We start from the raw sequence: 144,179 nt of genomic DNA on the forward strand, positions 1-144,179 counted from the left end.
AAAAGGTTGCTCTGGCCGATGTCATAGAAGTTGTTGCCTATGTTCTCCTCTAGAATTTTGATGGATTCCTGTCTCACATTGAGGTCTTTCATCCATTTGGAGTTTATTTTTGTGTATGGTGTGAGAGAGTGGTCAAGTTTCATTCTTTTGCATGTAGCTGTCCAATTTTCCCAGCACCATTTATTGAAGAGACTGTCTTTTTTCCACCGGATGTTTTTTCCTGCTTTATCAAAGATTAGTTGCCCAAAGAGCCGAGGGTCCATTTCTGGGTTCTCTATTCTGTTCCATTGGTCCATGTGTCTGTTTTTGTGCCAGTACCATGCTGTCTTTGTGATCACAGCTTTGTAGTACAGCTCGAAATCCGGCATTGTGATGCCCCCAGCTTTGTTTTTCCTTTTCAACAGTTCCTTGGAGATTCGGGGCCTTTTCTGGTTCCATACAAATTTAAGGACTATTTGTTCCAGTTCTTTGAAAAATGTCCTCGGTATTTTGATCGGGATAGCATTGAAAGTGTAGATTGCTCTGGGTAGCATGGACATTTTAACTAACAGCAGCCATTCTTGATAAAAACCCTCAACAAAGTAGGGATAGAGGGAACATACCTCAACATCCTAAAGGCCATACATGAAAGACCCACAGCTAATATCATCCTCAATGGGGAAAAACTGAGAGCCGTTCCCCCAGGGTCAGGAATAAGATAAGGATGTCCACTCTCACCATTACTATTTAACATAGTACTGGAAGTCTTAGCATCAGCAATCAGACAACAAAAAGAAATAAAAGGCATCCAGATTGGCAAGGAAGAAGTCAGACTTTCACTATTTGCAGATGACATGATACTCTGTGTAGAAAACCCAAAAGACTGCACCAAAAAATTATTGGAACTAATACATGATTTCAGCAAAGTTGCAAGATACAAAATCAATGTACAGAAATCTGTTGCATTTCTATATACCAATAATGAAACAGCAGAAAAATAAAGAGTCAATCCCATTTGCAATTGTGCCAGAAACAATATGATACCTAGGAATAAACCTAGCTTGGAAGGTAAAAGATCTGTAATCTAAAAAGTATAGAAACATATGAAAGAAATTGAGGAAGACATAAAGAAATGGAAAAGCATTCCATGCTCATGGATCGGAAGAACAAACATTGTTAAAATGTCTGTATTACCCAAAGCAATCTACACATTTCATACAATGCCTTTCAAAATACCACCAGCATTTTTCACAGAACTAGAAAAAATAATCTTAAAATTTGTATGGAACCACAAAAGACCCCAAATAGCTAAAGCAGCCTTGAAAAAGAAAAACAAAACCAGAGGCATCACAATTCTGGATTTCAAGCTATATTACAAAGCTGTAACCATCAAGACAGTTAGGTAATGGCACAAAAGCAGACACATAGATCAATGGAACAGAATAGAGAACTCAGAAATGGACCCTCAACTCTATGGTCAACTGATCTGCAGCAAAGCAGGAAAGAATATCCAATGGAAAAAAGACAGCCTCTTCAACAAATGGTGTTGGGAAAACTGGACCACTTTCTTACACCATACATAAAAATAAATTCAAAATGAATGAAAAACCTAAATGTGAGACAGGAATCCATCAAAATCTTAAAGGAGAACTCAGGCAGAAACCTCTTTGACCTTGGCTGTAGCAACCTGTAGCAACCTCTTGTTAGACATGTCTTCAGAGGCAAGGGAAACAAAAGCAAAAGTGAACTCTTGGGACTTGATCAAGATAAAAAATCTTATGCACACTGAGGGAAACAATCAACAAAACTAAAAGGCAGCCTATGGAATGGGAGGAGATATTTGCAAATGACATGTCTAATAAAGAGTTAGTATTCAAAGTCTATAAAGAACTTAGCAAACTCAACACCCGAAAAACAAATAATACAGTTATGAAATGGGCAGAAGACAGGAGTAGACACTTTCCAAAGAAGACATGCAGATGGCTAATAGACATATGAAAAGATGTTCAGTGTCAGTCATCATCAGGGAAATGCAAATCAAAACCATGATGAGATACCACCATACACCTGTCAGAATGGCTAAAATTAACAAGACAAGAAACAACAGGTGTTGGTGAAGATGTGGAGAAAGGGGAACCCTCTTGCACTGTTGGTGGGAATGGAAACTGGTGGAGCCACTCTGGAGAACAGTATGGAAGTTCCTCAGAAAGTTAAAAATAGAACTATCAGGGTGCCTGGATGGCTCAGTTGGTTGAGCATCAGGCTCTTGGTTTTGACCCAGGTCATGATCTCAGGGTCATGGGATCAAACCCTGAGGTGGGCTCCATGCTTAGCACAGAGTCTGCTTGGGGTTCTCTCTCTCTCCCTCTCCCTTCCCCCCACTCCCCTCTCACAAACACTCACTCTTTCTCTAAAATAAGTACATAAATAAAATCTTAAAAAAATAAAATAAAAATGGAACTACCCTATGATCCAGCAATTGCACTACTAAGTATTTACCCAAAGGATACAAGAATATAGATTCAAAGGGGTACATGCACCCTTATGTTTATAGCAGCATTATCAACAATAGCCAAACTATGGAGAGAGCCAAAATGTCCCTTGACTGATGAATGGGTAAAGAAGATGTGGGGTACACACACACACACACAGTGGAATATTACTCAGCCATCAAAAAGAATGAAATCTTGCCACTTGCAATGACATGGATAGAGCTAGAGTGTATTATGCTAGGGGAAATAAGGCAAGAAAGACAAATACTATATGATCTCACTCATATGTAGAATTTAACAAAGAAAACAGATGGACGTATGAGGAAGGGGGAAATAAAGGAGAGAGGAAAATAATAAGAGACTTTTAACTATAGAGAACGAACTAAAGGTTGATGGAGGGAGGTGGTGAGGGATGGGCTAGATGAGGGATGGGTATTAAGGAGGGCACTTGTGATGAGCACTGGCTGTTGTATGTAAGTGATGAATCACTGAATTCTACTCCTGAAACCAATATTGCACTGTATGTTGACAAAAATTTAAATAAATAAAAAAATACATAAAAGCAGTTTTAGGCTTACAGCAAAATTGACGAAAAAGTATAGAGATTTCCCGTGTGACACTGTCCCCAATCATGTACTGTATTCCGCATGATCAACATTGCCCAGAGTGGTACCTTTTTAAATCAATGTACCTACACAGACACACCATAATCACCCAAAGTCCATAGTTTTCATTAGGGTTCACTCATGGCTTTACACATTTTGTGAGCTTTGACAAGTGTATAATGACATGCATCTACAATGTTAATATCATCCAGAGTACTTTCACTGCCCTAAAAATCCTCTTTGCTTCATCTGTTCATGCCCTTTCCCCCACAACCCCCGGTAACCACTGATCTTTTTTCTGTCTCCATAGTTATACCTTTTCCAGAACGTATTATACTTAGAATCACACAGTATGTAGCCTTTCAGGTTGGCTGCTTTCACTTAGCGATATGCATTTAAGGTTCTTTCATGTCTTTTCATGGCTTGATAGCCATTCTTTTTAGCACTGAATAATACTCCATTGTCTGGATTGACCATGGTTTATTTATCCATTCAGCTACTGAAGGACCTTGTGGTTGCTTCCGAGTTTTGTCAATTATGACTACAACTCCTCTAAACATCCAGATTTTTGTATGGGCATGAGTTTTCAACTCCTTTGGGTAATTATCAAGGAGTATGATTACTAGATGGTATGGTAAAAATACGTTTAGTTTTGTAAGATTTTTTTTTTTTTTTTTTTTTTTTTTTTGGTGTAAGTATGTCCCCAATATTACAGAGCAAGTCTACCTGCTAAAGATGGAGGGCTTCCTGCAGGGCAATGGACATAGAGGTCACAACCTTTCCAATTGTGGTTATGAAAAATAGGGCCAACTTGACATCTCTCTCTGCCCTTCCAGTTGGTAACCCATCCTAACTCCTGCTGGTCCCCACGGCAGCCACTGGTACCAGAAGGAGTCTGAGATTCCCCCAATCAAGGAGGGCAGGGTTATGAGGTTGTGCCTGCCCCCCACAGAGCCCCTTACTGGATGTGGAACTGTGGACTATAGGTGCCCCAAGTGCCAAAATGGCCTTTATGGCTCCCTATGAAATGCTTCTCACAGCTTTCAGCTTTCTCGTTGTTGAGGCTTTGTCTCTGTTGCCCCTAACTGATCTTATTGCCCTGGGTCCCTGCTGCCTCCGATCTCCCCAGAGATTTCTCAGGGTGGGTGGCAGGCTTTTGTAATGAGATCTGAGGCCTGGAAGGCATCAGCCCTTTTCCTACAGAGCTGTTTTAGATTTAAAAGGAACAGCAGCTGGCCGAGTGTGAGGACTATCTGTAAACGGCCTTTGGTGTTGCAAAGATTTGGGCTCAAGGGAGCCAGGTAAGCTTTACTGCCTGAGACGATGTGTGGGCCAGTTTATGCCAGGTGATGAGCAAAGGTCTAGAGCCATGGTTGCCAGCTCTGGCCGTGCAGTAGTCACCTGGGGAGCTTGGCCAGGCCTCACTCCAGATCTATGGAACTGGGTGGGCAGGAGTGGATGTGGCAAAGTGTTCGGTGCAGCCACTTCCCGGCTGGGAGGGAGTCATGGGGGAGGTTCTGTACGGCGGAGGGTTTTCTTGTTCTGGAATTCGTCAGGGCCCACAAGGTGCCAGCAGCAGCAGAGAGGACAGGGCTGCAGTGGTGAGGGTGAGCCAGGGCACAGAGCATGTCCCTCTAGAGGGCACCTCGCCTGCAGGCCACCCCAGTAGCTGCATGCTTTCTTCTCTTGGGTGTCCAAGACTCCATCCTGACCTTCTGTTCCACATGACCTACCCTAGCAACATTCCTGGCCACCCAGGGACCTCAGACACCTAAGGGGAGCTGGCCTGCTTGCACAGTCTGCAGCTGATGGGCAGCAAGCCTTCAGGGCCAGGCTCTGGTTTCCGTGGCCTGAGGCCCAGCAGAGTGGACCTCATTGGCAAGCTGAAAGGTGGCTTGGGGGACTCAGTGGGACTTCTACAAAATGGAGAAATGTGTTAGCATAGATGCTGATGATTAAACACCCGAGGATCTCATAAAATCAATGAAATTTTACTCATTGCATCTGTCCACGCTGCTGTAACAAAAATGTAGATGGGGTGGCTTAACCAATAAGCATTTATTTCTGTACATATGTTCAGTTTCGGAGTCTGGAGGTGCAAGATCAGGGTCCTGGCCGATTCAGTGTCGGGTGAGGTTCCTCTTACTGGTTCCTGGTGGATGGCCATCTTCTCCGTGTGTCCTCACGTGGCGGCAGGGGCAAGAGAGAGCTCTCTGGGGGGGGGGTGTCTCTTTGTTAAGGGCACATATCCCGTTTATGGGAGCTTCATCCTTATGACCTAATCATCTCCCAAAGACCCCATCTCTGAATACTGTCACGGTGGGAATTAGATTCTAACATATGATTTTTGGGGAATGCATATATTTAGTCCACAGCAACACATAGATACATTCTAGAAAAACTAAGAACATAGTTTTCATGGGTCTGTGTTCGGTTTGGTACAGCGGCCAGTCTGTTGGGCACAGGGACTTCTTGGATTGACTTGAGGGAATACAATGTCCTTATCAGTAGGGCAGTTAGAGGGAAAATGAGCAAATTACAGATAATTAAGTGATCAAAGGCAACTTGAGGTTTTATATAATGTTTGCCTATAATTTTAAAAATAAAATATTCATTTCTATTTTAAGGCTTTTTAAATGGTAATAGACATGAATGTTGGATTGACATTTCAATACCAAGAATGACCACAAGAATAGCCTTTGCATTAAGACCAGGAATCTTGTAATATGTCTAACCCTAAGCATATGTTAGACTGCTTATTAGTGTTTAATGATTTTATTTCATTTATCATAAAAAAGTACATTGTATAGTGACTTGCACTTCTATGCATACACATATATTTTAATTACTGTATTGTATTCCTTCATGTCCTAAGAAGGGAGTGATCCAAAAAAGTCATTTAATATGCCGGGGGCTGGCATTGAAGATTTAAGGTGGATTTACTCTAATTTGCTTTAATAAATGTTGTATTATTTTTATTTTTTAAAAAAATGCCCCGAACTTTCTGCTCTTCCAAAAGAAGAGAGAATTTTTTTTTTTGAAGAAGCTAGGGAAATATTTATACTTGCATTCACCTTTGTGATGGAATTTTAACCATATGACACTGTTGCAAATAAATCTTCTAAAAAGAGAACAGCTAGAAAAAATTGCAACTGGATGTGCACCTAATGTTTCTCTAACAGGCCGTTAAACTGGATTCTATAAATCAACTATAATGATGGTTTTTAAATCTCCATCTTCTCTGGGTCCATTTCTTTTTATGATTCTACCGTCGGCTTCTTTGGTGGCTCCCGGACTCCGTCTGTTTTCCACATTCTTTTCGTTTTGTATCTGCTTTATTCTGTAATTTGAACTTGAATCGCAGTAAGTCACGCTCCTCATCTGTTCTCTGCTCTTTCTCCTTTTGGGTTTGCGTTCGTTCTTTCACTGCTGCGTCTTCGGTTTCCTTCCTAAAATATTTTATACACACAAAACTTTTATCTCAAGTACTGAGAACTTCTCTGATTTGAAGGCTTTCTTGATTTTAGAGTAGGATCCAAAAAGGGTTGAGTTGGATGGAATCTCTGGAGTAAAAAGTCTGTGATTACATATGTTATGTTAAACTTTGATTTGTGAAAATCAAAGATGATTAGCAGTACAGGGAAGAGATTTGAAAAATAATTTGGGCTCTTTTGCCAGAGCTAGAGTAATATCTGTGAGGAAGGAGTTTCATCTGCTTTGGTTAATTAACACTTTTCTTGCTGGCTCATTTTGCATGGTCACGGAATTTAGTAGCATCAGAGACATAAATATTGTTATGTTGGAGGGAGGTTGTGGGAATGCTTCAGTTGCTGTGTATATGCTTATTTAGGATTTTAATTCAGCTTTTGGTATGTTTCTTATATCTGTACATATGTTCAATGCTGCCTCAGTTTTTGGACTTAGTGGTGTCTAGAGAGTGTGTCTATCTAAAATTTTGCCTCTATTTTTCTGGGAAAGTAAGCATAGTTTAATGAGGTTTTTTTTTTTTTTTTTTTTTTTTTTTTTTTTTTTTTTTTTTTTTTTACATATAAAGGTTTATTTATTTACGAGACAGAGCAGGGGGAGGGGCAGAGGGAGAGAATCCCCAAGCGGACTCCTCACTGAGCGCGGAGCCTGCCGTGGGGCTCAGTCTCATGACCCTGAGATCACGACCTGAGTGGAAGCCAGGAGCCAGTTGCTTAACTGACTGAGCCACACAGGTGCCCCAGTTTAATGAGTATTTTGAAGATTCTGGAAAATTTCCATCTTTTCCTATTTGATCACTCGCACATTATACTACATACATACATTTACCACTATTTCAACTGTATTTCTATGAAAGTAACACTTGCCAGTGAAAAACCAAGAATATAGAAGTCCTTTCCAAAGCTTTAGTTATTGATGACTGGGTGCCTGTTCTTCCCAACTTTTTTCTTTGTCCCTAACATGTTTCTTAAACTTTTGTAGGCATCAGCATCTATTGGAGGGATTCTTGTTAAAACAGACTGCTGGAGCCCACCCCCATCCTGATTCAGTATGTCTTGGGTGGGGACTGCTTGATTTTAACCACCTGCATATGGTACTTTGATCGAGTTTCTCAAAAGTTTCCAGGTGTTGCTGATGCTACTGGCCTGGGAATCAGACTTTGAGGGCACTGGTCTATAAAATGTTACATATTAAGTTTTTTCCTAATTTTCTCTCACCAAATGTATCCTAGTGGAGGCATCTAATTAATTTTATAGTTAAGAATGTAGCTTCCAAAGTCAAATTGCCTACCTTGATATCCTGGCTTTGTCAACAATAAAAAACTATTACTACTGTTATAATTCTAGAGTGACGTACAAATATGATCTATGAATTACATGCATGTAGTTAAAAAATCATATGGTACACAGGCACTTATAATGAAAAGCAACATCCTCCCCTTCTCTAATTCCCGTTCTTAGAGGGAACAATCTTTAACCTTATTAACCTGTTCTCTGGTATCTACCTCTACATTGCTGAATAATATGCTTTAATTATTATTTCTTGATTCATTAAATTTAGGCATGTTTTGTGAGGAGTCCTTGAATCACGATACCAAACATCTCTACCTCTATCATACAGTAATCGCATTACTGTATTTAGTTTTTTGATTGTTTTTAGACTCTAAGTAATATTTTACTTTTTTATTTCTTGCTTCATTGGTTATACACAGTATCTTACTTGCTTTCAACTTTTGTTTTCCATAATTTTATGTTCACATAACCTTTCATTTTATTTTGTCATGATAATTGTCTTCTTTTCTTTGCTATTTTTTTTAAAAATGATTTATTTATTTGAGAGAGAGAGTGTGCATGTGGGTGAGCGGGGGAGGGGCAAAGGGGCAGGTGATGAAGGAGAGAAGAAGACTCCCTGCTGAGCATGCCCCCCCCCCGCCACATGGGGCTCAGTCTCATGGCCCTGAGATCATGACCTGAACTGAAATGGAGAATCAGATGCTCAACCGACTGAGCCCTTCAGGCACCCCCTCTTTGTCAAGATTTTGATAAGAGCTTGAAAATAAAAGAGCTGACTTAGTCTATGTATTTGTTACTCATAAGAGGGCCATGTACAATGATTATGTACAATGATGATGTTTTCTTTATTTTTGAACTTTGTTTTACATGGAATTCTACTGCCTTTTTTTTTACTTGCCTATTTGCCTTTATTATAGTCTCATTGTCAAATAGATCAGTATAATATGCTTTATTTTCTTGATTTCTCCTTTGTCCGAAGACCTCTGTGAGTCCTTTATCATTTTTGCTCTGAGTATAGGTGACTGCTCTGTGGGACTGCTCCCCTTCGATGGGTCTCCTCTGCTGGATCGACTCTTTCCTGCATCCCTGATTTTCTCTTTCTCAGCTCAGTCCGTCCTTTTGCTGAATTACATCTTTAATTCACTTTCTAAGAAGGAAACTAATACTCTGAGTCCTGGCATGTTTGAAAATGCCTTCCTTTGGCATTTAGGATCAACCAAGTGGTTGACGTGTATAGATATTTCTGTTGAGAATGATTTTCCCATCAGAAATGTGAAGATGTCGCTATATTATCTACCATCCAGTGTTAGTGATGAGAAATTTGATTCTCTTTCCTTTCTATAGGAGTTTTCCTTTATTTTCTGTGGAAGCCCTTACTATCTCCTCTACATTCACACATTCTCTGTTATCTCTGGAATCTGTTAGTTCGATGAAAAACAAACTGAATTTCTTCTCTAATTTTATTTAATAACTTTCATTTCTTCTTCCTTTCAGTTTTCCTATGAGCTGTCCTTTATCTTCTTCCTACCTTCCTATTGAGGTTGTTGGCAATAATTTAATATTAATAATTATTAATAATATATTTAATTTCTGAGTGTTTTTTGATTCTCTGATTTTCCCTTGTTCATAGAAAAGTATTATTTGTGGATGGGATATCTCCTTAGAGGTCTTTGAATTAGACTTTTAAAAATTCTCTTTCCTGCATTATCTTTTTTTTTGTTTTTGTTGTTGTATTTTTTTAATTATTATTTTTTTAATTATTTTTTTATTATATTATGTTAGTCACCATACAGTACATCCCCAGATTCCGATGCAAAGTTCGATGCTTCATTAGTTGCATATAACACCCAGTGCACCATGCAACACGTGCCCTCCTTACTACCCATCACCGGTCTATCCCAATCCCCCACCCCCCTCCCCTCTGAAGCCCTCAGTTTGTTTCTCAGAGTTGTTGTTTTAATCCTGGGGTCTTTTCATTTTGTTTTTTTAAATCTTGGTTCTTATGTTACAGGATTTCCTCGAATGTCTGGTGATGCTTGGTTGCCTACTTGTGTTTAAAAATGAGACACTAACAAACTGCCCCAGGCTACATGGATTTGTTTCTGATCCATTCTAAAATGCTAAGAAACAGATAGCTCCCTTAGTGCTGTGCCCACTGTAATGGGTGTCCTGGTTCTTCCCAACATTGTGCCCAACTGGGGGAGGAGGCTGGGAAGAGCATCTTTTTCTGTGGCTTGTCTTATAAAAATAGGCTGCCACGTGTTTTCCACACAGGAGCTGGGGGTGGGATGAGGACCAATCTTTACAGGCTATGTTTATTTCCATGTCTCCTGCCCCTACTTTCCTGGCACTTTTGAGTCTTGAATTTCCCCAGATTGACAACTTCCAGACGGTACATCTTCTAGGTTGTAGTTTTCCTGCTGGGTCTCATCACTCACATCCCCTGCATCTGGACAGTCTTGTAATCCTGCGCAAAATATCTCTCATTAAAGAAAAATAAATTGTTATGGCTCTTTCTTATTCATCATCCTATGATATCTCAGGAATAGAGGCAAAAAGCATATTTTCAACCTTGTGTCCAAAATATAAAATATCACATATGAAAGTTTATATCCAAGGTATGTCATATCTTATTTTAGTGAAATTTCATGATTTAGAAAGAATTGTGTTTGGGCCAAATTTTAAAGGTAACGGGAAACTTTTGTTTGTGAATTACTGTACAGAATGAGCTTTCTGTCTGTAGCTCTCTGACAAAATCCTTCTTTCATTCCTGTCAGTGGGAGGAGGATGGGAGGTGTTTTTACGTGGAGGTGTGCTAGATTAATGCTGTCTGATAGAACCTTCCATAATGAGAGGTGTTCCGTATCCGTGCTGTGGTCCACTATGATCTCCACCAGCCCCAGGGGGCATGGAGCACTTGAAATGTGGTTAATGCTGCTGAGTAACTACATTTTAAATTTTATTTCATTTCAGTGAATTTAAATTTAAATAGCCACATGTGCCTGGTGGATACCAGGTTGGACAGGCCATTCCAGATCATTGGGTTATCATTTGTCATGAGGATCTCCTTAAGAAGATTCTTTTTTTTATAACATGAGAAGTTTTCATTTCCTTAAGATACTTACATGTGTTTATTTTGAGCCCATCAGAGTATTAGTTCCCTAAAGGCAGGGACATGGTCTGTATCGGTCCTTCTTGTATCTTCTGTGCTCATCATGGAACCTGGCACACAGGACGTGCTCAGAAATACTTGTTGCCTGACTGAACAGAGAATGGGGAAAGGTAAAATGTTTAGTGGGCATGTAGATGTGAGCTGTATCAGGCCGGATCGAGGTGGAGACTTAAGACTAGGATTGAGTCGTAAAGTTCCATCTCTTTCCACTCCAAAATGTCATTTAACGTGAGTCTTTATGCTGCTCATAGAAACATTTCATGTGCAGCTTTTCTTCTACCTGGATGGCACATTTGCCCTTTTCTTTGTCCTCCTTGTTACTGAGCTAAATCTCTACGTTCTTGCAGATTACGCCCAGGTGTCACTGAACTCCTCAAAGTATTCTTGACTGTTCTCGCCCACTTCTCCCCGCCACAGCCTCCTCTCCCTGGGGCTGGGGTCTGCGCTGCTGCTGTCTGTGGTGCTGTTAGCACATGGCTCAGCACGCCCCTCACCCTGCTGCAAGCCGTGGGAAGGCAACACCGAATCCTATTCTGCTCTGGTTCCTGGCATCATACCTGAGAAGTGTGGGCATTCGACCAACTACCTTGTTCATATTAATTGCTGAACTGTACTGTTGCATATCATACTAATGGCCCAAAAAGTAAATATTTAATATATCAGTGTGTTTGTGGCTGTTATGATTCACTTAATTTCAAATGTTGTTATCAGAGGTTGAGGAAAAGGGCCTTTCTTGTTGTTTTTATTTTAACATATATTTGGTGCAGTTAAAAAATGTGGATAAATGCAAAGGATTCATAACTAATAAATTGCATTAGTCCTCATCCATGTAGTTAAGCAAAAAGGATTGAGCTTTTATCGAGACAGCATTACTTTGTCTAGGCGTTTTTTCTTTCTTTTTTTTTTTTTTGGAGGCAAGAGTAGAATGCTAAATGCATGTGCTTTTTGGGTAATTGTGCGGCTGACATAAAAGGCTGCTGCAGGTCTGAGGGGCTGCTGTGTTTCAGAGCACTAGGACAGATACCATCTCCTTCCATGGTGTTAGCATGTCTGTGAAGCACATCTCAGCGAAGCAAGAGAATGCGGATAAACCGTCCCTTAGTAAGATCAGGAAAGAGGCAAATAACCGAGTGTTTTCTTTAACATGAGACATGCAGAGAGACATGGTCCCGATAACAAAACAGCTAGGATGTTTTACACCCTTCTAGGAGAGAGGGAAGAAAGACACAGAAACTAGTGATTGTCATAAGAAATGCTGTAAGGAGATTAAATATCAGGGCCCAGAGAAGTGCTTCTAACCATGATGTCCTGGAGCCACCAAAGCAATGTGAGGGGAAACAGCCTGGGGACGGTAGGCAGAGTTTTCAGGGCAGGTGCATGCCTGATGCAGGGACAGGTGTGCAGACCTGAGTGTCTCTACCTCTGCCCAGGAATCTGCATGTGTCATCCTTTTTTTTTTTTTTTTTTTTTGGCCTCCTGGTTGAGCTGATGCCCACCTTCGGTGACCATGTACCCTGATCCTCTGCAAAAGGCAACCACATGCATGCCTCTTCCCCCCTGGTCTTAGAAGAAGATGGAGTGGCTCAGGTCTGTCCTCTCTGGGGACCTTGACTACATACCGAACTATATAGCTGAATACACAGGTGAATTTGTGAAGGATATCATGGTTTAGACAGGGGTCAGCATACTCTTTCTGTAAAGGGGTATGTATGAGTTTGCTAGGGCTGCAAACGTACCACAGACTGGGTGACTTGTACAACAGGTGCACTTTCTCATGGTTCTAGAGGCTGACAGTTCAAGGTCAAAGTGCTAGCCAATTCAGTTACCAGTAAGACTTCTCTCCTTGGCTTATAGATGGCCACCTTCCTGCTGTGCCCTCACATGGGGTTTTCCGCTGCATATCACCTGAGTCTTTATGAATAGGACACCAGTTTACCCAAATCTCTACTTATGAGATCCAGTGAGACTGGTGCCCACCCAACAGCCTCATTTAACTTAATCACCTCTTTCAAGGTCCTGTCCCCAGTGCAGTGACATTCTGAGGTATGGGGGATTAGGACGTAAACATACGAATTTTGGGGGATACTGTTCAGCCAGTAACAGGATAGATGATAAATATTCCAAGCTTTTGCAGCTACTCATCTCTGTCATGGTAGTGTGAAAGCTGCCTCGGGCAGTATGAAAATGAATGAATGTGGCTGTGTTCCAATAAAACTTTATTTATGGACACTGAAATTTGAATTTCGTACAGTTTTCACACATCACAAAATCTCCGTTTCATTTTTTTCAACCATTTAAAAATTTAAAAACCTTTCTTGGCCCATAGGCTGCCTACAAATCGGCAGCAGGCCTGATGTGACTCGTGGGTTGTAGTTTGCTGACCCCTGAAATGGGAGAGATGTTTCCGTCACTCTGTCAAATGAAATGCTCTCTGTCTCTTGAGCTGAGTGGATTTATGTGGGAAACTTATATCCTGACAGGTATTTTCATAGAGGATTCAGCCTGCTGTGGGCACGTTTTGCTCTTGGCTGGGATACCCTTGGACACGGCGAATAGAGCCATCTGTCACCGCGAACGTGTTGACAAAGCCCTCCCTGCCAGTGCCAAGGACAGGAAATACGCACACACTCCAGCAAGTGCAGGGGTGAATGGTCCCTGGTCAGTTCCCACAGCTTTTGCATCTAACATCCTCTGTCACTTGGGGCTTGAATTAATTCCAATAACATGGGGCAGTGCCCGAGGGAAGAAATCGATAGTTTCTGTACCCCTTTGGCAGGACGGCCTTGCAGTAACCGGCACCGGCGAGGCTGGGGTGGGAGCAAGGAGTCCAGGCCTGGGACTGAAGCCCGATGCCTGCCAAGGGCCGGGTCTCTGAGAAGAGACGGGGGCACCGGCATCGGCGGGTCGTGTAGGGTGCTCCATTTCGGTCTAACGCCGCTTCCGTCAGTCTCCTCCTGTGAGGGCCCCTCCTCCAGAACCTCATAGAGCAGCGTTCTTATCAGCCTGGAAATGGCCTCTGCTAAAGGTTTTCGTCGGGTTCCCGTCCCCCTTCATTTCCAGTACAAGCCCCCGCCCTCAGAGCAGACGTGTTAACGGAGAAGTACCTGGTGAAGGTGAGCGAAGGCCAGGATGAGACGCCCACGGCAGCCTTTCAGCCGCGCCCACGGCGCCGGTCCCGCGCTGCGGGGAAGCCGCGGCTCCTTCGTTCCTGTGCCGGCCGCCTCCGGGGCGGGTCTGGTCGCTTCGGGTCAGAATCTTGAGCAGAGTTCGGCAGCTTGCGATCACTTTTGATTACCTCCTCGAACACCGAGTGAAACTGCAAAATATATTTAGCTCTCTGAGGCTGGTAGAAAGAGTCAGAGATCTTTTTGGAGCCATTTCCCCTTGCGGGGGCCCTCAAAGCCCTGGTCGGGAGGGAACACCCGCAACCGTGGGCTTAGGGCAAGGCACTGCTGGTTGTACCCATGCACCGCTGGCTGCATGGAACAGGGTCTGCAACTGAAGCTGGAGCAGGAGGCAGGCCGAGAGGACTCGCCATGGTGTCTGAGGGGCGTCGCAACACAGTCCCTGTGCTCCACGGAAATCCACTCGTCTGAGCGTCACACAGTTCCCTGCACAGTGGTGGCCAGCTTTAGTCTCCAGAATGACTCAGGACAACTGGGTCAGTAGTAGGAGACACGAGAGAACCCACTGTCACGGCTGCTGTTGGGTCCGAGAGCACCAGCTTCCTCTCTGTGCCCATTCTCATTTCCTCCATCATCAGCCTACATTTTGGCTGCTCTGCCCTAAACAGGTCAGGTGATCCAGGGTTTATCCCTGGGCGCGGGGACAGGGGAGCTGTGTTCTTCCTCTTACCAGGATTGGCTGCAGCAAGCGACACTTCACTGGGTTAAGAGCACAGAGGGCAGCCGAGGGGCCTTTTTGTCCTGACCCCCAGCATGAGGAGATAACATAGTTAGGTGGGAGTTGTAGCTTTCGATATGGTAGAGCTTCCCTGTGTCCTCTAGTGGAATGACCATCATGCTGGGAAACAAGACCTCTAGTCAGGTTATTATAGAAGGTTATTATAGGGCTGGAAAGCACAAATCCCCCAAGTGGGTCTTGAGGTAGGTCATTCTGGCTTCACCACCTGGCTCTCAGGTGTGTTTCGGCCATGGAGGGCACAGCAGTAAACACTTAATCTTTGGTTTAATGCCTATGCTACACCCTGGAGGATGAAGCCAGTGTGGGAAGCCCCATTGGCTTGCTGGATCAGGAAATCCCGAGAGGACTGCTCTACCGACCCCCAAGTTATTCTGGGAATTCCATATCCCTCCAAGAAGCCATGAGCTCAATGCATTCAACCCACCTAACCCAACTCTCTCTGTGTCGATGGTCACAAGCACAATGCTGTTCATAGGAAGGTGGTAGCTACTTCCATCTCATCCAGAATGGCACAGCTTTGCAAAACACACACAACCATGGAATTCTGGAATTAAGGAGGCAGCTAGAGCTGAGGAGAAATCCCCACCCCTGCCAGCCTGAATGATTCCACTGTGGAAAAAAAAAAGGTAATAGCATCATTTCCTGGTCAGGTATTCTTAATGAATGTTAAATAAGTTCTGTGACTTTGGTTGTCAGAGTAACAGAGCGTCTGTTAAGTTCTTATATTTAACACATTTACAAAGTGCTTACTAGACACCAGGTACTCTACCTGCCTGATTTTCTCAAGAAAGAACTAAATATCTAGACTTGGGTACCAAGAAAATCTAAAATACATCTACAGAATAGTGTGACTTTCATTTCTTGAGAACACATTCAAAGAAAGTACAACTACGGATTTCCCAGAACACAACTGTGTGAATAGTCATGGGACAGCTAGAAATGATTTATCAACAAGTAAGCTGAGGAATCAAGAGCCACTCAGAGCTATTTATGTATTCTTTAATGTTCAGTGACATAGGAAATATCCACACTTAGGGTACATTTTCCATTAACTTGCTTTTTTGTATTGTTAAGTCGTTCTTGTTTGTTTTCTGTCTTTTTATAAACTTTCCTCTATTTTTTGGTCATTTTTACCAGATGATTTAAAAAACATGCTTTTTTTTTTTTCAGTTGGCTCTGGTTAATTGCTTAATGGAATTGAAAATTTCATATCAAAAGGAAGTATTTTTCCCTCTTATCCTGCTTGTGATCTAATATCTATGTCAGCATTTCTGTGTAAGAAAAATAGGCACTGTACAGATGAATAGGTAACAAATTGGCTCATTATGTGAGGATAAAACTTAAAAAGAAAGGATTGAGTTGCATTAATTAAATATGAATCATTGCTATGAAAACGAATTCAAGGGAAGCCATTGTTAGAAATCTCCTGGGAACCTGCTCTTCAGAAAATATGTGTGAGAAGAGTGAGAATCCAGTGTGGAGGAAAGTGTCTCTTTATGGAGTCTATTTGTATGGATATTTTGAAAAGCTAAATTAACTTGTTATACAGTTATCATTTAAATCTGTAAATCTAAACTCAGTCTCAATTCTCTAAAAATATCACGGATGCATGAAACTACCAAACGGGTGTGCCGTAGCGTGGTGGGCTAAAAATTTTGAAACGCCTCAGGACTATAAATACTCCTACTGTTTTTGAATGGTTGAAATAGCTTCTGGTATTGTAGTTATGGTGTGCGAGGCTCATTCAAATATAAAGAGTATGAGGATTCGGAAGGTGTTAGGATTGCTGAGATGCATGCGTGTATGGGCACTTACTTGAATGGCAGTACAATATGCTGGCCAACTGTAATTGTTTTGACTTTGGCAGCATTTTACTGTAAAAAGTGGTCAAATGAATCACTGCTTACAGTTTTCATTGACTCTTTGGGGGAAAAAGACAAGTCTCTTTATTGCTATTGATATTTTACTTCTTCGGATGAAATATTTCCTACACTATCAAGTACTTTCAGATATAAATTCGGAGAAAACCTTGTTAGCTCATTTAAGGATCAATCCATTTTTCAAATTTATAGAGTATCCATACATTTGGTGATAGATTTAGGACAAAATAAATGAAGCTAAACAACCAAACAAATCTTCATGTGTTTTTTAGTTAAAATCCGAGAGAGCGCTGTTTTTCTTACTGCCTCTCATGGTCTGCCCACCTGCGACGTTCAGATTTAACTCTAATCCGAGAGAGCGCTGTTTTTCTTACTGCCCTCATGGTCTGCCCACCTGCGACGTTCAGATTTAACTGTACTTCTTGAGCTGAGGTTTTCTGTTGCTTCCTAAATGACCACCAGTCCAGCAGCTTCAAGCAGCGCCCATTTGTGATCTTGGTTCTGAAGGGCAACCATGCTGGGGGCCTGTCTGCTTTCTCCACTGCCGGTCTCACAGAGCTGGAAGCAAAGTACTGGCCAGAGGAAAGCCCGGGCACTCTTCCAACCTCAGAGGTTCTTGGCAGAATTAACTTCCTTCTCGGGCTTTTCTTGCGGCCCCCTCCATCTTGGAGCCAGCGAGGTTCCCATCTTCCTTGTGCTCTGGCTGTCGGCTGCCTCCTTCTGACTTCTACCTCCTCAACAGGGACAAAGCTCTGCTTTCAAGGACCCCGTGATTACGTTGGGCCCACTCAGATATTCCAAGGTGATCTTCCTACTTTAAGGTCAGTTGATTAACACTCTAAATGACATCTTTGACCATGTAACTCATGGACAGGACACCAGGGGACGAGGGTGAGGGTCGCTGGGGCCCCAAATCTGCCTACCAGACTAGGTTTGTCAGTTTGGTGCTTTCTGAATGAATGTCTTTGGGTTTAAATATGTAGCTAACTTTTACGAATTGCCCCTAAATATCTCACTAGAAGGTGTTTTCACTGTTTTCTATATAAGTTGGATATAACTTATTAATTCTGTTATTTAAATACTGGCTTGTTTTTATCTACTCATGTTAGGCTTAAGACTTGGTTTAGGATCTTCTAACACTAGCTTATTTCTCCTTGTATCTCCTATATTTTTTGTTGTATAGATATTGGAACCATGCTATTTGGAGCATAGATATTCCTAAACTGTCCTCATGCTGAATTGTACTTTTTGGAATTTGTAGTAGTTGTCTTTGCTTTACTATTCTTCTGTTGGTTTGTTTGATCTTGTTATGTTTCTGGCTCTGTATTTCATGGGCTCTCTTAATAGGGTCATGCTTTCTCTCTCATTTTCTTTCTCTTTCTTTGACTTTGTCTCATTTTTATTTTTATTTTTTTAGGCTCAATCTTTTCAGTTCCATTTAGATTTTTCTTTCATATGCAGTTGTTTATGTTTTGTTTTGGAACAAAAAACATTCTTTTTTAAGTTGCTGGGTTTGGCTCATTTACATTTATTGGTATGACAGAATTTTGGCCTTAGTTTTTTAATATATGTATTTTCTGGCTTTATAGATAATAAAAAGTATATCTGTGCTTCGTTGTGTTTTTGTTGTGTGTGTGCATGCGTGTGTGTGTGTGTGTTGTATAGTATTTCTGATAATATAGGTTTGTATATCTGTGGTTTCATTTCAGGGGTTATATTTTAAATTCATCATACAATGTTTGGTGCAGATTTTTCTGTTCTTTGGAAACATTTTTTTTTCTTCTGGTGAATGTTATTCATCTGTTAATAATGGATTTAAACATATCTTCTATTTTCTTTTCTGTTATTGCATCTTTGCATTGATACCCTGCCAGTTCCCTGCATTTTATGTACCTTTGAGTGAATAGGGCTTTCTGGACCACCTACTTGCAAGTTTCCTGTAGGATATTAGATAAACCAGAGCAGAATTCCATTCTAGTTGCTTTTCTTTCCCTCTGCTTTGGAAAACGTGACTTCTCTGTAGCTATATCTCATCTGGTTTTGAAACAAAACTGCATCCAATGTTTTTTTTTGTTGTTGTTGTTGTTGTTTTTTGGTTTTTTTTGGGTTTTTTTTTGCCACTCAATCTACATCTCACAGCCATGGTGGCAAAAATGGGGTCTAACCTTTGCCATGAGCCTGTGTTTGTGCTTTTGGAAGCATAATGCCTGTGCTACCTGAGCTATGTTGCCTTCTGCTTTGCTCCCATCCTATCTCAGGATTTCTTTCCAGTGCTTATCTCTCATCTAGGGTCTACAGTTTATGTGAGTCTGCTTGTATCCCTGAAAATGGATGTCTAGGAGGAAAAGGAAAGATCCTTTCTGATTTATGAGCTGTGTTCATACTGGTATGATGGTAGGGGGATGTGAAGGTCTCTGGAGTTTTAAAATTTGGGGTATAGTTCTTTGTGTGTGTTGTATTTTGCAAATATTTTCCCCCCGACTGGGCTTGTCTTTTGCAGTGGAGATTACTGTTTTTATATAGTTAGATTTATCCTTTTTCCCCTTATTGCTTGTCTGCTTTGTATCTGTGTAAGGTAGGTTCCTGGTTTTCCCTGAGGTTATGAGCAATACACCTGTTTTCTCCTCTGCTGCCAGAGTTTTGTTTTTCACATTTAGCCCTTTAATATGATGAGAATTGAAATGTGACTTAATGTGATGCAGGGATCTAAATATAGTTTTTTTTTTAAATTTATATCCTATTGTTCCAACACTGCATGGGCCAATTGAATAGTACATCCTTTCCCACTACTTTGAAATGCCACCTTTTAATATTTTCAGCCCTAAATAACTGGGATTGCTTATGAATATTTTCTTTGGTTCTATTGATCTATCTATCATTTGTGGCACCTTTACTCCTGCTGTTTAATTTCCTATAGATTTATTTTTATCAAGAAAGTATCCCCTCCATTGTCAAAATTCTTTGCCATTCAAGTTGTATTTTTCTTTTATATGTCTTTTTGCATCAGCTTGTCAAGTTTTGAAGAGTGCTGGAAGCATTAGGATAATTTACTGAATTTGCATTGAATATATAAATTAAGAGAAACGATCAGCAATATTGGTATTGAGCCACTTCATAGAGGAATGGCTTTCTTGCTTTACTTATTCAGCTGGTCCTACAGAAACATTTCAGAATGTTACCCTCTAGATCTTGTACATTTCTTGAAAAATTTATTCATAAGTGTTTTGTAATTTTAAACAATTTTATGGCTCCTGTGAACAGAATTTTTCATTGTTTTGTTCATGTGGCTGTTGCAAGTATAAAGGAATGGTATCGATTTTCCTTTTGTTAAGATTGTATGCAGCCATTTTTATGGTTTCAGTGTTATGTGATTCTTCAGAGCTGGAGTGTTTCTGTGCCACTTCTCTATATCTTACCATTTAAGAGTTAGCTGAATTCTAGCCTCCTTCACAAATGTCTTGACTGAAAACTGTTTTCTTTATTTTTTAAACACATTTTTTTTAAAGATTTTTATTTATTTATTTGACAGAGAGAGAGACAGCCAGCGAGAGAGGGAACACAAGCAGGGGGAGTGGGAGAGGAAGAAGCAGGCTCCAGCGGAGCAGGGAGCCTGATGTGGGGCTTGATCCCAGAATGCCGGGATCACGCCCTGAGCCGAAGGCAGATGCTTAATGACTGAGCCACCCAGGTGCCCCTGAAAACTGTTTTCTTTAACAATTTCCCTTTTCTCTGGAAAGACCCAGTCTCTTGACACGATTAAGGTATTCGTGCTATCTTTATTGTTTCTTAAATGTTTTGTTTTCTTTCTGGATGATAAACTGCATGAGGATGACCACATTTCAAAATTATTCGCTTTACACACGTGATGTAGTGATGAGATGGTGATTATCAGTAAATACTTGATCTACTAACAATTCTTCTACCCATATAACTGCTATTATTTTAGCATGTTAGTCATCATTTTAGTTGGTTCTTAAGATTTTAAAAAGATTGACAAAGAACACATGCTTTTTAAAAGAATTTACTTTTTCCAGCTTTTGAGGAGTCATTCAATGATAATAACCCAAGACAACCATTTCCCAGCTTCACAGTGGCTTTTATGGGAAGAATTTTGGTATGAGCAAAATTTTCAGAAGTCCGTCTCTTTAACCACACATTCTCATCCAAAAAAAGTGAACAAGAGTCATGGGTTGGGGGGCGCCTGGGTGGCGTAGTCGTTAAGCGTCTGCCTTCGGCTCAGGGTGTGATCCTGGCGTTCTGGGATTNATCCAAAAAAAGTGAACAAGAGTCATGGGTTGGGGGGCGCCTGGGTGGCGTAGTCGTTAAGCGTCTGCCTTCAGCTCAGGGTGTGATCCTGGCGTTCTGGGATTGAGCCCCCCCATCAGGCTCCTCCACTAGGAGCCTGCTTCTTCCTCTCCCACTCCCCCTGCTTGTGTTCCCTCTCTCACTGCCTGTCTCTCTCTGTCAAATTAATAAATAAAATCTTTAAAAAAAAAAAGAGTCATGGGTTGGAAGCTGTTCAATTGCTTGTGCAGTGTCATTGGTCCTGGATGTCATCCAGCCTGGAGCATTTGTCCTTATAAGAAGAGGAGGTTTATGAGTCTGAGACTAGGGGGTCAGATATTGCCCATCCCCATTATTTACATTCACACTGGAACTGAATTGGTTTGCTGTTTCTTTTCATTTAATACTGTTTGCATTGTGGAAATAAACTGGCAATAAACTTTCTTGACTATTTTTAATCTATCCAGTGAATTCTGCTTTCTCTGGAAAGAGAATGGCTGTGTGGTTGATTTTGTAACCTCTGGTCCCATTCCTCCTCCCACCCCTGCTCCATGCTCCCATTTCCCAGTCCCTGTTCTCCGTGCTAATCTGTTTGCCTGTAGCACTTGCTCAGCTGACAGCTTCTAGGAGACTGGATATTTGTATGAGCCTACCTTTATATTACACGTGGGGGATTAATTACCAAGTACAAGCCTATAAAGAATCTGGAAGAATATAAAGTGCTTTGGTGCAAGCTTAGCAGAAGGGAAGTTTGAATCAACTTCTCGTCATTAAACAATGGGGTTAGAAATCACACTTTACATGAGATTGGAAATGACTTTAAGATGAGTTTCTTTATTTTCTTCTGGAGGGATCATGAATATCTCATTCTGGTTCACTTTATGGGCATAAGGAATGTGAAATTAAATCCTTCAAATTACAATTCATATGTACGTGTGAATGTATCATCTTAAACAAGGTCCATGCCCTGATTTTTATATCTCAGAAGCTTTTTTTCTTACTGTAAGCATAAATTAATAGCAAGGTCACAGGGAGGTGGGTTACATTAAAGGTTGGGGGAAGAGTCCCAGAGGGAACCTGTTGCATTCTTCCCAGGAGCCTTGCAAAATAGGAGAGACTTTCATTCATCTAGAAAGAGAAAAAAGAAATAAAAATCTCCTGGATATATCTTCCAACCCTGTGTTAATGACTAGGAAACCCATCACTTAGGTATTCTCCGTAGATATAGCCCCAATGGAGTTGTATGAGTTTGTGGGTAATCGAAATATTTTGTATAATATTTTCATTTTAGAATCAGAGTCTGGTGTGAATTTTATGCCCTTGCTTGACAAGCACACAAGGAGCTTGGGCCTGAAATTTGCATATTCTTGAATGCTCATGCTGGGCCTTGTAACTGAGATTTACAAATATTCCTTTTCAGCTAGGCAGCCAGAAGTAGGAGCTCCTGGAAGTATAGCTTTGGGAAAAAAGAAAAAAAACATCCTACGTGACACACGATGAGAAGAACTAAGAGTTTTCTTCGCAGCCACACCACACAGGGATTTTGCATTCCTGTCGGGTTAAAGAGAGACCAAAACAAATGAGTGAGCCGAGCACATGGGGTGATTAGTAATTCTCTTCCATTGGAGCTCCTGTGCCTGGCAGAGCCCCACTATTGAGCTGCATGCTACTTGCGGTATAACTCTTCCTCTTAATTGTCATGTTTANTGATTAGTAATTCTCTTCCATTGGAGCTCCTGTGCCTGGCAGAGCCCCACTATTGAGCTGCATGCTACTTGCTGTATAACTCTTCCTCTTAATTGTCATGTTTATTTTTTTTCAAGACTGGTTCAACCTCATTGTTATGCGGCTTGTTCTTTGATCCTTCTGCTGGAAGGCTGCTCTAGCATACTCCTCAGCTATGTGTATCCGTGGATGGAGAAGTAGTCCTTTCTCACAAATGGTGGAATAACTAAGCTGGGGTATGGAGGAAGAGGTCTTTCCGGTTCTATATTGGAAACCGTCGATCTGCATGTGTTCAGGCAGGAGTGAAAACAGCATGGTTAATTCTTGGGACAGTCATACTCCCCGCAGAGGTTTCCATTGACTTCTGAGTGACCAGAGGAAAGTCTGCCGAGCCACCAAAGGGAACGGGGTCCACTCTGGAACAGCCAACATTGTGCGGAAGTTAGAGGGGAAAAGTTACAGGTACAAAAGGGCTTTCCTCTTGTTCTTTTAAGCCAGTTCTGAGCTTTGATATAGGCTTTGCTGTCGGAGATTTTGTTAGTAGTCCAAAGGACAGTCCTATATTTGCCTAGGATAAAAATGAAGCTTCCTGTTAAGGACACAGCGTTCTGTGTTTTCATCAAGCACCTGGTGATCTGATTCTTTTCAACTTCGCTCTCTAGACTACTATTTCTGGAAACCAGAACCATCTCAATAGGGTCCTAAGGTGTCAATCCTAACTCAGTGTGGAGGGCTACACTATTTTGATTTTCATCAACCACTTTTCCAGGTGGGAGCTGGTGGGAACCCGAGGAGAAGTACTCAGTTGGACATGAAGTGGTAGGGTGATAGTCACTGAAATAGTCGACGGCATTGGACTGTGAGCATCTGTGTTAAAATCACATCTTGTTTATCTGTGTTTCCCCTGGTGTCTCACACAGAGCAAAGACCCAATAAGGATTAGTTTATAAATATATAAGTCCTCAGATAAAAAGGCAATAATGATTTTGTGTCGAGTACAAAGCCACTGTGATAAGTGTGACTTTAATGGAAAATACGTAGCAAAATTTAGAAGCTTGAGCCTTATGCATCTATGAATAGTAAAACAGTAAATAAAGTGGGCATGTTAGCCTCCACATTGTATCTAAATGGTAAGCTCTCCCAGGGTTTCTGAAGGCCAAGGTTGGATATACATGAAGACCACCTCAATGACAATAAGCAAAGGTTGTGTATTCAGAGCTTGCTTTAGTGCTAGCAGGGGGATCAGCTGCCCTCACCTGGGTTTAGCAGGGACTCAGAGGCAAGCAGGGGCGTGCAAATGCTCTATAGGGAAAAAGGGAAGGCTCCTGGTGTGCCCTGTGTGGAGGGTGTCCTCCCTGGGGAAGCTACACGTGGGCTAGCTGGATGCAAGGCATCCCATGTCATTGGTTCCAGGTACATATTTGGCTTTCTCTGAGTGGTCGTGAGGTGGATGTGGTCAACAGTTGGCAAAGCTGTCAGTCCTGAGCCAAGTCCTGGCTGGTTCGGGTGGATTACTGCAAGAGTTATTGTTTGGCTTCTTGGATTGTGGCTCAAGATAATGGTCTGACTTCCTACAAGTCTGTTGTGCAGATAGTAGGCTAGCTTTCAAGATTGGTTACTGCAGAGAGTGGGTTGGTTTCTTGGGCTAAACTGCTGTAGGCTGGAGGCTAGAGTTCAATTTTTATGTATGGTCTGACCATCGTCCGCTTCTGTATTCAGTCTCTCATAGTTTTGAGATGAGACATTCGTGCTGAGAGTCCAAATATTTGAATCATATAGAAAATCCTTTACATTAAAGGAGTAGAATTAGCCAGTTGTTGGTTTTTACAGACATACTTCATTTTATTTCACATCAGTTTAGTGCACGTGGCAGGTACAGGTGGTTTGTGGCAGCTTTGCATGGAGGGAGTCTGTCGATACCATGTTTCCAACAGCATTTGCTTACTTGAGTCTCTGTGTCATATTTTGTTAATTCTCACAATATTTCAAACTTTTTCATTATTATTATTTTGTTATGGTGACCTGCAATCAGTGACTATGATTTACTGAAAGCTTAGATGATACTTACCATTTTTTAGCAACAAAATATTTTTAAATTAAGATATGTACAGTTTTAGACAAATGCTGTTGCATACTTACTAGACTATAGCAAACTTTTATATGCACTGGGAGACCAAAAAATTCATTGGACTTGCTTTATCATGACAGGCATTTTACTGCAATCATGTGGAATTGAACCTGCAGTGTGTCCAAGGTTTGCCTGAAAGAAAAGAAGAGATCTTTGTGCTCACACAGCTTTGTAACACTCTTGAAATGCAGTGATTCTGACCTTAATTTTTAGGAGCTCTCTAGGCCATAATTAGAAATGTTCAACTGAAAGAGAATTCTCCAAAGTGACGGTGAAGGAGTGCAATTTATTTAGCTTTGCAATTAGAACAAAAGTGATTCCTAAGAACAACAAGGATGATAAATCATTCCAGAGTACCATGTAGAGATGCAAAAAGCGAGAATAAAAAACATCCTGGAAGAGAAAGTCAGGAGAAGTGCAGGTGCCCAGGTGTTACTGCAAAATGAATGAGTGCCTGGCAGGTCAGGTGTGCGATCAGACCCCACACCAACTGGAATTTATAAAGACCAGCGGAAAATTACAACAGCATAAGAAATAATTACAAGGGGAAGCCTTGATCAGATTAAAAAGGGTGTAACAAGAAAATAGCTTGAAGTCTGAGGCATATCATAAAGCAGATCCTTTATCAAGGAAAATGCTAAAATGGTAGTATGCTTTGTAGAAAATACAGGTTTTGAATATGGTCATTTGACTAACGATTGAACGCTTCTCATTATGAAATAGATGAGAATCTTTTTTTTTTTTTCTTTCTAGTGAGAGCTTTGAAGGAGCAAAGCAACTCCCAGTTCAGTGATGATCAAAATGACACCAATATAATAGAAGAGGGACACAGAAAATAAACCTCCCCAGGCTTACGGAGCTTTTAATTTCCATCCAGAAAATTGAGCTTTATCAGTGGATGCCATTGTCATTATAAGGCTGTTAGTTGCATTTGTGAAATTTCTGGATTAAGAAAATCGGGCCGGTGATTCTACATTTTTGTATCCACTTTATTTCATTTCAATACTGAATTACCTGCAAAGAGGATACTTTTTCTTTGGTAAGGTGTATGAATAAATAAATAACAAAATCAGTCTCATTTTTACTATAAAATCTTTTCTTTTAGTCTGTTCTGGAAGCAATCACAAAGATACCATAGAGGGGGTAGCTTTTGAAAAATGGAATTTTGGGGCACCTGCATGGCTCAGTTGGCTAAGCATCTGCCTTTGGCTCAGGTCATGATCCCAGGGTCCTGGGATTGAGCCCCAGGTCAGGCTCTCTGCTCCCTTGCCCTGTTGGTGTTTTCTCACTCATTCTGTCTTTCTCTCTCTCAAATAAATAAAATTTTAAAAAATTAAAAATATTCTTAAATAATGGAATTTTTGTTTTCAGTTTTGAAGGTTAGAAGCCCAGGACTGGGGGGGCCTGTGTGGCATAGTCGTTAAGTGTCTGCCTTCGGCTCAGGGCGTGATTCCAGTGTTCTGGGATCGAGCCCCACATCAGGCTCCTCCACTGGGAGCCTGTTACTTCCCCTCCCACTCCCCCTGCTTGTGTTCCCTCTCTGGCTGGCTGTCTCTCTCTGTCAGATAAATAAATAAAATCTTAAAAAAAAAAAAAAGTCGTCCAGGATTGGGTGCCTGCAGATTTTGAGTCTGGACATGTCTCTCTTCCTGGTTCATAGACAACCATCTCACATTGTCCTCATAATGTGAGTCAGAAAGGACAAGGGAGCTCTCTGGGGTCTCTTTTGTAAGGGCACTAATGCCATTCATGAGGGCTCCACCCTCATGACCTCATCACTTCTTAAAGGTCCCATTTCTAAATACCATCACATTGGGGGTGACCAACACATAGGGATTGAAGGGGGACACAGACATTCAGGCCATGGCACTCTCCAAATATCTTCAAGACCTAGGCAAGAGAAAAGCCCCAGATATTAAAATATTATACATTGTTACCACTATAAATGTTACTATATGTATTAAAGGAGATTTGGAAATCTCATTAAAAGTGTTACTATGTGTATTTTTTTGAGCTTTTGTATTTGAGTTTATTCTTCATTTAACTTTTAATATGCTGCTATAGTTGGGTATTAAAACAAAAACAATAGCAAATAGTGAGCTATGATTATAGTCCTTCATTCACCCCCTACGGCATATAAAATGCCAGCAGTGTTATTCACTGGCCCCGTTAAGAAGTCTGACACCGAACACCACCCCTGGGATGAGATTCATCATCCTCATACGCTTCCCCGTTGCACAGGTGCCGACTTTCCTGATTTGGATCAAAGCCCAAGTTCTACCTGGTCCATTTCATCGGTATCATCTACTTCCTCTGTCTCAGGTAGGAGTTTTTCTGGCAGAGACAGCTTATCAGGAGCGAGGAAGCCATTCTCAGGAAAGTTTACCTTCAATTCAACGATTAGGCAACCCTTCTCTTATGGTCTACGGTCACCTAGCATGCCTTCATTTAGCACACGCTTGGTATCTCCGTGCTTGACAATCTGAGCTGGATGAGAGGTGATGACGATGGTTTGGTTGTCAAGAGAAGATGTTGGCTTTTGAAAGCTGCACAGTGGTTCAACCAGCTGTATGTCCATACGCATGAAAAGGTCTCCTTGCTGAATAAAAGCATCATGGTCCTTCTGATCTAAAACAGTGATAATATTTCCTGGTTCCAGTCCTGGTTCTCGGTCTCTTTCACCATAGAATGTTATCTTTTGGCCATCTTTCACGCCTTTGTGAATATGAATGTCTAGAATCTTCTCTCAAATGATCTATCCATTGCAGCTTTTACATATATCTTTGGGATTGATCTGTTACCCGTGGCCCTGGTGCTCCATGCACACAGACTGAATTTGCTGAACCATTCCAGGTCCTATTTGATGAATTCTTATTTGCATTCCAGTACCTTGGCAATTGGGACAAATTCTACCGCTCCTTTCTTACCACCTTGGCCTTCACATTTGTCACAAATTACATTCTTTTGCAGAGCGAGATTTCTTGTTGCACTTTTAGATAAATCTTCTGAGGTTACTGAGAGCTGATGCACCACATTTTTACCTCTCCTTTCTCTCTGCATCCTTCCTCCTCCTCCAGAGAACATATCAACGATGTCCATGGGCGAGCCAAAAACACCACCAGTTCCACCTTCTTTAATTGCCTGTTCTCCTTTATCATATAATTCCCTTTTCTTTATACCAGAGTACTTCATAAGCTTGAGAAATCTGTTTAAACTTCTCTCCTTCATGTGGTTTTTATCAGGATGGTACTGCAAGGCCAGTTTCCTGTAAGCCTTTTCAGTTCTCCCTGGGTGGCCTTGGGTTTGACCCCACAGCATCATAGTAGGAGGTTTCTTTCACCATTTCCTACAGCCACTGAGTGGGCTGAGGCTGGTGTGGGGGAGCAGAAGGAACGCCCTGCTGGGCACAGCCCTGGCAGGTGCCACTCCTCCACTTCTCATGAAGCATTCTGGAAAGTTCCTGTTACCATGTGTATTAAGGGAGATTTGGAAAATACACATAGACAGAAGAAAAATACTAATGAATAATTTTATCATTCAAATAAAATCTTATTTAAAAAGTTTTGTTTTAAATTTCTTTCCAATGTTTTTTTCTCGAGTATTATTTTTTAACATGTTTTAGAATCAGTTTTTTTTTTTAAAGATTTTATTTATTTGAGAGGAGAGAGAGAGAGCAGGAGTGGGGGAAAAGGGCAGAGGGAGACCGAGAAGCAGATTTCCCACTGAGCAGGTAGCCACACCTTGCTCAATCCCAGGATCCCAGGATCATGACCTGAGCTGAAGGCAGACACTTAACTGCTTGAGCCACCCAGGTGCCCCTAAAATCAGTTTTTGTATTTTATTTTCTTCACCAGATAATCCTAACATGTGCAAGTTAGGAAAAAATAACATATTCACCTTCTGTGTTCCCTACCTGGAAGGGTAAATTGCTGAGTAGTTGCTGTTCTTGTTGTTTTGAAAAGAGTCCTTTTGAGTCCAACCTGCTTTAGTTTGTAAGCTAACTTGGAATTTTAGATCGCTTACCTTGAGCTTTCACTTTTCTTAATTTTGGGAAGGTAGCTGGTTTAAAGTTATACATAAAGGTTTGGTTTTTGTTTTTAACTTCTAGAATTTCCCCCCTTCTTACACCTGCCTTTTTCCTATTTTTAAAACTATTTAATATGTCACATTGCAAGCACCCATAAGAATGGGCAGAATAATCCAGCGAACCCCTGTGTTTGATCACCACCTTGAACCATCAGATTTTCATATTTGAGTTTGAAGCCTGTGGTAAACCTCTGTGTGGAATAAGCGAGAAATCCTGGAGGAGTGTTTTACATTCAGTAACAGGATTATTCCCCCAGTGAGAAACAGCAATCATAATGAAGTATTTTACTTTAAATCTTGATTAAGGCTTGTCTGTAGTTTTTGGTTCCTCGGTGTGGGTAATTGAGTCAGCTTTGGTGATGTTAGGTGGTGACCCTCAACAGGGTTTTTGTGGTTGGGTGTTTTATCAGAAACCCCTACCGCCTAAAATCCTCTTTTTTAACTTTGATTTTCCTATTCTTTGGTCTTTAGTTTTGGTTCATTTCTCGATTGGCTAGAGGCAGTTTTCAGTTTTTTTTTTTTTTTTTGATCTATAGATCATAACCTTGAAAACTTCTTAAATATAATACATGTTGCTCTATTTTTTTTTTTTTGGTGGCATTTAGTGTAGAAGAAAAAATATGTAAAGAGAAAACTTGTTTTTTTTCCTCTCTAGGTATCCTTTTTTAGTTAGTTTGTTTTTCCTGTGCTGTGGATTTAAAAAAAAAAATCCTTGCCATTAAAATCACTGTGGTCCATCTATTTTGTTTGTGTTGCCTTTGCCTGGAGTGGGTGACCCTTTATAAATAGTTTTTGGGAAGCCTCTGGGATATGTGTCCTTCACATCTTCCCACTGCCTATTTATTTATTATTTTCTCTGTGTCATAAAGATCTTTTCACACCTCCCTCCCCCAAGTATAATCATGGCTGCCTTTTCTAGAGTACTTGCTGTGTGCCGGGGACAATGTTCTCTATATATTATGGGCCTATTTTATGTCTGTCATTCATATTTCAGATTCAATTTTCTATAGCAGCAGTTTAGCTGTATACTGTCTTCAGTGTCAATTTTAATGTTCTTTTTCCATTTTGAAATTTATCTGTAATTCTCCCTCATTCTAGTCATCTTCCGTCCTGTTGGCTTTTTTCAATAAAGCCTCTTGTTTATTTTCCCCTTATGACTTTCTACTCCTATTTCATAAAGAAAGTGATTCCTTGAGTCTTTTCTTCTCTCTTTTTTTTTCTTGTGGTGAAATATCCGTAGCACAACCATTCTATTTATTTGTTTTTAATTTTAATTTTAACTAAAAATTCAAGTACAGTTAACATGCAGTTTTATATTAGTTTCAGGTGTACAATAGTGATTCAACAATTCTATACATTACTCAGTGCTGATCATGATAAATGTGCTCTTAATCCCCTTTATCTGTTTTACCCACCCTCCAGCCTCTCCTCTGGCAACCCCCAGTTTGTTCTCTGTATTTAATAATCCATGTTTTTGTTTGTCACTTTTTTCTTTGTTCACTTGTTTTACATAGAATAACGATTTTAAACTGTTAAAGTAAGCCAGTCACCAAAGGACCATATTGTAGGATTCTACTTACATGCGGTTCCCAGAGTAGTTGAATTCATAAAGACAGAAGAGAGAGGGAGGGGCAGTGGGAGGAGAGAACGAGGAGTTACTTTTTATGGTTGCAGAGTTTCAGTTGGGGAAGATGAAAAAGTTCTAGAGATGGATGGTGGTGATGGTTGCACAATACTGTGCATATACTTAATCTTGAGGGTTTTGTTTTTTTTTTCAAATGCTAACAATTTAAAGACATTTTTTCCTCTTTTTGCTCTAAGTTATTTTTAAGGCTGCATCAGAATCTTTGGGATAATATTCTCTCTCCACATTTCTGCAATTGTGTGTGTGTGTGTGTGTGTGTATGAGCCCTGCTAATGCACACCCACCCCACTGCCTTTCCATGAATCATTCTCATCTTAAGAGAGAGCTGCGATCTATGCAGATTTGCCATTCGGGGGTCCGGCATCACTCAGTATCACCACTGAATCCCCTTCTCAAATCTAGAACTGCGTGGCAGTTGAATGTGTATTTCCTACCCCAAACCTCAGATCTACTCTGTTTTTATCTAGTATAGTTTTGATAAGTAAGGCAGTATGCTCTTCAACCCCCATCTCTGTTCTCTGGTGTAACCACATATACTGAGTACATATAAGACATACTAAGTATATAAAACTCTAACATGCACACATTGCTGCACGTCTTTCTGTCTTTTCCTCTTATACTTCAGTCTGCTTTTACGGATGGTGCTTTCCAGGACTGGATTTAGGACTGGCAGTCCTTCTTTCTCCCTACTCCAGTTATCATCCAGACATTGCAATCTCCAGTTAGATTAGTTTAGAGAAAGGGAAATATTTATAGAGAGGGAAGACCAATATATTGGCTTTCTTAAAAAAAAAATCCGAATATTAAAGCTGTGGTAATACACAGAATGTCTGAAGGAACCAGGAAGGTAAGAAAATGAACAAGGTAGTCTTTTTTTTTTTTTTTTTAAGATTTTGTATTTATTTATTTGACAGAGAGAGAGACAGCCAGCGAGAGAGGGAACACAAGCAGGGGGAGTGGGAGAGGAAGAAGCAGGCTCCCAGTGGAAGAGCCTGATGTGGGGCTCGATCCCAGGACTCCAGGATCATGCCCTGAGCCGAAGGGAGACGCTTAACGACTGAGCTACCCAGGCACCCCTTAACGAGGTAGTCTTGATTGGGTCTGGGGAGTTGGGGAATCCTACACAGGCAGAGGGGTACTCGGTCCTAGACTCCAGTAATAGTTGCCAGATCTTCTGATTTTTCATCAAAAGAAATCTCGATTTTGAGAAATCACCAAATTGTTTACACACTATATAGGACTACAACAAAGCTCTAAACAAAAAATGCCCCATGTACCCAGTAGAACCTGATGTCTAGGTAAAAGGACAGATGCCAAGTGTGGGGTTTATACTCATAGCATGTCCCAACCAGGGGAATTCCTTAGGGAAAGAAATATTATCACTTACCTTGAGTTGAGTTTTTCTTAGCATCAGTCTATCAATGCCTTAATCAGTGATGTAGTGCTGAATTTGGTTCCCCATTATTTCCTGTACTTTTGATAGTAAAAACAACAGAAATGTCAAATATTTCTTCTTAAACCTGCAAACAATTTTTTCATTTATTTTAGAGGAAGTAGATAATATAAAGTAATTAATTGGAGAAACTTTAGATTTAGTTTAAAGGAGACCTTCTGAATTCTTTCAGTATTCTTGTCTCTTCCAATAATGGGTTTCATGTCATAATGTCTCATATTCTGGCCCTGGTTTTGCACACCTGTGAATTTTCATCTTGTGTGATTTTCTGCTTTATCAACAAAAATTGAAGTCAAAGCAATCCAAAAAACTTGGCCCACTTAAATAAACACAATAGCCAAGTACAGAGTATGAGGCTGTGTCTTGCTCCTGTGTTCTTTCTTTTTTTTTTTTTTTTAAAGATTTTATTTATTTATTCAACAGAGATAGAGACAGCCAGCAAGAGAGGGAACACAAGCAGGGTAGTGGGAGAGGAAGAAGCAGGCTCATAACAGAGGAGCCTGATGTGGGGCTCGATCCCATAACCCCGGGATCACGCCCTGAGCCGAAGGTAGACGCTTAACCGCTGTGCCACCCAGGCGCCTTGCCTGTGTTATTTCTAACGGGTTCTGCTGTAGATGGAAGCAGTGCCCCGAGGATCTCACTCCTTGTGCCGTATGGAGCACCATGGTTCTTGGTACAGGAATGTGCAACAAGACAGTTTCGTTCTTTCCCAGCTCCAGGGTGTGCATACTGCATTCTTCTGCTCAGGCTGCCATTACTAAACACCAAAGGCTGGGGGGCTGAACAACAGACATTTGTTTTCTCACAGCTCTGGTGGCTGGAAGTTTTAAGATCAAGGTCTGGCAGGGCTGGTTTCTGGCGAGAGCTCTCATCTTGGTTTGCATATGGCTGCTTTCTCACCGTGTCCTCACGTGGCCTTTCCCCTTTGTGTGCACACTGAGAAAGGTGTCTCTTGTGTCTCTTCCTCTTCTGCTAAGGACCGGTCATATCAGATCAGGGACTCACCCTGATGACTTCATTTAACCTTAATTACCTCCTTAAAGGCCCTCTCTCCAAAGACAGTCACATTGGGGGTTAGCACTTCAACATATGAATTTTAGTCTATAACACCTACCTGATAAATGGTTCTTCTTCAGGGAAACTTATTCTTTTCTGCGTGCAGCATGGAGTAGAAGGACCCAAATAATCTAATAGTATAAGTTGTAGGTTGGGATTATAGAAGTGACCTCATAAATAGCGGAGGTAATGAAATGGAGTATTCTTATGTTTCCTTCTTTTCATTTAATATGAAATAGAACATTTTAAATGGCTAAAAGTTTATAAAAATTATGTGTTAAATATACATTTTTATGTATTATATTACATGTGATAGTGTATATTATAGATATATAACTACATGTGTATATAAATATGTAAAATGAGATAACATGTTTCAGCTGCCTAATTCATGTTCTAAAATTTAATTTTGCAGATTGCTTAGCCCAAGAGGTAGTATGGTATATTTGCTTTTGAAGTAATTACAATATAGAGAATGGCTTTTTAATTGGGAAAGAAAAGCCTGCAGAATAAAGAAAATAAATTAGTAAAATAACTGACTGTGTTTATTTTCTTTATCTAAATGGAAGAATTCCCTTTACCAGGCATACCAGAGTCTCTGTCACAAAGCCCCAGTGCATAGTCTCTGGTAACCATAGTCCTGACTATACTCGGCCACAACCAAGGCTTCCTGAACAGCAGGCTTTGCTGAGGTGGAAGCTTTTCTCTAGGAGACTGGTTACACAGCTGGCTTCTGCATGTTCGTTTGTGAAACTTCATCATTTAGCCTTTCTGTGTGTAGGGTTTGGGGCTACACGTTGAGTTCTCAGATGTGTGATCTCCACCAATTATAAGGAAAAAGGTATTTGATTTTATTCTCTTGGTACAGTAATTTATCTTTTGATATTTTTGTTTTGTTTTGTTTTTTTGAGAGACAGAGTGTGAGTGTGTGGGGGGAGGGGCAGAGAGAGAGAAAGAATTTTAAGCAGGCTCCATGCTCAGCGCAGAGCCCCACACAGAGATCATGACCTGAGCTGAAATCAAGAGTTGGACACTTAACTGACTGAGTCATCCAAGTGCCCTTACCTGGAATTTTTAGTTAGAGCAGGAGACAACTATAAACACTGGGGGCTTGTTAGCCTTTGCTCGTCGAGATTCTTCCTCACTGCCCTCTGCTAGCTCAAGCACTGGATCAGGAAGTCCCACTTAACCATGCAGACCATCTGTGAATCCCAGAGCTGCCATCAAATAGGGCCAGACTTCTGCAAGGACAGGGAGGCAGGGCCAGGACATGGTGTGGGGGGGACTGTCACCCTGTCAGTCAGAACCCTTTCTCCACACTGCCCCTGGGTCAGAGGCTTATCAGTGTGTCAGCCTTCTCATCTCAGAAAACAAGAATTATGACTCAATAATCTATGTTAAAATTCAGCTCTATGGTGATGATTTACTAGTGATCTTCCCTTACAAGTATATGGTAGGATCATAAGAAAATTCCATGATGTCAGAAAAGCCAGGCATCTCATCAACAGTGTCATCTAGATTTTAGTGCACATGTGAAAGAGGTCTGTGTAACTTTGTACAAAATGCATTTATTCTCCTTGCCATAATCACCTCAGTGGATGTTACCCTTAATTTCTTCATAAAGGACTCCCTTGTTAGACTTAATTTGGTAAAACTGTTTATTCAAGTAAAACTTTTTCTCAGCTCAGGGATTGATGGACAAAGAATTTCAACTTGGTGGAGGTAAAATAACAGAGAGCCGAGGGGGGGTCAGGGTGAAGGCTCGGTGAGGAGGCGCTGCAAGATGGCCCCGGGGTCATCCCGTAGGAACTCAGCCGTCAAGCCATGTGCAGCGTAGGATTCTGGCGGAGCGGGTTTCCTCACAGACCCTGCCTCTGCTTTTTCATTATGACTCATTTTCTCAACAAGAGGGGATTTTCTTCAAGAAGTTCCGCTGACAAAGCTGTCATCATTTTCCAGTGGGGCTGGCTGTTTATTTTTGTGACTGCTATAAAAGCTGCCACAGGGTGATCTGAAACAGACACACAGCTCCCCGAGGAAAGAGAAGAGCCCCAAAGTTGCCTGTGTTCGTGTCAAATAGGACCCTTCTGAGGGGAACCGTGTTCGGTGCGTGATAACCGGAGGACTCTTTCATGCCGCGGTCTAAGGTAGCAGCGGACGCATGTGTATGAGTGAGTGAGTGGGTTTGCATATCTTCTAAAAAAGTAGAAAGTGGACTGTTATCGACTCTCTCCCCTTTTCAGAGACCATTTGATATAATACTTAAAATGTAAAAATTGCACTCACATTACTGAAATTGCGACATAAATGCAGATTCTACCGATTCGTTTCTCAGCTTGTGCCAGAATAACCGGAGGCAAAACCTTTAGAGAAATGTGGGCCGAGAGAGGAGGGCTTGAGCAGTAACGGAGCGGAGACCTGTGTTCCTACCGGGTGACTCGTGCCTGTGAGACGAACGCTATGGAAATACTAAGAGGTCCAAACAATATTTTCCTCCAAGGCTGTAGGGGCTGGCAGCTATTTTGTCCATTGTTTTTCTCTTCCCTGTATGTGCTCTGTCCGGACCTTCCCTTTTTTCCCCCCACAAAAGGTATGTTTGTGGCTAAATGGCGTTATGCATAATGGAGGTCAGAAGGTGGCTGCAGCAAGCTATTTCTTCTCCGCTGATCTGTCCCTGATCTACACAGTGGCTGGTAATAGGAATCTGGGGAGTACACGTATACTGGTGCTTATTATGCAGAAAGTGAGGTGAAACAGTGCTGCTAACTGGTGACCATGCGAACAGTACACGGTTTCTTTAAACAACCTGTCCTCTTCCGGGAACTACAGGCTTCAAGTGTCTTTGTCTTGTGACCTTGAGAGGGCCACCTGTCTTGCATTATTCCTTTAGGGTGTCACCTCAAGCTTTTGTGCACATCCACCAAGAAACGGTGCTTCAGAGCCTTGCTGAACTGGTTCTCCTTTGGCTTAGCTCTAACCCTGGCGACACTGCATTACCACAGCAAGTAAATATTTAGTGTGGTGCTTGTCCCGAAAACGCTAAATCCCTGTACTTGGAAAAGTAATTCCTAGAAAAATGGTTTGCTCATGGTCATGGCTTATGTGCTTGCCCGGATGATAGTACCACGCATTTGGGTCCTCGTGAGGAAGAAGAAGGAGGAGCTCAGTGCCTGTGTATATGTTGCGACTTCTCAACTAAAAATCACAAGCAGCTATGGCGGAACAAAACAGACAGCCTTGTGGGGCTCCAGGGTGTGAGGCTAGAAATCACTTTAGAAATAGAGGGTTTCCAGATAGCCAAATAAATGAAATCAGAGTTGTTAGCTACTCAGTTGGCCTAAGTTTTTATTCTCCCTGGGAAAGTTTATGAGTGGCTATTTACATGACTGTACATATGCATATAGTAGGCTCATTTATCTTTTCCACAGAGTTTTTTCTTAACTTTGTAACATGTCCAAACTCTTACCTTCTTCACTCCTTGATTATGTAGTTGGAAAAAAATATTTTATATTTGGAAGTATTCTTAGGTATTTCTCTAGGTGATGCAAAAGTTGGCAGTTAGCAGCTATTTTTTTCTGGGATTTGGTAAAACCAACATTTCTTGTGATTTTGTTGGGCTGCCATTTGTTTAGTCCTCTAATATGCGAAGCTGATCACTGGCATGAAATGAGTCTATTTACATCAGGAACCCACCATCCTGTGAGAGTTAAGGTACCCAAATTCTCCTCAGGTCAACTTAGAGAGCTACCTGTGTGGGTTATGATAGCACTGGCTGAGGTCTTGTGGAGGGGAAGGGGATGGAATCTCTTGAAATAGAGCTTCTTTGAGAAAAGTGTGAGTCTAGGCTGGTGACCCAAACTCAAGGCCTGGACTCCTGGAGTTCACGGAGTGAAATGGTGCCCACATAGCCAACCCTGGGAAGTTTTCTTGATTCAGTCACCTTGGCATAATGGTTGTGCCATGAGGAATGCTGGCTGAGCATGAGAGGAACCCTGACCTTGCAATCCACTGCAGCTTGTCTCAGGACCTGGACCAGTGAGGGCATCTGGCATCAGTAGAAAAGCATTATCTGTTGGGTAGTGCAGGATCGCTGAGGGCAGCCCCGCTGGATGGCCGAGAGAAGCCGCAGTAGCATCCCGCTCATTACGTACCAGGCTTCTCTTCGGTGGTTGGACGCAAGACTGAGATCCCATCAGACTGGATCTCAGTGTGTGTGTGTGCGCGGCGTGCACGGGAACTCAGGAGGATGAGGGCTCTCCCTGTGAGGTGGTGGAGGTCAAGTGACTTATCTGGGAAAAAAAAGAGAGAGAACCACATGTGTTAATCTTCCTTAGTGCAATATGACCTCGTAGTCTCATAGGCTGCGATTGTTTAACAGAGTGTTTTAAGTCAGGATATGTGATGATGTGAAGGCAAAATATGACCAACTCTTAATCAATTTTAAAAAATCAGTATTTCCTGCCGCTCTTTCTTCTCCTCCATTTAGGCAGCCGTGAATTCATTCTCTATGTATTTACTGCCTGTTGGTGCCACAGAAATGTGAAGGGAAAGAAATTCTCAGCTTTGGGAGTTTCAAAATATACTTTTGTAGTCTGTAGCAGAAGCGATAACCTTGAGAGAAAATACTTTTTGAGACCCAAGAGGGATGGAGATTTTAGAGAATTAAATATAGTTGCAGTCTACTCAGTGTTACACATTAAGAGAAAAATCAGGTATAATAAAGATTGTACTTAAAAAATTTTTAATTCTGGGGGCACCTGGGTGGCTCAGTTGGTTGGGCGTCTGACTCTTGGTTTTGGCTCAGGTCATGATCTTATGTGTCATGGGATTGAGCCTCACATGGGGTTCTGTGCTCAGCAGGGAGTCAGCTCGAAGATTCTCTCCCTCTGTCCCCCCCACTCATGCATGCACACTCTCTCTCTTTTTCTCTCTCAAATAAATGAAATAAATATTAAATTTTTTTTAATTGTGGGGAGTATCAGGAAGCTCAAAATTCAAAAAAGCATGTGGTCTTTTCTCTCTGCATTTTTTGCTGTGATAGCCATCTCACCAGCATAGTGGATATTAAGATTTAGTTTGAAAGGAGGGAGATGGTAAAAGGCATTACAAGGCATTACCAAAGACAGAATTTTCAGAGCCCCTCCTTATTTAGGTTGAGAAAGTGTACTTCTCATGGATACAGAGAACAGATTGGTGGTTGCCAGAGCTGGATGGGGGTGGAGTAGGGGGGAGTGAAATGGGGAAGAGAGTTAAAAAGTACAGACTTGTAACTAGAAAATAAATAGGTCCTGGGGACCTGGTGTACAGCATGGCAACTGCACTGTGTATTTGAAAGTTGCTAGGCTTAAAATTTTCATCACAAGAAGAATTTTATGACTGTGTATGGCAATGGATGTTAACTAGACTTATCATGGTAATCCTTTTGCATTTTGCAATATATGAAAATATTGAATCATTATGTTGTGTACCTGAAACTGATGTAATGTATATGTCCATTACATCTAAATTAAAAAAAAAAGTAGACTTGAATTTGCATGTGTGACAAGCAATACTGTGTGCCTCACACTTCTGGACAAGAGGGGTTTAACATCTCTCTGATCCAAGAGAGGGAGAAAGAAAGTTGCACTTCAGTTCAGATGGTCAGACACCTTTAAATGGGCTGGACCTCCAATGATCTAACAACCTGTTGGTAGAATTTCTGGCTCCACCTTAAAATTATGTTAGATATTGCCAGAAATGTAAGTATGGCTCAGGAATTTTTTTCCTGTGTCATTTCAGCATTGTGCTTTAGCAGAAGGATAGAAATTGAGGCATTTTTAGGTTTAGATAAAGAGGGATGCATAAAAATTCCTGACTCTCCCACGGACAGATGCAAGAGGGTAAAAATGGCTGACACAGACATTGAGGCGGTTGTCATTTCTACTCAGAGATATGTGGAGTGCTGAGACAGAGTAAAGGAGATGACAAAATGTGGATATAAGCAGTGAGATGACATGGGATAAAATGGTGCCTATCAGAAGGGTGGGGGATCAAATATCTGAGGATTCTCTCTGATGATGTCATCCTAGCTAATCCTCTTAAGTCAATTCATTACCACGAGGATTCAAGGGAGCACCCAAGTTCAATGGTGAAGTAAGTGAAATGCTCAGATCCTACTGTATAGCCTGACAGTATGATGCTTGTTACGGTAGTTTTGAATTTATGGACGCTTTATAACCTTATATATTTGAATCAGCAAATTCTAATGTGAAGACATGCATGTCTGTGGAGTGAAGAAGTCAAATTCAGGGGGATGTCCATGGAACAGTGAGGAAGGAAGAAGGTATCTGACGAGGAAGAGGAACAGAACTAGCCTAGATCATCAGATTCCACAGCCAGATGAATTTTGTTTTAGTGAGTTGGCTTATAAACTTTGATGACTTTCGTGTCCAGCATGAGACTTGGTAGCAATTATTCTCACAGTCAAGGATGTCATGAAACTGCTGTTCTGTGCTCTTGGTGAAGATTTGCTGTTGTGCTTTCATACTCCGATGCGTTGTAAATGAATCGTTTCTTTGACATCGCATCCCTTAGACGTTGGGTTTGGTATTTATTTGAAGGACATACCATTTCATTTAAGGTCACAAAAATGTAAGACCGAAGAACAAAGACAACTCTTTAAAAGATTCACTTGTTATCAAGTTAAGAGCTGTCTTTGTTTTTAGATGATGCTGGCAATTTGTAGGTGGGGCCACAACCAGTTTTGATGTTACAGTCATATTTCTGTTGTTGACATTCACAGAATAACAATAACACTGTCAAAAGAACAATGCATAGGGAAGCTTTGAGGTGTTAGCTGAGGCACTGTCCACAAGCTATTTATGAAAGCAAAAATACAAGTGTAGGAGAGAGAAGAAATCCGTCTCCTTCATTGCACAATGGGAGTCTCTCTCTCACGCATGATTTCTTCTTGGCTATTTCATCATATCTGTGAAAACCTTAAAATTGAGGGCTAAATAAAAGCTTATTTGTTTTGGTCCCCCATTGCAAATCTATCTTATGCTTGAGAATTATTATTTCCTAAATTAGGCTTCTGAATGTTAATATATTGCAGAATTTAAACAACCACATTAGACACTTCCATTTAAAACAGAGCTTTTAGTGTGATTCACGATGGATAGTTTACATTTCCCTCTTTATAAAGATCCAGGGAATTGTTATATAAGTTGTAAGTAATGCTTTTGCAAGAACAAAGCAGTATGGTTTAAACAGCTCAAAATCATCCTATGGAAAGCTCCATTCTGTCTAATTCATACATACCTTAGCATATCTCTCTGCTTTCCTCTGAGAAAATGTGAAAAATGATGCCCTATAGGTAATCTCAATGTTTGTTGTTCCCAAAATCCATTTGCAAGAAGCTAAAAGAAAGTGCATTCATCTGTGGGTTAGAAGAGCAGACTTCTGGGCCCAGTTCCTCTGCTTTTTAGTTGTGTGACCTGAGATAAGCCACGTAACTTCTCTGAATCCACATTTCCTCCTCTTCGAAATGGGCAAGCTAACATTAACTCAACATTTTCCTGAGTTGCAAAAGTCAAACATGATATTCGATGAGACCATGTTTGAAAACAGCTGTCTACAAACCTAACGAAAAATTGAGGTGAAAATCTAGAAATTTGTGTGAATTGATATATTTAATGAGCTGAATATGTTGTGTGGTTACCTGTAGGGGACTGTCACCCTCCTCTGCAGACTGATGCCCAAATGATCCCACCTGCTGACTTCCAGACGTTGGTGATCTGGTGTTATTAGGAGTTCGGTCGTAGTTCACAAGATACATGAGATGGAGTAGAAGTGTCCAAGTAACCCAAGAAAGCCTCAGTAGTTATAACAATGGGAGGTCCGTGGTTTTTACAATTGTATCATTTCCTTCTTATAGTGAATGTTTTGTTACAACCAAGGTCTAATGGGGCTTGAAGGTGAGCCTGATGAATATGTAGGTCTCCCCATCTACCTTGTCAGGATGATTCTCTCAGATCTGTACATTGAAGAACAACATCGTCTTCAATGTGAATATTAAATCTTGTAGCTTTCTGTTTAATTGAATGTGGGTTTTGTTTTGTTTTGCCTGCTTCTCTCAACAAAACCTTTCAGGTTTTTTCTTTCTCTCTTCCTCTCTTTTTCTCCCCCCAGTAAACAAGTCCTTACTTGACAAAAGGAAATAGCTGGAGATATACCTTCACAAAACCCCCGATGATGTTCCCCTGACGTGTGCTGTCCCAGTTTTATAAATTAGAAATCTGGTCATCTCAGCGTAGTCTCTGAGCAGTGCCAGCTTCTTCCCTTTCTAGCACTGCAAAGATGCTTTGAAGCTGCCTCTGTATTGTGCCGGCAACATTAGCACAGAAAGATTTGAAGACTATAATAGCTGGGAAAGGTTACACAGCCTCACATAATTGACTATGGCAATATAAAATATGGCCTGCTCTGTTTTGTAACAAAGTAGATATTGCTTTCTTTCAGATTTGAAGGCAAACAAAATAAGCAGAATTGCCTTTGCTATTAAGTTTCCAGGTTAAAAGCTGCAAATCTGTGTTGTACAGTGTGTCTTTCCTGGCTGTGTGTAGTAAATTACCACCCCATCCTGCTGTAGGGACAATATGTTTCCAGCTTAATGAATCAGGTGTTTTTATTTTCTCCAGCTATTTAGTGCAGGGCAAATGTGCCCATAAGAAGAGGAACAGCCCTGGAGGACATCAGTCATTTAAGTTTTTGACCTTCAAATAATTATCAGGTAAAAAATAATTAAGTGGAATTTTTAAAAAAATCATGAAATAAAGCCCGAATATTTTGGATCTTTTTCTGGTTATAAATCAACATTGAAAGTGAATCATAAATAGGTAGAGGTTGCTTTGCACTGTAGCAATGATTGTTACCCACATGGTGGACCCACTCAGAGAGTTCTGGCTGAGGAAGTAGATTTTTTTTCTAGTGAAAAAAAATTCCTTGTTTCTATTACTATTGCATTATTTAAATCGAAGGGCAAGTTAGACTTAATCTTACTTTTACTTTGTGTGGTTTCGGGGTTATTTATTTGAGTCTGATTGGCATTTAGGAAAACATCTGTGAAAGGACCAGATTCGCCCTTTCCATATTCGTTACTACACCTTTAAAAATGAATGTGACAAGACACTCTTAAACAACAATGCTATTATGGGAACTCCTCTGAGGAGCTCTTAAGAATGCAAACAGTATTCAAGCAATTTTCCCAGGACAAATCCACTGTGGAGCACTTTGGAAACAGGTACCAGGGCAAAATAAAAACTTCCCTATATTTATATGTTAAACTAAGAATCACAAAATCAAATTCATTCTGAGGAAGGAGATAAATGTCATCCTAATGGCTACTGCCAGAGTTTACAAAAGGGAAGAACAATAAAGAGGCTACTTCCCTGGTATTTTAGAGGTAATAGAAATAAACCTTTAAAGAGAAGCATAAAATATTTATTGAGGAGTACACAGTACACTCTAGAATCACACAGGATGGCTGGCAGTGATTAAATGTTCTGTGGCTGCATAGAGAGATGCTGAGCTTTAAGGTACAAGATATTGATTACATGATGAATCCCAGCAGTTTGTTTCTGGCAGTTGCCTGCAACACGGGGAGAGATGAAAATAACACATACATGTCTGTAGGCTACATTGTACACAAAACGGAGCAGGTGATGAGCTAAATGAATGATGTTTCCCTCTCCCATTCATAAATGTGAGAGTGCATAATGAATTAATCTGTTTGAAACCTGGAAGTATCACTTTGGTGTACGATTATTAAAATTGCCAGTGGAATACTTGGATTTTCAGTTCCACTGTAAGGCTGGCCCCTCACTTGGTTTTCATTTAAAATCTCCACATGCCATGGTGCTCAAAGGATTTTTTTTTTTCTCTAATGGCAGCATTCACATGTGGAAAATAGAGGACCCTTAAGTAAATCAGGCGAAAATAGCGAAAAATTGCACATTTTGAAATGACTTGATGGTATTTATGATTTTGAAGTTCCAATGTAAATTAGGGCTATACAGATTATATTAAATTTTAGTTACTCCTCTGAGTGTTATTAAAACCTTTTATTTAGTATTTTTTTATTGCTTAACATCAAGCTTTAATTTGGAGCATAGTTACCCTTGAATAAGGAACAAATGGTTAAGAAGGAAAACAGAAACACAGAATCAGCAGCAGGATGACTGGATTAAGAAGAGAATTTGAGAAAGAGGAAGGGAGCGATGACAGCCTAAAAGTGATGGAAACTGCTTTTCTACCCACGTTCTTCCAGCCTGCTGGGTCCTGAATGCTTGGGTTTCCATAAAATCCCCCACTCACCAAGCCCTGTCTTGACATTTTCACATCCTCACAAGAGAATCCAAAGAAAGGAACAGCCACTCCAGTCCTATTTCTGTGATTTCTCTCCCGTGTTCATGGAAAAAATAAGTGGAGTCAAGTGCCAAAGGGAGTATTAAACTTGAATCATAAAATAAAATATGTCCCAAGCAGGAAGTTCTTCATAAGACCGTTGTCCCTTTGAAAAGCTTTACCCTAATGGATGATGAAATGGAAAGGTGAAGTGGGGCTCGGGAGAAGGAGAGTTTATGGTTAGTGGGCTTTGGGTGGAATTATATCGAAGGGCATTTGTCTCCTTGCATTTCTTTAGATGAGAATATCTCTATATATCTTTGCAGATTATAGGATCTATATTTATATATAAATATGTTTTAGCCAAATCGTTTGTGAATTATAATCTATGAAGCCCTTGCAGTATACGATATACTTGCAAATATATCATACAGTAGATGATGGGAAGATATGTTAATTTTTAATTTTACATTTCAATGTGAATGTATTTTTGTGGTTTACCTGCTAGGAATGGTGTAGGCTGTCATATGAAGGATGACTTATTTAATAAAATGCCAGTCTAAAATTAAAGGGATTGGAGTCATCAAATTTATTTAAGTTGTTTCAAATCGAAATGTAATATTTATCCCAGGGAAAAATGTTGAGAAGGGATAATACTTATTAAAAAAATATTAATAAAATTTGCAAACATCTATAAAATTTGAGATATTGTAATGCACACCTGAGTGCCATCATTCATCTTCAGTGATTATCAACATATGGCCAAGCTTGTTTCATCCAAATCCCCAAACACTTTCCTCCATCAAGGGATTATTTCAAGGCAACTCGTAGACATCGTAGCATTTCATAAATACTTCAGTACATATCTCTAAGGAAGGCTCTTCTTTTAAGAAATGAAACTACTGTACTATTATTATACTTAAAAAATAGCAATTATTCCTTAATGTCATGAAATGGTTTGTCAGTGTTTGGATTTTTCCCGGTTGCTCTATACTTTTCTTTCTTTCTTTTTTTTTCTTTTCTTTTTTTTTTTTTTAGATTTTGTTTGTTTGTTTGAATTAGGACCAAACAAATTCACACATAGGAGTGCCCCCCTTTTTTTTAATAACAATAACTCTTCAAAAAGAATATGCCTTTTAGAGCCTTGAAATCCATTTCTGCAGGTACATCTGATGGTTCTGCCTTATCTCTATAGATTTGGTTGTCTTTCTTGAGAATGTAATCCTCCTCTTAGGTGTTTTCTTCTGAAGAATCATTCAGACCAAGGAACCTTTTGAGGCATTGGCTTTCTTTTATGAATCTTACAAAAGAAATGAAACTCTCTAAAGTAAACGGTGACCCAAGAGTCCGATGACATTTAATTTGGGCACTTAACGTTTATATAGTGGCCCAACTACCATGAATCTAAAGTGTGTTCTTTCATCTGTTTTATCTTGTCAAAAATTTCGTGACTTTGACCTTTTCTTTTCCCACAATCTATACATATATAGTAGAATTTTAAAAGTATTTTTGGCAATCAAGATTTTCTTCTGATCCTTGTGTGAAAAAAGAAACATTTATGATCTTGAAAAAAGCATATGTTAACTTCCTTTGAATTCTTTAGATCAGCTAAAAGATGAATTTTGCCATTTTAAGAATATAATATTGAAAAGATCTGTCTTCAAAGTGAACCCATGCAGGAGTACTTTTTTATCTTAGGGAATTTATATTTTTTAAAGGAAACAGCAACCAAACTCGAAAACCAGTATGTACCCAATGGATCAGACTTTTCAAAGAACCATGTCTCAAAAAATAGAGCTTTTGATTTCTTAAAATGATCTCTGAAGTCCCGTCTTGAAATACATAAATCAACAAATTGAATTTTAATGGAAAATCAAGGGTGTTTTTCGAAAGGCCCTTGAATGAAGCTTTGAAAAATATGAAGACAGAGAATGATCAGCTTGTTAGAAAGGCATTGACTTGACCCCAGCATTTCATTTTTAAGTAAGAAAGAATATAGCATCAAGGACAAATGAAGAAAGCAGCTTATTTACAAACAGAACTGGCACATCCCACCTTTCCCCCCGTTGTGAGCTTTCCTATAAGTTGGCTGAACCCCCTGGCTGAGCACGGAGCCCCTGAAATCATAAGGACATGTTGTGTGTCCACTTGAGGGGAGTTGTAGTTGCCTCTTTTTAATTGTCATTATATGTTTATCTTTCGACTATAAAACAATAAAATAGAAGATAAGGCCACCATGTTGTATAGCGCATTCAATACAGTGTTGCTATGGATTTCCTCCCACCCACTTAATAACATTAAAAAGAGAAAAACAATCGGATATCATGCACACTAAATCTTTGCAGAGCGATTTTGTGAGACTTACTATGTTATTCTTCCCACGTACTAGTGGGGGACCTGAAGCTGGGGGGCTGGGTGGGCAGCTGCTGTTGCAGTCAATGGCAGGGGTCTTCCTCAGGTTTGGGTATTAGCTACAAATCCCATATACATTTTACCTCATTGCGCTGCTTCTCGTGCTAATCCATAGACGAAAAAGGATAAATGCAAAATGAAAATTGTATAATTTCAGACTAAGAAGAGCTTTCCTTTGAGTAGGAAAAATTGAAGAAATTAGTCAATAAGCAGGAGAAAATTGATAGTAACTGGTAAAATGCCAGAAAATTAAAATGGCAAATCTATTTAGAGTGTGATAGGACCTTGCATTTATGATTGTTCCTCTACGTTTTGCTCTTCTGTGCGTTCTCTCAATGTGGAAAAAAGGTAATCACTGTAGCTGTTTGCTCAGTTTCCTACATTGGGTAATTACAAAGAATATATAGTTAATGAGAAAGAAAGTTATTTTTCAGCAAAGGCTATGCCAATGTGTTATAATGAATACAAGTCTTTGTTAAATCTTAAATTTAAATAGATAATTGAGTAATATGTAGTATTCCTTAATTTTGAGTGTGTGTGTATTTCATTCATGACTCTGGGAATATTTCAATCCTCTGTGTAAGGAGAGGATGAAAAAGAGAAACTTTCCCTGTCTTGTTATACCCACAGTCTGCTCCTTGAGTCTGACTTGGTTTCATCCACATCATGGCCTGGAATCTTTACTTTTTGGTTCCCAGGATAGTTCAGCATAAGGTGTGCGTGTGTGTTTGTGTGTTCACATACAGACTTCAAAATTTCCCTGAATCTGGGGTTTTATACAGTAGTGATTTCGTTTTATATTATTGAAATTGGTCCCCTCTGGGATTCTCCTGATAATTGTTACTGAAACAATTTATATTCTTGTTTTAGTAACATGATGTTGCTTGATAAAAACTAAAAAAAACCCATTAAGGTTGTGTGTGCGTGCAGACTTTTCAGTTGGAATAATTAGCCTGGAAGTGTCAACCCCTCAGTAGAGTTTTACGTGAATATCTCACTGTGCTTGTTTTCTAGCACTTAGTTTCCATGGATTATTCTGTTGGGACCCCTCTGTCCTGTGTAGGGCCAACTTGTGTGTTTGCCTTTCCTGCTTGGCCTGGGGTTTTCCTGTGGGTCATGTGCATCTCATCCATACAGGTGTTCCAGAAGAGCCTCCAAAGCTGTGCTGCCCCAGCGTGTACTCGGAGAGGGAGGGAAGATCAAGACTTTGCATTGCGCTCTGCACGTGGACCACCGCTGCAAGGATTTCATGCTGAAGACAGAGGTGGCACCCGGTGAATCCTGGGATGCACATTTAATTGACACATTTTCGAAGGGTCTCCTCCTTCAGTTCTTTAGCTGTAATCTATTTCATTCCATTAAATAGTTACTTCAGTCAGGCTGCAATGTCAACTCTTGAAACGTGCTTTTTCATTGATATTGCTGCATATTCACTTCTTTGGGGTGTATTTATCTTTTTATTTCTTCTATAACTTATTCCTTTTTTAAAATAATAATCATCCGCTTGTTTTATGTGGCCCTTTAATATTTCTCACTTCTTATTTTTAATTTATTCTATGAATGTTTAGTTATTTTTTATTTCAGAACTTTTCTGTTTCTTTCTTTAAACGTATTTGACTTTTCATATTCTTAATTTCTTCCTTTACATTTTATGAGATTTTTATCTTTCTTATTTTAAAGGAATCTTCCGTATTACTTTGATTTTCTTCCTATTTTATACTCAGCTTTTAGAATTTTTCATTCATGTTCTTAACTTTGTAGGTTATTTTTCAATACTTTTGTTTCAAGTATTATACTTATTTGAAACAATTCTATTTCTTTTCCTTTTCTTAAATAAAAATTGTATTTTTTAGGTAATGGCAGTAAGGAAGTGCGACTGCAGAGAAACTAGCACTTGGGAGGGTTCACATTTTAAAGGGAGGTGGCTGGGACTTTTCCTTTCTTTATTTGTCCCCAAAGCCATTCCTCCTAGTTGCATAGATCTTCTCTCTTTTCTTTCTTTCTTTCTTTCTTTTTAAGATTTTATTTATTTATTTGACAGAGATAGGGACAGCCAGCGAGAGAGGGAACACAAGCAGGGGGAGTGGGAGAGGAAGAAGCAGGCTCCCGTCAGAGGAGCCTGATGTGGGGCTCGATCCCAGAACTCCAGGATCACGCCCTGAGCTGAAGGCAGATGCTTAACGACTGAGCCACCCAGGTGCCCCGATCTTCTCTCTTTTCTAATATCAATGAGCCTAGGCTCATCATTCTGTTTAGGATGTTTGTGATATTTACAAACAGTATGCACATGTGAACTTTCAGTGTAGCGTTCTTCTTTGAACTTGAGCGTGATTCCATTTGTGGGACAAAAATGGTCTGAAAAATGTGTTTTATGACAAAAATAAACATTAGATTTGGGGCAAACCCTGTTGACAGTATCTGCAATGGCACAAAGTAAAAATAAGCAAGATATAAACTTGACAAGAGGCTAAATCCTTCCTGCAAGGACCAAACTGAATTTGGAAAACTACCAGGAGGCACTAGGTTTCCTGATAAATATACCTGAGACTCAAGGGATGTACCCTGTCTTTCCCTTAGGAGTAATAACAGTTCAGTATTCACTTATTCAGTGTTTGTGGTAACTTTATAGAACATCATTAGTGTGAATAACAAGAATGTATATTTAGAAGACACATGGGGTGCCTGGGTGGCTTTATCAGTTAGGTTGCCTTCAGCTCAGGTCATGATGTCTGGGTCCTGGGATCCAGCCCTGTGTAGGGTTCTCTGCTGAGCGGGGCGTCTGCTTCTTCCTCTCCTGTGCACACTCTCTCTCAAATGAATGAATGAATGAATGAATGAATGAATAAATAAAATCTCTAAAAGAAAAAGACATGTGGCACAGAAGGTTATGTGCGAGGCTTCTAGCAGTATTTCTACAGTGAGTGGTCTCTTATATGCTTGCCTTGGTTTTATCCACATTCATTTTTAAATCATCTTAAAAGTTATCCTGCATTAGCTTCCCTCAGCTACCTCCTGGAGTTCTATAGGGCCAACATCCTGGCCAGGACTGCAGTGATTCCTGATAGAGATTTTTAGCCATGTTTCTATTGGCTGGGTCCCTCTATAATGCAATCCAGGACTATCACATTGATTATTAAAAATTTTTTTTCAAAAAAACTAAGAAAAAATATTCCTTTCATGAATTGATTTCTGGCATTGGACTTTCTGAGAAATCTGAGAGGTGACAAAGACTTTTTGTGTTCCACTGGCCTCTCTAGAATAAACACAGAAAGCCATTTTGTAAAGTTGAAAAGTCCCCAGGCAATCCAGACCACAAGGAACTTAAGGCATAGAGATTTTTTTTTTTTTTAAAGATTTTATTTATTTATTCCACAGAGATAGAGACAGCCAGCGAGAGAGGGAACACAAGCAGGGGGAGTGGGAGAGGAAGAAGCAGGCTCATAGCAGAGGAGCCTGATGTGGGGCTCGATCCCATAACACCGGGATCACGCCCTGAGCCGAAGGCAGACGCTTCAACCGCTGTGCCACCCAGGCGCCCCTAGAGATTTTTTTTTTTTTAACTTGACAGTTCCTTTGAGTTTTCCTCTTAAGTTTTCTTGACTTTGAGGACTCAGTGAAGGAGAATCAGAAACCTTGGTTAAGCTCCTTTGCTAATCTTCACCCTTACTGTTTGGAGTTCCCATAAAAACAGGAACATTTCCCCTGCCTTTCTGGGCCCTGCATCTTCAGAGTGTCCTCAACAATTTCCTCATTGCACCTGCCCCATGGCAGACCATGAGACTTCTCACCTGCATGAATTGCCCTTGATTTCTGCTCTAAGACTTTTATTTGGTTTAGGAATTATCTAGACTCTCCTACTTTACTCTGTCTGATAGGTGATCTCTTATTTTATAGTGAGTGAACTTGGCCCATCATATATAATGATGACAAATGACAGATGACAAAATGCTGAGTGGCAAGACCAGCCATGATGGTTTTTTATATTTGATAGATTTTCCAGATTCAGTCTTTCAGGGATTAATACTCTTTCCTAGTTCTTGTCCCCAAATGGAAACGCAGAGAATGGAATGGAACAAAACCAAAAATTTATTTAGCATATTTAAGGTTTTAGATTGATGTCCTTCTACCTCCCACCCTGTGCAGTGATTAGGGAATTAGCAGGAGAAAAGTTGTTGGTTATTTTACTCTGTCAAATACCCAGATCCCTGGCTCTTTTGAAAAATATCTGCTTCTTGTAGTCTTGATTTCCCTGAAAGCTGATCATAATCTGTTTCAATATTTCAATTATTCCTAACTCCTTGGATAGCTGGACATATTTGGATAATCTTTTAAACACCACTTACTCATTATATAACAGTTTAGTAAGATATCATAGTGCTTGAATTGGCAGGGGGATTGACAATGTGTCACTTTCCCGCTTTGAGCAAAAGAACATTACTTCCCCAAGGGCAACTCCAGGATGTAAATACCAGCTGTAAATTTCTTTTCTTGGGGGAAGACTTCTTATTTTGCTTATTTCTTGGCTGTCATATAGATCCAGGGGGAAGAAAAGCATTTCATTGGTGATCAGGTACTTTCTGCTGTTACAGGGTTAAACCGTACAAATAAATCAGGATCTTTCATATGTAAAGAAGACTTCTACAGAAGGAAGCACTGGAAATCCATATTGATTTGTTTGTCCTCTGGAATCCTATTGATTATAAACTTAATGAAAACCTTGACAATGATCCGTTCTCTAAGAGACCAATTATGGGAAATATATATTTATACTAGATGAATAAAACAAATGATACAATTATTATTTTTTAAAAAATGTTTTACTGATTTGACTTTTCAATTTAATTTTAAGGATGTCATTGAAGAAATGTGAAGTGTAGGGCGCCTGGGTGGCTCAGTCCTTAAGCGTCTTCCCAGGGTCCTGGGATAGAGCCCAGCATTGGGCTCCCTGCTCAGCAGGAAGCCTGCTTCTCCCTCTCCCTCTGCTTGTGTTCCCTCTCTCGCTGTGTCTCTCTCTGTCAAATAAATAAAATCTTAAAAAAAAAGATGTAAAGTGTAATTTTTAGGTTTGTTGAAAAACTTCTTAAGGAAATTAGGTGTTAGGAAAAATGATCAATTAATTGAACTAGAACTTAGAAAATTGTTCTGGTAACTATCAGAGAATTTCCTGTCTGAGATTCTATTTTTCTGATAATTGTCATGCAAACTGAAAATTGCATCACAAAAATTCCTTCTTATTCTTATAATTAAAAAGAGTAAAATTATATATTCTATTTTTTGACAATTTCATATTATAATGTGATTGCTACAGTACCTTCAGCTGCCTCTCTAATACTCTGTCTTGCCAAATTAAAGATTCAAAATGTAAAATGAGTTGAAAGACTCTACTGTAAGGTTTAAGTTTTTTTTTTTTTTTAAAGATTTTATTTATTTATTTGACAGAGATAGAGACAGCCAGCGAGAGAGGGAACACAAGCAGGAGGAGTGGGAGAGGAAGAAGCAGGCTCATAGTGGAGGAGCCTGATGTGGGGCTCGATCCCATAACGCCAGGATCACGCCCTGAGCCGAAGGCAGACGCTTAACCACTGTGCCACTCAGGCGCCCCAAGGTTTAAGTTTTAATAGGAGTTCCAGTAGGATGAATGGTTATTCTCAGAATTTATACACACACATGACAGGAGGCCCCATGCTGTTGAATTATGCAATCTGTTTCAGTATTGATTTCTTATGTTTTATTTTATGCTTTCGATGAAACCAATTTTCAAGAGCATATTACTAAAGCATATTGGTTTCTTCAGAACTGCAGCAAGGACAAAGGTCAACTATCTTGTGTGTGTGTGTGAAAATACATATGGACTAATTCATATACTAGTTTTCATAAAATTTGCATGAATTTTAGTGAAGTCTGAGAATAAAGTCATTGGACAGCCCTTCTTTGGGTGGCAAGTTGGGGAATGAAATGTAACATGGAATAAAATCTTACTAAAGGGGTTTAGAAAGTAGTGAAAAGGAAGGAGAATTCATCACTAACAGTAAAAGAGTTTCTGCAGTTTTCAGTAATTGACCATTGTTTCATTGGCTGGAAATACTGTATGAGTGAAACCCAAGGAGCTTTATAATGACAATGAGTTATTCATTCTTCTTACAAATCCCTTATGCTAACACTGTGTCAATAATTAGAGCAATCAGGATGGTCTTCTGATCTGGTTACACCCTCTTCTTTTTATGCAACTTTAGTTTCTTTCTTTTTTTGTTTCCTTCTTTCTTTTTAAAGAGATTTTATACATATGATTCATTCATGCTAAAGGAATAATAATAGTACACTGAATCTTACAGCAGTTGAGACTATATTGCAGAGAAGTACCACATGCAGTTTTATCTTTACAACAAAGCTCTTTGGAACATAGGTCAGGCATTAGCATTTTATTTAAAAATATTTGAATGTCTGAGTGGCACATGTGTGATCATGACTGCTCGTGTCATGTTTTTGCCCCCATGATGACATTCCCCATAGGTTACCACTGTTGACAGTTTTCCATCAATGGTTTCTTAATTTTTCTAAGACATATATTAATTATGGACCTCAGTGTTTACAGATAGCATATATATTTGTACAGATAAACGTTTGCGTATATTGTGATACGAGCTTTTTATTTCTTTATTTACTTACAAACTTTGATTGTACTGTGTATTTTCTACTACAACTTGCCATATAGACTTGATTTATTAAGGCCATCTCTAAACGGGAAGGTTTACGTATGGCTTAATGTTTTAAAGGTTTCGTTCTTTTGCAGAGATGTCGCTAATTTATTTAATGAATTGTTCCTCTATGGATACTCACGCTGCTTCTGTTTTCTTATTATGAAAATGCTACATACATCTCTGTACATTTATCTATCTGTTTATGTGTCATTTTCAAGGTATTTTGTGGCTTACCTATTCCAGTTGTTCTGCTAGACTGGATTCTTGGAAGTGAGATTTTTAAGTCATAAAGTGTTTTACAGTCAAAACTTGAGAGCTACTATGAAGCTTTCTGCCCCCAAATATTGTACCATTTTGTACTCCCAAAGACATTCTACACACATTTACATTGCTCCATGCTCCTGTTAACACTAACTGTAATCAATGTCTAAAATTCGATTCCGTCTGTATTCTGTTGTTTTGCTTGGATTTTTTCTGATTACTAGTGAGTTGGAGCAGCTTTTCAAATTTTTAATAATCGTTTGTATTTTCACTGTTTTGGTTTACCTGTGGATATTCTTTGCTTATTATTTCATTGTTTTCCCCTTTGGTAGTAGTTTATAGCAGTTGCTCAGATATTGAGAATAATAAATTTTTCCCTTCTCTATGTGTCGTAAGTATTTTCTCCTATGCTTGGCTTATTATTTAACTTTATTATACTTTTGTTACACTAAAGTTTTTAAATACCTTTTTTTTTTTGCAGTCACACGCTGTCCCCCTCTCTCTTTGTACTTTGTGCACTGCTGAATAATTTTTTTTTTTAAGATTTTATTTATTTATTTGACAGAGAGACAGCCAGTGAGAGAGGGAACACAAGCAGGGGGAGTGGGAGAGGAAGAAGCAGGCTCACAGCGGAGGAGGCCGAGGTGGGACTTGATCCCAGAACGCCGGGATCACGCCCTGAGCCGAAGGCAGACGCTTAACTACTATGCCACCCAGGCGCCCCAAAGAAGAATTATTATTTTATTTAAAAAAAAATTTTTTTTAATTTATTTATGTGACAGGGAGACAGCCAGTGAGAGAGGGAACACAGCAGGGGAGTGGGAAAGGAAGAAGCAGGCTCCCAGCAGAGGAGCCCCAGGTGGGACTTGATCCCAGAACGCCGGGATCACGCCCTGAGCTGAAGGCAGACGCTTAATGACTGAGCCACCCAGGCGCCCCAAAGAATTATTTTTTATAACACAAATGATGCATGTGTTATCTACATTTTCTTCTGTCATTTTTAGAGGTTAGTTCTTCAAACTGTTGGGAATTAATTTTTTGTTTGGCATACGGTATTGATCTAACTTTATCTTTGTACTAATATATAATACATTGTTCTAATCTCACTTATTGAATTATTTCCCCATTGGTGTAAAGTGCCACTTTAATCATATGCTTAGTTTCTTCTTCAATTCTGGTCTTTTCCTAGATTTTTAGTATGTTTCATTGATGTATTTGCTAATTTCTGCCCTGACTTTAGACTTTAAAAAAATCTACGTTTTTAGGTGGATTAAAAACAAGTTCCTGCCCTACTTCCCTCCGCCCCCCATTCCCTATGTTTGGCTAGTTTTGCAGATGTTAGCTCCTAGGTGTGTTTTAGAATCAGCATGTCAGTCACCCTAAAAAAAAAATCCTGTTGGGATTGCAAGTGGGCCTAAATCAACTCTATCATCTAGTGTTGATGATTATCACATATTTTTGACTATTTCTAAGAATGTGACCCTGACTGGGAGGAAAATTTAGTGCTTGTCAAGTAACCTTTCTAATATACTTTCTATTTACTTACCTTTTCATTTTGTGAAGGAACACCAGCAGTGGGAGTGGGAGAGGGAGAAGCAGGCTTCCCATTGAGCAGGGAGCCCGATGCGGGGTTTGATCCCAGAACCCTGGGATCATGCCGTGAGCCGGAGGCAGAGGCTTAACGACTGAGCCACCCAGGTGCCCCAGAGTTTTACATTTCTTGACATTTTTTTTTTAAAGATTGTATTTATTTATTTGACAGAGACAGCCAGCGAGAGAGGGAACACAAGCAGGGGTAGTGGGAGAGAAGAAGCAGGCTCCTAGTGGAGGAGCCTGATGTGGGGCTCGATCCCAGAACTCTGGGATCATGCCCTGGGCCGAAGACGCTTAATGACTGTGCCACCCAGGCGCCCCATCTTGACATTTATTTTTATATGAACAATGAGGTATGGCTCTTAGTCTTTTTTCCTTCAAAATTGATAGCCAATTTTTCCAGTTGCATTTATTTTATACTCAGTCATTTCCTGACCATCTTGAATGGAGATCTAGAACTTTCATCAGGACTGCTCAAAAGGTTATTCCTCCAAGATGACTCCAACTTAGATAGCCAAGTACTCAATCAGGTTTCCCAGGCTCTACCTGAAGTTGCGTTCCCTCCCTCAGTGTTCGAGTAACTGAGTCACTTTGTCAGGGACCTGAAAGAGTCATGAGCATGTCAGAATCTCTCTCTGTGTATGTTTTAAAGAAGCTTCATGCATGTATTTCTGCCGTTGTCGATGCACAGACTGGGGCCGGGCTGCACGCAGCCCCCTCTGAAGGGGATTTTACTGTCTTATATCTGCAAGAGCTTCAGAAAGCAAAGAGTTCTGTTCTTAGTTATGGGCAGAATAAGCATCTCAATATTACTTGATATTATACCACTTATCTTTGTTCTTGGCACAAACACGTCTTTGTTCTTGGTGCCCATTTTCCTACCAACCCAAAGCTGGTCAGTTGGGGTTTGTTTCCTGGAAGTACATTATGCAGTCCATGAGGCCACTAAAAGGCAAGGCAACTTAAAAATATATGTATTTCATCAAATAGGAAGAAAAGTTTCCTTTCTTCCTTTTCTTTTTTTTTTTTTAAATTAGGAAGAATAATAAATGGTAACACCTGCACTTGAAATTTTCTGGAGTAAAATAATATTTCATAATCTATGGAAAAGACCAGAATTCTTAAAAGTATTGTCTAGGTAAGAATGACGCTTAAATTTCAATGGAAGTGTTTTAGGTTAGTCAGATGGAAAAGCTCCAGGCATTTACATACTGATTAAGAAAAATTGAGAATGAAATTTAAGTAATCTTTGGGAAAACAAAAACAGAAACAATTGCATCCATTTCACATATTTGGATTACCTAAAATAGGGGAAAATAGCAAATGTGTATAATGACTGAATCAGGATTCTGAAAATGTACTCACTAGAGAGCAGCGACACAAGGGCTCTAACAGAATGAAGACTGATTAGGAGAAAAGTATGTACAAGATGAGGGAGGGAAGAATTACTAGTAGAGATGGACAGGATTTGTGATGATGTGACTGGTGTCAGAGCTGCACCAATATACACGTATGTAACCAGCGGTTTTATTTAAGGGCCACAGAGATGCTGAAGCCCGACATGTTAAGGTAGAAACTTTGGTCCTGTTGCCTTCGGATGCTCACCAACTCTTCAGAGCCTCACGGGTAATAATATACAGCTGCAAGGTTGTCATTACAAGTGGGATAGATTTCCTTCATGGCCAAGCCAATACAAAGCTGTCTGTGTTCGCTGTCTCTCCATTTCTTCCTTCCAGATCCACTAAGGTTGCCCCCCTTGCTCTTGTCAAGGCCCCATGACCTCCACATGGTTACATCCCATGCCGGCTCTCAGGCTTCTGAGCTTGAACAGCATTCAGCACAGCTGATCATTCTCTACTCCTGAAACATGGTCTTCATCTGGCTTCAAACACTGGTTTACCTCCTGGCTTCTGGACCTTTCTTCTTCTGGCTCCGCTGTGGTTTCTACTCCCTTCTCTCATTCCTAGATGGTGGAACACTCAGGGCTTCATCTGGTCTCATCAGTCTCAAGCCTTTACACACCATCCATGTGCAGATGACCCTAAATTTAAATCTCCAGCCTCGCCTCTCTCCCAAGTGTCAGATTGCATATCCCACTTCTCTTTTGGAATCACTTAGATAAGCACCTGAAACTTAGTGTGTCCAAAGTGGAGCTCCTGTATAGCCCCCCTCAGGCCTGCTCTTTCTTCAGTCTTCCTCAGGTCAGTAATTGGCAACCCCATCTTTCCAGCTATTTGAAATAATACCTTTGGGTTCATCCTTTACTCTTCTGTCTTACAGGGACCATGTCTTATCGTCCATCAGGAAGTTCTCTGGCTGTATCTTAAAAATATCTTCTGAACTGTACTAACTCTCATCATCTGCTCTGCTACCACCCCGGTCAAATCCTCCAGCCAGTGTGGCCTGTGTTACTGAAATAGTCCCCTAACTCGTTTTCCTGCTTTTGGCCTCACCTCCTCTTCAGGCTGCATTCAACACAACAGCCAGAGGGACCCTGTGGAAACATGTCAGTTTATGTTACCTGCCCGCCTCAAACCCGCTTCTTCCATTTCATCCAGAATAACTACCCTACTCCTGACAAAGCAGCCTGCTTACCCCTTGCTGGTGACCTCTTGAGCGTATCTCCTTTTATTTGCCTGTCTTACACTCTCCACTCCAGTAACACTACCTGCTTGTTCTTCCTCAAGCATGCCACACATGCTTCTCCATTAGGATCTTTTCCTTTGCTATTCCTTATCCCTAGAATACCTCCATCCGTGAAGTTGTCTGTAGACTTGGTTGTGACGTAGCAGAGATATATTGGAAGGGATTTGACTATAGGGATACTCGAACTAATTGAATATATAAGATCCTTTCTGCTTTTGAGACTACAACTGTATTAATTAGTGGAAGAAATTGATTATGTAACAGTTACTGAGTTTCCACCAGATAATGAACAGCTCAAGGGTGCCTGGTTAAAATGGAAACATTTTTCTTTCTATACAAGTATGTGGTTTCTAAGCTTGTTCTTTTAACAGTGAACGCTCTTTAATAGCTAACTTCACCTGGAACTTCGTCTCCAGTACATAATGTCAATACCAGTAGATCTACTTAGGGCTCATAATAGGCTGACAAACACCTGTCTGTCCCTCACCCTTATAAGAGAATTAGGTGTCCACTGGGGAGTACCTATAAGAACCCATTGTTAAATGCTTTGGCCATCACCCATGGAGTGCTTTGGGGTTTGTGAAGTGACTTGAACTCTAATTTTAGGGTAGCTGGCCCTGAGGAACCTGGGGCAATGTAGTTATTTGGGGGAGCAGGAAAATAGTTCAGCTTTATTTGAAATAGCAGAATTACATTGTATAAAGAGTAGTGTCAGAAAGAGTAGGAAAAAGTCTATGCAGAAGAATTCAGAATGTGATACTACCCTTAGGGAAAAAAAAAAAAAAACCCAGATGTCGGAGCTGTCCCGTTGCTGGTTATCCCCATGTTTTGTAATTCATGCATTATGTAAGATTCAGCTACAAGAAGAAGAGCTGATTCATGGTAAGAATGATCATTGATTAGTGGTCTTTCATCCATTTCCTCCAACTGAGCTACAACAGTAACATTTTTTCAAAGGGGGATTTTCCAATATTTGTGGTGGAAAGATAATGATCAACCTAGAATCTTGAGAGAATAATCACTTCTGAATGTAATGGAAAATACATGGCCCTAAAACTTTTCTTTGGCTTTTATCAAGCAATTGTTACCCCAGTCAATATCCCGTCACTGTAATTAGAAACCGTTTGTGCTATAGCCGATTTGTCGCTCTGCACAACTCCTATGGAGGGATGCAGGGCATCGGTGCCACCGCTCAAAAGAGAACAAAAGTCAGTTTTCAAAGGCTCCAAAACACACTAAGTGGTGACCCAGGTTGTGCTCCCTCCATTATGGCTGTAAGGTCGGAAAGCTAATTAAAAATCTCTGCTGCTACAAATGTGTGTTTGGGGTTGTTCTAAAATACGTCGTCTCTAAAAGACTGACAGATGGAAACCACTGAAACAAGCCTTTGACTCGACTTTTTTTTCATGTGTTCATTGATTCTGACCCCAAAAATGTGAAGTTCTGTCTTTTTTGGACTCAAATGTTGCTGAGTAAATTTGACTTTAGCCTGGAAAAAGTTTCTAATCATGTGGACGAAAGCCAGGAAGGCAATTATTTCTAGTCTCATTAATGGCTAAAGAAAAATGGAAATCATAACTATGATTTAGCTTGTTCCCTGGTTATTTTTCAGATCCGATTTTTCTGGAGCCTCACAGAAAACTCTTGAATAATTTCATCCTTTAAAGGTAAGCTTGATGGTCCATAAATGAACTTAGGAGGACCAGATATTTTGCAGTTGATTTCTGGTTATATGCCAGGGATGCAAATGGGAGAAGTTAATAAAATACAACTCTGAAAAATAAAATGACTTTCAAAAAGCCCATCACTCTGTGATATAAATATAAATCACACATTTTTTGGTAAATGGATCATAAGTACTAGTTTTGGTGAATTAACTACTACTTCTGTATTTTCTCTTACAAAGGCCCAGTAAATTTTTTTTGAGGCAAACATTCAAGGACTGGGTTAGATCATACAGTGAAACTGTATATGGTTCACAGTATCAATTATGGTGTCTGTAAATTATATTTGGGGACCCTTGGTAGTACTTAGAAACATTCTCGCTCCATTTGAAGATGCTTAAAATAGGAATTGTCGGTGTAGTTCCTACAGACTGCTGCAAGAGCTGCTTGATAATGTGGGAGCTCGGGAGGCCCCATTTGTGAAAATTTGGGAGATTCTGGGTGAGTCTTAACTATAGGCTGACAAGAAAATGACTGTAAGTTGCTTTCTAAAGATACGTGTGACTCACACATGCGTGGAGGGCCTTTGAAAGGAATATCATGTTCTACCTTTCTGTCTTATTTGCACAAAATAAGGAAAATAAATAAGGGAGAAAATAAAACCATACTCGTACTTTTATGAGGATTAGAAATTTCTCTCCTAAAAAAATTGAGCATAAGTAAGTGCAGCCTAGCAAAGGGAACTGGGTAGATTTTTAAAAAAATAATTTATTCATTTGAGAGAGAGGGACAGAGAGAAAGGGAGAAGCAGACTCCCTGCTGAACTGGGAGCCTGACATGGGGCTCAGTCCCAGAACCTGGAGATCATGACCTGAGCCACCCAGGCGCCCCTAAGTGGGGACATTTGCTTGCATATGGGTTCATATGGGTTCGTGCAGTGCTGTGTGTGCACAGAGGTGGAGACCATGAAGCAAGAGACGATGGTGAATATTTTTTGAATAATTTTTATTGAAAATTGGATAATTTTTAAAGTATTTCCTTTAATTACTGTGAGAAGAGGAACCACTGATTATTTAGTATATTTTTAGTTTGTTTGTTTTTGTTTTGTTTTGTTTTTGGTAAAAGTGATAGAGTGTAGACCACTGTTTCACATCTTGTGTGGCTAACGCCAGTGTTGTATGTTCTGCTACACGGCAGAGACCTCGGGAATGTACTAAGGTCACGAACACACATCAGACCTGTGTTGTGGAGGCCTGGGTCTGCACCTTCCTAATCACACCCGCTCGGCGCCGTTGGCACATTTTCCAGAACGTTGTTCCTTTCTCTGGGTAGCGACTGCCTTGCTGTTTGCCTTTTTCATTTCTGCTGATTGGGCTGCTGGACAGGTTAACTTCACTGTGTTGTGTTTCTGACGGTGACCCTTCACCTTCCTGTTTTCTCTAAGATACATAGGAGCTCCTAGAATATCTATACACAGGTGTGAGTGATGGGGATTTTTGGGTAGAGATGTTACATTCCATGGGTGACCTTGCTCACTGTTTCACGGAGAGAATAAAAGTAGTCAGAGGGGAATTTCCACAAGCTCTCATCCTTCCATTTACCCACTGACCAGAGTGGCCCCCGTGGACCGTGCCTTCCCCTTTAACTGTGTTGAGGCCCACTCGGCTCCCAGCTCAGCCGCCACACACACGCTCCCATGCCCAGTGCTTGAGGACCCAGCCCAGCAGCTCCCGTTCTTTTCCACATCCCTGCACTGGCTCCTCCCCTCCTGCAGAGCAGTGTGGGGGCATGTGCCCACCTCCCCTCGCATTCCATGGCCTCGTCCCCAGCTACTCAACCCATCATGCCCTCTGCTCCAGTGACCATCTTCTTGACTGGGTGTTGAACATGCCAAACCCGTGCCAGTTTCAGTGTGTGTGTGTTCATGGTACCCTCTGCCCTGAATGAACCCCCACCCCCAATTCCTCGACTTTTGTTCAAATGCCACCTTCTCACTAAGACCGATTTTACATCACCTAATTTAAAATTGCAGCCCGCTCCCGCTTCATAAAACTCTCGGTTCCCTCTCTCGTCTAAGTTCATTCCACAGTCAACATCACTGCCTACCATGTTAGGTATTTTCCTTTGTTTCTTGAATTCCAGCCTCTGTCCCTCAACAGCCATGCAGCTCCCAGCCCTGGAACGTAACCTGCAGAGGGCAAGGCTCTGTTCGTTATGGTCGCGACCCTATCACAGCACCTACGGAAGTTACCTCACACACACTCAATCCAGGTTTGTTGATTCAGAGAATTATACATTAGAGAAAAAATTACCTGCTTTTCCCATTTTCCCCAGTTATGTATTTGGTACATTTTACATCATTTCTTTTTGTGTTGCATAGCTGTGAATAACTTACCCTTTTCCATTGTTCCTCAAAGGCAGACTCAGGAATCCTTTCAGTAAAATCAAGGAAATACCTTTATATTTATTACATATTATTTATTTGATATTTTATTATTTAGTGTGTATTCATAGCCTAAAAATGTTTGCATTTTCTTGAAATATTTCCTAAGCATTTTAGACAGTTTTCTTCCCCCTGCAAAATACAAATTCCCAAAGAAGCAACAATAATAAAAACACAATACAAACAGAGGAGATGAGCTGGGAGTAGAAAAGCGCTTAGTTAGTAATCCTGAGCAATTAATGAGCCTGATGTGTCCTGGGCCCCAAATTCCTCCCAGCCAGCAGCGCGGTGCTGAGGGACATACGTACATCGGCTCGGGCAAGCGTCGAGGCCACTTCTCTGTGCAACACAGCAGGCATGCTTCCAGAGAAAAACAGAGACCAGGAGCATTTGTCTATGTTACTCAAGTAAATACAACCCGAACCACCTTCCACTGGCTCATTTCTTTCCTCAAGGTAATGCCAGTGTGTGGGAGTTAACACAGTGAGGTGATTCCCCACAAGCAAACAAACAACAGCAGCAAGAAAAAATAGAGCCATTTGTTCATTTTTTCTTTCCTCTACAACAGGTTCAGGAAATAGGTTTTTAATTTTAAAATAGGGACAACTGCAGGTCCTATTAATGGGAACCAAGAGCAAATGTGTCTGTGGTGGTGGTTGTGCAAGGTCTTGATCTAAAGCTTTTCAGTTTGGGTCCTCAGGACAAACACTGTGTGTGTGTAGGATGTGTTTTGGGGGCGTCTAGCTGGTATATTAAGAACAGCAGATGATGACTTGCTGAATGAGGAGGCACAGGTCACCCATGTGGGGTGGGTGTGTAGTTCCCTCAGCATCTACTCACCCACCTTGGGGAAGTGAAAAGCCCAAACTCCGGATCAGATTCTGGGTGTGAGCAGGGTGGTCATACTGTAAAATGCCTAAGTGGCCACTTAGAATAGCTGTTTTTCTCATCACGGGGGAGTGCTGTTATCATTCCAATTGTACAGATGAGGGAAGTGGAGGCACAGAGAGGTTAAGGGACTTGCTCTCGTGTCTGCTTCTGCTAATCGGCAGAGATGGGATTTGAACTCTGGCATCTGGGCTCTGGACTCTGGAGCATGTGCGTCTTAAGGGAGTTCGCCTTCCCCTCTCCTGCCTGGCTGTGCCCGCTTCCTCTGTGCCATCCACACCTCTGGTGAAGCGTTTCCATGAGCTTGCCCTCAAATTGGGTCTCACAGTTGTTCATCCCACTTTAACATTCATCCTTTTCTTTCTGGATCTGGTTCTCAGACCTCCCAGAAAGAAAACACCAGCTAATGGGGTAGGAGATGTCAGTGAAGGACTCTCTTCCCTCCATGTCCTTTTCCAGACCGTGCCTTCATCCTGAAGAGGGGCTCCATCAAGCCAGAGTTGAGGAGTGAGGCTGGGATAGTTGTGTGTATGTAATTTTGCTGATTTCGAACCAAATATACTTAATATAGAGCCTCATCTAAATATCCAGGGTCAGCTTCCATAGGCAATTAATTCTCTTAACCGTCCATAGACTGTTGATGTTTTTGTGTCGTCTTTGTTGTGGACAGGCAAATGGTTACGATGGGGTGCATTTTCAGTGACTCAGTAGTCACTGAAGATTCTGATGACGGTTAATTTTAAAATCTCAGAGAAAGCTTGTGAATATTACTCTTACGTGATCATAAATAGAAGATCTAATCTTTATGTTGGAAAACATGTTTGCTTTTGTTTTCACTGCATTAGAGGCATTTAGGGACTAAATTTAACTTGTTAGTTTGGCTCTGGGAAACACACTCTACATACTGAAATAAAAATAAGAGGTGTTTCTCCAGGTCTAATACATTAGTATGGAGAAGGTAAAGCACAGAATTTTCTGGAAGCATTCTGTTATGCCATTGTAACAGGTAGAACTCTTGGGGGCAGCAGGATGCTGCTAAATTCTCAAATTTGGAAAAATATAAAACTGTTTTCTGCAGGGTGTCTAGGCAGGTGCTTCTACCTGGTGTGGTCTCCCGTGGTGTTTCTTCCTACCTCTGCAATCTCCCAATGAATAGAAGATTCTAACGAGACACATATCATCATGGTATGCTACTGTGAATTTTTAATAGGTTTTAGATAGAATTGTTCTCTATTTTAAAGTACTCTGTAAGGCGAAAGTCAAAATAAATTAAAAGTTTGATCCTACCAAGCATGCAGATATACTCAGCTTTCTTACCCTCTTGTGACAATAAAGGAACATTTACTAACTGGAAATTGCTCTCCATTGTTCTGCCTGACCTTTTGAAGGCTCTGCTGTAATAATATGTTAAATTACGAAAACTGTGATCCTAAGTAAAAATTATGGATTTTTGCATGGATTCATCTGAACTGTAATTGATTGTCTAACATGGAAACCATGCTATGTGAATTATTTGGCACAGTGCTAATATTGGCTAATTTAGAATGTAATTATAATCAGCACGGATCCTTTCAACTGCACTTACGAACTTAGCCACAGTGGGAAAGCATATAGGACTCCCTGCAGTGCAGAAATCACTTGGTTCTTTGGAAGACATATAGTCCAAGTTTTTAATTATATTCGGCTGGAGTTCTTTTTAATTTTATCTTACTAAAAATGAATGGATTTTAATATGACAAAGGTGATGCTCACGTAATAAGGAAGCACATTAAAGAGAGTTTATAATACTTCCCACTGAGATGAGCTTTAGCTTTTAAAATGAGGAAAAGGCTATTCTTTACATTAAACATTTGATCAATCCAAGTGATAACCAGAATAAAATTTAAATACCATCTTGATAGCATAAGCTTATCATACTTCAGGTGTGTACTATACTCACCTATTTACAGTCTGTGTAGCCTCTGGAAGAATTTATTTGCTGAAGTCCTAGGAAAACAAATTCCAAACTTCCTACCCCAGGTCATGAGAAGAGAGAGTCATTAGTTTTCTGTGACTTACCCAAAGAACTGATATTGGTGTTTCCTCCTCTAAGAGCGGCATGAAGAGAAAATTCTGGTCTTGTGGTGATATTTTAGACATAGATAATCATAATATTCAAAAATATTTCATATCCAGAAACATAAAGGTATTATATTTCCTGACATACATTATAGGCCAAATGAGTGGAACTGACTTGCTAACAAAAATTAAGCCATTTGCAAATAGCTCTTGGCTCAAGTACAACTGGGGTTTCATAGAAATGAGAAACTTTGCGTTTTAGTATAAAAACAGTGTTTACAGGCCATAAATATGGTCACTGCAAGAGTACAGATTGGGAAAGATAATTATTTGCTGAGGCTGCAAGATTGCTCTTGAAGACTGTCAGGGAAGTGGGTTGGGTGCTGACAGTAAGCCTGTGAGTCTGATGGGAGCGGTTGCTTGGAAGCCATGGGGCTGGGGTAGTTGCACAGCTTTTCCCTCGCCCTCTAGAAGAGCAATTTTCAGCTTTCAGCGTGCATCAGAATACCTGGAGGGCTCGTTCAGACACAGATTACGAGGATCCTCCCCAGAGTTTCTGATTCAGTTAGTCTGGGTTAGGGTCTGAGAAATTATTTTTCTCAAAAGTACGCATGTGTTCCTGTTTCATTTGGTCTGGGGACCCAGCTTTGAGAACGACTTCTCTAGAGCCATGGGGCAGCTGATGTGCCCGAACCCTCCAGCATGGTGATAAGACTAGGAGAAGGGACAGCTCTGGTGTTCACGATCCATTGGTCAAGAATCATGGCAGTAGATGGACCACTTGCGCTAGCGTCCCGTCCATGTCCTTGTCTACATTACAAGTGTGAGTGCAAGCGTACTCACTTCATACATCTGTGGTGGATGGCTGCAGCCTCCCCAAGGCTAGTAGAGCCCACATCTTTTAGCTTACTCAAGGATTTTCTCTGAAATTATCTTCATTCTTTTCTGCATCATCACATTCTTCCTTTCTACACCATCATTCCAAGTAGCCTTCCAACATGCTCTGTTTTCTTCCATCTTTTTTTGAGTGGGGGGAGGTCCTTAGCAACCAACTCTTCCCCCCCCTTCCCCGTTTTCTTCCATCTTAAGGAACAAGAGCACCAGGTGGCTCAGTTGGTTAAGCGTCTGACTCTTGATTTTGGCTCGAGTCATGATCTTGGGGTCCTAGGATGGAGCTTAGTGGTGGAGTTTGCTTGAGGATTCTCTCTCCCTCTCCCTCTGCCTCTCCCCCTGCTCACATGCACTCTCTCTCTCTAAGAAAGAAAGAAAGAAAGAAAGAAAGAAAGAAAGAAAGAAAGAAAAAAATAAAGAAAAAGAAAATGGAACAATCATCCATAAACCCAGCAACTCTCCAAATAATTAGCCATTTCTTTGGTACCTTTCATACCACAACTCTGAAACTTTAATGTTAACTTTATCTACCTCTTTATCTCCTATTTTTGCAACTTGTTTTTCTTCAATAAATTTTTCATTTCTGCCACTCCACTGAAATGACCACTCTCAGTTCACTAGTAACCTTCCCCTTATGACAAATTCTGTAATCAACACTCACTTCTCATCTGCTTGCCCTTGCAGAAGCATTGGTACAGCCAGTCATGCTGTCATCTTGGAAGTACCTACATCACCTGGCTTTCAAATAGCATGCTCTTCTGACTTTCTTCTTCTCTCTCTGGCTGTTCCTTCTCTGCCTGAGGACCTGGCAGCTCCTCAACTTCCCAAGGATTAGTTCTCAGCCTGATTTCCTTCTCTATCCACACTCACCCCCTGGATGATCTCATTTATTTCCATGCCATTCGGTCTGATTCAGACACTCATGAATCCCATACACACATATCTCAGTCCCAGTCCCCCTGGCAAGCATCAGACTCATGTATTCAATATTTTACCTCATCATTTACAGATGTCTAATAGACATCTCAAACTTAACCTGACCAAAATAGAACTCTTGCTTTACTTCTTACAAAACCTTTCCCCCTAATAGTTATTTATTAAGGGCATCCCCATCTACTCTGTACTCAGGTGGAAGTCCTAGAAGTCTTCTCTATTTTTTTCATGCATTCCACATTCAATCCACCCAGCTCTATCGCTCTACTTTCAAAATATATCCTAACATGGTGTGCCTCGATGGCACCTGTCAACAGTTGGTTGAGCGTTGGATTCTTGGTTTCAGCTTGGGTCGTGATCTTAGGGTTCTGAGATGGAGCTCTGTCCCGGAACTTCTTCAGTTGAAGTTTTAAATTACCGCCTTGCTTCCATATTGGTTACTCTGTAGTCATTTCTTCATACAAAAGACAGTAAAAACATAAAAATTGTTGACTTAAATTTTGTCACCAAAAAAAAAAACTGCTTAAGAGACATTGTCATGTTAATTTGAAAGCATTTTCAAAAAAGCTTTGATGAGCATTGGCAAGTTTTATTTATTAAGTAAAGATGTAGCAGGCAAAATTATTAATATTTCTTTTTGGTCCGTGCAGGAACCAACTTCAGAAATTCTTTGATTCATGCCAGTTGTAATTTTATTCCTATAGATGATTGATTTAAATGCACATATAAATACACATTTCATATAATTTATAGATTTCATGTTTCTCTCTAATTTTCTTTATTAGATATAGGCCAGAGATATGTGTAATTTATGCTCTAAATCCATTGAGTCTTATATTAATCTCACATACAACAGTGTTCAAAATTTGTGCACACTGGTGATACTGAAAATATGCTTTGCAGGGGCCATTATTTAAATATTTAATTACAACGTGGTTCTCATTACATGATAAAAATCATTTTGTAGATTTTAAAAAATGAGATCATTGTACTTAATTACCATATTAAGACCAACACCAGTGTAGTTACCTGCGTGTCAATTAATTCTTCTCTCTTCTTCAGTGACCTGTCTCAGGTCTGTCAAATGAGCGTGGTGCTTACATTTACCAAGATGTTTTTTCTGCCAATTAAATGCCAGTGGATTGTCAAAAGTGCAGTTAGTACCAACATTAGTATGGTAGTTAGGAAAAAATAGCCCAACTGCCATGTAATTATCTCCAAGTTGTATAGGCCATAAATGTAAATTATTATATCCTTAGAGCTCTGGTGGGAGGTTTTGAATATAAATGCCTTGAGATTTTTAAAAGGTACTGTGCAAACATGGCCATAGGAACTTGTGAATATTGAATATTGAGGTTTCACAGAGAATGAGAATAAATAGCATTGAACTTCATTGTAGAGTTTTATGTTAAAAATTGATGTAATTCAGTACAACAGGAGTGGTGTCGGTACTCTGTCACAAGGGAGGCAGCTTGCTCAGCTCTGACATCTACCAGCTGAGTGACAGAGAGAGAGACAGCCAGCGAGAGAGGGAACACAAGCAGGGGGAATGGGAGAAGAAGAAGCAGGCTCCCAGCAGAGGAGCCTGATGTGGGGCTCGATCCCATAACACCAGGATCACGCCCTTAGCCGAAGGCAGGCGCTTAATGACTGAGCCACCCAGGCGCCCCTAGGCTTTTATTCCTTTATCTGTAAAATGATTTTTAATCTTTTGACTTTATTAAAAAGATTTTATTTACTTATTTGACGCAGAGAGAGAGAGAGCACAAGCAGGGGGAGTTGTAGACAGAGGGAGAGGGAGAAGCAGGCTCCCCACTGAGCAGGGAGCCCCATATGGCGCTTGATCCCAGGACCCTGAGATCATGACCTGAGTTGAATTGAAGGTAGATCCTTAACAGACTGAGCCACCCAGGTGCCCCTGTAAAATGATTTTTATGTGTTATTTTGTTAATACATTATTCTTGATAATATCAAGGCATGGTAACAAATATGCTGGTTTTATTAAAAATAGGCATTCTGAAATTTAATAAATGCATGCTAAAAATTCTATTTTTTCTATTCTCTGCTTCTTTTGTGATTAGAAGAAACTCACAGAAGACTGAGGTAATTCTTTAACTGAAATTAATAGCCAAATGATTTAATAAAGCTCAGATGAATCAGAAAGTAGGTATCTGTGGATGAAGCAGTGTGACCTGAGTCTGCAGGGACATAGAGNAAAAATAGGCATTCTGAAATTTAATAAATGCATGCTAAAAATTCTATTTTTTCTATTCTCTGCTTCTTTTGTGATTAGAAGAAACACAGAAGACTGAGGTAATTCTTTAACTGAAATTAATAGCCAAATGATTTAATAAAGCTCAGATGAATCAGAAAGTAGGTATCTGTGGATGAAGCAGTGTGACCTGAGTCTGCAGGGACATAGAGCACGTGCTCAGGAAAGCTTGTTGATGGGACAAGTTCAAGATGGCTGCAATTTCTTTGACATTTCTCTTGAGAGGTGGGGTCTATGTTTGCTTCCCTCAAACTGAGCTAGTTTCCATCACGGTTTGGACCAATTCTTAAGAAAATGTCAGCTTTGCCTTCTGTTTCTTTGAACGGTCTTTCTGGGATCCCTGAGCCACTGTGTAACAAGGACGAATATTCTGACACTGCCATAAGTGTGCAATCACCTGTAGGCCCTTCAGCTGACAATCACAGATGAGCCCAGACTTCTAACCATCCCTGGCATCACTTCTAATGTCCACGCATGTGAGTGAAGGTATGTGGTCTAGAACATAGCAATCACCCACCTGAACCCTGGTCTAGTTTCTCACCCCTAAAAGGAGATATAACAAATCAAGTGGGTGGGCTGAAGCCAATAAGTTATAGGAGTAATTTTTTGGGTAGTAATAAGCAAGACTGGTTCCTTAAAAATCACTTGTTAAGAAATAAGTCAAAAAACAGAGAATGGTACTGAGAATATCTACTAAGGGTATCTTTCTGTTACCCTTATTAGGTCATTCTCGTTAATATTACTGAGTCTGAAAATTAGGTCAAAGAGCTAATATTTGAAAAATGGGAGAATTTATTCATTTCCTTTTCAGACATACATTTATTGCTCCTTTTCCAAACACGTGTAAATTCTTTAAAAAAAATCTGTAAATTCTGATTACCATTGTTTAAATAATTATTTTGTTTCTACCTATTCCACAAGGGTATTATATATTAGCAGATTCAAATATAGGGTAGACTATTCTGGTGTGGAGACAAAGAGGATATTGCAGATCAATGGACATGCATCAAACCCATTTGCGAGTAAAGTATAGTATTTATAAACATTTAGGATGCTAATTTTAAGATGAGTGAAAAGTTGAACGTTAGAGCTTGAATTTGTACTTTTTTCTCAAGGCTCCTATTCCAACACCGTTTGACAAGAATGCTCTAGCAGCGTCGTTGCCTCATGTGGCCTTTGCTGTCAATGAGATTTGTGCACTTCAAAATGAGCACTGTTATTTAAATCCTTTCTGGGAGGAGTTGTACGTGCAGGAAAGGAATGGTGTGAAGAGCTAATGATGTCTTTCAGAAATCGCTAACCAAACTTTGTGCTGCCAGAGCAGTGTGAAAGAAACATGTTTGTTTATAAAGGAGAGCTTGTGCTTTCGAGTTAAAGTATTGCTCTGTCAGAAACATTGGCAGCTCTAAAGCTATTGATAAAACTATGTTGCAGTGTGACTCAATGCTTATAAAAGTGTCTCGGTGAACAAGTTTAGCGATATTCTTCATTCTAACTTAAAAGTCATTGTAGAGATTCTTTATTTTGTTTTGTTTTCCCTCTTTTGCTCCAGGCTGCTAATCTTTTGACTGTTTTTTAGTTCTTCAGCATGTGTATCAGGGAGTGGTCAGGGAGAACCCAAGAGGGCAAAACACCAAGCAATTAATTTAGCTTTTCAGCTAAAACAGTTTTAATGACATCTAGTGCTGAAATTGACAAGGAGGCCTCTCAATTACTTTCATCTTTCACTTATCTGGTACAGCAAAAGTCACTTAATTATATTTCTCTTTAGTTTCATGGATTTGTAAAAAAATCCTGCTTGTAATCAATACACACTAGATTATGTCATTCAATTTTTTTTGTATAATTTGCATCTAACAGTATCTGAATCACAATGGATACCTAATTCTATATTCTGAATAAGATTATTAAAATCACCAACTTTTGTTAAAATGTATAAGAATTACCAAAGGAGAAGCAACATGTGAAATGTTTTTTTTCTTCCCAGCTTTGAGATGTAATCGACTTACAACATTGTGTAAATTTAAGGCATACATGTTAATTGATACACTTACGTATTGCAAAATGATTTGAACACAGTGTTAGCTAACACTTCCATCATATCATTCAATTACCGTTTCTTTTTGTGGTGAGAACAATTAGGATCTACTCTTTTGTTGCTGCCAGCTGTGTCCCACCAAATGACCTCAGGCATCAGTGCCACGTGGAGCATAACAATTCAAACTGCAGTATTATTAGTTACAATCACCACGTTGTATATTAGATCACCGGAACTTATTGGTCTTATAAGTGGAAATTTGACCAACATCTCCCTTTTCCCCCCACACCGCACAGCCTCTGGTAGCCACCTTTCTACTCTGTTTCTATGCCTTTGGGTTTTTTAGATTCCACATGTAAGTGATACTGCACAGCATTGGCCTTTCCTGTTCTTTTTCACTTAGCATAGTGCCCTCAAGGTCCACCCATGTTGTCACAAATGGCAGAACTGCCTTCTGTTTTATGATATATATGTCTTCTTTATCCATTCATCCTGTGGTAGACACCTAGGTTACTTCCATACTTTGCTGTAATAAATAATGCTGCAATGAACATAGGAGTACAAATATCTTTTTGAGATCCTGTCTTCATATCCTTTGGATAAATACCCAGAAGTGGGATTGCTGGACATTCACCAACAGTGCAGAAGCGTTCAGTGTTTCCTTGTTGATTTCTTGTCTGGATGATCTATCCATTGCTGAAGTGGACTGTTGTAGTCCCCTAATATTACCACAGGTCTGTCTGTTTCTCCCTTCAGATCTGGTGCCATTTGCTTAATATAATTAGGTGCTCTGATGTTGGGTGCATATATGTTTATGATTGTTAGATCTTCTTGATGAATTGGTCCCTTTATGATTGTATAATGACCTTGTGTATCTCTTGTTGCTGTTTTTTAGCTTAAAGTCAACTTTGTTTGATGTAAATATAGCTATCCCTACTTGTTTTGGCTTCTACTTGCATGGAATGTCTTTTCTCATGCCTTCATTGTGAACCTACGTGGGTTCTTGAAACTGAAGTGAATCCCTGTAGGCAGCGTATAGTTAGGTTTTGCTTTTTCAAAAATCATTCAGCCATGCTGTGCCTTTTGATTGGAGAATTCAATCCATTTACATTTAGACTAACTATTGATATGTGAGGACTTACTAATGCCATCTTACTGTTTTCTGGCTATTTGATAGTTCCCTTGTTCCTTTCTATCGTGATGCTTCCTTTGAGAATTACTGATTTTATATAGTGGTTTTCTTTGATTCCCCTCTCTTTATCTTTTTTGGATGTACTATAGATTTTTGTTTTCGGATTACCATGAGGATTACATAAAATATTTTATAGTTAATTAGTCTATTTTATGACAATAACTTTACTTCAGTTGCATACAACTTTACCCTTTTACTCCCCTTTATATATATATATATATTTTTTTTAATGTAACAGTAGGTTTAATAAAATACTGAATACCATGACATCCCACCAACAGTGTACAAGGGTTCCATTTTCTCCACATCCTCGCCAACATTTGCTGTCTTTTGTCTTTTATATTTTTGATGTCACAATTCAGTTCTTTTTATATTGTGTTGACGAACAAATTGTTGTAGGTACAGTTATTTGTAATGCTCTTGTCCTTTAACCTTTATAAAAGGTTAACTAGAGTTAAGTGGTTAACATTCCACCATATTGTGGTAGTAGAGTATTATGAATTTGACTATATACTTACCTTTATCAGTGTGTTGTGTATTATCATATGTTTTCATCTTACTAGTTAGCATCCTTTCATTTCAGCTTGAAAAACACCTTTCAGCATTTCTTTTAAGGCTGGTCTTGTGGTGAACTCCCTCAGCTTTTGTTTCTCTGGGAACCTTTTTATCTCTCCTTCATTCTTGGTTTGCAGGTTTTTGGGTTTTTTATTTGTTTGTTTGTTTTTTCAGCACTTTGAATGTATTATCCCACTTTCTCCTGACCTGTAAAGTTTCTGCTGGAAATCACTGATAGCCTCATGGGGGTGTTCTTGTAAGTTACAAGCTTTTTTTTCTCATTCTACTTTTAAGATTTTCCCTTTGTCTGATTTTTGACAGTTTTACTGTAATATGTCTTAGAGAGGATCTCAAGTTGATTTTCTTTGTTGACCTACAAGCTTCATGAATTTAGATATGCATTTATCCCTAGATTCGGGAAGTTCATAACCATTCTTTTTTTTTTTTAAAAAGAATTATTTTTATTTATTTGAGAGGGAGAGAGAGAGAGTTGGCCGGGAGGGGGAGAGGGAGAGGGAGAGAATCTCAAGTAGACTCCTCACTGAGCATGGAGCCCAATGCAGAGCTCAATCCCAGGACCCTGAGATCATTACCTGAGCTGAAATCAAGAGTTGGTCGCTTAACCTAACCAGCTGAGCCACCCAGGTGCCCTGCCATTAATTCTTTAAATAATCTTTCTGCCTCTTTTCTTTCTCTTTTCCTTTGGAGATTCAGGTAATTCACAGAGTGTTTCTTTGATTGTGTACCATAGATCATGTAGGTTTCCTTTACCTCTCTTCATTCCTTTTCCTTTTTGTCCTCTGACTAGATAACTTCAAAGTTCCTGTCTTCAGGGGCGCCTGGGTGGCACAGCGGTTAAGCATCTGCCTTTGGCTCAGGGCGTGATCCCCGGCGTTATGGGATCGAGCCCCACATCAGGCTCTTCTGCTATGAGCCTGCTTCTTCCTCTCCCACTCCCCCTGCTTGTGTTCCCTCTCTCGCTGGCTGTCTCTATCTCTGTCAAATAAATAAACAAAATCTTTAAAAAAAAAAAAAGTTCCTGTCTTCAATCTCATAGATTCTTTCTTCTGCTGAATTAAGCCTGTTGTTAGTACTCTTTATTACAATTTTCATTTCGTTCCTTATATTCTTCATCACCAGAATTTCTGTTTGGTTCTTTTTGTGTGTGTGTTTTCTGTCTCTTTGTTAAACTTCTCATTTTGTTTGTGTACTGATTTTTCTGATATCATCGAATGGTCTTTCTGTGTTTTCTTTTAGCTCATTGAGTTTCCTTTAAAAAGCTATTTTGAGTTCTTTTTTTGGGTAAATTACAGATCTCTGTGTTTTTGGGTTAAGTTACTAGGAGACTATTTTGATACTTCTGTGAAATTGTGGTATCATTTCCTTGTTTTTTTTTTTTTTTTTAAATGTTCCTTGAAGTTTTGCATTATTCTCTTTGCATTTGAAATAGCAATCACCTCCTCTAGTCTTTACTGGAGGGAGAGAGAGATTCTGAGGCTATCTCAGACTTTCTGGGGGTAAACCTACTCCGTCTTCTTGCTCCCTCTTGTGGCAGAATTCTTAAGTATGTATGTCTTCTCAGTCTTGTAACACACCAGGCTGAGTGTGCTGACAACCTCTCTCTGTTTTCCCAAGGGAGACACTAATCTCAAATTTGTGGTCTCTCCCTGGCCTACAGATTTGGATGGCTTTCCATACTTGCTCACTAGTCCTCTGCCAAAGCCTGTGTGGGTGAGGTATATGGAGCAATGGAGGTGCCCCTGTGTCAGTTGGGGGGAGTCATGAGTCAAATGTTGCCAGTGGCTCATGGGTGGGCTTCTTAGTGGAATCTGTGATGCAGATAGTAGGATCTGCCCTTTTAATGTCCTCCAAGAGTCCTATCTGATATTCTCCCTGTTTCTTCCCAACTCTTCACAATTCAATTCTTTTGATGTGGTGAGACAGAGATGAGAATTTTGGTAGTATCTCGCACTGCTGGGGAAGCTGGGTGCTCACTCACACCCTCTCCTTTCCCCCATGGGAGAAATCACACATGGAGAAAGATTCTTGCCCCTAATCTGTGCTGCTTTCAGGGATGGGTGACACGGTAAAGGTCAAACTGTTCCTCTTAGACCCATCTCAGTGTGTCTAAACTCCTACTTTTTCGCTCCAACAGGGTGTTGGAACTTCTTTTCGAGAAGCCTGAACGTCTAAAAAGAGTCTCTCACACAGGGGTGATTCTAAGTCTGTATTCTCCAGGGCTCCCTGGACCGTAGCCAAGAGGGCCTGGAGATAATTCATCAGCCACTGCAGAGTCTACAGCCAAACTGAGCTATGTCTACTTCTTTCCAGGGTCATGGGTGGGTGAGATTCCTCCCGGATCCCTAAGCGTTTGGTTTTGGATTCCACAGATCCCTCAAATGCATCCTTTTGTCCAAGCATAGAGGCCAAAGTTTTGGTTTTTGGTGGGGAGGAACAAAACAAGAGATGTTTTATGCTGCCATGGTACTGACATCACTCTCTGAAATGTTAATGAAGTTTAAATATCCATCTAATGAAGTTATCAACAGTGTAGCAAAAATAATTTAGGTATATTAATTTCAAAGATATGGGCATTAAAATTGGAAATTTCAGGATTTTTCAGAAAAGGTAATTTAACAGAAAATTTGAAATTTTATAAGTATGCATTGTGCTTCGAAAAGTAGTGACTGCTTGACAAATGTAGATTTTTATTATTACTGACATTTTGAGAAAACATCTGCACTGAAGATCCTACAATTGTGAAAAATGTCATAAGCTTTTCATGCACCCACCTCTTTTGTCACAAAGTATTATCAGATTTTCTGCTTAGAAAATGTTTTTGGCTGAAATAGGCTAAAATCTACCTTGGATATAGGCACATTGAAAAAGTGACAGGTAGTTTTCAAACTTCTCTTTGAAAATACATATTTACATTGGGATACAATTACTAGCTGTGGTGACAGAGGAGACACAAATAATTATAACTTTTCAAAAAGGTTTTGGTCATTTTGTTTGTACAGCTTTTTATCTGAAAAATAATGGACAATCATATAAAGAAAAAAATTAATGGAATGTAATCGAGAGATAAGTTCCCTCTTCAATAAAATACTTCAGTGATGAAATAGGAAGTACAAATAGGAAGAATCACTTTATAATGTCAGGTAGCTATTCTGTCAAACTTGAGGTTTAAGATCTCCACTGATGATAACTGACTGAATACCCAATTTCACATGCCTCTCAAATCATAATTTTTTTAACTACACATTTAGGAAGTTAATATATCTCAGGAAAAGCTTTTTACTTTCATTTAAATTTTTTTGTTGTTGTTTTTGTGGACACAAAATAGAAAATTTTAACCATTTTTAAGTATATAGATCAGTTGCATAAAGTACATTCACATTATTGTGTAACTATCAACATTACCTATATCCAGAACATTTTTATCTTGCCAAATTCAAACTCCGTACACGCTAAGCAATTACTTTCCATTGACCTGTCCCTGAATGCTTGATTGCTTCCACCATTCTGACAGGTGTGAGGTGATATTGTAGTTTTGCTTTGCATTTCTCTTATGATGAGCACTGTTGAACATCTTTTCATGTGTTTATTGAGCACTGTTGAACATCTTTTCATGTGTTTATTGGTCATGCATATGTCTTTGGAGAAATGTCTGTTCAAGTCCTTTGCCCACTTTTTAATCAGAGTGGTTTTTTTTTGTTTTTGGCTTATAGGGGTTCTGTATATAATCTGGATATTAATTTGTTTTCAGATTATAATTTGCAAATATTTTCTCCTATCCTTGGGTTGTGTTTTGACTCTGTTGATAGTGTCCTTTGATACACCAACATTTTAGATTTTGATGAAATTTAATGATCTATTTTTTTCATTTGTTTTCTCTGCTTTTGGTATCATAGCCAATGAATCATTGCCAAATCCAATGTCATGAAACTTTTCTCCTATGTTTTCTTCCAAAAGTTTTATGGTTAAAACTTTTATTTTTAGGTCTTTGATCCATGGGAGTTATTTTTGTATAGGGTGGGTGGTAAGAGTTCATTATTTTTCTTGTGCGTATTCAGTTTTCCCAACAGTATTTGTTGAAAAGACTGTCTTCTCCCTATTAAATGGTTTTGATGCCCTTGACTAAAATCATTTTCCCATGTATGTAGGATCTATTTCTCTATTTTATTCCACTGGTCTTTAGGTCTGTCTTTACATCAGCACCACATTGCTTTGATTACTGGAGCTTTGTAGTAAGTTTTGAAATCAGCAAACATGAGACCCTCCCCCAACTTTGTCCTTTTTCAAAATTGTTTTGGCTACTGAGTGTCCCTGGAGATTCTGTATGAATTTTAGAGTAGTTGTTTCTATTTCTGCAAAAAATGTCATTGGGTTTTTGAGTAAAAATTTTTAAAAAATGATTATTTACACAAAGTATGATCTAGTGGAAAGAAGTTAAGCATTTTGACTTTATTTTCTTCAGCAATAGATCATGAGAATCTTCCTGTGTGAAAAGAAAATGTTAGTATCTTCAATTCTTCCCATCCAATGACTATACTACAGATTTTAGTTTGTGGCTTTCGTCTCCAACTGTGCATATAAAATAGTTCTACTCTGGGTCGTGGGGGATGGAATAGTCAGTGGGCAGAGAACTTAGAAGTCTTCAGGTTGGTCTTTGCATTTGTTGTTTCCCCACACGTGCCCACATTCTGGCTGACTACTAGGAATAAATGAATGTGTGAATAGCTCGTAGCCACACAGTACTGGGAAAAATACAACCCGACCTGAGAGATATTAAGTTTATTTAAAAAATTTTTTTTAATGTTGTTACAGTGTTTCTTCTTTATCAGTAGAGGTAAAAAAAAAATGTTTTTTGTTTCAACACACTATGCAGTGAATTCGAAGGAAATCAGGTACAGAGACTCCTAAGATTTTTCTCAAATATCCATTGTAAAGATAGTGGANGATTTTTCTCAAATATCCATTGTAAAGATAGTGGAGAGTTTGGAAGAATCAAGAATCAGAGTCACGAAAGCCTAACATCTGACTCTGCTAGTACAGATCTTCTCTTTACACTTTCCTTTGTTTTCCCCTTAACAAATATTTGATTCTGAATTTGTTTGGATAATCTTCCAGAATAACAGACTCTTAGAACTGTAAGTCACCTAAGTGTTTAATCTAACTACCTTATTTATTTAAAATATAAAACAAGCCCATTTCCCCCCACTATTCTTTCCTCTGCTCTGGCAGAAGACAGACTTCCCAGTCCCTCATTATTTTGAATCAGATTTACTGCGTCCCTTTTACACTAGCTCATGCATTTGCTATTGTTTGTGTGCCAACCCTATCTTTGTACGTAAGATGAAAGTCCTGAGGGATGTGAGTTATAGCCCTAAGGACTCCAGGTTCCTGCTGCACCCACTTAGTGCTCTGTAAATGCTACTGTTCCACTGACTCCTAGAATAATGAAATTTAATTAATGGAAAATGGAAAAATACCCTCTACGTTAGTGGAATGTGGCTTTTAAACGGTTTTGACCTCTGGAGAAAGGACACATTAGAGGTTGCTTGTCTTCTGAACTACTCTAATCCCTTAGAGTAGATAGAAGGTCACTATACTCTATCCCAGCATAGTGACACCCACTAGACTTGATAAGACTCTGGAAAATTCCACTGTTTTCTCTGAGCTTCTGAACCCTGACTGTGGGGCATGTAGAATCATCTTTTTATGGATGTGCTTTTTTTTTTATTTAATATTTTTTTATTATATTATGTTAGTCACCATACAGTACTGGATGTGCTTTATTATTGAACAACTNGTTTTCTCTGAGCTTCTGAACCCTGACTGTGGGGCATGTAGAATCATCTTTTTATGGATGTGCTTTTTTTTTATTTAATATTTTTTTATTATGTTAGTCACCATACAGTACTGGATGTGCTTTATTATTGAACAACCTGACTAAAACAATTAAAACAATTCACTGAAAGTCTTATTAGTCCCAGGAATTATTTACCTCACAAAAGGTAAACTTCTAAAGACAAATCCAACTCCTAGAGTAGAGTGAACTAAGATGAAACAGACTTATCCCTGCCACACCGCACGCAAATATTAGATACTATATGTAAATAAGTAAATAAAGATGATTCAAAAAAGAAATAGCCATGCTAAAAAAACAAAGAATAATACCGCCTCCCCATCAAAACCTGAATTTCAGAAGAACCACTTAGAAATCGGCAACAGCTTATACTTCATTAGCAGGATAAAGGAGAAAAATCATAATTTTCCAATAAATTCATAAGAAGCATTTGACAAAAACTGAACATTTTTTAATGATGAAAACAACCAGCAAAGTGGGACTAAAATGGAATTTCTTCAATCGGATAAGGGCAGCTACAGAAAATGGCTGTGAACATCATAATAAATACTGAAATGCTGCTCACTTTCAACCAAGACTGGGTACTCTTACAACTTTTATTCAGTATCGCACTGGAGGTCCTAGCCAGTGCAAAGAGGGGGAAAAAAAGTCATTAAGATGAGAAAGGAGAAAGTGAAAATATTTTTATTTGCTAATGACATTATTGTATCCATAGAAACCCAAAGAAATTAAAAATAAATCTTCCTAGAACTAAAAAGTGAATTTAACAAGATTCAGGATAGAAGGTCAATATATAAGATCAATTTGTTTATAAAGGAAACAAAATGTTAAAATGCAATTTACATTAGAATGAAAAGAACGCTCCAAATGCACTCAAGACTAAATCTAAAATATGTGACTGAATTTTGCAATAAGGACCATAACATACTGCAAGGGAAAATTAAAGAAAATCTAAGTAAATAGAGAGATACATAAGTGTTCATGGGTCAAAACCCTTAATATATTGTTAGGATGTGAGTTCTCTCTAGAATAGTCTACAGATACAATGTAATCCCAGTCAGAATCACAGCAGGCTTTTGTTTTGGGGCCAGAAATTGACAAGCTGAGTCTAAAATATATATAGAAATGCAAAAGATCTAGAAGAGACAAAATGATTTTGAAAAAACTACAAAATTGGAAGAATTATAATACCTAATTTTTTGACTTCTGTAATATCAGTGTAAGGGCAAAAAAATAGATTCATGAACCAGTATAGAGTCCAGAAATAGACTCCCACTGATATGACCAATTAATGTTTCAGAGTCACCAAAGAAATCCAGTGGGATAAGAATTATTTCCAATGAACAGTGCAGAGACAACTAGAAAATTGTATGAAAGAAAATGACCCTTGCACTATACATTAAAATTATTTGAGTTTGATTTTAGACCAAACTTAAAATTTAAACTCAAATGAATATAAAACTTATATCTTCAAATATAAACATAAGATATTTATGCCTTTCAGATGCCAAAAAAAAAAGCAGGAACCATGAAAGAAAAAAAAATGTATATCAGATTTCATCAAAATTGAACATTTCTTTTCACTAAAAATTATGATTTAAGAATTGATATACAAATTACAGGTTAGGAGAAGATATTTGCAGTGTATGTATCTGACCAAGTAATCTTGTCAAAAATGTACAAAGGGAGAAAAAATAGGAACTTAATTAAAAATCATATCCCACAGAAAGTTTTACCAATAGCCATTAAATACATAAAAAGATGCTCAATGTCATTAGTCATCACTGAAATGCAAATTTAAACCAGAAGGTATCTTTACATTCCCAGGAGAAATGGCTAAAATTAAAAAGACTGACTAGATCACATACTGACAAGAATGTGAAACAACTATAGCTCTCATATTTTGCAGGTGATAGTGTAAAATGGTACATCTTTTTAAAAATACTGCTTTATAGTTTCTTAGATATTTACACATTTACACATTCCTATCATCTTGCAATTCCACTTCCAGGTATTACATAAGGCATATGTCTATGAAAAAAGAGAATCTTTATAGCAGCTGGATTTATAATAGCCAAAAAATGAAAGCAGTTCAAGTATCCATCAACCTAGGTAACAAATTATAGCATATTTAACAAATTATAGCATGTTACTGATGAGTATTGAGCAAAAAAAGCAGTGAATTCCTAATAAACAAAGCATGGGTCAATCTCCAGACAGTGATTTTGAGTGAGTAAAGTCAGGCACAAAGGTGTACAAACTTTATGATTCCATCCATAGGCACTTACGTGACAGGCAGCTCTTGTCTGTGGTGACTGACACTGTAATGGTAGTTGACAATCAAAGGACAGTCTGACTTGGGAGAGCAAAGGCATTTCTGTGCTGATAGAATCATCCTATATCATGATGAGACTGTGGATTTTCCACCTGCCGGAACTCAGCAAAATTCATAAGGGTTGTGCATGTCATTATTTAGAAAGTTAACAAATTGGATTCTGAATCCAGAGAGCATGTACTAAAAATTAATTCCCATCTGGTGACGCAAAGGTAACTTGTAGAATATTAAAGACAAAGAGAAAAATCTCACAGAAACCAGAGAAAAGGCAGATTGCCTGTGAAGGAAAATGATTAGACTGACAGCAGAAATAGAAGTCAGCTAGAATTTTATTTTTGAAGTAACAATGATTCAAAATGAGGGCAGAGATGTTTTTTCAGAACGATTTCAGAACGCTTTCTAATTAACTGCCCTTGGTGAAGAGAATTCTAAAAGTAATGAAACCCATTAGGAACGAATGGCATATAGCCATAAGAAGCCTCTCATGGGTTCCTTAGAGTGTGTGGATGGAACAGGTTCCTACCGGGCACTCTGATCAAATCACCCCAGGATGAGCCCCAACCCCTGGACGTGACTTTTGCATCAGCTGTAGAGCTCACTGACGTCCAGTGGTGGCGCTGTTCCCTGGAGCTGATGCCGCACTTGGCGTTCAGTTGTCCTAGAGGCGCACCTGGTCATGCACCTGGTCATGCACCTGGTTGTCTGGCTGCTTGCAGTTGGTGGAATGGGGTGGGCAAAGAGGGGATCTTATGGCTCCAACTTCTAGAGACAACTCCGAACTTCTCTTTTCACACGTATTAGAATGTTCCCCGTTTGTGGCAAAAGTACATTTATTAGTGGTATCTACTTTAATCATGGACTGACTGCTCTGATAATGTGTGCCGATCCTAAAAATTAGACCTTTGTCGTTATTTTGAAATACCCGACGTGGAAGAGTTCAATGAAGTTTAAAATCCTTTGATATTTTAAGAAATTCCAACATGACATTTGTCAATGGAAGAAACAGAAGTCTAGTTAAGTTCTTTAAATGTAATTTCAACTACTGTGCATTTTTGAAGTTTTTAACACTTTTACCACCTGCTCTTTGTAAACAAACTTTCTTGTCAAAGGTGACTATCAAAAATTTGAAGAGCTCATCATTAAAATGTCTTGTTCAGGAATTGCATACAGGCATTTCAAGCATCAAACCTGATATTAAAGTGGTATATACGTCCAAAGTAGCCTCAAGATTCTCATTTGTATATTTGAAAAATATTTGGAAATTTATGCATACTCCATATTTAACATGTTCCTCAATACTTTACCAGTACTTATTTTTCCTATTATATCACATTAAAAAATATACCAAAGTTTTCCCAACAAGCTCCATATATATGCCCTTGCAGGGGTCTGATTTACCTTAGTGTATGAAATAAGTATTTCCTCTTTCTCTGTGTATCACAGTGTAAAAATGTGAGGAAGCGTACATTAGGGCATATGAATATATAGATAGTTTTCAAATACATATTGAATGTTTAAAATATGTCTATGTAATGGAGCAAAAGAAGCAAAAAATTAATGTAAGAGCAGAAATTAACAGAAAGAGAAGATAAAATGTTGGTGAGTGCAGTAGGCATCATGGCCCTCCGAAGATGTCCATGCCCTAATCCTTGGAAAATGTTACCATACACAGCAACGAGGACTTTGCAGATGTAGTAAGGCTAACAAACCTTAATATGGGGAGATTATCCACTGTTACCTGGATAAGTCCAATCTAATCACATACATCCTTAATAAAACTGGCAGGAGATTTTCTCTGGCCAGACTCAAGAGAGATGGAGTAGAAGTCAGAGAGATTTGAAGCATGAGAGGGCCTGGTCCACTGTTGTTGTAAGAGGACCACATGGAAGCATTGACAGAAATATGGACAGGCTCCAGGACCACGTACCATCCCCTCTCTGACAACTAGGGAGAAAACAGGGACCGCAATCCTACAATTGCAAGGAGCTGAGTTCTCAAGATTTGGGTTTTATTACCATTGTGTACTTTTCTCGATATTTGAGATGTTTCACAATTAAATAGATTTTAAAACTTAAAGAAAATTCATATAGAAGAATATATGGGAAAGACAATGTTGGATCGGGTCTTAAGGGATTTTGTCTTTCTGGGCAGCCTTCTATTTGGACAGTGGCCAGGAGGCAGCAGGCCAGGCTGGCATGTATCGTGTTGGAGTTGAGCTCAGCATATGACCACATAAAAAAGTCTGTGGGCAGGCAGTTGATATCAATGATGTCCGAAATCTCCAAGGAGTCGTACTGCACCAGAGGGAACTCATTCAGAGAATCTCATATGAGACATCGGAAGCAGAGGGGTGGTCAGTATCAGAAATGGCTATCAGCACCGGCTTTTGGTCCCAGGTACTGAGGTTCAGGAACTACTCTTCAGTTTCTCAGAGAATTAGGGAAGCAAAGCCAAATTTGTCCAAAGAAACAAGACTAGAAATTAGGATACAAAGAAATGAGACAGGGAACTTATTAGTAGAGCAGGTGACCAAGCAGCTCTGGATCACCAGCACGAAGGTAGAGATCTCAGAATGTGATCTTATTTGGAAATAGGGTCTTTGCAGATATAATTAGTTCGGATGATTTCATACCAGGTTATGGCAGGCCCTAAATCCAATGACTGAAGGCCACGTGATGACACAGGGAAGAACAAGGGGAAGTCAGTTACATGACAATACAGGCAGAGGTTGGAGTGATGTAACTACAAGCCAAGGAGCACCCATGATCATAGGCAGCCCCAAGAAGCTGGAAGAGGCTGGAGGAGACTTCAGGAAGCGTGGCCCTCCCCACACCTAGATTTTGGGCTTCTAGCCTTCAGAACTGAGAGAGAATAAATGTCTGTGGGTTTAGCACGCAGTTCATTTGTTGTGATAGCTTTAGGAAGCTAATCCAGCCTGGTACCCGGGTTCACAGGACACCATGCCAACCCATGGATTTCCCCTGCCAAGGGGACAAGTTAATCCCAGAATCTACAGTAGGAATGAAACAGAAGGCTAATTAGACCCACCCGTGGAAGCTGCAAGAGTTTGGGGTGAAGGAATCAGGTGAGTTCTGCTCTGACACTCTTGCTTGCACACGCATTGATCCCCCCAGGAGCAGAATGCACAATGATCATTACTACTTAACCACACACACTTCTGCTCTCAATCCCTCCTGTCCCTCAGCAGGTCAAGAGGCTCTGCAACGTGTCTCAGTCAACAGTGTCACCCTCCAGTAGACCATCCTTGGCACTGGGAAGAGTTAACCTCAAGAAAATCAGTGACTACAGGCCCCTGTTCCACAATTAACACCTTTCTTCCTCTTCTGCATGAAATTGAAATTCCTTAACCATTCTAAGTGCTACGAGAATCTGCAGTTTCCTTTAAACAATTAATGATTGTGAAAATTACAGTTTATTCTTCTTCTATCCCCTTAGGAACACCAAATGCTACTCTGAATGTCATTAACATAATATGCAAATGATCTGTTTGGCTCCTCTTCTTAGTTTGGGGTAACCTTGTCAATCAGCCTGTTTGCACTAATGAGCTATCCGATGAAAGCTAGCCCAGCTGCTGAGAAGGTCACCAAAAATCTCGACCTCCCTTTCCTTGCTTAGGCCTACATGACAATATTTGATGGAAAAGTAAAGAACTTTGATTGACATTTATCTGAAGTCACCTGAGTGTTAATTAAGGATGATGCAGAAATCTTACTGGAAATTTCCTCCAATGTGAATAAAGAGCAGCCATACTTTTCAAATGAGCTGTTTGAATATTTGAAGGTTATTATATAGAGATCTTCCTGAAGTGGAGATGAGGAGGTGTGCCAGATCATTCCATTTTGTATAACCACATTTATTTAATGTTTAGAAACATTATTTTAGGATGTTATAAAACATGACTGTCCTTGTGTCCTGAGAAACCTTCAATCTGTTTAGGTAAAATGTTTATCATAACTACTTGACTAAGTGGAAGGATGGGAAAACATCTTTAAATGTCACCAAAGAATTCCTAACAGCAGGAATGTGAGACGTATAAAAAGGCTGGGACATTTGGAAAGAAGTTTGTTAGAAACTTTTAAAGGATTGCTTTTTTTCCACAAGAATTACTGTGGGTATGAAATTTCCTAAGAGAAGGACCTTTGCTATGAAACAGAGTTAATGGTGACCTTGGATGTCTGGTGTGAATAAAGCACTCAAATAGTTGCTGTGTGTGAATGAAAAGTAAATAGAAGACATAGTCTTCATCTTGTGTGGAGTACACGTTGATGTGTGTGTATTCATTTGGCACATTTGATTTGCTGTTTTCAGTTGATCTAAAAAGTCCCACCTAAGACGTGGGCTTGGATTGACAGTGTCGTACAGTCCATCACCCAGGGGGCTGAATTGACATGGGCCATTCCATCTCTATCTCTACAGATTTATTTTGTTGTCTTCAATCAGAGTCAGAAACAGTGGGCAACTGTGAAGTGTGAAGCTTATCCGGTCTGATAGTTTGAAGGTGATGTTTGTTTACCTATCAGGAAAACTGTCTTATCAATTGGGGTACCTTACTCTCCAGTGACAGAGGAATGAAGTCGTAACAATTATCATGACTTTCAGATAAGGGAATGAGGCCCAAGCTCACACAGCTGCACGGTGGTGGAACAGCCCGCAGCCGGCCCTAACTGCAACGTGGTGCTCTCTTCAAATGCAGGTCCGACAGAAAGACCTTAACTAGTGTGGGAACAACTCGAGGACCTCCCTCACAAAGATACAGCCTTTACCTTTGCTATCTTTCTATAACGCTGTTCACACAAGTGATCACGATAAATATGTTCTATTGCAACTCTTCCTCAACATCACTAATTATCAGGGAAATGTAAATGAAAACCACTATGAGATACAACCTCACACTTGTTGGGATGGTTATTATAAAAAGCAAAGCAAAACAGATAACAAGTGTTGGCGAGGATGCGGAGAAATTGCAAGCCTTGTTCACTGTTGGTGGGAATGTAGGATAGTGCAGCTGCTATGGAAAACAGTATGGAGGTTCCTTGAGAATGGAGAAATACCATATGAACCACTTCTGGGTACTTATCCAAAAGAATTGAAATCAAGATCTTGAAGAGATAACTAAACCCCCATGCTCATTGCAACATTATTCACAATAGCCATGAGATGGAAACAACCTAAGTATTTGTCAGCGGATGACTCCATAAAATGTGATGTATATATGCAGCAAAATATTATTCAACCTTATAAAAAAGGAAATCCTGACATTTGGATCAACGTGGATGAACCTGGAGGGCATTTATGCTAAGTGAAATAAGCCAGTCATAGAAGGACAAACGCTGCCTGATTCCATTTGTATGAGCTATCTAAAATAGTCAAACGCACAGAAGTAGAAAATACAATGGTGGTTGCCAGGAGCTGGGGTCGGGGGAAAGTGTTGTTCAATGGGTATAAAATTTTAGTTATGTAAGATGAATAAGCCCTAGAGATCTGCCGTGCAATATATTGTCTCCAGTTTATGTGCCTCTAGTAAACATGCCTCTCATCTTCCTCTTGAGGCCAGCGACCCACCTGAGGTAGATTCTTTTCACGCTGATAGCAGAAGGGCAAGAGTATTAACTAGACCACACAGACATGTCCTAAGCCTTGTGTCATGTCTAAAACATCACACTGACCAAAACAAGTCCCGTGTGGATCCAAAAGATGAGGAGTGGGGAAACACATTCTTCCCGTGAAGGTGTGGGGGAAGGGAGTGTGCATTTTTAAACAATAGTCTACCACACCCATCTATTGTGTCCCTTATTTCAATTATTATATTTTTCATACATAATACTTCTGTTTTATTCTTTTATCTTTCTTCTTCTTTTATAGTGCAACTATCCTTTCACGTCCATCTGTGTGTGTGTGTGTGTGTGTGTGTGTGCGCACATGCTAATTTAAAGTTCTTGGATCATCTATTATAATGTACAAATTCCTACAAGAATTTGTACTTCTGGTGCATTGTTCTTCTGCAGAAAAGTTTGCGTTTTTCGAATATTATGTTATTTTGTTTTGTGGCTGAACCTCAGTTTATATCAGCTCCAAAGAGCTTTGGGAGTAAGGAAGAGCTTTGGAAATAGGAGGATGGAGACCTCCAAGCAGAGAAAACAGAGCCAATCCTTCCTTAGATTGTAATTCACTAGTCCTGAAGGTTTGAACGCAGAATGGGAAGGAGAAGTGTCTAGTTTTTACCCGTGCCGACACAGGCCATTGTACTACTGTGCTTGTACTCCTGATAAATCGTAATGCCTTAAATAACGGGGAGCAATCCACCCAGATCACACTACTGGAACGAAGAACCTGCCTTGGGATCCTGGAGACTTCCAATTTCCACTCGCTCTGCTGCGAGGACTGTATCGTGCTGAGAATGATCTTAGGTTGAATATCGTGGGCACTCAAGGACTTAAGGCAGATGACTCTCAAAAAATATGACTTAATTAAAAATAATTTTTGTTTCCCATTGATTTCTTATTCATATGTGAAATGGCACCTCTCCCAGTGACATCCCATAGAATGATAATAAATAGCATAGGTTGAGGTAGGATTCAATAGAACATGTTAACTAAATAAATTTGAAAACCATTTAGAGTCAAGTGTACATCTGTGTATGTAGTAGGCAAACCATGGACTTCACCTCTGCACCACTGGTTCAGATCCTTCTGCAGTCAGTAATGATTTAAAGTGACTCTTATGAACGTTGTAAATCAGTTCGGTCTCTAAATATAAAGATTCCAGTGGGTAGTGGAGGGAACATTTTTATATTTCTTTTTCCAGCTCTTTCATTCTAATACCAAATGTCATTGTAACACAAATGAAATGCCATTCTAAAATATTTATTAGATTCTTAAAGTGAAATACCAGTTTTGCTGCAGAAGGAAGTTTTATAAAATCTTTGAAACACCAGTAATGTGATCCTGTCTTTTTTTGTGCTTTCTGACCATGTAAACCTGTCTCTACTTTAAATGTAAGAACACTGATGGACGTATTAAATGTATATATCAAAATTATTTGCAAAAGGCACAGTTATGGCAGAAATACTGTGTATTCAATTCACAGGCAGTCCAGGCCTTCTATGCATAAGTAAACTCTATACCATACGAAAAGAAAAAAAAATAATCAGTCCTCCTACGAAGCTACAGCTATCCTTAATAAAAATGATCCGCCTTCTGCCTAGACCAAAAAGGTGAATTGAACAGCGATGTGGTATTAGTGACCAGTACTACTACTTCTGATTCTTTTATGGTATTTTTACGGTATCACTAAATTGTTAAGTTTCCTTATTAATATATAAGGTGTAATATTGGTTTTGTTTTTCTGTTTAGTAGCAGAGGGTGTGGTGGTAGCTCAGTGACATCCATTTGGCCCTTCTTACTTTGGGTCAGGTAGCCAAGGTGAGGACTCTGCTACTTGCTGAGAATTTATCATCCAATTATACCTTCAGTAACTGGAGACATTCCTACCAGCTGGGTCTCAGACCCACTGTGAGAGGGATGGGGGCCAAAATTCTGTTACCGTGTAAACTGCACAGTCTCCGTTGTGAGACCACAGCGACTTTCCCTAGAGATTAGTGTCAACACAGATCAACTGTTTGGTAAATCCCAATGATCTGGGTATTCTGTCTCCCAAGTATAGAGCCACCCAAGGAAATGGCCAACAGGCCCCTTTGAGGAGGGCTTGGGAGAAGGACTGATAATACATAGCAGTGAATGTGGTAGGATCCAACCTTAGGGGGAACCAGCCTTCTCTCCAGTGAAGGGGCTCTGACCTGGGAAAAGGCTTCCTTCTGGTCTGGGTAAGAGGGTGTGCTTCTCCAGTTGGGGTAAGTCAAGTCAGCATCTGTTCATCAGCCCTTGAGATGATCCAGTTATATAGACCTGGCGAGTTAAGGCTCCCTGTAGGTGGGAGCATTCTGATCACCCTTCTGGCCCTGCTGCCCACCATGGTGACTGGGTCTACCTTGCAAATCTGTGCTGCAACTTGCTCTTTCATTGTTGGCATAATATTTAGCCCTACATGCGTTCCAGCTCCCCTTCCATAGAAGCTCTTTGGTTCTCTGACCAAACCTTGAACTGAGAGTTTAAACCCCTGAGATATCCTTTTATTCTGTATCTGCCATGTATTCAGAAGCAACTGCCTACCGTATAGTCCTTTAAATCATCATTTCTGGAATCTACAGTTAAATGAAGCAGCCACTTGGGTTTCCCAAAGTCTTGTTTTTGATAGAATTTTTATCTCAAGATACCACAGGTGATTAACTAATTATAATGCCATTTCAAGCCACAGTTTGCTGGATGGCCATTTCTACTGCTGGTAAGGGCATCACAGCATTTAGGGTCAAACAGGGTAGCAGATCAATACCAGAATCCCAGCTTAGAACGAATGTTTCCTGGGATCACTCCTGGTACTGAGTGCTGTATCAGCCAGAGTCCTTTCAGCAAAATAGACACCTAGACATTCCACAAAGAGGGGACTGAATCAGGGGAATAGTTTTAAAAAATATTGGAAGAGCAGAAAGGGCAGAACTGGGGTGGCAAGATAACCTAGAACTTGGTAACATTAGGAATTTGCTGTGAGCACAGATCTCTGAGAAGAAAGGGAGAAGATGGTGTTATCAGAGTCCAAAGCACAGGTCCTGGATTCTGGCAGGCGTGGCACATGGTGTGTTGAAATCTCTAAGAGGGCTGGGATTGGTGAGGAGAATTCCCTTGGGCGAGGAAAGCATGGAGAAGGGGCTCCCTAGCCAGTACTGGGACTAGGGGTGAGGAGCTTCGTAGGCTGTGCTGGAACTAGAGAGGGGAATCCAGCAACTTCCAGAGACCCTGCCAGGGGAGAGGAGAGAGAAGAGGTGGAAAGAGAGAGGACGAGAGAGAGAAAGATGGAGGAGAGGAGAGAGGGAGGGAAGGAGGGGGAGGGGACAGAGACTTCTCTCATCCTCTAGCCTTCCATTCTCCTGCACCTGCAGCCTACGACTACTAACTAACAGGGAGCCAGATGAGAGGTAGCCTGGGAATAGAGTTTGTGGTCGCCTATTTCCAGCCTTACTGAGCGGAGAAATGATGGGTAGGTGTGGACTCAGTGACAAATAAAGAACTGGTCCAGCGAGATTTAGATTGACAAACAAGCAAACAGATTTTGACCCCAAAATGATTTCTTAGATGCATTTTTGGTGGAATTATAATAACCAAAAAACCCTAAAATAACCTAAAAACATGGAGGAATGATAATTGAAAGACTTACAACTATAACAAGCTGCGAAGGACCGGTTCCCGAATGATGAGGTTTCCTGTCATTTGAACACTCGCTGCCTCAGCTGCAATCACTGAATGAGCAGGCGTTCGCCCTATGTAGCCTGTGTTATCTCGGGACCACTATCCTTCAGCCCCCCAGGAGCGGGGAAGGACTGCCTGCATTCAGACTGTATGTGGCATTAAGGACCTTTTTAGTACTCTCTGGTCATACTCTGCTGACTGGTTTGATTAGAAGTTGGAAAATAATCAAGGAGGGAAGTCTGTAGAAGGAACAGATGGGAGCTAGCAAGTCAGGTGGACAGTGCTAATGATTATACATATATGCACGCACACACACACACACGTGTATTCTTTTTGGTAAAAAAAAAATTAATGATAATTAGGATATCCCTCCAAGAAAGAGGTCTCCCTCAGAAAAATACAGGGCTTTCTAAGTGGGGAAATCATCTAGCATTGGAGCTGCGTGGAGACCCCAATTCTTGAGGTAGTCATCCCAAATCCTTGCAGGGAAGGATCTACTCTGGAGAAAATGTAACCACTGGACCTGTGCACAGACCTTCCCAGTTTGCAAATCATTGCCACATCATGTGTTTCAAGCCTTAAAGCAGAATGACGGTGTCCTCATTATCAACTTCCTTTTACGGGGCAGGAGTTTTTACAGGGATGATGTGCTTGCCCCACATCACAGAATGAGAGGGTTTGGTGTTTACATCTCGTCTTCTGACTCGGGCCCCTGATGCCAGCGTCTGTCCACCCTGTGGACCACCTCCAAGTCTTCGTACCCTCCTCTGCTTAGCAGTGACCACCTCAGGGCGGGCTGTCTTCCTGCTTTGCTGGGGCTGCGGCAGGAACTCCTGATGGCTCTCCCCCCCTTCAGCTGCAACTACTCCAGGCTTCAGATTGCTCAAAAATGATCTGGTTGTATTATCTCTATGTATGCTGTTACCTCCAGAAAAGCGATCCCCACGCCTTGGCATGACTCAAAATGGGGCTTCTCACCCACCTCGACCTGTCCTTCGGCACCAGTGACGGGCTCGTCTTCCTCGCAGGTGCAGTGGGCTCTTTCTCAGCTCCTCGCCAGGGACACTCTGCCCTCTGCCCTCTCGCTTCCATCTGCCTGGAACGCGGGTAAAGCGCTTGTTTTATCCCGGGCTGTCCTAGGGTTCTTTCCTCTCCATAACCTCCCTTGACTCCTGTGGGCAGGGAGTGGACACTAACATGGCATGGTCACAGTGTGCCTCACAATGCCTTCCACTTTGCCGTTGGGATCGGATCTTGTTCAGACTTTTACTAACTCTCCGAGGCCAGGAATAAGGGCGATGATGAGAAGGAATCTATGTGGCATGTGTACTAACAGTCAGGCGTGGTTCTCTCTGTCTTACCCGTGTCCATTCACTGAATTCACACAAGGACTTCATGAGGTGGGTGATATTTTTACTTAGATTTTATGAGTTATTCATCCTCAGAATCGCCCTGCCGATTATAGCTACTCCTAGTCTCCACATTTTGCTGAAGTGAAATCCTGGGCACGGAGAGGTGAATTAACTTGCCCAAGATGGCACGGCTACCGAGTAGTGAAGCCCGGGTTGGAGCACCTGCAGAGTCCTAACCTGCAGGGGTTCTGGTGTATTTATGTCTGGGTTGTTAGCACCTCCCCAGTCAATGTTTGCTGATTGGAATTCAATGTAAATTAGAGGGGAATATTCATCACAACTGTGGGTATCGAGAAACTTTCTTGAGTTAGTATCAGAGAGGTAGGAAATCTCTGTGAAGAAAAACATGTGCTCTGATCCACCAGCCATCTCTTCTAGCATGGAATACACTCAGCTCTCAAATTCCTCATGACAGAAGGACACCCTGTATAGAAAAGATCACATCTGATCCTTTTCAGGGATGGGTGGTGGCTGTTTAGGCTCTGTTCTCTGAAGCGCGATCTCTAATTTATGATAGAATTAGAACACGTTCTCAGTAAGACAAATTTCTGCTCAGTGTCCCCCATAAAAGACCATATTTTGAGACAGTTCTTGATTTCAAGGTCAGAGAGAGGAGAGATGGAGTTTTAGGGCCTATGACACATCTGTAAAATTTCACAGAAACTGGAATTAAAAAATAGATTTAGTGAATGCTAAGAAAAAATATATAGTCCGACCACTTGTGAAACTGGTATTTCATTGCTTCCGTTTTGGCTAATTTTCCAGTTATTACTATTTTCCTGGAGGGCCGTAGCCCGGTAACATGCTTGGGAAGCTGATCATTTGGGTATGTAGTTCTGTTAAAAATGACAACCCCATTCTTTTTTCTAGAAAATCTATGCGATAGAAAGATGAAGATACGGTCCTAGAATTGGATGAAGAATGAGTTGTCAGGAAAGATTTGATTTTCAAATACACAGAGGTGGTAGCCGACTAAATCAAGGGTGGATTTTCTTAGAGGCATGACAGAAGAGTGGTAGATCGATGATTGTGTCGGGCGGAGTGAGCACAGATACAGCCCGGGAGAGGGAACGAGGTCAGCGTGTGTGGGGGCGGAAGAAGCAGCTGTCATTTGAGAGGCAGAAAGACCAAATTATTGTATTACCATAGAAGCCAAAGGTAGTGTTTCAGCAAGGAGGGAGTGGTGAAGAGTTTGAGGTGCCAAAAAACGTCAAGGAAAATGAAGATTGAAAAAAAAAACACATCATTTGATTTGGGGAGAAGTAGGGCATTCCCTTCATTCCCAAGGCATGGTGGTAAAGTTGCTTTCTGCTTCTCTCCAGGTAAGTACTAAGGGGCATTTATGATTTAATCGGGCTCTTCCAGAACACTTTTAAAAACAGAAAAACCTATGACTGATCCAGGGCCTGCAGTAACTAATATGTTATAATCAGGGTACTGTTCCTGTGCTTTTATACAAGGGTTTGATGCTTTTCTCATGTAAAGAAGTGAAAGTGAATTAAGCTAGGGTCGAATAATCACTTGTGAAACTGATATTCTGTTGCTTCCGTTTTGATTAACTTTGGCACTTGTGTAAATAGGCCCATTAAAAGAGAAGAATGAAAAACAGATATGGTGGCACTAGTTAAATTTTGGAGATAGAGAAAAAGTCACCAAATATCTTTATCTATTGATTATACTTGTAGATAGAAGAGGCCCAGGCACACTAATGGGAGAATGTTGTCATTAACACACACACACACACACACACACACACACACACACACACCCCTCAGAGTGCTTTGTCTTAAAAGCACAAGTACCTTACATTAAAAAAAACACTTTTAATAAATCAATGTCTCCAGTATGCATCACATTAAAAACCATATCTTTGCTTCTTTAAAGGACTAATAAAAGCAGCAGCTCCTTGTGTCCCTCTCTAGAGTATTCACAGCTAATGAGCAGCTGGAGGCCTTGCTAGAATTTAATAAACTCATTTTCGTGGAGGCAGTTTGTGCTGCTCCTCTTTGTGACTGACCCGGGCGTTCAGGTGTGAATGGTTCATCCTGTGTCCATCTCGCTTGGAAAGTGCTTATCCTATGGCCTTACCCATATCACCCAATTTCCAGTTCTTGGGCAGTTTATTTGGCTCCCATTGTTTGTACTTGAATTAAAGCTAGTAAACACTCTACATCTTTCCTTGTTAAAGTGATTGTTATTAATAATGATGAATAATTCAATTCTGCATAATCAAAACTACCTTTGTAGATGCCACATGAGGCAATAAAAAGTGGAAAGAAATTTTCTCAACTGGACAAACTTGATTATCCTATAGAAGTCGTTTTTTTTTTAAAGAAATAATTGGACTACATCTGAATAGCAAATAAGTGTCCTATTAAAAAGCACAGCTGGCTAGAGACAAAAAAGAAAATAGTATAAGGGGCTCGTGTGAAAATTAACAGTGAATATTGAATTTCCTGGATTTCATTTCCAGATTGCCTGACACGCTGTTTTCTTTTGCTCTCCTTATTTCCCACCTGGGGTTGGTCTTTCCACGTGGATAGCAATTCTCTTTTAATCTTGCAGTTAATCGGTTTTGGGGCAGTTTGAATTTTGTGATTATTATAGAGTGGGACAAAATTCAAAAGTAGGCCAAGACTGAGAGCCTTTATAATTGTTTTTCATTGTCTACTACAGCCTTTCCTTGCCCCAAGAAGGGTAGGTTCTGATTTCCTCTGGCTGCACCAGGACCCAAAAGTAACTGTTGGCCTAGGGTTCTCTACAGTGACATTCTGAGTTCTGGACTTTGTCAAACAAACTGTCTTCTGTAAACACTCATCTGTCCAGTTCTGTCCTTGCTGTGAGCGACAGCAAGTCAGTACCTTTTAACGTAGTCTGGTATGACTCACACAGGGTCACACACATATACCCATTACACCTTGAGTTTAAAGAATGACTGTAGTCAATGGAATCCCAGGCCTCTTGCTGGTGGGAGTAAACGAAATCTTTTTTTTTTTTCCAAAATTTTATTTATTTTTTAGAGAGAAAGAGAGAGAGAGTGAAGAGGGGTGGATGGGCCAGAAGAAGAGGAAAGAGAGAATCCCAAGCAAGCTCCATGCTCAGCTCAGTGCAAAGCCCAATACAGGGCTCTATCTCACCACCATGAGATCATGAGCTGAGCTGAAAGCAAGAGTCGGACACCCAGCAGACTGAGCCACCCAGGTGCCCCCCCGGAATCTTATACTCTATTTCAAATCATAGCACATCACATTCGTTTGCCAGTGGCTGCCACATTGGGAAACCCTTTAAATGGGGAGTTTGTATAAGACAGTTTATTTAGCCTTTTATCTTATTGCGTCCCCTAAGCAGAATGTAATAGCATTTTTGGCTCATGTTACTGGCAAAGCAGTAAATGTTTGCTGCAGGAAGTTGAACATTCAAATGATAAACCTTCCAACATTTGAATTATAAATTGGTAGCCGGCTCGGCGTGGCTGATAGTGCCAGCTGGCTTATCTTGAGTCTGCGACATTTGACTGTCTTTTGCCTTCCTTTGAACAAGTTATCTCTCAGCTGTCTTTCTTATAAAGTGAAAATAAATAGCTTCCATTCCATCTTGCATTGTAATGTATTGTTTTTCTCAGTTAGGGAGTCATCATGAAACTCGTAAGTGATATGTGGGTAAACACGGCATTAAACACAGGGCATCACTGTCTGATGGGACCTTTAAGACATTAAACTCAAAGGCAATTGACTGAGCCTGGATTGTACGTTGCCCTAACTTTTCATTTTTCAGCACCTTAAACGTCCTCTTGGCTAACAAGTGAAGTGGTTCCTGTTCATTGCAACTGATTTTTCTTCCGTAGCCCCAGAGCTTGCTTTGAAGGAGAAAGAGTCCTGTGTAGACTGAGGAAGATGAATAGCAGGGCAAGTACAGATGTTGGGATGGAGATTTCATCGCGAGCTCGTTTGCTTGTCTTGTTCGGTTGCTGTTACTGAAGATGGAGAGAAAGTGCATTCCTGTGTCAGATAAACACACTGGAGTTTCACGTTTAAGACAGGAAGCAAAGGATATATGTCCCTGAATCAGTTCGATGCGATTATTTGCTAAGTTCTCATGAATACTAAAAAGAAAAAGGTCGACTAACATAAAAATGTACCGTGATGGTCCCCTCAGGGGCCAGGCACAGGCGAGGTCTGCATTACTGCTTTTTGATCTTCCATTTATCCCTTTCTGAATACGAAAAATATATACTTTGAGATCTAGTTTTGAATTAAGGAAAATTAATGACTGCCTTTGGAAATCAGTCTGTTACGCTATCAATCAGTCTTCAAGAAAGTTAAACCATTCAGACTGTAATTAGGAGTCGTCCCCACCCCCTTCCCTCTCTCCAGCTCAGTCTTCAATTATTGTTTGGATCTTTCTCAGGGGGTCGGGGGGAACACCCTGGTTTACCTCAGCTGGGAGTTTCCAGCAGGCACTACTGGTTCAGGTCGGGGGTGGGGGTGATGCGGAGCTGAGAGGTGGGTTCGGTTGCTCTGATGTGTGGACCATACAAGGTCAAAACTCAGACAAGAGGAGATCTAGTGTTCTGGGTCTCTCAGAAATCTGAGGTTGTTTAATCCTTTAGCAAAATAGTGGCTATTTCAGTGGGTCTTTAACCACTGTTTCTGTGAACAGTGGCACATTGAACTAGGCAACACAATGAAGTCTTCTGTATGCGTACAAGATCATAATTGAACAGATTCCTAGGGAGACATATGTGTATTTACATTTACATCTTCAGATATTTAAAAAAACCCCTCAGTTTATTGTAAGTCCGGGAAACTTGTATTTCCCTGCAATGGTGAGGAATTACAGTGATTCAGCCTCTTGGGGAAAATGTTGTGAATGTGCCATCAAATTGATCAGGGAGAAGGGCACAGTGACAGTGTGGAGTGTATGTAACAGTCGAGCATGGTATTCTCATATTTCTACTTAATTGTCTGTGAGGTAGATTTGTATGATTAACTCAGCTGTGCAGTGTAGTCACGGGAGACATCAGTTAGGGAAGAACGTGCGGGAAAGAGCAACGTGACCTCGCCAGCTAGTCCTAAACAGGTCTGGGTTCTTCACTGGTGACGGTGGGGTGGCAGAAAGAGCACCAAGGGCTCCAAAGACCCGGTGTAAAAATCTTGCCTCTGCCATTTACAACAGGGTAACCAAAGATGTCACTTCACCCCAGATTTTTTTTATTAGTAGAGATACTAATTTGTGCCTTACTTAGGTCTATACCTGACACTAAAATGTGGTACCTGTGGGGATGAAACAACAAGGATGTGAGACAGCTGTGTGACTGGAGGGGGACACTGTGTAAAGGTGATTAATTTAATTAATTAGTCAATAACACCCCCCCCCCCCCCCCAAAAGNCCGCAATAGAGATGGTAGGGATGTTTCTCTGTCCTGGTTCTTTTCCTCATTGGCAACAATGGATGGGGCAAAGCTCGCGGTGAGGAAGGTCACCATTCCCAGTCCCGAATATTCTAGAAAAAGGGTCAGTGAAACTCAACGATTAGCAAAGGTTAGAAAATCTTTTCCTCTGGTCAAACTGGTTCAGTCATTGTCTTTTCAAATGTAATGCATGCATGTCATTTCTGTTTCTGAAATTCAGAGACAGTATGCTTTCCTAGAACCCGCTCACAAATGGTCACTGCTCAGGCCATCGTGTTCCCTCACCTCTCTCTTTCTAACAGTCTTACCTTTATCTTAGACCTCATTAAATTGTAAACTGAGGCATATGAAAAATTTTGAGGGTTTATGGCGCAAAAGTCATTTTGAATTGGGGAGTGCCAAATTGGCGGTGGTTAGGAGTGCTCCCTTGACAGGAGCCTGGGGAAAGACTTAGGTATAGAAGATGAAGAAGCAAAGAAAGGAAATTATTGATTGGCTATCACTTAAAGCCTAGCTGGCTCTGTGTAACTGGTTGTCCTTAGGTTTCAATTTCGTAACCTAGAGGCATAACCTAGAGGCTTAGATTTTTGGTTCACTTACTTAGGCCACCTTGGCATTAGGGGCCATGTCAGTCTCATGGCCTCCTCATTTAATTAATTTAACAACCCTAATTAAGTACCACTTTTTATTAATAAAAAAAAATCTTTCTGCAGTTATATAGTAAACACTATCCTTATAAGATCTTCAGAGAATGTGTGATTCCTGGTTTGTGCTGTTACCCTCTGTATCATGTGTGTATTCATGTGGTTTGAAGTGGTGGGATTCAGAGCCGATGGCCAACCAAGAATTCTTGAGACATCTTGGGTGCAGAATAGGGGGTTTTATGAAAGCACGGGGCAGGACCTGTGTGCAGAAAGAGCCTCACTGGGGTCCTGAGGAAGGGGCTGATTATATACTTTCAAGTTGGGAAGAAGTTCCGGTAGCAGAACTTCTCTAAGGAAGCAAGGTTCCCACCCCTCCAGGGGACTAGCTATTGTTAGGAAAAAGTCATTTATTATTGTCTAATAAAACCTTGGTCATATGCTTGGAGGATGATTGCAACATATATCTTGGGGGGGTGGAGATAAGGGAAGTTTCCAAATGAATTTTTATATGTTAAAGAAGATCTACAGGATTCTGGGGGTTGGGTATGTTAAGCTAAGATTGCCTTTTGGTCCTAGCAATGTATTAACATGTAGGCAGCTGGGTTCCTAGAGGAGGGTCACTCTGCCTGTTTCAAGGGCTTGTCAGTGGCTGTAAGCAGCAAGGAAATCTAGGTTTTTCTCTTTTGCCTTTGTTTCCCACATCATCTACGACTTATCTCCTGAAGTGAATTGTAAATTCTTTGTAGGAAGGAATATTCACTGTTCTTCAACTGTTAGAAAGTGATACTGGGAATGTATGATGACAGGAATGGTCAGAGGACTAAGAAGGGCTGCTCTAGTAGGAACTACTTGAGAGTAGAAAACAAATATTAATTGGTCAGAAAGAGTTCACAAACACATTTATTTGATGAAAAAATGTTTTGAAAATCAATTTAAAGTTTGGTGAATTTGAGATTAAGGAGGCAACGTATTGACTGGAAATCATGGGTGTAGGGACCAAGAGATCTTAGAGGAACAAGAAGAAGTTTAACTTTTATATTTAGAAAAAGACAAATCGAGGATGAAATTAGACCAGGGGGTATGTGATGGGAGTCTCTCAGTCACCTTGCCATCTGTGTTCAATGCAACGTAATGGTTGTATTTCTCATGCAGGAAAATCCAGTAGAGTTAGTCTCCTGCAAACCACATACTGATCTTCCTTTACAAAGGACTCTTTTTCCCACACCAAAATGTTCTTTTTTTTTTTTTTTTAAAGATTTTATTCATTCATTCGATAGAGATAGAGACAGCCAGCGAGAGAGGGAACACAAGCAGGGGGAGTGGGAGAGGAAGGAGCAGGCTCATAGCAGAGGAGCCTGATGTGGGGCTCGATCCCATAACGCCGGGATCACGCCCTGAGCCGAAGGCAGAGGCTTGCTTAAGCACTGTGCCACCCAGGCGCCCCCCAAAATGTTCTTTTTAGATGGCTGCATTTGAAGTGACTGTGTGAGGTACTGGGAATGAGAAGAATGCAGCAGGGCCGCTTTATTTTATTTCATATTTAAATGGAAAGTCTCCTTCTACTTGTTTTCTTACCTCTTCTAACCAAAGTAAAAATAATGCAGACCTTAAAAAAACAGATGCTTTAGGATTAACAGCTCTTATTCTGAATGTCCTTAATGGAGCTAACTCCTCTTTGCATGTGTCCCTCTCATTCCCCCATGTTTTTCAGACAATACCAAGAAAATTTGCTTTTTCAGGCTGTAGAGATGTGTTACATAAAGATGAAATTACTGACATTGTCCCTTCTCTGTCCTTTTGTTTTCCTGTTTTAGGTTGTCTTACTGTTTTCTTTTCCTGTGGAATTTTCCATTATACTGAGTTTAGAAATGGTATAGTCTCTTAGAACCCAGTCAAAAATGGTCATTGCTCATGACCACCCAGCCTCAGGCCACAGGGAAGAGATTAGAAGGTGTGCAAATTCATTTCACAGACCGCAAAACAATATTCAATCACATTGGTTTCTGCACCCTCACCATTTTAAGAATTATTAACAGAATTGAATAAAAGGAAAAAAAAATTCTTTCGTCTTCCTATCCATTTGATCTACTTTGGCATCCTACTTTGCCCACATCTCATTGACATTCCTAATTTAAATGCACAGATATGAAAAGCAGACTTTCAAAGATCTGAACAGCGATTCTTAGAGGTGCTAAGAATAGAGACTTTTCCTAGGGTCTCTACTTTGTGTATAAGCTTGGACATACAGTGGCTCTTTTGTACCATTTTCTTCCTATCTTTGAGGGGAAATTAAGTACTTATCTAAAGTTTCTCTGAGAAGAGGCGTAATATTTATAGGTATTAGTGAACAAAATTCAACCTAATAAATTTGAAGATCTAATTGGTTTTATTAAACCATTCATGAATGGGGCAGCATCCCATTGAGCAAACAGAGGGGGAGATCCAAGAAGTTGTAGGAAATGGGAGGCTTTTATAGAAGAAAGGTGAGGTGCAAAAGTCATTAGCAAAAGAAAGGGATTGTTCCAGGCAGATGGCTTTCCCTTAGGGGAAGAAGAGGGGTTCTCATCATGCAGATTGCCTCATCTTCCTTTGGGGGATGGAGAGGGCCCAAGTGGAGGACAGGAAAATTCCTGACTGACTGGTTAAGATCCTTTCTGGGGGAGGTTGCAACTGCAGTTAGATTTGGGGACTCGGCCTAAGACATGCCATTTTGGGGGTCTATGGTTTTCTCTTAAACACAGGGCTTCATGTATAAAATAGAGGAGTAACAAGACAGAGGAGAGAAAAATGACAAGGGATAAATTTATATGCTAGAGGTAATTAAGTCATTGAATGTACCTGGGATGTGTCATTATTTGCTGAATTATATCAGTTAAATTATTTCCTGAACATTAATTTCATCCTTTGTAGTAAACCTAACTATTCTATGAAGAGAGAAGACTGCAGAGTGTAACATCAGAAGACTGATATTAAGGACTCCGTTTATTTTGGTTCACCTTTGTGTCCTTGCATCCAGCCCAGTGCTGGGTGATATGGTTTTGGAATATAGGTGAAGTTCTGTGGGGTGGAGTCCAGAGTTGATGACCAAGAAAGAATTCTTGAGACATCTTTGGTGCAGAATGGTGGTTTATTAAAGCAAGGGAACAGAACCCATGGGCAGAAAGAGCTGCTGCCCCCAGGGTTGTGGGAATGTGGCTGATTATATACTATGGGGTTGGGGGAGGTAGGGAAAAGGGGGGTTTCAAAAGGATTTTCATATGTTAAAGAAGACTCACAGGATACCTGAGGCCTTGCCATTGTCAAGTTAAGGTTGTTTTTCCCTTTAGCGAGGCATTAATGTGAAGATAGTTGGGGAACTTCCTGGAGGAACATTACACTCTGCCTACTTCAAGTATCTGTCAATGGGCTGCAGGTTATATGGACATTTAATTGTATCTACATTTCTTTCTGGAAGCTAGGTTATTGATAGAAATGCTTTGTTGTTGTGGATCACTAAGACATTTGTAAACTGAGGGAGACTCAGGTCTTGCAGGATTTTGATCTCTGTTAGTGAACTATTTGTTTTTCCTTTCCTTAGCTTTGGTGCAGCCAGGAGTGCCTGAAGAACGTCACCTATATCCCATGGGGGTGGGGGGAGTTGTGGGGTGTCGGCTTCTGCTTTGTTCTCAGCTTGCCTTCTGTTCCCTCATCACTGGGCACACAGTAGGTGATCCGTAAATATTTCTTGATTAAATGAGTGAATAAAAATGGAAAGATGTTACTCTACAAGTAATTTTTTAAAAATAAGGTTGGTTAAACGGAGTTCTTGAAAAGGAGGCGAATTCAAATGTTTGGTCATTTTGACTATTGTTTTAGGCAGCAGAAAGCACAAGCAAGCATCTAAGCAAGCACCTAAGAAAAAGCCTAAGTAGACGTACAAAGTAGTTGACATTGGCCTGCTTCCAAGAGCTATTCATTCCTAACACCTTGCTTTATTGTGTTCCATGCAATTTTGTTTTACTGGCAGCAGTTTACGAAAGACAGAGACAAACTCACTATCAAAAGGACCCTTCAGTAAGTGTGGTGGAAGCATGGTAACTAGCCAGATAACAGCAGCTTCTAGGAATTCAAATGTTTCTTAACTCCTGCATAATATAGACCTGAAGGTGAAGACACAAGGGTTTTACTCAATTATGCTCATAATGATTATGGCAGCTTCACACAGGACTAGCGAATGGATCACTTACCTTCAGCTCATCATGCTTTAACTTAAGAGATACCATTTTCCTGGCCTGTGAAAAATAGTTTTCTCTGCTGGGCTCTTATGTGGGTCAGTGCTGCCCAGTGGACCTTTCTGTGCTAGTGGAATGTTCTGCATGTCTGCTGTCCAGTGTGGTGGACACAAGACACATGTGGCTTTTGAGCCCTAGTGCAACTAAGGAACTGCATTTCTAATTCATTTACTTGAACTAGTTAGATTTTAGATTTAAATCACTACAATGGGTAGTGGCTGCCATATTGGACTGCGTAGTTCTAAATTATAGCCCCAAGTGTTCTCTGGTGGAAAGAGCATAGGCTTGGGATCAGATAGAGTTTGAACCCAGTTCTGCTGTTTATAGGTCACTGGAACTTTGCCAAATCAGTGCAGTTAATAATTGTGTTTGAGGGGAGTATGAGAATTAACAAATATGCTGTTATCATTCATATACATTAGATATAGACAGATAGAGTGACTGATGGATATTAAGCCAACAGTGATCATTAAATGCTCTTGCTTTCTGGGTCTTTTATAGATAATAATAATTACAGTTTGTTAAGAAATTACTTTGGGACAGAAGTTGTGTAGAGCACCTTACACGCTCTGAGGGTAAGCAAAGTGACCCGGGCAGTGTGTGACACAGCCTGGATTCGAGCTCAAGGCTGAATGCCAACCCTACATGTATCTGTATCTACTAAATATGTATATATTTATTTCCTTACGCTGGTTTTGCCTTTTAGGTCCTTGAGTCTGGAAAGAATGGCTCATGCTTCTTCGGTCTTGCTCAGCAGAAAACCGTGAATTTAATAGCTGCTCAGCCTGTGTGTTTCATGGTTTGGTTGGCCTGTGTCCTACTGAAGGCCTTGGCAAGTAAAAGAAAGATAGCATGTTAGGGGTGGCAAAGTCTTAGCAAACAGGTCTCTTTTTCACTTGCTTCTGAGGCTGAGAGAATCTCAGAGTGCTGTGTGATGGGCAGTTATGCAAACATCCTGAAAGCCTGGCATCTAGGCCTCTGTGTCTCCTGCAGTGACTCGCAGCACTTTGGTCAGAAAGCAGTATGTAACCTTACCCAAGAAAAGCCTCAGGGTATGTTTCAGGGTATCAACGTGCAAAGGCATTTCTGAATGTCGGTGTCATTGTCGGAGTGCTTGGCTACAGAAGTTTACTGTTATTTTATAAAAGAAAAACAGATTGTTAGTTATTTTCTTGTTGCCTTTGATTCCTGATGTAATAAGTAACAGGGGCCCTGATTCAGAGACTGAGGCCAAAATACGGAGAGGAGGGCGAGAGAATTGGTTCTGTCTCCTCAGAAGGAGCAAATGATGCTTTCCCCATCACAGGGCGCTGAGAGGTATGGACGCGCTTTTGTGAGGCTTGGGTGGAGGTAGGTGGGGGGCCCACACTGACCCTGCTTCTGGCTGGGCTGCCTAGGGGAGTGGATGTTGACTCCACCTCAACACGGGCTCCCTGCTCTGTGGGGACACCGGTATCTAGTTTACACACTGCACGGAGTGTGAGAACATCTGTTCTAAGACACATAGGACTGCTCCTTGTAGCTGGTGGATAATTGCCACCTGCCCTGCCATCTGCTCCCGTCTTTAACTCTGGGAGCAGGATAGCAAAGGGCTGGGCTATAAGAACTTGTTATAGCTGCTGATCTGAGCCCTTATGTGATGTTTAGGCTCATATGGGGACCTCTAGTAGTAGCTAGCAGAGTAAGACCCATCTCTCTGATAAGAAATATTTCAAAAGGGGACAAATGAAGCCATATTTGGCCTTCCTTTATTTCTCAATGACACGAAAATGCTCTGGATGCCCTACTGCTATTGAGAATAAAGAGACAAGGCATTGCCATCAAAAATGGATGTGGTCTCAATTAGCAAGTGGTCCTGCTCTCTATAAGAGTGGCTTAAGATCAATTACTCTGAAAACCTAGCCATTATTTTTGGCAGACAATCTTTAAATATAATTGGCAATAACAGAAATCCTATTTAACTCATTTAGGTACTTGGTATTAAATTTTTTATTCAATATATCTTGGAAGTACACCAAGAAGTTACCTTCATTAAAATTAGTTGTCCTTTGGGTACCATACTGAAAACTTTTAAATGGTTTAAATGGGTAATTTGCAACATCTGCTTTAAAAAAATCCTCCAGTATAAAATACTTATTTACAAGCTGTGTAGTGTGGAACTTTGATACCTTTCATTTGAGCAGACCTTCATGGACTCGTTGGCGAGAACACATGACCGTTTCTGTCGACCTTCCCTTTGTGCGTCTCCAAGAATCAGTCACAGAATTTTCTATTCAAGAATAAATCCTTAGCTTCCGTCAGAGGATTAAAACCCCAGTCTTTTTCTTTGTTTATGCACAAAATAAATCAATCTGTCCTTAATTGGCAGCATAGGTGATCTGCAAGTTCTTCCAAGGAGCTTTAACTCTTAAACTGTAGAAACTCATTTTAGACATCAATCTAGAACATTTCTTTGAGATTACTTGAAGTATATGCAATAGTCTATTTTTGCTGTTCTAAGTCTTAGTCTTGGATCAAGTCAGATCACTAGAGAGCCACATATTTAGGCAATCAGATGACAGCATTGGCCTTTAAAAAATATTTACATGTACAGTTTTTCCCTTGTTTTATGCACATGCCCATGTATGTTGTCAGAGGAATGTTATTTGGGCATTTATGGGAGGGCCGATGTGGGGGATGCTGACCTCACTTACCACTCAGTGTGTACGCCATGGGAACCCACAGCACAGGTATTCGTGGGTCTTGGTACCAGAGAAAAACTGAACTTCTGAACATTTTTTTTCTCTTGGCCATTGTTAGTGAAGTCATTTTTTCCCAAGCTATATTCTGCAGAGCCCTTTTCATAGGAAAGCCACTAATTGGTGCATGAAGAAAATCTTCCCGTGCCTCATACCATGCTGACCTCTCAGTATGCTACTGACGGCCCTGTGGAGTTGAACAGTTACAAAGAGACAAACGTAGCTTTGTTTTAATCCTGCATTTGCCAATATTTCTTATACTGAATACGTGTGTGTTTATGTGTGACATTTGAGTTGTGACCCAGCAGAACAGCATTCGATAGATAACAGTTTGAGGAATACTGTTACACTTTCATGATTTTCCTCTTTGTGTTGGTTGCCAAGAGACTCAGAGTAAAATCTGCAAGTGTTTCACCTGAAATTTCCCGTCTCTGGCCTGGACACGGTGGCTGTAGACATCGTGGTGAAGCTTCACATCGCACCGGCCCACACTCCCTTTGTGAGCTCTGTGTGCTCCCGCTGGCCCGCCTGGCCCCACGGCCACTCCGAGCTTTGCAGCTCCCTTTCTCTGCAGCCGTGCCATCACACTCTGCCTTGGTTTTCTCAATTACTTTAACGACTTACCTCTTTCTGTCCTAGGCCTTTTACTGATTTTTGCTTTCGTTTCAGTTCAGTTCTTCCGAAGACCCAGAGAAAAAGCAGATCCGTGCTGTTTCCATCAGCTGAGAGTCTTCTCCCATTTCTGTAGCTTGATACTCAGTCTCGTGTAGGGACGCCCACACGTGCGATCTCCAGCATGCCCTCGGATCTTGCTCCTGTTAATGACCTTTATTCCTGCCACCTTGTTTTCCTCCCTTTGTTTTTCTTTTCTTCAAATTGCCAACTTCTTTCTTCATTATCCTGTTCTCTTCCAGGTCGTTCTGCAAGCTGGCTCAGGTCCTTTATGCAATGAGATATAAATGGGTTGCTTTGTTTCCAACACCCGAGGAGGCTAGCCAGATGGAAGTAGGGGTGACAACACGGATGGGCCATGAGGAAGAGTGTTGGCGAGTTGTTTTGGAGACTGGGAGATGTTAGGCAAAGCTCGGTGAGCACCAGCCTCTTTACAGCACTTGCCATGCTGGAAAAACAAAGTGCTTTCTGGCATGGTGGACCTCGGTGGACATCTCGGCTCTGCCCCTGACTGGTTGTGTCATCTGGGTCAGAGTCAGGGGAGAGGAACCCTGTAAATTGTCAGCACCTTCCAAAATGTGTGCATCTGGACTCCTGGTCTGCAGAGGTGTGTAGCCCGAGTGTCTCTCTTCCAGCACCTGCTTGCTGCTCGCACGTGCCCCTGCGGCTGAGTGCCTTCCTGGTCTCAGCCGTGCTCCCAGCACCCAGAACCCACTCCAGCCACTTCACCCTATCTGGGGACGAATGCCCTGCGTCCTTACTTCTCTGATCGGAATTCTTCCAATTGAAGTCAGATGACCGGCACTCATCTGTGTATTTCTGAGCCACACGATGGAATGATGCATTGAGAAAAAACGTTTTAATGATTGAACAGGCCCTGCCTCTGAACTGTTTGATTAAAAGAAACACCACAGATGCACTTCTGACCATGGTGCCGCATCCTTTCTTTCATGCCGTGATTTGTCAACATTGATTTGTCTTTGTCAAAACTGAAGTAGAGAATTTCATAAAAATTTCATTTGTCTTGCATTAGAATGAACACACCTCACTTATCGGATCGAGGTTGCCTCCTTTGCCTCCTGGATTCATTGGAACATCACTACCGATTTGATATTTCTGAAACATCTCTTTTCAGTATGTCTGTCATGGCAGGAGACCCTCCCGTGACTCCTGAAACCTACAGGGTAAAATCTAAACACATGATTTTTTTTTTTTTTTTAGGGTTTCTAAGCTTCCACAGTTTAGATCCAATTTCTAGTTTTAGCTGTATTTCCTGTTGGTGCTCCTTTCCATGAGCCATTTGCTCCAGTGATACTAACTTTTTAAGTTTCTGTTTTAAGACTTGGATTAGAATGTGTATCAATAGATTCCCAGTGTGCGTCATTTTAATGCCCACAGTAGCAGCAATAGCATCATGAGAAGTTGTGAAAGCGATGGTAACCACACTCAGGTGTCGGAATCATGTGCCTTTTTTGTCTCCCAGGCCTTTGTCTTTTGTCTTCTTTCCACACCTTTTATCATCTATCCTAACAGCATTTCAAGCCCTTCTCAGATCCCTTGTCCCTCTTAAAGCTTCGTAACCTAGGAATAAGCTAGAAATACGCTCTTTTCTCTGAGCTACTACAATTCTCACTTTGCAGCCATTGCTTAGCACACCTTTGCAAGTGTGTCAGCTAGCTGCCTTTGTGTGTGTGTGTTTGGGAAGTACTCAAGTTGAAGGAGAGACTTATATACTTTCCTTACAGATGAAGGGTACCTACTTCAAATCCTTTGTGAGATGTAGTTGATTCCATATAGAAAATTAAATTCTGGTATAGTCCATATATACATGTTTACCCACACTTATATAGAAACAATAAACTAGAGGAGAAAAAACACTTGCAAGCAAATGGCAGGTAATGATTCTTCATCATTCTATAACTTTCCTTTTCCCTTCCTCCCTCCCTTCCTTCCTTCCCTCTATCTTTCTCTCTTTCCTTCTTCTCTCTCTCTCCATGGTGTTAGGTTGTACTGACCCGACACAGTGAAATGAGGACTGTGAATTGGGTTGTATTAATATAGTTGTTATTTGAAAATAGTGCCAGTTTAGCATTTAATTTATTGTGTAATCTTGTAAGAGTACAATTGGTGTGGAAGAGAGATACTTACTTGATCTTATGCTTTCTTGATAACGTTCTGGTACCGTCCCACAAGTACCATACTAAGGATAATAGTAAAATCAATGATGAAATAGGAATGCAAACATGAAAACTTTAATCTGAGTGGACAATTTGATAATTTATACTCAAATTGCAGTAAAATGAAGAGAAATTTGCTGTCTTCTAATTATAATTGTTTGGCTTGAATCTCTTTGAAAAGATCCTTTTCCAAGGGAAGTTGGGGATTTCTGGAATTTGTGTGGAAGACTCCCTGGCATGGAGCGTGGGGTGGACTACGGGGCACTGGCTGCATCGGCGAGATGCCCTCTCTCCCTGAGGCTGCAGCTACACCCGCACATCGCCAGTGTGGGAGAAATGAGGATCTCACCTTGGGAGCTAACCTACTTTTGTGTCTGCATAACTCCTAAATGGACTTGTTAAAATAGGTGTTGCCTGTTTATAACAACACATTTATTTTCCTTGACCATCTTTGGTTTGGACTTCCTTTTACTTTTCACAATGTTATTATTTAGGGACAGATGATTGGCTCGTTTTATGTGCCTGTGGGGTAGGTACCTGATGGGTATCTACCGACTGAGCTAAAAAGTATTTTCATAAGCCTGCAGGCCACTGATGAAATGAGAATCAGAATAGAAACCTAATCAATCAATGCTTTGCAGGGATCCCATTTTCTCTAGTCAGATAGGATGGTTGAATTGGGGGGCCTATGGTACTTAGGTGTTTTTCTGAATTATGCTGTATCGGCTGAGGCCTGAAAACTCTCCAGAAGCCATGATTTCTGGATGTGATGTTCTGCACCCTGCATTCATGCTCTGCTGCTGTACTTTGCCTCTCAAGGGAGGACTAATCAATAAGGTTAGACCCAAGTTCCATGGAGCCTGGAATGTGGAGCAAAGAGCTGGAGAAGGATTTGCATGCAATCGCCGTTGATTATTTTCTAATTGTATAATTCTTCTGTTTTCATTTAAGTCATTCATTAAGTGCATTTTATGGAGATTAATGGTACTGAGTGTTTGGGGCTTTGGAATCTTTAGAACCCTTCTTTTGTGAGTGGACAGGTTTGCTTTATGGTTTTTGTTTTTCTTTCTTTTCCCTTCTCTTTCTTTTGGCTCCATGCTTAGACTAGAAGCAATCCAGGTGAAACCAGTTCCAGACTTCTTGAACTAGCTGCCATGGAGAAGAAATGCAAGATCAATGGAATATCCCCATACTTTCTACATCCCAAAATGCTCTGTTATTTTTCTCCTTTGTGAAAGATTTCAGTTTTCTTTGAATCCCTGAACAGATTTGTTTGTGTTTTTTAAAGAGAAACTTAAAACTTGCAGACTTGTAGTATGAAATGAAGTGTATGAGATGTTGATAATAAATACAGGAGGAAATTAGGAAAAGAAAACAAAGGAGATAATGTAGATTTTGGAGTAGAACACACACACACACACACACACTCATGCACACATGCACACACATTATATAAGCAGCCTTAAAAGAAGGAATGGTGATCTAGACATGAATATTGGAGTCACAGTGCTTTGCTGATATTGGCATGAGATTAGGGAGGGAGAAATGACATGTCCATCAAGAGCAGTGGGTCAGGACTTGGGAAACCAGTCACTCAGGCATGCTGAGTTTCCTTCCTTAGGTACCTCTTAAGCAATATGTTAATCTGGGTTACCTGAAGCTTTCTCTATCTTAAGTTATCAAGTAGAACTTGGCATAATCAGGCGTGATTAAAGAGGGAAGCTAGAAAAGATATGCATCCCTTCTTTCAAGAAGAATCCACAAAACTGAACGTTGCTTCTCTCCATGCTTGCATGCACATCGAGGCACTGGTTTCATCTGAGAACAGGTGTTGGCTCTCAGGGGCAATCTCAGAACTCAGGGTTGTGTTTCCATATGGAGGGGTGTGTATTTGGGTCACACTTTTGCCTCCCTTTGTCCCCTCAATCACTTCTTCCCAGTAGAGGGGAACGTGACACTTCTCTGGTTGGTAAAACGAAGGAACTGGGCAAAGCTTGGCTCAGCCCTGCTGGCTTCCTTTTCTCCCCTACCGCCCTGCTCCAGAATTAGCTTTCCGTCTAGAGGATGTGCTCTCATCTGGAGCCAAATGGCTGAAGTTCAAGTCTCACTTCTGCTAATGATGACCTGTGTGATCTTGGGGACATTTGTTAGATTTGGAGTGTCTCACTTTCTTTGCGTTTTTTTGTTTTTGTTTTCCCCTAGTTTGAAAATACATGGTAGAATAGATTGCTTCCTTGGATGTTGTATGGACGAGCCTTTAATTAGTTGAAGATAGTGGAGAGTTTGGGGAAGATAAACAAATTAAACACTGCATGCACTATCCCTCACCTCCAGAGAAAGCCAACAAATCCTAGAGTATGTGTTTTGTTGGAGACTGAAATTAAAGTGAGGATGTTGTATGTACCCAAAACAATGCCTGGCACCTAACAGACACTTGACAAATATTTGCTGAATGAGGGCTTTATTGAAAGAGGGAATTCATATTTTGAAATCTTATCAGGTGATTCTGTTAAATACTCCCCCACCCCCTACAACATACACCCACCCACGCACGTGCACGTGCGCACATACACACACACACACACCACTTATGAAGTATTCATATCACTTATAGAGATTGCTTGTGAATCTTACTTCTTTGGGGGTTGATTCTTATTTAATTATCTGTGATGCATATGCTTTCTAAGGATAGTAAACTAGAATTTTTTTTTCTATTTATCAGCATTAAGAATATACTTATTGGGGCGCCTGGGTGGCACAGCAGTTAAGCGTCTGCCTTCGGCTCAGGGCGTGATCCTGGCGTTATGGGATCGAGCCCCCACATCAGGCTCCTCCACTATGGGCCTGCTTCTTCCTCTCCCACTCCCCCTGCTTGTGTTCCCTCTCTCGCTGGCTGTCTCTATCTCTGTCAAATAAATAAATAAAATCTTTAAAAAAAAAAAAAAAAAAGAATATACTTATTATGCACTATTTTAAAAAGTTGTATTTACAAACCACCAGTGTCTTCTGAATTTTATTTAACAGATTACACCACTTGCTTCATGATCCAAATATAGTCTGCTTAATAGGTAGCAATGTCTTATATAATCACTGTTGAGTCATAGGCTCCAAAGGGAAGAATGACTCATGGGAAGTGGCGTCTCATTTCAGTAAAGAAAAAGCTGGGATACAACCATTGATTCCCTACTTCTGTTATAATCATGGATTTTTAAAAGATTCAAACTCAAAATCTAAAGTTATCTTTCTCCATTTTATATTCATTGATACAGTGTATTACAGCCAGGTACAGGTAACTATAGTTCCCTAGAATATCTTAATCTAAAATAATTATGAGGACTGGGTGTTATACATAACTAATGAATCATTGAGCACTACATCAGAAACGAATGATGTACTATACAGAGGCTAACTGAACATAATAAAATAAATAAATAATTATGAGCAAGCAATACATTTTTCTTTAGGTTTGTATTGGAGAAACCTGCATAGTGGCTTGACGAGTGTTCTTATCACTCATTACAGATTTGCTTTAGTTATCCTGTCTTTTTATTCAATTTTGAAAATTTATAGTATGACAGCGATTTCCCACTTGGATATTATGTGGAACGAGAAAATAACAGCCTTTAAGTCATTGAAGAATATGGAGGATTTAAGAGAGTTAAACTCAAAATGCTATAGAAGTCCACAGCTTGGATAAAAAATACAGATTATTTGCTTCTTGTAATTAGATCATATAGTTCGATTAACTGTAAAAACTAATGTTTAGTTTTGTGGTAAAATAGAAAAAATAAATGATATTTACTTAGTATGCTCTTCCTGAAGGAAGACTGGTGTTATATATTCTTTTTTATACCCAGAGATAAACACAGTGTTTCCTGCCATAATGACCTTCACTTCTAATGGGCTCACTGAGCTCCAGGTACTGTGATGGCAAGCACTGGGTAATTTAATTTTCACAACAACCTGTTGAATATGTGTACTCTGGTTTTTTAAATGGGAGGAAAAAAGTATTCAATAAGTAAATCCAAAAGCATGGTATCTCCAATAGAAATAAACTTTATGAAACTTTATACTGTAAGATCTATGACATTTGGGAAGAAAATTTCAGAAGGATTTTGGAAATCCCAAATTTGTGCATACATCTTACCATAAAATACAAGCACAGTGGTCTGTAGATGACCGCAAAGCTCCTTTGGGAGGCATGGGAGCTGCGAGGTGGGCTTGGGTCATCCCCCAATTGCCCCACCCATGTACACATCCCCACACAGACCATGCCCAGGGATGCGGTTCCATGTGGGGCACCAGAAATATGACAAGTCAAGGCCCTTCATTTATGGAAAGCTGAGATTATGCATATTAAATTTAAGAATGACCACCTATTCCTTATAATCTCATTCTATGCTTGTTTCTATTCATTTGAATAATGTGTACTATATACAGATTTGCATCCTGCTTTTCCCCTTAAAATTATCAAAGTGTTGCTCATGTCATTAGAAGAATTAAAATTCTTCTGTCATAAAGAAGAATTAAAATTCTTTCTAACATCGAGTATGTGTTTGATTATGTTGAGGAACTACTATTTATTTTTTTAGTGTAATAGTGATATTGTAATGTTTTAAAAGTCCTTATCTTGGAATGAAACATATTCAATAATTTATGAATGAAATGATATGAATGTGAGGATTTTGTGGGGAATGTGAGGATAATTGTTGCAACTTGGTGATGGGAACTTGGGGATTCATTACATATGCCATTCTCTGTATTTTTTGCCTGCTTAAACATTTCCATGATAAAAAGTTAAAGTTTTTCACAAATCTTTTTCTAAAATCTTTATGATCACAATATGGATGTATTTCAATTTATATTTATTACTTTAATAAATTTATATTTATTATATTTAACTTATATTTAATTTATTTAATCATTTATTGCTAGGGCACATTTTATGATTTTTCTGTTTTTTTACAATCATATATGATACAGCAGTCAACGTTTTTTCCCCAACATTTCCTTGTGCATGAAATTTCATCCACATTTACATTTCTTTCCTTAGGAGAGATTTGGATGTGTAATATTACTGCACTGATGAGTGTAATCATTTAAATGTGATATGCCATTTGTTTTCCAGGTAGATTGAATATATTAGCCATTCTTATACTATCAGCATTTCACGCCATTCTTTAAAAAATATATCTTCAATTGATATTTTATTAAAAATATTGGAAGAATATATATTTCCTGAAATATAAGACATTTATGCTGACGGCAGAACATATGGAAACTGCAGAACAGTCACCACTCTACAAGAAAATCACGGTTGAATTGGGTGATGTTGCCTAACAATCTTTTTTCAAAATATTTTGAAATATTCTCTGCTGTTCAGTTATAATGATAGCTGGAGGCATTATACAACTTTATTTTGTAACTTTTTTTTTCAGTACATATGTGAAAGTTTCACATCTATTATTTACTATTGCAATGTCAAATAAAGTTAGTTAGAGAGAAGTTTCAGAGAAAAAGATAAATTGGAAAAGACCATAGTCACTGAGGTGGAAAGTGACACAGGGAGATCTTGCCATGTTGTAGCAGTTAGAGCGGAAATGTAGCATCAGGGTTTCAGAGCATGTCTTCACTTTCTCTTCATTACAACCAAATGAAGACCTCGTTTGAGATTTACAGAGAGGGCCGCCAATGCCTGGGCATACAAGATTCCTCAGAAAATGGCCTTCACATCCTATCTTCACCTTGGGGTCAGATTGCCCCAGGGTGCTCCTGGTTATTCTGTATCTCGTGCTTCCCATGAGGGAACCCATTGCACCCCCTTCTTGAGATACTGTTTGCTTCCATTTTATAAAGTTATAGAAGCACTATATGCTCTTGGAAAAACAATTCCAACAGAACCAAAGAGTGTAAGAAGAACATAGTGTATACAAAGTTTTTTAGACTACTTTCCCTTAGTTTTGTACTGTAAGCAAATTTTCTGGTTCATATAACTATCGTGAATACCATTATTAGGGTTGCAAGAGATACAGCCACATCCTAAGAGTGTCCCGCCATTGGCTTGATGTCCCAGCATATTGCCAAATCAGGATGACCCGCCTCCTGCCTGAGGGTGAGCAGCTTTTGCCTACCGACCAGACTCTGCTCCCCCTTAGCAGCCTCCTACACTCATGCACCCCAAGTCTGTTTTGTCCTAGTCACTTCAGGACTTGATAAAACAATACGCAGTGGGTGGTGGTCTGGCTTCCCCAGTAATGAAAGTGGAAGTCACAACCTGGAACCCTGAGTGAGGTCACTCCCCATGGAAACAGATTTGGCTAAGAGAGAAAAAGACCTTGGCTGGAGACCAGGGCAGCACAGTTCTCCCCTCTCCCTCTCTCTCACTGCTCGCAGACAAGAGGTCCTGAAGAGCCTGTCTGAGGGGCTCCTTGTGGCCAGGTGGGTGCACCCACCAAAGGACCCTCCTCATGAAGCAGTGGCCAAGATGGTAATACGTCACTCTGCATTGCTTCCTGGTCTTCCCTCCTGCCATGGGCTTGCATCTCTTTGAATAAAGCATGATCATTTACGTAGTCATTGCCTCAGACCTGGCTCAGGCAGAGAAGTAGCCAGGTGAAGAGGGAGGTAGACAGAGAACGTGCAAAAGCTTGGTGGGTGAGGGAGCATGGTAGGTTAAAACCGAATGACAAATGTGGTGGAGAAAGAAAGAGGAGAGGTGCCTGATGTAAACTGGGGGAGGGAGGGGTGCAAAGCCATTGAGGGTGGTGTAGACCACAGGAATCAGTTCTGTCTTGATTCTAAGAGCAATAGGAGTCCACTGCAGGGTTTTAGGAAGGGAGTGGGGTTGAGGATGGGGTAGTGAAGTCAGATTTGAATTTGAAAAGAGCGCTCTGGCTATATTGGGTCGAGTAGACCAGAATTTGAAAGTAGGGTTGCAGTGTTGGGTGATCCATAAGGAGGTGCCTGCAGATTGCAGGAGAAGGATGACCGTAGCTCAGACTACTGTGGTGAAGTGAGCAGATTTGAGCGTTATTTGGGAGACAAGATAGTTAAGATTGATAATAGCTGGGAGTGTAGCCTGAGGCCCTAGATAATCCCTAGGTGTCTAGATGGGCTCCTTTTTGGGTGCTGGTGACACTCATGAAGTGGGAAACACCGGGACATGATGAGATTGGGGGAAGATCTGAGGTTTGGTTTTGGAAACATACTGTCCATGACATCTGTCTGACCTCAGGGAGAGATCTGGGCTGGGTACAGATATCCGTGAGGCACCCGGTTGAACCAGTGAATAGGCTGGGGGAGGGAAGGAGCAGAGGGCAGAGAGCTGGCTTTGTGCCCTCGGGATTTCATGCTTTCACATGACCAAGAGTGGGGGTAGGGTTTAGCCTTTTGCTGAGTACATCTATGGAACAGAGAATCCCCCTCTCAAATCTGAAGTTGAATTATATGATAATGAGTACATGTCTGGCCCAAATTATGTCTCGAATGCATTTGTCCAATGTGGGCCTTTTGGACCAGGATTCACTCTTCTCTCATTATTTGGGGAGTATTTTCTTTTTCAAATAATTGGAGACATGCTGGAATTCTTCCACCGAAACTCCAGTCGCCAAGGCTGGATGTATCCGTCCTTAATCACCTGATTTATGGAAGAACCCATAGGCGGGGCTCAATATCCTATACTTTCTGTATTGCTGTCTTTGAAATGTTGCAGTCACAGATCAGATTTAGAAAAATAACAGGCACGTAGTTTTGACTGCCTGAGATAATAGCACCACAATACTGTGGTTAAGAGGGTGGAGAATGAGGTAGGGCGAGGTAACCAACCACTTTCCTAGAGGTTACAGACACCATGTTTCTGAGCTAGGTTACTTATACCAATTTCTAAAGAGATGACAATTCTGAAAACAAATTGGGTATAGGTCACTGATTACATTTAAAGGTGAAGCATTATTTTCTCTGTATTTAGAAGAAATTCTGTCAGATTCTTGCAAATTCCTTGTAAATGTCTTGTTTTCCCAAGCAATTCAGATTTTCTCTTGATAGTAGGTTAACTGGAACGTGGGGTTGGCCTATCATAACTGGGTATATTATTATGAGGCCATTGTAAAGCTCATTCTCAATAACTTTTGCTTTATATGTTCTATGTGCTGCTGACTGAATATCACTTACTATTCCAGAAAGTAAATTAGCTAGGGTGGGTAGACATCCACAACTCTACATTATTAGTGTATTCTCTAGGTATTTAGGGTCTTGAAATGAGCAGAATCTGGGCGATTATTATTAAAGTGGCAGTCATTTTTAGCTTCCTTACTAGGGAGCATTTGGTGTCCTGCTTTGAATGCTTTCTGGAATGACCGCTCATGCGGACAGTGGTGGTGCTGTGTCCTTTCTCACATCTGTCCCTTGATGGAAGATTTTACTCTTTTTCTAACTGGCTTCCAGTCTCTGTTTCCCCCTACACATCTGTCATTTACCTTTTGCTGTTTCCCACTTAAAACTGGTGGGTAGGACACCTTTATAACAGGATACAGTCTACACTAATGATTCCTGGGGCGCCTGGGTGGCTCAGTTGGCTCAATGTCCGACTCTTGATTTTGGCTCAGGTCATGATCTCAGGGTGGTGATGGGCATGGAGACTGCTTAAGATTCTCACTCTCTCCCTCTGCCTCTCTCCCTCCCCCCTCAAGATAGACAGATAAATAAATACATAAGCTAGTGATTCTTTTCATGGCATAGAGGAAGCATGTCTGAATGAAGTTGTGGGGAGGTTTGAGAAATTTCACTCAGCTGGGAAAAGTTTGTACTTGGAATGCAAATGTATTTGGGTACATGGAAAAGCTTACATGATTTCATAATGTAAATAAAATAAAATAATAAATGTTAAATGAAAACGAAAAAGTAACCCCTGGCAAAAATTTCTTGGCAAATGGAAATAAGCTGACTGTAGAATAAGAAAGCATTTGATGTAAATCCTACTGTTACTAAAACTGTGGCATGTTTGTTAATTATAGACAATGCTCTCATGCATATGTGGTGTAATAAATGTCTAGTGACTCAGGTAAGCAGGTACTGTTGACCTGTGGGCTGCCCGTCCCATGTTTATGCTTCTGTTCATTCTGGCCCACACAATTCGGGTTTTGTTAGATGACAAAGTATTTAGCCTTGGTGGAGAAATCATAGTTGTTCTCAGAATCATAGAAATTGTGTTTTCTTTTCTTTTTTTTTTTTTAAGATTTTATTTATATATCTGAGAGAGAGCCAGAGCAGGGGGGAGAGGGGAAGAGGGAGAGAGAGAAGACTCCTCTGCTGACCGGGGAGCCCAACGTGGGCTGAGATCATGACCGGAATGAAAGGCAGTCGCTTTACTGACTGAGCCGCCCAGGCACCCCAATTCTGTGTTTCTTTGAAGGTGAATGTTCTAAGGGGCCATGAGACCCAGTTCTAGGAAGTAATCTATGCCAGGAGGTCTGATGGATTTCTCTGGGAAAATCTTCCTTCTTGATGAAAGAGAGATCTGTAATGAGAAATTCCTTTATTTTTGACTGTCCCTTGCTTTTTATGTTCGGCTTGATGCCTCGTGCTCTGGCAGCCATCCTGTGGCAATGAAGATTTAAGCCTGAGGACAAAGCCAAGACTCTGACAAGGTTGAGGGAGCCTGGGCTTAATGGCCTCCTTAAACCATGGCATCAACTCTATAATTGCCTCTCAAATCATAAATATTCTTATGCACATAGAAACCTTAATCAAGTTTTTGATTATTCTTGTTAAAATAAAACTTAATTTTTGTACTATAATTTAGTACACAGAAAGCATTTTTGAACCCTGAGAAGCATACTGTATTTTATTCCGTCTTCCTCAGGAGTTGGTTTTCATGCTGGCTTTATCAGCCAAGTATCAAAAGATTATCAACATAAAATAACTTATTGTGGGTATCACCCATTGCTGACTAGTGATAGACTGTGGATAAAGGTTCATACTGAAAATAAACACAGGGTTCTTTCTTCATGATTCATGAAAAGCATCTGCTTGGAAGACTTCTGTCAATCACTGACAACCAGCACTATTTCTTTATCTGTAAGAATGATGAGCCCACTACTTTTTGTTTTTCTCTTCTTTCAGGTGGCTAATGATGGAAATATAAAGTTGAAAACTTTACAAGGCTTATACCTAGGATTGCTTCACGTATATTGAAAAGAACAGGACTGTAGATGGGGGAGAGTATTTCATGTCTGAAAGTTCTTGGGCAAGAATATCACACGGCCCTCGACTACTTTGAAAAATTCAAGTCATTCTCATGCAAACTTTATGTAAAGTTAGAATCTCAGAACTTACATTTCTAATTATAAATTTTTTTAAAATAAATGTCATCTTTTTGAGGAAACCTGATGAAAAAGTTCATTATGAGGACTTCCAAATTTTACCTGGAGTGGAAATTGAGGAAAAAAAATTTGATATGAATTTGTCTTTGTGCTATTAAGGTCTTCGACTGATTGGGTAAGGCCCACCCACATTTTGGAGGCAATCTGTTTTAATCCAAGTCTACTGATTTAAATGTTAATATCATCTAAAAATGCCTTCACAGAAATATCTAAGGTAATGTTTGACAACTGTCTGAGTACCATGGCCTAGTTAGGTTGACACATGGAATTATGTCACGGTGGTCAAGTACTGAATTAATAATTTAGTGTGTCAAACGGTAAAATATGCCAAGAATGATGTCATTACTTTTATGCTATTCATTGGGATGAATTTTACAGCCAAACAATTTTTTCCAGCTTCTAGTTTATGCATATGTGGCTAAAAAAAGACTATGGAAAGAATCCAAATTTGTCTCAAGCCCCGAGGATTACAGTAAAGCTGATGATAGCCTTTGCCAGTGAATAAAATTTTTTGATATAATGAATTAATTTAGGGAAAAAATGATAGAACTATTAACCAATGAAGTGCCAGCAATGCTGGCATTGTAAATAGGGATTTTCGGTGGGAGGACAAAGAAGGGACACAAGCTCTTCTCTCTGGAATACGTGAGATTGTTCACAAGCAAATACTAATTTTGAAAACCCTGCCTAGTGATCTGAGGGAAGACTTTGTTCTTGCTATTAACGTGGTTAATTACAAACTGATTTGTTCAAGTTGCGTGTGAAGCTAGTAAATGACAGCATTTGCTTAGTTTTCACAATGACATCATTTGAAAGTCTATCAGAATTTTTGAGATTCAGATTAGAGTATCTTCTCATTGGACTTGAAATTTAAAAAAAATGAAGCTATCTTCCTCCAGTGTTTGGGAATTTCTTCTGAAGATGCTTTCACTACTTGAAGGTGGGGGAAAAATAAATCCAAGGGCTTATTCATTTTTAGAGTTGATGTAGTGAATATATTTTGTCCTAATGTATTACAAATCAAAAGATAACTTTGTAAGAATATTCTGAGTTATTTAACCCTTCTTCCTAAGAAAGATCATAGTTTATCCAATGATACTTAGAACCTCTGTATTCTATCAGGGTCTTAGACGAAAATCATCAATGCAAACTATACCTTCTCCCTGGAAACTTTTTTTTTTTTTGAGATTTATTTATTTGCAGAGAGAGAGAGAGAGCAGGGCGAGGAGCAGAGGGTGAGAGAGAGAGAGAGAGAGAGAATCTTCAAGCCAACTCCCTGCTGAAGCACAGAGCCCAATGTGTGGCTTGATCCCAGGACCCTGAGATCATGACCTGAGCCAAATTACGAGTCAGCTGCTTAACTGACTGAGCCACTCAGGTGCCCCCTTCCTGGCAAACTTTAATGGTTCAGGGAGAATTTGGTTTTGATTTTTTTAGACAGGAAAGAAGGGTACGGACTATTAAAAAAAAAACTATAGCCCTGCCACATTTCACTGTGGTTGATAGGATAGCTTTCCCATTAGCATGATGTATTAGGATATACCCCCCAGCCAAAGGCTTGCTTGTGCTTGATAAGAGGACATTCACACAGTGGAGCCCTGGATCCAGGAGGAGTCGTTAACATGGATTCCCCCAAAAGTAATGCCCACTCCAGGCTTGTGAGCACGTCTAGCATGGATCAGATGGTGCCAGCTGATAGGCACCATTCCAGAATCTTTTTTTGTCCATTCATCCAATGAACTGACTTCTTTTCTTTGGTAAACATCCAATGTTAAAAAGAAAAAAAAAAAAAAAACTTAATTAGAAGTACCACAAAGGTTGGCTCAAGAGACCTGGAATAGGCTGCTTATAAATTATTGAAATTAGGCCATGGAAAACATGTTGCCATCTTGTCAAAGGGAAATATGCTTGTCCAGATCTATACCCTGGAGTTGCTCTGGTTTTGGAACACCAGGGAAAGATACCAAATGCTTCGAACTTCCAAAAATGGTAATTTTCAAAAGAGCTTTGCATATTTGGCAAGTATTTGAGCTTTGAAAATGAGGGGGAAAAACCTGTAGCATCTGTATATAAGCTCCAGGCACGGATATAAAAACCATGGCACTGAGTGTCTCCCCATTTAATAAAGATCTCAAAAGGCACTTGTCTGGACAGTGTTTGAAAGGAAGGAAAGTACATCTTATCTGGGGAAGAACTAACTTGGAGAATGAGTCCATGGCCTCCTGTGCCCTGGCGTAGAAGGGAGCTTGTATGAAACCCTCCTTGGAGATGTTCAGTGTTGTCAAATGATCCAGAAAAGTTTTAGTTTTTCACATTAACATTTGATGAATTTGGCATAATTAACTTCTAGAAAGTAGCTTTTAAGGATTTGATCATGAGGTAAACTGGTATTTCCTTGCTGGCTTTGGGCATGATCTCATTTTTTAATCTGTATGTAGTGGGGAAGTAGTTTTATGTGTATTGTTGTCTGTAACTGGATCAATATTGAACATGAGGTATGGCTTCTCTCTTTCTTTCATGATGCATAGAATACAGAACTTGTAGCCAGGTCATATGACTAAATTGTGTGTGTGTGTGTGTGTGTGTGTGTGTGTGTGTGTGTACTTCTAAAGCCATCACTCCTTTGTTTTGTTTGTAGTTTCAATATTTAATTTATTTTTGAAATTTCAGGGGCACCTGGGTGGCTCAGTCAGTTAAGCATCTGACTCTTGATTTTGGCTCAGGGCACGATCCTGGGGTTGTGAGTTCAAGCCCCACGTTAAGCTCTGTACTCAGCGGGGAGTCTGCTAGAGATTCTTTCTCCCTCCCTATGCCCCCCCAAATAAATAAATATTAAAAAGAAATTTCAATTAACATAAAAGGAAGGTGGGAGATTTCTGTTTATCTAAGAGATCATGGATTAGAGGTTGGTACTCCTGATTCTAAACTCTTTAGTTTTGTGAACAAGCCTTTTAAAAGCACAGGCACCCATTCCTATAATCGTTCCCTCTCTCCTGCACACACATTCTACCTGTTAACCATACTAAAACAGAACACACCATATTTTGTCCCATTTCTTTCTTTTTGCATACTTTGTTGCTTTTCTCTTGATATGCCCCATTCTCACATTTCTAATCAGAGTATTCCTGTTTATCCTCAAGACTAAATGCAAATGACACCTCCTCTAAGATGGCTTCCATGATTATATGGGCACATTTAACATTTCCTTCATCTGTGCTAATACAACTTTGTATACACCACTATTTGTGTTATTGTGAAGACTTTGAAAAATATATGACATGTGCGAAAATATGTTCATCTTATTAAAAAGTTGCATTACAGGTGAGGATAAATTCTCCTTTGGCCATTGTCTACAGTTCCTCCTTCTCACACTGCTTAGATGGAATCACTATTCTCAGTGTGGGAAATATTATACCAGGCCATTTCTATTTATATGTGCATACATGTCCCTGTATAAAATACAGTATTGTCTTTTGTGTGAGTTGGAAAAAATGGCATAACAATGCATGTGGTGTTCTGTAAATTGGTGATTTCTTTGCATATCTGTCTCAACTTGTAAGAGAATTTCACCCATCCCATCAAATGGCAAAGTCCTTTGGTCTAAAGATGATGATGATGATGATGAGTGTGTATGTGTGTTTCATTTTATCTCTTGCACCTTCTTTGTGCAGTCTTCTCAATAACACCTAGATGATGACCATTACATGGTATTTTAATATATGTCTGTTGCCTATTAAGTATCCATGTTGCTCTTTCATGACTGTAGGGAGACAATAAAAAAATCAAAATTTTAGTCTTTAACAATTAAATCCAAAAAACTAAAACAGATCTGTCATATGATCCAGCAGTTTTACTTCTGGGTATATGTTTGTTGCAGCATTATTCATAATAGCCAAGATATAGAAACAACGTAAGTGCCCATCAACAGATGAATGGATAAAGAAGATTTTATATATATATATATATATGTAATGGCATATTGTTACATATGTGGTGGAATATTGTTCAGCCATGAGAAAGAAGGACATCCTATCATTTGTGACAAATTGATGCAGAAAAAGATGAATACTGTATGATATCACTTACATCTACTTAAAGCACAGAATAAAATGGTAGTTACTAGGGACTGGGAGGTGGGGGAATAGAACAGATGTTGTTTAAGGGGACAAACTTGCAGTGAGTAGGGAATAAGTCCTAGAGATCTAATGCACAGTATAGGGAATATAGACAAGAATATCATCAGATTTGCTCAGAATCTAGAACTTAATTATTGCAGCCATTTAAAAGAAATGATAATTATGTAATGTAATAGAGGTGCTGATTGTCTGTACAATGGCAATCATATTACAATATATAAATGTATCAAATTAACATATTATACTTTTTTTTTTTTTGAGAGAGAGAGAGAGAGAAAGCATGAGTGGGGCCAGGGGTGGAGGCAATAGGGGCAGAGGCAGAGAGAGAATCCTAAGTGGGCTCCATGCCCAGTGCAGAGCCCAACTCAGGACCTCATTGACCCTGACATCATGACTTGAGCTGAAACCAATACTCAAATGCTTAACCAACCGCGCCACCCAGGAGCCCTAACACGTTATGCATTTTAAATTTACACAATGTTATATGTCAAATATATTTCAATAAAAAAGATGGTATGGACTGATCACAAAGTGATAAACAAGTCCATTTCATATGAGTGTTTTACTTAAGGAACATAAGAGAAATTATCTTTCCTATTGAGAATTGTTGGATAATTGAAGAGGGTTAATGGAGGAGAAGTTTTTTGAGGCCAAATAAAAACAGCTCGGTTACATACATTTCTTATCTTGTTTTTACAAAGAATGTTGCTAGTTATACTCTAAAAATTAGTTCAAGTTGTCCTGGGGCAGATAGTAGCAGACAACGGAGCATAAATATTAACCATTCCGGTATTACATAAATGACAGTGTCTTCTCTCAAGTGGTACACATGCCTCTGGCAAAGAGGAAAAATGCCTGGATGGCACATTGTCTTCTTCCAGTTTGTGTCTCCAATAGATATAAAGGCAAAAAACAAACTTTCAATGACTAGGTCTGTTCATGTTATTTAATGGATTTCTTAGAGACCCACATCTCAAGGACCTTCAGCTGTGGCTATTCCTGAATGCAAATAGGGTCAGTTAAGATCTGATTTTCTCCAGTTAGACTCCATCTCAGGCCAGTGGGAAATTGAACAGCTCCTCACATATTCCCTGGAGTATGGGTTCACTACTGGAAAAGCGTGGGACTTGAAATCAGAAAGCTTTTATTTCAAGTCCCAATTCTGCCACTTGCCAATTATATGGTTTTGGGCAATTTATTTAATTTTTCTGCACCTCAGTTTTCTCATCTGTAAAATTGGATTAATAGTTTCTATGCAGACTATAAAGCATGATGTTAATGTACAGTTAGGTAAAATGTGACCCAGCCTAGTTCCCAATTTCATACGGTGGTCATTCTTGGCCTTATTTTTGTTCTTTTTACATCTTTCCCAAGGCTGTTTGAGGAAAGAGTCTCTGTCATGTGCTTTTGCTGGGGCATCTCCTGGATATTTTCCAGTTGCTTCTCAAAATCTCCTCAGTTTCCACCCTTATCCACCCTGTGGTGTCCCGTCAGACCATCCTTCACTGGCTGCATTGAGGGATGCTGCTGCCTCTGGCTTCTTGTCAGACTTGGCCAATGGGAGGTGTTAGTAGAGCTGAGCTGGAGGGTGGGGTCAGAGAATTCCCTGATGTGTGTGGGCTCCTGGCCAAGCTTTCCCTCAGGGGTCTGGTGACACAGTATTTTAGCACCTATTGCCTAATAAGTATCTGTATCATCCTTCACGACTAAAGGAAGGTGAAGAATCAAACTAAAATTTAAGATTGAGTAATGACCAAAAAGATATTTAATATGTGTAATTCCGAGTCACATGATATTTAATATGTGTACTCCCTAGGCAAATGATGTATATGTACTGGAATTTCCAGAGGTGACCTTCCTCAAGGGTTAGAGTAGAAAGAAGTTTCCACAGTGATGCTTCCATCCACATTACCACAAAATGCCAATTACATCCATTTTCTTTTAAAATAGTTTCCTAATGAAGATTATATGGCTTGATTACAAAGTGATAAACAAGTCCATTTCACATGAGTGTCCTCCTGAAGTAAGGAACATAAAGGCTCCCTCTCTTGCCATGGGGTCTCCTTCTGTTGGCAGATGTCCTACTCTTGCTTGCTGGGTCCCCTCTCCTTTATAAATATTCCTTTTGTGGAACTTTCCTGTGTTACCCTGTGTTTCTGATGGCCCCTGACCCATTGAAGGAAAGGGCGGGATGACCCTGCCACCCTGTCCTTGCACTCTGCGGGCATCATAACTAGGGCAGAAAATGTACGCTGAGAGGGGCTGCCAAATGAACCAGCAGTTCTCAAGTCTGGTACAGAGTTGAACTGTGGAGGAGTCTGTTGTCTGAGGTCCCGGTGAAGTTGGATGGATTTATTTATTTCTGGGAAGTTTGGAAATTTAATGAGAACTCTCCTTCTGTGACATTTCATAGCAAGGAGTCAGTTATTAAAAGCAAAAATAACACAAAACCAGAACTGGTAGAAAAATGGAAGTGCTCTGATAATTTTGTATTTGGTTGCCAAGATGATGTGATAGATCAGATTCAATCACTTCAATTGTCTTCTTGGGATGGAGTAATTTTTATACTCAAATGGATCATGTAATAACCTAAATTTATCAACAAGTATTCCTCAACATATTCCATTTATTCTACTGTGTTCTGGTGGTTTTAGTCATATGCATTAAACTTGATCATTAAAAAATACACCCAAATTACTGAAATCTAAGAAACAAAAATTAAAAAAAAAAATCTTCCTTCCAGACTCATCTCTTTCTTACAGCTGATTTAAAACTTCAGTATTCGGTAGCAGAGAGAGCAGTTATAAATGTAATCTCAAACATTTATTTGGCTTCACGACACTTGTTAGGTATTTTCAGAATATTTTATATTAAGAGTAAAGTTAACATATAGTTCTCGAGCTAAGGCTAAGGGAATTAACCAGTTATTGTGATACTAAAAGTTTATCACTATCAATCCATCAAACACAAAATCTTCACTGAACTGATTTAATTATGACGAGTAAAAGTAGATCTCCACTCAGCTTGTCGTGGTCGGGAGGAGATAACTACTCTTGAACCAACTTGTGTGTCTTTCTAGCTGTCTGACCTTGGGCAAGTGACTCAAATTTTTAGGACTCCATTTCCCCATCTGCAAAATAGTGAAACAATAACTAGTTATGCCATCTCCACAGGGTTATTTTAAGCTTTAACTAGACTGGTGCTTTGAAAAGTATAGAATGTCAACCTTGAGGATGTATGCAACTTTATTTCAAAAGTTTTCTTCTGAATTGCAGCAGACTTTTTTTTTTTTTAACATAATGGGAAAAGTGAATAGAAAATAAATATGTGAAAAAATAAGAATTTCTGCTTGTCTAGCTTGTTCAGCATTTCCTTTAATATGGGGAATGGGCCTTAGTTGGTGCTTAGGAATATGTGACAATTCGCAGAAGAATTTGTTGCTATTTGGATGGGTTAGTTCTCCTGTGGATCTAATTACAGCAAAAGCATCAACATTTTCAGCCTAAGAAACTATGATTTTTATCCTTTTTGGCACAGATGACAGGTTTGTGTTATCTTTCTTTCTTGATGTTGTATAATCCCAGAATAGTGAGCAAATATCTAAATTTGTAGCCTCTGCATTTTAGGAGGACACTTAATTATATCTAAAACTTTCTCTTTCGGTGGTATCTTAAGGAGTACATAGACCCAATATATTTAACATTTATAATTAATCATCAATTTAGAGTTTTAGAATTTGAAGGAAGCCATCCTCCTCATCAGAAAATTGAGATCTGAGATGTAGTGACTTGCACAGTTCAACAGTGAACCAGTGGTAGAGAGGACCAGAGTGTGGGCCTCACCATGATCAAATGGGCACTTCTTTAATTTTTATTTTTTTTAAACATTTATTTGTTTATTTTAGAGAGAGAGGTGGATATTGAGGGCACATGAGCAAGGGAGTAGAGGCAGAGGGAGAGAGGGAATCTCAAGTAGACTCCTGACATGGGGATTGATCTCATGACCCTGAGATCATGATCTGAGCCAAAGTCAAGAGTCAGACACTTAATCCACTAGGCCACCCAGGCACCCCTTGGCAGTCTTTTTAGTATTCATTCATTCATTCATTCTGTGAGCCCCAATGAGCCTCTATAACTACTACTATAGAGGGGCTTGCAAGTGTCTACAGATACTTCATGCTAGCAGAGAAGAAGCGGTATGTTTCAATATATGCATCAGAGTAAAATATTACCAATTTTTACTCATTTTCCTATTATCCCATAAATCTGTTTTATTTATTTTGAGACTTTTATAGTAAGGGCAAACTATGTGGGTTTCTGGCACAATAGTCTAGGCTCTCATCCTCTTGTTCATATAACTGAAGGACATCAGAGTTTACATTTTATTTATTATTCTTTCCCCAGGACTTAGTTTCAGTGACTGGCTCGTGGGAGGTTCGTCTGTATTTGTTTATTTATTTATTTATTTTTGGACCCCTGAAAGGCTTACCCTGTTCACGGATTCCGTATCTCAAGGAAGCGTGGAAGATACAGTTCTACAGATAAGATACCAGGTTGGGAATACCACACAAGAGTAAAGTTCAGGAGGCAGAGATGAAAAAAATTTTCATTGATTATTTCTTCAAGACTCGCTTCTCTTAAAGTGAGGAATGCATGGAGGGAGGACCAGCGTTTTGGCCACTTTACCCACGCGGCCCAGAACTCAGTGTTTAGCTGCTTTATTCATGGTTATGTACCCAGGACTGAGGGACGCACCTGACGCTTGGTGGTCTTCCAACAAATCTCTTGAATAAATAAAACCTCTCTCTTGTCTACTTCACGAAATGAGTGCTGTTTCAATATCATCCACAACACATAGAGAATCGTGCAGTTTTTTAAGTGTCGTTGGCAATGACTTTAATATCATTAGATACTCTGGTCTGTTTCCCTAAAATATTTTCTCAAAATTATCTACTATTACTTTTATTACATTTTTATGTACACTTTCACAAATATATAATATAGTCTGTAAGAAAATATGAAATCTCTCTGAGGTCAGTAAGTAGTTCTCAGAATTTTTTTTTTATTTTTTTATTTTTTTTAATTTTTATTTATTTATTCGACAGAGATAGAGACAGCCAGAGAGCGAGGGAACACAAGCAGGGGGAGTGGGAGAGGAAGAAGCAGGCTCATAACGGAGGAGCCTGATGTGGGGCTCGATCCCATACCGCCGGGATCACGCCCTGAGCCGAAGGCCGATGCTTAACCGCTGTGCCACCCAGGCGCCCCTATCAGAATTTTTAAAAAATACATATTTTGAAGTAGTAGTATAATGAAAAGATTTTAAGGTTTTAAGAGAGAAATTTGAGTTAGAATTTTTAATTTTAAGACTAGAGGTCTGAGACAGTGACTAAATTCATTGATACAACTTTGACAAATACTGTTTTTTTAATTCCCAAGTTGGAATGCACTCACACACCGCTCTTCCATTAATTACTCTTAAAAAATGCCTAGAGATCAAGGCTTTGTTGTCTATTTTTTTGTCTCTATTGCTCTAAAAAGAAAATAGGATGAAAATAATGGCCTCATTGGAACCAGGCTAAGAAAGCGTCTATGTCTTCCCAGCCTGCAATGTCTATGAAGACAGAGAACAAACAAGATGAAGGTGACTGCCAAAGTCAGAGATCAGCTCATAGAGCTCGTTCCATGGAGGGCAATTTTATGTGATGGAAACAGTGCCTTCAGCATGGTGCCCCTCCACTCCACATGCACTGGGTAGAGCTTTCTCTGAACCAGTGTTCTAGAAGTACAGAATATGAATGACAGCAGAATCCTCAAAGAGCATCATGAATGTAAAGTTGCAGGTGCTGTCAACACAGTTTTCAAGTAAACAATGCCTGTGTCCGTCACTGTTCAGCTCAATCAAGAGGAGTATTTAAAATGGTCTCAGAACTCAGCCTAGGCAGGTGCCAGCTGAGGCCTCACTGCATCAATGATTGTGTCTCCCAGATGCCATTTAAAATTACCAGGTATCCTTCGATATATTTAAAAGTGAACAGTATGGTTCACATAGTTAAATGATCCATCTCTGTTAGGTTGATTCTCGGAGATTAAATGCAGGTCATAGCAGAACTTACTAAATCTTCTCAATCTATCCTGGCTTCCAACTACTTAGGTTTTTCATTCAGACCTTGTACCAAGTTCATAGAGCAATTCCTTACATTATAACATTGCCAACGAAGAAGCTCATTTCCAGTTAGGTCGTGCCTTTAGTATTCATTGCTTAAACTTACATGTGAATTAGAGATTTAAAAAATCCCTAATTTAAAACAGTGATCTGGAACACCCAGTGCTTCTAAAATTCATCCATAAATCCTACATTTTCTAGTTCCTCCTGGCAGGTAATGTAAAGTGGGGGGGGGGGGGAATATATATATATAAATTTCACACTGTGATAGTCCCTGTCATGTTGTTTCTCTAATTTAAAATGGCTTATTGTATGAGAGAAAGAAGAGTTAACATTTCGTTTACGCTTTTTCTCAGATTACAGAGTAGGTACAGAAAGAACATCATAGTAGGGCTAGCCATGAGAACAAGGTTGGCTTATTTTTTGAAATCTTACAGAAACCTTGAACGTTCCAGGGAAAAACAGGGAGCCAGAAAAAGGCAATGAGGTTTTGGGGGGAAAAATATCAATGAGTTGAATCAAGATATAAACAAAAACAGTGAAATATCCGCTCCATTTTCACGTTTAAGTGGAGTATGTTGTATCGGCTTGTCCGTCTGGCGTTTTCTACGATTGTACACTTCTCAGTCCGACGGCAGCAGCACTGGCTGTGTTGAGAGGAATGTGGAAGAACCACTGGGAAGAAGATATAGAGCTTGAAATTTAACCTCCACAAATTCAATAAATAACTGTCAAAGCTATACACAGGCGATCCCTTTCATAAAGTGAGAATTGGGGATTGCTGTTGATGAAAGTTTTTGCGTGTATCTCCGTGGCCTCAGGGTTCTGCGCCGGTGAATCGAAGGGCGTTCTGACTTTACCTATTGGCAGAGGCAATACATTTAGAGGAGACACAATCCATTTAGAATAAGCCCTGTGCAAATTGCACTGCCTGCATTTTCAGCCTGTGGGCTGTCACGCAGATGCGACTGGGCCTCGTATTCCGTGCGACCCGCAAACGCCCGGCACCTGCGCTGCACGCGGGTTTGCTTGATGTGAACCTTAATCAGACGTGCGCGGGCATGGCCAGCCGGGCAGTGGGAACAGCAGCCCGGCCCATCCCGCCGGCTCTTACCAGCCAGCGTTAGCGAGGACAGCTGTTACTTTTACTTGCAACAGACTCTCTGAGCAGAAGGTAACTGCAGTAAGGGTAGTCATCTCTGCTCTAACAGTTGGTTTGGCATAAGGGATTCTTCTTGGGAAGCCTTTCTTCTCTTTCAACTTAAAAATTGCAACTGGCATCATTACTTTTGATTTCAGGATATTCTCAACTTCTGCCACCGGGAACCGTGTCACACAACAGTACGAAGCATTTGATCAAGATCACACTGAAGTTCATAAAGGTGATTTCCTAAGTATATGCATTTTGTAAAGAGGAGCCAGGACATGAAATTCTGGTTGTTGGCCACGGTCTCTGTCCAGGGTGGTGTTCACTGCTGAGCTTCTCATCAGTCTTCAGTAATAACGATGAAATTGCTTGGCTGTGACCCCCTACCAGAGCTATGCTTCCTGTTGTTGCTGATAGTCCGTCTGCGGAAGGCAGACGCAGCTCGTCTCAGGTGTGACATTAAATTAGCTGACAGTGCTGCTGTAGGAGCCGAGAGGTAGGACGTCAGCCAGTGCTGCGGGGACAGCGTGGGAGGGGTATCAGAGATGAAGCGTTTCATTTTCCAAGCATGGAGCTCCAACCAGATGACTGTTGTGAATGCCCATGAAAATCATAATTTATAATTCTGGGCACCTCTTAGCTAAATCCTATAAAATATTTCTCTTCATTTTTTCTCTCCTCAAACACTGTTGTAGTTACCAAGGGAGAGTTGGGGATAAAATGGTAGGTAAAAGCAAAAAGTGAGAAAATCTGCATGTTCAGGTCGTCTTTACTTAAGCCCAAAGAGCCCTTGGAAAGAATAAATGTGTCTAACTTGTGATTTGGAGACATGTCACTAGCAGACTGAAGTTTTGATTTTTCAATGGCATATTTGGGGTCATGTGAGCAGATGTTGGCAACTACAGTAGTGCAAATAAAATTAAGGCCTCTTAGGACTTTATATTTTGTTCTATTTGATGTTATGGCGTCCTCGAAAGGTTGTTCCAGGACTCAGAAGGGTAGGGCACGGATAAGACTGTGCTGTCCTCTGCTTTTTCATAAAAGCAGTTTGTTCTATGTTACTGATCTTTAGTGATTTTTAATTTTTTACTACTTTTCTTAGAATGGAAATCTTATCTGGTAGGGTCATCAGCTCTGTGCCATTTGCATTCTCTTCCTTGGAGATTGTACTCATTCTTGTCATTGCCCATGTGAATGAGTCCCAAATCCATGCCTGGGCTTACTCCTTCCCCTCCAGGCCTGCCTTCCATCAGAGCCCTTCTATGGACTCATCACATGCACCTGCTGTTTCGTCCATCATTTTTAGGTTTCTGGGCTTTGTGCCCAATGTTCCTCCAGTCTTCAGTACTGTTTCATGGCTCCTGTGTTGTTAGAGAGTCTGCCTGTCTTTAGGTGCATCTGTGTTCTGGAACCTGTCACCAGGTTCAGGTGAGGGTCAAAATATTTGTTAGTCGGTGTGGCTTGGGTGTCTGTCACTAGACAGAGCTAACACGAGCCTGTGTACAGCTGGGCAACACTGCTGGATGTCAGCTCTGAGTATCACACTCTCTGACATTGATGTTTGCAAATCTCTCTCCCCTACTATACTTGTCATACTGAAAGTTCTCTGATGTCTAGGCCTTGCTCACACTTTAAATCCCAGTGATGTTCAGAGTGCATGGGTGATTAAAATGTTCTTTGAATTTGAGTGAATGAATCATCTTTTTTTTTTTCATTTTGGTGCTTTGTTTCCATTAATCTAGCCTTATTTCACATTTATTGTTTGGATGTCATAGACCTCTGGTGACTTATGTTGGCCATTTCTGTATATCGAATTTGTCTCTCCCTCTGTTTCAGTAGATTAATGTTACAAATTTCAAGCTGTTATTCTAGATTAAAAGGGTAACATTGAATGATAATTACAGCATCTGATCAGATTAGCTACAAAATCTATGTTACAGTCAAAATCTAGGGAAAAAAATCCAAACCTTTTATATCTCAGCTTTAAGTAGCAGAAGCTGAGGGCGGAACTCTGAAATACCGTAGAAATATTTTCTCTCTTTAAAAATTTTTTACATCAACCCATTGACCAAGATTTTTATGGTAGGCTGTAGGCTGTATACCGAGCTATATGTCTATATAATTATATTGTTTACTAGTCTATATTTATCAGTACATCCCCAAAGACAATTTTTTCAAGTGTCCTATTGAAATCGAGACATGGTATGCCTATAATACCATATGTTCAAATCTTGAACCTACAAGCTTAGTTTTCATAGAAATAGTAAAGAAAGGACTCAGAGATAATGGGGCTCTGGAAGACCTTTCCTCCGTGGGGGACCAGAGTCTCTCATTATCTGAATCTAGAGTGTATTGACTGTGGGCCCTTTAGATAGAAGACTACTGGGTTCGGTTGTCACTAAGGTGAACGTTTGAGAATGTCACTTGCCCCAGCAGAAAACATGTAACAACGTGGAAGGCTAAAGGCTTAGTTACTGAGAAGATAAAGCAAGGAGTCAGTGAGCCAGTGTTGACTGCACACAGCAGGAAAAAAGCAGGAGCGTGAAGGAATGCAGCTCATGTTGAGGGAGAACATTCATTCATAACTAGATCATGTGAATGGTCATCTCCATGGCATTTCATTCCGGTCCAGACATACGCCATACTTCTCCATGACCTAACCTTTCTTTAATGAACAGTGACTATCCACCAGCCATTTTGGCTGTGATTGAACATGTGCACAGCCTTTTTGAAATGGCTTCTCCATTAGAATCATAAAGCACTTTCAATTCTTAGCTGTGTTTTCAGCCAGACAGTGGAAATTATGCCTGTAGAGTTATGTTCAACTCTGGGCTTCCTGAAGTCCCCCTCCCCCACCTCTTCTGACCCATTCTTGCCTTCCAGGGCACCACGCCATTTTTTTTTCTGTTCTTTTGTGGGAGCTACAGAATGCAGAAGCCAACCTTGTGTCATAAGTTCTGATGTGTTGCACAGAGTTTTCAGTGAGGTCTGCTTTATTTGATTTTATTCTTGATCCTAAAAAAGAACCTTAAACTTGACCCTCCAAAAAGTGCCTTAACCTTCGGAAAACATGTCTAGAAGCAGCGGAAATGAAGGCATCTGCAGGATTCCCTTGAGCAGCGACAGAAGCCTGAACTGTGAAGGCTCTGACAGCTCTTCTTGGTTACCATGGTGAGAGAAGGCCTTCTTGAGTATAGGCCATTAATGGGATGTTTATGCTCCTCAAGGTTTTAAATTAATTGTTTGGTGCACATCTCCTTCCTCCTACATAATGCGAATGTGTTGAACCAGTTCATAAACCTTATGTAAGGACCGGTGGGCTGATTCCTTAAGACGAACCAGGATTCTCTTTCCACTTATCTAAATTCTGTGTGTAGAGTAAACGTGCTGTGTATCATTATTCTATCTCAAGTACGTGTTTGCAAGCACCTCCAACCATTTCCAATATTTTCTTGTAAAATAATATGTATCCTGTGGCCTGACTTGCAATACAAAACTGTAGAATTAATGCTGCCCGACTGTGGAAGCCTCGCATGTGATGAATAGGGCACTTAGAGTTGATGTACCTTGTACCTTCATTTCAAAGCTATGCTTTTGTACCATAAAACACATTTACTATGCAAAACCAGTTTTTACATCCTGATTTTTCATTGCTCTTTGGGATAGCCTATGAACATTAAACAGTTCCTAGCATTCTTTTTTCTCAGCTGCTGATAATTATTTCACTCTGTCTCCCTAAAGTCGACGCTAACGTCTTTTGAGCAAGTGGTCCCTCTATGATATCATTTTTGTATGAGTGCATGAAAATCATCTCCACCATATCCCACACTAATTTCTTTTCCTTTATTCTTATCATGTGTTAAACGAAAAATAATGAGGGGATATTAATAATAAAGGCAGTATTGAAATGAGCAGAACCAAATGTGCTACAATTATATTGTTATTGTACACTTGCATTTTTTTTCTATTTTCCCTTTAACGCATGTGTCATTATTCGTGGGAGAAAAAAAAAGAAAGATAAAACTTATATGGAATTTACAGCTATCTGTTTTAGTCTCTGGATTCCAAACTAGGATTACTTCTCACATGATGATCTGCTCAATTGGTGAGAAAAATACCTAAAATCCATACCTCCTGGGAGTTCCTGGGCAGTTGGTTAAGAGAAGTGTAGTGAAGAGTTTTGGCTTCAGTAGAAGCTATTTGCTGGTGATTCAAGAACATTCAACTGTAAAACCTTATCTTAATTTATGGTCCTTAACAACTAATGATCTATTCTGTAACTGAGAATTAACTTCTCTTATAGGTGTAATACCTTATAATTCGGAGTCTCGTTAACTGTGCACCTGGTGAATTGTGTTGGAAACCAAAGCCAAGAGACAGAAAGTAAACTCTGTTAAGTGTTGAGCTACATTATCCCAGATAACTTTTCTCATTTTTCCCATAATTATGTAAATTCTCGTTCCCAGCAGCCAAGGGTAAGAACGATGTTTCCTGCACTTACACCGAGGAAGGTGCTTGTGTCTCTGGTGCTGTGGAGCCACCGTACCAGCTCTGGTCTCCTTTCACCCCGATTATTAGGTGAGGGAGGAAAAAGAGATTCAATCATGTTTAAGCCACTGTTATTTCAATTCTCTATGATCACAGCCATATCTAACCTTAACCAACAGAGGAAGTCACAAAAAAAATTCCAAGCAAAAATAAATAGCAGAAACATAATGAAATAGAGAGCATCAGACTATAAGTGCTGATGTTCGGGAAATTAAAAAAAAAATTTGGTGAAAGAAAAGCAAGGTGTGTTTTACTTTTCTTTTTTATTCCTTTTTTTAATTGAAGTACAGTTGATACACAACGTTTCATTAGTTTTAGGTGTACAACGTAGTGATTCAATAACTATATGTTACATTGTGCTCACCACAAGAATAGCTTACCACATGTCCCCATACAACGCTATTACAATGCCATTGACTATATTCCCCAAGCAAGGTGTGTTTTGCAATTGTGTTTCCACAATACCAGAGGCAGAAACTGGTAGACAGTAAGTGCTTGAATAGTGTTTGCTTAAGCTTATGTTAAGATAAACCTGTGGGTGAATTAAGAGGATCTTAGCATTCCCACAGAGTGGAAATATATAGTGATCGAAAGGCCATCTTGCTCCCATATAGGAATATTGCTCCTAGTATCTCAAGAAAAAAACCAAAACTTTGTGGGGGATGTTATTCAATGCTATTCAGAGAACCTAACTCCCCAAATTAAACATTACAATAATAACAGCAGCAGCAGCCCCAACAACAAGAAATAACATAAGTTAACCCAACAAATCAGGAAGAGTAGAGAGTGCATTTGTTTCCCTGGAGAAATTGAGTAAAAGCTTTCCTTGTGGAATAGAAAGTGTGGAATGATTGTTAATCTTGATAATCTGCTCAAAGGAAACTAGTCTTCAGAGACTAATATTTCAAACTAAGGGAAAACAGGCTGCCAGAAGCAAGGGCAAAGGAAATCCCTCAACATGATATTCAATTTGGAACACAATTTATGTAAAATATCTTAAGACGGCATGCTTTTGAGTTACAGTGAATGAATTTTAATTGGAGATGGAGCAATTAATTATAATCAATAAACTCAATGATGCATTATCTACGAAGATATCAAAGAAATAATTTACTTTAACAAATATTTATCGAACACTCCGCTAAGATTTATGAAATGCAAATAAGGCAACATATTGTCTCTGCTCTTAAGCGACTTACTCTCTGAAGAAAATGCCTTGTTGTACTTGCAAATGCAGTTTCTGGAGCAAAAAGTGGAACTAGACAGGAAAGCTAGTTATTGCTGTTTCTGTAGGAATTTAGGATCTCCTCTAAAATGGAGAAATACTCAGTTATGTTGGGTATTGTTTGGGTAAGTGTGAACTCCAGGAATCATTGATGCTTTGCTAATAACTATAATGCAGGTGTTACGACTTTTTCAGTTGCCCGAGTTAAAAATTAACTCCAGTTTTCCTAGGCAAAAAGAATATGAGCATAATGGTTGATGAAAATAAAATACCTGCATGGTTTTCACAGCTTGCAGCTTTCAAGCAAACCAAGATTCTTTTCTTTTCCTTCCTTCTTTCTTTTTTTCCCCCCAACTACAGAACTTCCAGGGATAAATTGATCTGTTTTGCTTTGATTCATGTCTACAACCCTAACTGAAGGCAGGTGGAATACTCTTGTCTTGCTCACCCCTGGGCAGGGTTGGTCCCAACCAAACTTGGCATGCCGGGCAGAATTTTTTTCCAAATGAGAGAAACATGATTTCCCAAGTGAAGTAATTCTAGGTGGACACACACATGCCTTCTTAAGTTCCCCCAAAGTGTGGTTGATTACTCAGGAAAAAGAAATGGAAGACTAGTGAATTTTTTAGTAAGTAGAAGATGGGATGAACAGAAAACAAAGATAATATTTTAATCTCTTACACATGAAAGGTTGTAACATTGAAGAGAAAGGACAATATGAAAACTGAATATCCTATTACATAGATGATTTTAAGGAATAGGATTAAAAAATATTTCTAGTAGTTGTATGGCTTAGGGCAGTAATTCCTAAAGTGTGTTTCCCATGTGATATTAAATAATAAAAGGATTCCATTGGCTGACATAGAGTGCAGACATTGCATATTATATTCTTCTATCCAAACATTTTAGTACATATTACTATACCAAAGACCGAAGTGTTTTAGAGTAAATATGCCCATTTTACTTAGTTTAAAAAACACCATTTATTCTACTTGACTGGGGATTTTTAAAAACACATAAACTATAAACATTTCAAATACTGATTTAAGAATGAAGAGGTACAATCCCTATCAAAAGAAACTTGAAATGGAATTTGAACAGGAATGAGAAAAGGTTTAAACTTCTTTATGAAACCATGGAGTACAGAGGTTATAATTTAGAAAATTATCACAAAGGGGCAATGAGGAGTTCAAGGGCCCATTGTATCTGGAAACTGTCAGATGCTCATATACTAATGAATAGAATATGAGTAACAATCAACCATAGAGATGTAAATATGATCCTAAGCATACTATTAAACATAGGGTTTCTGGGTGCTTACTGAAGGAAAGATGACTACCCTGAATCACGTTGGAGCAATTAAACATTAGTCACTTAATTTTTTTTTTTTTAAGATTCTTTTGTTTATTTATTTGACAGAGAGAGGGAGAGTGCACAAGCAGGGGGAGCTGCAGGCAGAGGGAGAGGGAGAAGCAGGCTTCCTGCTGAGTGGAGAGCCCAGCACTGGGCTTGATCCCAGGACCCTGGGATCATGACCTGAGCCGAAGGCAGACACTTAACCGACTGAGCCAACCAGGTGCCCCAATATTAGTTACTTCAAATTAAGCTCATTTCCAATATAGATCAGTAGACTCTCATGCACATTGTATGTGTCTGGATTTTAATAACGTGTATGTTATGGATTAAATTGTGCTCTCCCCTGCAAAGAGGTATGTTGAAGTTCTAACCTCTGTACCTTAGCAGGTGACCTTCTTTGGAAATAGAGGCTTTCCAGAGGTAATCCAGTTAAATTGAGATCACAAAGATGGACTCAAATCCAATATTTTTGGTGTCCTAATTGAAAGGGGGAAGTGTGGATACAGAGACAGACACAGACACAGAGAAGATGATGTGAAGACAGGCAGGGAGAAGATGGTCATGTGACCATAGCATTGCATCTACAAGCCAAGGAAGGCCATGCATTGCCTGTCAACACCAGAAGCTAGCAGAAGTGAGGAATGATTCTCCTGTAGAGCTGTCAGGAGCATAGCCTTCCTGACACCTTCATTTTGGACTTTGAACCTCCAGAACTGTGAGGCAATATGTTTATGTTGTTTCTAGCCACCCAACTTCTCTTACTCTGTTACAGAATCCCCAGGGAACTGACACAGCTCAGGGCAAGGTCATGACATCAGAGTCTTCGATCCCCTCCTGATAGGGCAATGTTCCCTTCCACTAGGTATGGATGACAACTAGCACTCCCAGAACCTGGAGATTTGTTGCAGTTGTTGCCTGCTCGACACTCTCAGGAGCCATGAATACCTAATCAGCACCCAGCCAGAGCCACTTGGTTCCTGGGGCCATACTTTAACCAATGCGTGTGTCCTGATTGCCTTCGGCTTGTCCAGTTTGACACAACAAAAATGCATATAACCTTCACAAATGATCTCATACTCATTTGCTTAGGTAATACGTTAAGAATCTTCAAAAAGCAATCAAGGTGCTGGAGAATCATACAAAACAAATGACCTTAAATTTTAATAGGGATTAATATGAAAAACTATATCTGTATTCCAAAGGTAAATTCCAGAACTCACATCTCAAATGTTATTTCATGTTCTTGGATTTATACTGGGAGATCCCATTTGTCTTTGAAGTCACTCAGATTTTGGCTTTGTCTCTGGTGGACAGGAGGACTCACTCCTGCCAGCAGACTGGGCTCAATGCAGAAGTCCACTGCAGCAGTAATAATCCTGCTGTGTTGGGGCGCCTGGGTGTCTCAGTCGTTAAGCATCTGCCTTCGGCTCAGGGCGTGTTCCCAGGGTCCTAGGATCGAGTCCCTCACTGGGCTCCCTGCTCCGCTGGGAGCCTGCTTCTTCCTCTCCCACTCCCCCTGCTTGTGTTCCCTCTCTCGCTGGCTGTCTTTCTCTCTATCAAATAAATAAATAAATAAAATCTTAAAAAAAATCCTACTGTGTTACTCCGCGTGTCCTTCTCACCAGAACGCGCACGCAGACCCTTTCTTTTCATGCACTGCATTTGGGATCAGCGTGGGCCCCTTCTACACATTTTTGAAACGTTGAACTGAAATCCTTTTAGTTAAAATGGAGAGGTTTTGGCAACATAGATAATTTTGTTAGATGTATTTCGAGGAATTTGAAAAAACTCTATCTGAAGCATAATGGGGCACAATGAACACGGACTGAGGATAGTCATTATAGTGGGATGAGTAGGAGAGCAAAGGTCAATAACTTAGATGGGCCATGTTCATATGGTTTCACCGTTTCTCAGGCCCCCTCTTTGACGGCAGCCATGTCAGTGTTTAGATCTTAACTAGTGCTCCTGTATTTAAGCAGCATTCTGCTAATGTCTTTCTTCCATTCTCGATCAATTCCACTTTACTGAGTGCGATAGAATATTGTTTACGGCAGGTATCTTTTATTAACAAATGTTTCTATACTACTTTCCAAACAGAGTACTTTCTTTTGTTGTTAAGAATAGCCTTCCATGTTATTGAGATTTATTTATTGAACATCTGCTAAATGTAAAACACTAGAGATACAAATATATGTTTAATCCACTTGAGGATAATACCATTTAGAATGGGAAATATTACATATATTACTTAAAAACAATACAAGGTAGTATATAAAATACATGTCATGTTTGGTACAGACAGTAAGTGCTATGATATTTCTAATAAGGAACAATTGTTGCATATGGTCACAGCTGAGGAATATGTTCTCCACTGGATCCTGAAAAAAATCACAGTTTTTATATAAGTGGAGATAAAGTGTCAAATTTACAGAAATTTGCTGTTCTTATTACCTAATCAATTCTGTTACTAATTTTTAATTACAATAGAAGATTATATTCATGAGAAGCTCCAGAGATTTCAAGATTTACTAAAAAGTTATAGTAATTAAAGTTGTGCAATCATCATAAGAGTAGACATACGAATCAATAGAAGAGAATAGAGAATCCAGAAATATGCCCAGACAATATGATCAATTAGTTTTTTGGCAAAATGGCCAAATTAATTCAAGTAGGAAATAACCATTTTTACAAATGGTGTTGTAACAACTAATTACACATGAGACAAATAAACATCAACCCTTTTCTCACACCACAGACAAGATTTAACTTGAGATAGATTATAGATCTAAATATGAAAGCTAAAACTATAAAAAAGCATCTACTAGAAAACAGAAGATAAAATCTTTGCAAACTTGGATTAGGTAAAAATTCCTTAGTGTTCTAAAAGCACTTACCATAAAAGAGAAGAAATGATAAATAAGTGTGGTGGACAAAATTATGGCCCCCTCCCAAAGTTGTTCATACCTTAATTCTCAGACCCTCCAAATATGTTAGCTTACGTGGCAATAAGGACTTTGAAATGTGATTATGTTAAGAACTTGGAGATGGGGGAGATTATCTTGAATTATTAGGGTGGTCTCCATCTAATCACAGGGATCTTTAAAAGCAGAGAGAGATATGAAAGTAAGGAATAATTGCCAGAGGGTACAATGTTTCTGGCTTTGAAGTTGTAGGAATGGAACCATGAGCCAGGGAATGTGGGTAGCTTCTGGAAGCTGGAAAAGGCCAGAAAAGTCATCTTTTCCTAGAGTTTCTGAAAAGAAACAGAACTCTGCCAACACCTTGGTTTTAGAGTATTGAGACTATATCAGATTTACCTACAGAACTGTAAAAATAAATTTATGTTGTTTTAAGTGACTAAGTTTGTGGTAATTTGTTATAGCAGCAAAAGTAAACTAATATCATTAGTCTTCATTAAAATTAAAAACTACTCTTTATTTTTTTAAAATTTTTATCTAAATTTCAATTAGTTTACATACAGCATAATATTAATTTTAGGTGTACAATGTTGTGATTCAACTCTTAGACACAGGGGCACCTCAGCGGCTGAGTAGGTTAAGCATCTGCCTTCAGCTCAGGTCATGATCCCAGGGTTCTGGGATTGAGCCCCGTGTTGGGTTCCTGGCTCAGCAGGGAGTCTGCTTCTCCGTCTCCTTTTGTCCCTCCCCCCTGCTGTGGGAACTCTCTCTCTGTCTTTCAAACAAATAAAATCTTTAAAAAAATAACACGTGCAACAGCCAGTGCCTTCACCCCCATCACCTATTTCCCCCATCTCCCCACCCCTTCCACTCTGGTAACCACCTTTTGTTCTCTGTAGTTGAGTCTGTTTCTTGGTTTGCCTCTCTCTCTTTTTTTCTCTTTGATCATTTGTTTTATTTCTTAAATTCCACATGAGTGAAATCATGTGGTATTTGTCTTTCTCTGACTGACTTATCTTACTTAGCATAATACACTCTAGCTCCTTTCACGTTTTTCAAACGGCAAAATCTCATTCTTTTTTATGGCTGAGTAATATTTCATCATATATATATGCTTTCATATATGTATATGAATGGATAAAGGAGATATGGTATATACCATATCTTCTTTATGCATTCATCTGTTGATGGACATTTGGGTTGTTTCCATAATTCAATTATTGTAGATAATGCTGGAATAAATATCAGGGTGCATGTATCCTTTTGAAGTAGTATTTTTGTATTCTTTGGGTAAATAACCCAGTAGTGCAATTTCTGGATCATAGGGTAGTTCTATTTTTAAGTTTTTGAGGGACCTCCATACTGTTTTACACAGTCACTATGCCAGTTTGCATTCCCACCAACAGTGCATGAAGGTTCCCCTTTAAAAACTGCTCTTTAAAAGAATATTAAGGTGATGGAAAAACAAGTTGAAGACTGGGAAAAAATGTTTGGAATACATTTATCTGGTAATGAACTCGATTCTAGAATATACCTATACTATCTATATATTTGTATCTGTATCTATGTGTCAACTTTTACAATTCAGAAAGATGAGAAGATGCCAGTTGAAAATGAGCAAAAAATCTGAACATAAAATTCACAAAATAAGGTATATAAGTTGCCAGAAAGTACATGAAAAGATACTTAACTGTCCTTTGTTCATCAGCGAAGTGAAAGTAAAAAACGATATGAGATACATATTTGTTCATGCACTGGAATAGCTCAGATTTTCAAACTGACAGTGCAAATTGTTGGTGAGAATGTGAAGCAAATGAAACTCTGATTTTATTGCTGTTTGGAATTTTAAATAATCCAATGTCTGTCAACTGCTGAGTGGATAAACAAATTGTGGTACATCTATTCAATGAAACGCTACTTAGCGATAAAAAGGGACAAACTACACACGACAAGGATGAATTTAAAAAACTATGCCCAGGAAGGTAGATACAAAAGAGTACATTTTGTGTGATTGCACAGCACAAACTCTAGAGAGGACAAATCAAATCTATAGTGACAGAAACAGATCAATGTTTTCTTTGGGTCTAAGGAAGTTCTGTGTTTCCAATTTAGTGGTGGTTTAGACTTGAGTAAACAATTTCCTGTGGTTTGTAGATATGTCTGACTCACGAATCAGTTTGTATTCATCTGTGTCTTTCAGCCAACATAAATGAACAGTAAGCACATCTTATTAAAATTGTGGGGATGATGAGTCTCTCTCCCTCTTTCCCCTAATTCCTCTCTCCCCCTCCCTCCCTCTCTCACTCTTTCCTTCCCCCACTCCCCTCTCTTTTTGGCATTCTTCATTTGGGATGTTCATCTTCTTCCTGGCAGAATTCTCCTAGGAAAGAAGAGCTGGGTTAATTCAACAGAAATACATTCTCTGTAGAGAGTCAATAATTTTTCAGCTTCCCTCCTCAAGAAAGAATGATTTAAAAAGAAGGTGTGATGTGGAATCATAGATGATTCATTATAAATGGTGATAATCGTAGATGATATCATACCCACAGCTAACAAATACTGTCACAAACAGCCCTGTCTTGGTGGGACTTGATAAAGTTTTCCCAGTATGGCTTTTTAGCTGTCCTAATTGTCCAGCCCAATTTATCTATCCTAGAGTTCATATTTGAATTGATGGTAGGCCGGTGATGGGTATTAAGGAGGGTACATATTGCATGGTGTGCTGGGTGTTATACGCAAATAATGAATCATGGAACAGTACATCAAAAACTAAGGATATACTGTATGTTGACTAACATAACATAATAAAAATTTATTATAAAAATGAATTGATGGTAGTTGTAGTTTAAGGCACATAAGAAATACTAAAGTGCAATTTCTAGTGAATTTCTCTTCATTTACCTCTCCAACACAAATAACATATAGTATCTTAGTTTACAAAGTAAGCAGCCACTTTAAGCTTTTTGTAATTTTATTGAGTATCTGACCTCATCACATCTTCCCTTACTCTCAGGAGTTGGTTTGGCTTTGAGAAAAGCCTGGTAATACCAGCTTTCTGGCCCTCAGTCTGTGGACTGAATTGCACCTCCACTTTCCCTTTCTTCCATGCCTTTGGCTTCAGTGCGCACTGGGTTCCTTCTAGCAAAATCTGATAGCTCCCCCTATGCCCATCATCCTGTCTCACCATGTGTCTACAGAGAACATGTTTGCAGTGATTATCCCTTTTTCTCTCTTCCCCATTATTTCTCCATCAGCTTGCTCTTTCCAAAGAGTAGATCTTTCCTTCCTTAACACCCTCAGTGTTGTCTACACGAGAGTTTCACAAACTGAGCTGCGCACCAGGACCACCTGGGAAGACTCTTCAAAACACATTTTCTCCAATATTATTATTAGAAATTCAGATAATTCAGATTTAGTAGGTATTCTGTAAGAGTAAACTTCCTTTTATTAATATTCATAGTGATTCTAAATGCAACTCATATATATATATATATATATATATATATATAAAAGCGACACACACACACACACACATATATATGTGAGAGAGAGAGACAGCAGCTTTCACTACTTCTGCTGCTCAACTCTCATTCATTCATTTCTTGGCTCACCTGCTCCATCAAACTCATAGCTCTGTTTAGGAATGAAGCAATTTTCCTGAGACTATATTAATAGGAATTTATTTTTAACCATTTATCATGTTATTTGACAAATTTAAAGATATATTAAGATTTGAAATCTTGTAAGATAGATATTTGGAATACTGTGAAATAGCCAGATACATACAGTTACACAAATAACAGTACCTATGTGTTTACTAAGCTTTCTGTCACTTGACTACTATAGAAATAAACTTTAAAAGGCTATGGGAGAGCAGAGCCTGGGTGGTTCAGTTGGTTAAGCATCCAACTCTTGGTTTTGGCTAAGGTCATAATCTCGGGGCTGTGAGATTGAGCCCTGTGTCAGGCTTCATGCTGGGAGTGGAGCCTGCTTGAGATTCTCTCTCCTCTTTCTTTACCCTTCCCCCCCTCACTCTCACTCTCTTTCTCAAAAAATAAAATAAATAAAATAAAAGGCTATGGGAGACTTTAATAACATCCTCAAGCATTTGTAGATTTTGAAATTTTAGCTATTTATACATTGGCGTCACACTGACAAAACTCTGTGCATGCCAGATGTGGGGCTGTAAGTCAGAGATTGTGATGTGCAGCAATGAAAGACAGTGCTGGTTCTTAATAGAGCAAAGCTGTCTTTCTATAGAGCTTCCAACACAGGTCCAACTTTTTGGCTGATATCTTTGCAAGCTGTGATTCTCTTATTTTGGAGGACGGTTTTATTCAGAGATGAGTCATGTGGTGTTACTAAAAGCAGTGGCTTCAATGTTGAACAGGCGGAAAGCATATGTGTAACAGCTCTCTTGCCTACACTGTTGGAGTGAACGACTAATTATTGCCTGTTACTAGACTTCTCACAATGTCTTCTGCAATGGGCTCATAGGTAGTTCTATGTAGGTGAATTCAAAGCATTTAGTTATACTCTTTTGAGTTTGTTACTCTCTTTAATGCTAACAATTCAGACTTCCCAAATGAGAAGACTGTAACATTTCCCTTCTTAAGTTTTTACTAGGTGTCTGGTGTGCTTTCCTAAAATTCCAAATGGCCTAATTTATTGCCACCATTTAGGCTGAGTGTTACTCATCCATACATCATTCCTAATGGAACTTATATTTCTTTATTCATATATTCAACAAATTGAGTTGAGTTCTGGGGATTCATCAATGAATCAAACGTGTCCTCATATACCTTACATTTGATTTGAATACTCTGGTCCCCATGATAAATTTGAGCCTTGTTATGCAATGGCAAGAGATCTGACCAGTTCAGAAACTTCCTGCATTTTCAGGGTTATTATTCCATGCATTGGCAGTGGACTCCATATCCCTTTCCAGTCTTCTTTATAACTGCAACTCTTTTGAGAGCATCTGTTGGGTTTCATCTTCATATCTAGCAATCTTTCACTCACTGGTATAACAAACTTCTAGTACTTTCCATTTACCAGACATTGTTCTTTATATAATATATATGAGTGCTTTATATAGATGAGCTCAGTCAGTCTTCACAACCATCATATGAGATGGAGATTTTTGTTACTTCTGTGTTATGAATGAGGAAGTTGAGGCACAGACAGGTCAATTAACTTGCTCAAAGTCAGCTAACTAGTAAGTACCAGACCAGGAGTTCAAACTCAAACCACCGAGCTCTGCAGACTATGGTCATCACTGCTACCAGTGATATTCATTTCCTACATGTACTTTTAT

The 144,179-nt window shown here is 39.9% G+C and overlaps 1 pseudogene; it reads right to left on the minus strand.

Annotated features, from left to right (window-relative positions):
- Positions 1-27,136: 27,136 nt before the first annotated feature.
- On the minus strand, positions 27,137-28,310 carry LOC100475206 (annotated as a pseudogene).
- Positions 28,311-144,179: the final 115,869 nt, after the last annotated feature.

Source organism: Ailuropoda melanoleuca, chromosome 14 (genome assembly GCF_002007445.2).
Source record: "Ailuropoda melanoleuca isolate Jingjing chromosome 14, ASM200744v2, whole genome shotgun sequence".
Classification (NCBI taxonomy): domain Eukaryota; kingdom Metazoa; phylum Chordata; class Mammalia; order Carnivora; family Ursidae; genus Ailuropoda; species Ailuropoda melanoleuca.